The 144179-nt window shown below is 38.4% G+C and overlaps 8 protein-coding genes and 1 long non-coding RNA gene across 12 annotated transcripts; 4 read left to right on the top strand and 5 right to left on the bottom strand.

Moving 5' to 3' along the window:
• The first annotated feature begins 16425 nt into the window (after window positions 1-16425).
• LOC104113365 (pentatricopeptide repeat-containing protein At4g13650-like) lies at window positions 16426-19149 on the top strand. Its single transcript, XM_009623504.4, has one exon. The coding sequence runs from the start codon at window positions 16983-16985 to the stop codon at window positions 18861-18863; it is 1881 nt and encodes a 626-aa protein (XP_009621799.3). The 5' UTR covers window positions 16426-16982; the 3' UTR covers window positions 18864-19149.
• Window positions 19150-47506: 28357 nt separating this feature from the next.
• On the top strand, window positions 47507-52365 carry LOC104113375 (protein PLASTID TRANSCRIPTIONALLY ACTIVE 16, chloroplastic). The gene is made up of 6 exons (XM_009623516.4): window positions 47507-47862; window positions 48392-48624; window positions 49799-50251; window positions 50568-50636; window positions 51498-51556; window positions 51640-52365. The coding sequence occupies exons 1-6, from the start codon at window positions 47655-47657 to the stop codon at window positions 52145-52147; spliced, it is 1530 nt and encodes a 509-aa protein (XP_009621811.1). The 5' UTR covers window positions 47507-47654; the 3' UTR covers window positions 52148-52365.
• Window positions 52366-54078: 1713 nt separating this feature from the next.
• On the top strand, window positions 54079-58252 carry LOC117280848 (uncharacterized). The gene is made up of 3 exons (XM_033660605.2): window positions 54079-54928; window positions 56728-57264; window positions 58151-58252. The coding sequence occupies exons 1-3, from the start codon at window positions 54110-54112 to the stop codon at window positions 58250-58252; spliced, it is 1458 nt and encodes a 485-aa protein (XP_033516496.2). The 5' UTR covers window positions 54079-54109.
• A 4009-nt stretch (window positions 58253-62261) lies between these two features.
• LOC104095639 (tropinone reductase homolog At5g06060) lies at window positions 62262-66930 on the top strand. Of its 2 annotated transcripts, none has more exons than XR_011414415.1 (5): window positions 62262-62733; window positions 63589-63796; window positions 64745-64961; window positions 65058-66206; window positions 66600-66784. XR_011414415.1 is itself a non-coding variant. In XM_009601802.4 (5 exons), exons 1-5 carry the CDS (start codon window positions 62525-62527, stop codon window positions 66786-66788), a joined length of 930 nt encoding a protein of 309 aa, XP_009600097.1. In that variant the 5' UTR covers window positions 62270-62524; the 3' UTR covers window positions 66789-66930. The 2 variants fall into 2 exon arrangements, 1 of the variants encoding a protein (XP_009600097.1); XM_009601802.4 differs by having other exon boundaries at window positions 62270-62733; window positions 65058-65164; window positions 66600-66930.
• Window positions 66931-68411: 1481 nt separating this feature from the next.
• Window positions 68412-74710, bottom strand: LOC104113382 (methylsterol monooxygenase 2-2-like). 3 transcript variants are annotated; one of them, XM_009623529.4, is made up of 7 exons: window positions 74553-74709; window positions 71913-72050; window positions 71486-71631; window positions 70835-70954; window positions 70532-70744; window positions 70355-70435; window positions 68412-68690 (listed from the first exon to the last, which is right to left on the bottom strand). In XM_009623529.4, the coding sequence occupies exons 1-7, from the start codon at window positions 74580-74582 to the stop codon at window positions 68603-68605; spliced, it is 816 nt and encodes a 271-aa protein (XP_009621824.1). In that variant the 5' UTR covers window positions 74583-74709; the 3' UTR covers window positions 68412-68602. The 3 variants fall into 3 exon arrangements, with proteins under 3 accessions (XP_009621824.1, XP_018632181.1, XP_033516498.1); XM_018776665.3 differs by lacking the exon at window positions 74553-74709 and adding an exon at window positions 72279-73518; XM_033660607.2 differs by having other exon boundaries at window positions 70355-70744; window positions 74553-74710.
• Window positions 74711-87659: 12949 nt separating this feature from the next.
• Window positions 87660-88052, bottom strand: LOC138906202 (uncharacterized). The gene has a single exon (XM_070194730.1). It carries the CDS (start codon window positions 88050-88052, stop codon window positions 87660-87662), a length of 393 nt encoding a protein of 130 aa, XP_070050831.1.
• Window positions 88053-88240: 188 nt separating this feature from the next.
• Window positions 88241-88753, bottom strand: LOC138906201 (uncharacterized). Its single transcript, XM_070194729.1, has 2 exons — window positions 88512-88753; window positions 88241-88415 (listed from the first exon to the last, which is right to left on the bottom strand). The coding sequence occupies exons 1-2, from the start codon at window positions 88751-88753 to the stop codon at window positions 88241-88243; spliced, it is 417 nt and encodes a 138-aa protein (XP_070050830.1).
• A 24718-nt stretch (window positions 88754-113471) lies between these two features.
• Window positions 113472-114540, bottom strand: LOC138905777 (uncharacterized). Its single transcript, XR_011413584.1, has 2 exons — window positions 114392-114540; window positions 113472-113615 (listed from the first exon to the last, which is right to left on the bottom strand). It is a non-coding gene; the product is annotated as an uncharacterized lncRNA (long non-coding RNA).
• Window positions 114541-117620: 3080 nt separating this feature from the next.
• LOC138906200 (uncharacterized) lies at window positions 117621-119879 on the bottom strand. The gene is made up of 4 exons (XM_070194728.1): window positions 119750-119879; window positions 119094-119641; window positions 118889-119032; window positions 117621-118784 (listed from the first exon to the last, which is right to left on the bottom strand). Exons 1-4 carry the CDS (start codon window positions 119877-119879, stop codon window positions 117621-117623), a joined length of 1986 nt encoding a protein of 661 aa, XP_070050829.1.
• Between the last annotated feature and the right edge of the window lie 24300 nt (window positions 119880-144179).

Raw genomic sequence — 144179 nt, 5'->3', positions numbered from 1 at the left:
ACGGAAAACTTCCATCGAACCTAAAGAATCGAGGGTTCTACGTACCAAGGTTGCTCGATTCACGCTGGTTGAAGATGGAACATTATACAGAAGGACGTTCGATGGACCACTGGCGGTATGTTTGGGACCAGGAGACACTGATTATGTTTTACGAGAGGTTCATGAAGGCACTTGTGGAAACCACTCCGACGCCGAACCATTAATTCGCAAAATCATCAGAGCAGGGTACTACTGGGATAGCATGGAGAAAGACACTAAGGAGTTCGTTCGAAAATGTGATAAATGTCAAAGGTTTGCACCAATGATCCACCAACCCGGAGAGCAGCTTCATTTGGTCATTTCTCCATGGCCATTCATGAAATGGGGAATGAATATTGTCGGCCCTCTACCATCGGCCCCAGGTAAAGCTAAATTCATTCTGTTTATGACTGACTATTTCTCTAAATGGGTTGAAGCACAGGCATTCGAAAAGGTGGGAGAAAAAGAGGTTATAGATTTCATCTGGGACCACATCGTGTGTCGATTTGGGATACCAGCAGAAATAACATGCGACAATGGTAGACAGTTTATCGGCGACAGAGTGACGAAATTCCTCGAAAACCATAAAATAAAAAGAATATTGTCTACACCATATCATCCTAGCGGGAACGGACATGCCGAATCAACGAACAAGATTATCATCCAAAACATAAAGAAAAGATTGAACGAAGCTAAAGGAAAGTGGGGAGAAATTTTGCCCGAAGTCCTTTGGGCATATCGGACAACATCTAAATCCAGTACAGGAGCAACCCCATTTTCCCTAGTGTATGGATCCGATGCCCTAATTCCGGTTGAAGTTGGGGAACCAAGCGCAAGGTTTCGACATACATCGGAAGAATTGAACTACGAGGCAATGAATACTAGCCTTGAACTATTAGATGAAAAATGAGAGGCGGCACTGGTTCGAATGGCTGCACAAAAACAACGAATCGAAAGGTACTACAACAGAAGAACCAACCTCCCCCATTTCAAGGCCGGAGACTTGGTCCTAAGGAAGGTCACCTTTAACACTCGAGATCCCAATGAAGGGAAACTCGGTCCAAATTGGGAAGGACCATATCAAGTCCTCGATATAGTCAGGAAAGGGTCTTATAAACTTGGAGCAATGGACGGAAAACCGTTACCAAACAATTGGAACATATCGCTTCTCAAATTATTGTTAAGGGTATGATTTTCTCCTCTATCGTCTATATACGTGCATTCGACACTAAATCATTGCAGTAATTCGACGAAAAACATCCATACCTCTGGTTTCAAAGCATGCGTTGTACTCTTTTTCCCTTAAGTTTGGCTTTTATCCCAAATGGGTTTTTCCGACGAGGTTTTTAACGAGACAACAACTATGTTCTACCCGGGGACAAATCAATAGTATCTGAGGCTCTTTCATAATCAACCTCGAATACTGGGGGGCTACTAAGCGAATAAATCAAATTCCGGCACAAGAAAGTTGTTCCATATCAAATTCATGACAAACAGGGACTCGATAGAGAAAAGTGTAAGGGCCAAATGTGTCACGACCCGAACATTCCCACCGACGGGACCATGATGGCGCCTAACATTTCACTTGCCAGGCAAGCCAACGTTAGAGAATCATTAAACCAATTTCTTATTTCCATTCAGTAAATTACAATAATTAACTAAAATAAAATATATTAAGTGTGGAATATCATAAAACTATATTAATTACTACCATCCGGATCTGGAGTCATAATTCATGAGCATTATAGAATTTACTACAAGTAATAGTCTGAAAGAAATACAACTGTCTGAATGAAAGAAAACAGTAGGACATAAAAGATAGACGGGGACTTCAAGGTCTGTGAACGCCGATAGATCTACATTGAGTCTCCGGACAGCGGACCAGCAGCAAATCTCGATCAACCTAAGCCGGTATCAAAATCTGCACAGAAAGTGTAGAGTGCAGCATCAGTACAACCGACCCCATGTACTGGTAAGTGTTGAGCCTAAACTCGATGAAGTAATGACGAGGCTAAGGCAAGGCACCTATAAATCAACCTGTACAATTTAACAGTGTATACACAAATAACAGGAATGAAGAACTAAACAAGAAATGTTGGGAGGGAAAACATACTGAGAGGAATACAAGATAAAGAATTGCAACAGAATGATTACCAGAGAAGTCAATATACCATGAATCAACAGGAATAGTGAATACAGTAAGGAAAAATGTACGTCATCACCCTTCGTGCTTTTACTCTCAATCTCACCATAAAATTAATAGAAACGGCACGGCATCACCCTTTGTGCTTTTACTCTCATATCATGGCATGGCATCACCCTTCGTGCATTAACACTCACAATATGGCATGGCATCACCCTTCGTGCATTAACACTCACAATATGGCACGGCATCACCCTTCGTGCATTAACACTCACAATATGGCACGGCATCACCCTTCGTGCATTAACACTCACAATATGGCATGGCATCACCCTTCGTGCATTAACACTCTCCCTTACCATAATGCAATGCATAAATAACAGCAGAGAGACAGAATAACAAGTTCAAACCTTACTTCAATATTTGGTTTCATAATATCAATCTCAACTTTGAAATAAAAACTCAATTATCACTAGAAAATTCGTAAACATGATAAGAACGATAAATTGAACAATACTAGCATAACACGTAGCAATTTGACATAGGAAAAGACAATTTAAGAAAAACAGAGAAACTTGAAAAAAAAAAAACAAGTAAATATGGCGGCGCATAAGTACTCGTCACCTCACATATACGCCGCTCACATGGATTTCACTTAGCATGTAATCTAAGGTTCCCAATTCCCTTAAGTCAGGGTTAGACACAACACTTATCTCGCTCCAAATGCCACTTAATTCTCAATCACAGCTTTTTCTTTGGAATTCACCTCCAAACCACTCGTATCTATTCAAAAATAACTCAATAATATCAAATATTGCTAAAGGAATCAATTATATTGCATAAATTAAATTTCCCACATTTTCCTCCAAAAAAGTCAAAAAATTGACCCCGGGCCCGCTTGGTAAAAACCCGAGGTTCGGACCAAAATCCTTTTACCCATTCACCCCCGAGCCCGAATATGTAATTAGTTTTGGAATCCGACCTTAAATTGAGGTCTAAATCCCCAAATTTTTGAAATCCCTATTTTCTACCCAAACCCCTAATTCTACCATGAAAACTCTAGATTTTAGGTTGAAAATTTAATAAATGTAATGGGTAATTGAAAGAAAATAGTTTAGAATCACTTACCAACAATTTGGGGAAGAAATGGCTCTTGAAAAATCGTCTCTCACCGTTTTGTTTTTGAGAAAAATGAATTTTGGCTAAAATCCCGTTTTTGATTCTGTTTTAGGCACTAGGCGACAGTATGCATCGCGTTCGCAAGGCCACTATCGCGTTCGCCAAGGGTACTGACTGCCAAGCCTTCGCGTTCGCGAGACCTAGCTCGCATTCGCGATGGTTACTCCCCCTGGCCTTCGCGTTTGCAAGACGTTGCTCGCGTTCGCGATGAAGGAAAGACCAACCCCCCCCCTCCCCCCAAGTCCCCACAAGCTTTGCGTTCACGTTGAGCCGTTCGCGTTCGCGAAGGGTAAACCCCCATCACTTCGCATTCGTGACCAGGCCTTCGCGTTCGCGAAGAAGAAGTCTTAACCTCATCCGGTTACTCTTCGCGTTCGCGAGAGGACCTTCGCGAATGCGAAGAAGGATATGACAGACGCCAGAATCTGCAGAAAACCAGATTTTCAAAGTCCAAAACATCCTGTGGCCTATCCAAAACTTACCCGAGCCATCGGGGCTTCAAACCAAACATGCACACAGGTCTAAAAATATCATACGGACCTACTCGCGCGATCAAATCGCCAAAATAACACCTAGAACTCTAAATTTAGCACCAAATCAAATGAAATTCTCAAGAACACTTTAAAATTTCTATTTTCTCAACTGGACGGCCGAATCACGTCAAATCAACTCCGTTTCTCACCAAATTTCACAGACAGGTCTTAAATATCATAATGAACCTGTACTGGGCTCCGCAACCAAAATACGGACCCGGTACTAATAATGTCAAACATCAATCAATTCTTAAAAATAATTAATTTTTAGACTTTTAATTTTCATCAAAAATTCATAACTTGAGCTAGGGACCTCCGAATTCGATTCCGGGCATATGCTCAGATCCCATAATTTGATACGGACCCACCGGGACCGTCAAAATATGAATCCGGGTCTGTTTACCAAAAATGTTGACCGAAGTCAACAAAAATCAACTTTTAAGGCAAAAATTCTTATTTTCATTAGTTTTCAACATAAAAGCTTTTCGAAAACCTGCCCGGACTGCGCACGCAAATCGAGGAGGGTAAAAATGAAAATTTTAAGGCTTAAGAGCGCAAATTCGAGCTCTAAATCATAAAATGACCCTTTGGGTCATACAATCTCCACCTCTAAAACAACCGTTCGTCCTCGAACGGACATAGAAAAGTACCTGGACTGGTGAAAAGGTGGGGATATCTGCTCCGGATATCGGACTCGGACTCCCAAGTAGCTGCCTCAATAGGCTAACCTCTCCACTGCACTCGAACTGAAGGGTAACTCTTTGACCTCAACTGACGAACTTGCCGGTCTAGAATGGCCACCGGCTCCTCCTCGTTAGTCAAATCCTTATCCAACTGGACAGAGCTGAAATCTAACACGTGGGACGGGTCACCATGATATTTCCGGAGCATAGACACATGGAATACTGGATGAACTGAGGATAACCCTAGAGGCAACGCAAGTCGATAAACTACCTCCCCCACTCTCTCGAGGATCTCAAATGGTCCGATATACCTAGGGTTCAACTTGCCCTTTTTTCCAAATCTCATAACACCCTTCATGGGCGATACCCGAAGCAATATTCTTTCTCCAACCATGAATGCAATATCACGAACTTTACGGTCAGCAAAACTCTTTTGCTTGGACTGAGCTGTACAAAGTCGATCCTGTATAATCTTGACCTTGTCCAAGGCCTCTTGAACTAAATCTGTACCCAATAACCGAGCCTCCCCCGGCTCGAACCACCCAACTGGTGATTTATACCATCTACCATATAATGCCTCATAGGGAGCTATCTGAATGCTCGACTGGTAGCTGTTATTGTAGGCAAACTCCGCTAACGACAAAAATTGATCCCAAGAACCTCCAAAGTCAATAACACAAGCGCGAAGCATATCCTCCAAGATCTGAATAGTACGCTCGGACTGCCCGTCCATCTGAGGATGAAATGTTGTGCTCAAATCAACCCACGTACCCAACTCACGCTGAACTGCCCTCCAAAAGTGCAAGGTAAACTGCGTAACTCGATCAGAAATGATAGACATGGGCACATCGTGAAGACGGACGATCTCACAAATATAAATCTCTGCCAACCGCTCCGAGGAATAGGTAACTACCACAGGAATGAAATGTGCTTAGTTAGCCTGTCCACAATGACCCAAACTGCATCGAACTTCCTCTGAGTCCGTGGGAGTCCAACAACAAAGTCCATAGTGATACACTCTCACTTCCACTCAGGAATATCTAACCTCTAAAGTAAACCATCAGGTCTCTGATGCTCACACTTTACCTGCTGGCAATTTAGGCACCGAGCTACATAGGCAACTATGTCCTTCTTCATTTGCCTCCACCAATAATGCTGCCTCAAGTCCTGATACATCTTGGCGACGCTCGGAAGAATAGAATACCGGGAACTGTGGGACTCCTCAAGGATCAACTCACAAAGTCCATTCATATTAGGCACACAAATACGACCCTGCATCCTCAAAACTCCATCATCTCCAACAGTAACCTACTTGGCACCATCGTGCCGTACTGTGTCTCTAAGGACAAGTAAATGCGGATCGCCATCCTGCCGATCTCTGATGTTCTCAAACAAGGAAGACCGATCGACCGTACAAGATAGAACACGGCTGGGCTCAGAAATATCTAACCTCATGAACTGGTTGGTCAAGGCCTGAACATCCAATGCAAGCGGTCTCTCACCAACTGGAATATATGCAAGGCTACCCATACTGACTGACTTTCTACTCAAAACATCGGCCACCACATTGGCCTTCCCGGGATGATACAATATGGTGATATCATAGTCTTTCAATAGCTCCAGCCACCTCCTCTGCCTCAAATTGAGATCCTTCTGCTTGAACAAATACTGCAAGCTCCGATGATTAGTAAACACCTTACATGGCACACCGTAAAGATAGTGCCTCCAAATCTTCAGCGTGTGAACAATGGCTGCCAACTCTAGATCATGAACAGGGTAATTCTTCTCGTGAACCTTCAGCTGCCGTGAAGCATATGCAATAACCTTGCCACCCTGCATCAATACCGCACCCAGTCCAATACGAGATGCATCACAATATACTGTATAAGATCCTGAACATGTAGGTAACACCAATACCGGTGCCGTAGTCAAAGCTGTCTTGAGCTTCTGAAAGCTCGCTTCACACTTGTCTGACCACCTGAACGGGGCACCCTTCTGGGTCAATCTAGTCAATGGGGCTGCTATGGATGAAAACCCCTCCACAAAGCGACGGTAATAGCCCGCCAAACCTAGGAAACTACGAATCTCTGTAGATGATGTGGGTCTAGGCCAATTCTGGACTGCCTCAATCTTCTTAGGATCCACCTGAATACCCTCTACTGATACAACGTGACCCAAGAAAGCAACAGAACTCAACCAAAACTCGCATTTTGAGAACTTAGCATATAACTGGCTGTCTTTCAGAGTCTGAAGAATGATCTGAAGGTGCTGCTCATGCTCCTCTCCACTGTAGGAGTAGATCAAGATATCATCAATAAACACAACCACAAAGGAATACAGGTAGGGTTTGAACACCCAGTTTATCAAATCCATGAATGTTGCTGGGGCATTTGTCAGCCCAAATGACATCACTAGAAACTCATAATGCCCATACCGAGTCCGAAAAGCTGTCTTAGGAACATCGGATGCCCTAATCCTCAACTGATGGTAGCCAGATCTCAAATCAATCTTTGAAAACACCTTGGCACCCTGAAGCTGATCAAATAAATCATCAATCCTCGGCAATGGATATTTGTTCTTGATGGTGACTTTGTTCAACTACCGATAATCTATACACATCCTCATCGATCCATCTTTCTTCTTCACAAACAACACAGGTGCACCCCAGGGCGAGACACTAGGTCTAATGAAGCCATTATCCAGCAAATCTTGCAACTGCTCCTTCAATTCTTTCAACTCTGGCAAGGCCATGCGATATGGCGGAATGGAAATAGGCTGAGTGTCCGGAGCCAAATCAATGCAGAAATCAATATCCCTGTCGAGTAGCATCCCCGGCGGGTCTGCAGGAAACACCTCTGGAAACTCACAAACAACCAGCACCGAATCTATGGAAGGAACCTCCGCACTAGAATCGCGGACATAAGCCAAATAAGATAGACACCCCTTCTCGACCATATGCCGAGCCTTCACATAAGAGATAACCCTGTTGGAAGAATGGCCAAGATTCCCTCTCCACTCTAATCGAGGCAACCCCTGCAAGGCTAAGGTCACCGTCTTGGCGTGACAATCTAATATAGCATGATAAGGTGACAGCCAATCCATACCTAGTATGACATCAAAATCAATCATGTCGAGAAGTAGAATATTTACATGAGTCTCAAGACTCCCAATGGTGACCACATATGAACGATAAACATGATTTACAACAATAGCATCTCCCACTAGTGTGGACACATACACAGGAGCACTCATGGAATCACGGGGCACAACCAAATAGGAAGCAAAATAGGATGACACATAGGAGTAAGTAGATCCCGGATCAAATAGAACTGAAGCATCTCTACTGCAAACTGAAACAGTACCTGTGATAACAGCATCAGATTACTCAGCCTCAGGCCTGGATGGGAAAGCATAACACCAGAGCTGGGCCCCACCACCCTGAACTACGTCCCTGGGACGGCCTCTAGCTGGCCGGTCTCCACCTCTAACAGCCTGACCTCCACCTCTAACTGTCTGGCCCCTACCTCTGGATGCCTGACCCCTACCTCTGGCTGGCTGAGCAGGTGGTGCAGCAACTGGTGCCGGAACCATGGCACGAGAACTCTGATGTTGTGAGCTGCCCGTTGCCCAAGGGAAAAATCTAGCAATGTGCCTCGGATCACCACAAGTATAATATAACCTCGACTGATGTGACTTCTGACCCTACAACTGACCATGTCGACATGAATAACCACCCTGATAACTATGGAGTGGAGGTGCACTAATAGGAGCTGGTAGTGCACTGTAGGCTAGCTGGTCGGAATAATGCATCTGAGGGCCACGACCACTTGAGGCACCGTGGGATGCCTGGAGCGCTGAATGAAACAGCCTGGGAGGATGGCCTCTACCAAAAGTACCCCTACCTCTAGATGAGGCACCACTGAACTCACCGGAATGACGAGGCCTCTTGTCAGAACCCTAACCTCCTTGAGTAAGAACCATCTCGACTCGTCTAGCGACATTAGCAGCCTCCTGAACAGAAATCTCACTCCCAGTCTCCTTAGCCATCTGCAATCTGATAGGCTGAGCAAGTCCATAAATAAACCTCATCACCCTCTCTCTCTCGGTAGGAAGCAGAAGAATAGCATGACGGGCCAAATCCACAAAATGGGTCTCATACTGAGTAACCATCATACTGCCTTGCTAGAGACGCTCAAACTGACGGCGACGCTCCTCTCTCAATGTGATAGGCAGAAACTTCTCTATGAAGAGCTGAGAGAACTGGTCCCAAGTAAGAGCAGGCGACCCAGCTGGTCTGGTCAACAAGTAATATCTCCACTATTTCTTGGCAGAATCAGTCATCTGAAATGCAGCAAAATCGACCCCATTGGTCTCCACTATACCCATGTTCCGTAGAACCTCGTGATAGCTGTCAAGATATTCCTGGGGGTCCTCTGAAGGGGAGTCACTGAAGTGAACAGGAAAGAGCTTGGTAAACCTGTCCAATCTCCATAAAGCCTCAGAAGACATAGCTTGCCCATCTCCGACCTGTGCCGCAATAACCGGCTGAACTAATCCGATTGGCTGAGTTGCTGGAGCCTGATACTGGGGAGCTATCTACTCCGTAGCGGGAGTGGTAGGAGTCGGGGCTCCTCCTCCAGCCTGAGAGACTGCTGGTGCCATGGGAAATGCGCCAGTCTGGGCAACATTCTCCATAAGGCCCACTAAACGGACCAAAGCGTCCTGAAGTACATGGGTAGCAATGAACCCCTCCGGAACCTGAGCTGGTCTGACATGAACAGTCTGGGCTGGAACCTCCTTGTCAATCTCTATCTGAGGCTCCACTGCTGAGGCTGCTGCTCGGGCCCTAGGCTGAGCCCTGCCCCTGCCTCGGCCTCTGACATGACCTCGGCCTCGACCTCTGCCCCGCGTAGGAGCTATCACTGGAGGCTCTGGCTGCTGCTCAGCTGAGGAAGCGGTACGTGTTCTCGCCATCTGCGAGAGAATAAGAGTAGAAGAGTTCAATCAGTGTTGAGAAAGCAAAATCACACGACAAAGAAGAATAGAAGTGAAACTTATTCCTAAACTTCATATCCTCTGGAAGATAAGCACAGACGTCTCCGTACCGATCCTCCAGACTCTACTAAGCTTGCTCGTGAATCGTGAGACCTATGTAACCTAGTGCATTGATACCAACTGTCACGACCTAAAATTTCCCACCGACGGGACCGTGATGGCACCTAACATTTCACTTGCCACGCAAGCCAACGTTAGAGAATCATTAAACCAATTCCTTATTTCCATTCAGTAAATAACAATAATTAACTAAAATGAAATATAATAAGTGCAGAATATCATAAAATTGTATTAATTACTACCACCCGGATCTGGAGTCACAATTCATGAGCATTCTAGAATTTACTACAAGTAATAGTCTGAAAGAAATACAATTATCCGAATGAAAGAAAATAGTAGGACATAAAAGATAGACGGGGACTTCAAGGTCTGTGAACACTGACAGATCTACCTTGAGTCTCCGGACAGCGGACCAGTATCAAATCTCGATCAACCTGAGCCGGTATCAAAATCTGCACAGAAAGTGCAGAGTGCAGCATCAGTACAACCGACCCCATGTACTAGTAAGTGTTGAGCCTAAACTCGACGAAGTAATGACGAGGCTAAGGCAAGGCACCTACAAATCAACCTGTACAATTTAACAGTGTATAGACAAATAACAGGAATAAAGAACTAAACAGGAAATGTCGAGAGGGAAAACATACTGAGGAAAATACAAGATAAAGAATTACAACAGAATGATCACCGGAGAAGTCAATATACCATGAATCAACAAGAATAGTGAATACAGTAAGGAAAAATGCACGGCATCACCCTTCGTGCTTTTACTCTCAATCTCACCATAAAATTAATAGAAACGGCACGACATCACCCTTTGTGCTTTTACTCTCATATCATGGCACGGCATCACCCTTCGTGCATTAACACTCACAATATGGCACGGCATCACCCTTCGTGCATTAATACTCACAATATGGCACAACAACACCCTTCGTGCATTAACACTCACAATATGGCACAGCATCACCCTTCGTGCATTAACACTCACAATATGGCACGGCATCACCCTTCGTGCATTAACACTCTCCCTTACCATAATGCAATGTATAAATAACAACAGGGAGGCAGAATAACAAGTACAAACCTTACTTCAATATTTGGTTCCATAATATCAAACAGGGAGACAGTATGCATCGCGTTCGCGAGGCCACTGTCGTGTTCGCGAAGGGTACTAACTGCCAAGCCTTCGCGTTCGCGAGACCCAGCTCGTGTTCACGATGGTTACTCCCCCTTGGCCTTCGCGTTCGCGAGATGTTTCTCGCATTCGCTATGAAGGAACAACCACCCCCTCCCCCCAGTCCCCATATGCATCGCATTCGCGTTGAGTCGGTCGCGTTCGCGAAGGGTAAACCCCCATCACTTCGCGTTCACGACCAGGCCTTCGCGTTCGCGAAGAAGAAGTCTCAGCCTCATCCAGTTACTCTTCGCGTTCGTGAGAGGACCTTCGCGAACGCGACGAAGGATATGACTGACACCAGAATCTGCAGAAAACCAGATTTCCAAAGTCCAAAACATCTCGTGGCCTATCCGAAACTCACCCGAGCCCTCGGGGCTTCAAACCAAACATGCACACAGGTCTAAAAACATCATACGGACCTGCTCGCGCGATCAAATCGCCAAAATAACACCTAGAACTCTAAATTTAGCACCAAATCAAATGAAATTCTCAAGAACACTTTAAAATCTCTATTTTCTCAACTGGACGTCCGAATCACGTCAAATCAACTCTGTTTCTCACCAAATTTCATAGACAGGTCTTAAATATCATAATGAACCTGTACCGGGCTCCGGAACCAAAATACGGACCCGGTACTAACAATGCCAAACATCAATCAATTCTTAAAAATAACTAATTTTTAGAGTTTTAATTTTCATCAAAAATTCATAACTTGAGCTAGGGACCTCCGAATTCGATTTCGGGCATACGCCCATGTCCTATAATTTGATACGGACCCACAGGGACCGTCAAAATACGGATCCGGGCCCGTTTACCATAAATGTTGACCGAAGTCAACAAAAATCAACTTTTAAGGTAAAATTTTTTATTTTCATTAGTTTTCAACATAAAAGCTTTCCAAAAACTTGCCCGGACTACGCACGCAAATCGATGAGGGTAAAAATAAAATTTTTAAGACTTAAGAGCGTAGATTCGAGTTCTAAATCATATGATGACCTTTTGAGTCATCATAAAATAGTCAAAACGAACCATGCCCGCGTAGTTTCGCTCGGACTCTGGCACAAGATACAAACACATGTGTAATGACTTGTAAAGGATTTTCCTGCTTCATGATTCAAACAGGCCTAAAGGCCAACCACCATAAAAAGCCTACGGGCTAAGATATTCTGTGTTAAAGTTCGAAACAATCACTCGATCAAATTAAAGCCTAAGGGCTATCTTACTTCGAGTTTGAGCAATTACTCACTCGGTCATAAAAAGCCTACGGGCTAAGATATTCTGAGTTCGAGTTCGAAACAATCACTCACTCAAATTAAAGCCTAAGGGCTATCTTACTTTGAGTCCGAGCAATCACTCACTTGGTCATAAAAGGCATACAGGCTAAGATATTCTGAGTTCGAGTTCGAAACAACCACTCACTCAAATTAAATCCTAAGGGCTATCTTACTTCGAGTTCGAGCAATCACTCACTCGGTCATAAAAGGCCTACGAGCTAAGATATTCTGAGTTCGAGTTCGAAACAATCACTCTCTCAAATTAAAGCCTAAGGGCTATCTTACTTCGAGTTCGAGCAATCACTCACTCGGTCATAAAAATCCTACGGGCTAAGATATTCTGAGTCCGAGTTCAAAACAATCACTCACTCAATTATTAAAACCTAAGGATTATCTTACTTCGAGTTCGATCAATCACTCACTCAATTATCAAAGCCTAAAGGCTATCTTGATTCGAGTTTAAACATTCACTCGACTACTAAGCCTGTGAGCTACTTTTATTTCGAGCTTGAGCGGGTACTCACTCGACCACTAAGCATGTGAGCTACTTTTATTTCGAGCTCGAGCGAATACGTACTCGGCCATAAAGGCTATGAAGGCCAAATTCGATGAAGTCACCTAAATCCTCATAAAAACATCCGCAAGGCATGAATTAAATCTTCACGAAGCAAGGCAATAAAAGAAAAGGATATTTGCATAGATATACAACGGTGGTTTACATAAATGAATGCAACATAGAAGGGCTAAGCTTCTGGATTATCATCGAGAGTTGTCTCTTCTCCACCGGGCTCCCCCCATCTTCGGACCCGCTCTTGCTACTTTCATCATCATCATCATTATCGCCATCGGAAGCCAAGGCTTCATCTTCAACTTCGAGCTCTTTAGCCCTTTTTATCTCTTCAGCAAGGTCAAAACCTCGAGCGTGTATTTCCTCGAGGGTCTCCCTCCGAGACAGACACTTAGCAAGTTCGGCAACCCAATGTGCTTGAGTGTCGGCAGTATCCGCTGCCTCTCTTGCCTCCATTTGAGCAGCCTCGGCATCAGCCCGATACATGGCTTGACTTTCGATGACTCAACCTCTGCCTTGGCCTTAGAAAGTCGTGTTTCAAGGTCCTCAATCCTCTTAGCCTGAGCCAAACCCTTTTGCTTGACTCTTGGAAGCTGAACATCGGCCGATAATAATTTGGCCAAGATAATCTCTTTTTCTGCAACCAAGCGGTCGATAGTCTCCTTCCACTGGTTACATTCGGCCTTGATTTGATCGACTTCTTCCCGAAGCAACCCGATATTTTCCACATTTTACTGCAGCTGAGATAACGAAGGATTAGCTTCCACAGTTGGGTCAAACCCATACTCTAATAGAACGAGGCTCACCTGCTTATCTAGCTCGGCCTCTTCTTCACGAGCCTTAGCCAAATCTGCTTGGAGGTCCTTTATAGCCTCGTCTTTTTGGCTACAAAGAAGCCGAAGAGCATCTCTCTCCCCCAAGACCTTCTGAAACTCGACCTCACACTGGCTGAGGTCGACTCGAAACCTGCTAACGGCCTGCACAGTAAGGAAAAAAAAACATAAGTCAAGTTTAGAAAAGAACGAAGAAACCAAGCACAGTAAAATCATTACACGAGAAATGAAACATTGGGCCTCTTCTAGGAGAAGGGAAGCGTCACCAATGTCGGAGGCATCATCGACTCCAGTAAAGCAATCCCGAAAAGGGTCCCCTACACTAGAGCCTCCGCCCATATCGGGGGTCTTCAATTCTCGAGCTTCCTTTAACGCCTCCTCAGAAAAGGTTGGAAGAGAAGGCAAATGACCACTATCATAGTCCCAAGCGAATCGCTCGGGATGCTCTGATCGAGACTCGGGGTACCGGAACCGACCCCAACCAGTATAGCCACCATCAGCTCAGAAGGTCTGGCGACCTTGATAGCTCTCGCAGATCGGATCACCAAAGCCGAGGCATCTTCTTCTTCTTCTTCTTCTTCTTCTTCTTCTTCGTTGGACCGAGTCCATCGAAACAGCGATTGCCTTCCTCCTCACCCTTCGAGTTTTGGGCTTGTGGTCCTCTGATCGAGAGACAGCTTTTCGCTTCTTATCTTTTCCCGGTTCCGGGACCGGGGACTTGGTTCCTTCCTCACCACTCGAAGGCCTCAAAACGGCATCTTTGGTTACACCTGCATGAAAGGAAATCGGTAATGAATGGAGAATAAAAAATATTTCGAAGAACACGAGAAGTGACCCTTACCGTGATTCTTGGCCTCCCATCTACCTTTTGCCAAATCACGCCAAGCGCGTTCGGCATAAGCCTCAAAACAGCATCTTTGGTTACACCTGCATAAAAGGAAATCGGTAACGAATGGAGCCTAAAAAACATTTCGAAGAACACGAGAAGTGACCTTTACCATGATTCTTGGCCTCCCATCTACCCTTTGCCAAATCACGCCAAGCGCGTTCGGCATAAGAGAAAGTCGAGGCTAACTTCCGAACCCAATCCTCGAGGTTGGGTACCGCTTGTGGCATCCAAGGGGCAGCTGTATATCGGCGAAAGACATTAGATAAAATCGGAGAAAGATAAGAAAAGCAACGACTTATGAAAATCACTTACGGGCGAAATTCCATTCCTCGGGGAATGATATCTTCTCTTCCGGAATGAGGTCACGGGTCCTCACCCGGATATAACGGCACATCCAACCCTGATCTTTGTCTTCATCGATGCTTGACATCAAAGCCTTCGATGCCCGACGATGAATCCTGATTAGTCCTCGAAAGATTTGAGGCCGATACAATCGTATGAGGTGATTCAGGGAAAAATCCAGCCCCCGGCCTTATTGAAGAAGAAGCGAAGTAAGGTTACTATACGCCATAGAGAAGGATGAATTTGACCTAGGGTGACCTGATATCTGTTGCAAAAAATAATGATCACTGGGTAGACGGGACCCAACATGAAGGGGTAAGTGTAAACACTCAAAAACCTCTCCACATGAGTGATGACGCTCTCTTCGGGAGAGGGAATTTATAACACAACCTCGGAACCCCAGTTGTAGTCTTTCCTCACATCCTCGAGATGACCCTCCGTTATCGAGCACATGTACATCAACACATGCTCACATCGATCCAGAACAGACGAAGGATTCTAAACCTTAAAATTGATCTTCAGAGTACACGAGCCAGGAACATACTCATGGGGAGGTGGCTCCACCGACGCCTTATCGCCGGACGGCCGAGAAGAAGAAGCTTTCTCCTTCTGAGGTACAGTTTTCGAAGTTTTTGCCATTTATGTAAGAGAAAGAAAAGCGAAGGAAGATGAAAGGTTGATGGTGCCAAACGCTGATGAAGGTGGCTTTACAAGCGGCGAAATAGAGGCAGAAAGAGTAAGAAAATTTGGGAGATTGAAGATGTAAAAGTAGTAAAATGATAAATGGAAGGGCTATTTAAAGGTTTATGCCGTGGCGGTTCAGTATCAGCGGTGACCGACCACCGTCTGACATGCATTAAATACCTTGAAAGACTAAATTGACGGGATAGCTATCACATACGTCACGATCGAGCCCAGTGAGAATGTCAGCTTATAATCCGATCGAGCCGTCGAAAATCATATCGCTTCTCACCACATTCTTCCTGAGAAACGAGGGGACTATCTTTATACGGTGGAAATAGATTTCGGCCTTCGTACGTTTGATCGAGTTCGAATGGTAAGCGATCGAAGTGAGAGCTCGAGACGAGTTCCGAGGATAGTGCATACAAGCCTCGAGCTCCGAGACCAGTCGAGGAATTGGCTCGGTATCATTGTCAAGCCCATGAGCAAATCGAACCGCAAGGCAAAGAGAAGCTTGTCGAAAATGCACCGGCCGATTGACACTCACCCCGAATGTCGAACTCGAACTCAAGGCCGAGGGCTCGACCCAATACCGAGCTCGAGCCAGTATCGAGCTCGCAGACAGGAGCCGTTGCAACCGCACTAGGGAAGAGAATCTTAGCAGGAATCGAGGAAGGGACAATTCATCATGGGTTCTCCACTATATATATTTTTTATTGTAAATAATAGTAAGATCCCTCTACTATAAATGGGGGAATCCTTGTAAACAAAGGAGGACACATTGTAAGACAAGACTACTTCTATTTGTTGAAGAGTAAATCTCTTAAGTTTTTTTACTCAACATACTCATTCTTCTAATTTAATAATTTATATCTCATTTCTATAGCCAAGAATCCAAACATTTCCACTTTTACGTACGATTTATGTCAAGCTATATCACATATCCTTAGAATTACTTATAAATTCAACTATATTCGATTTTTCGGGTAAAACAAGTTGTGTACGCGACTCCTTCTGCCATATCAGTAACTAACTGGGCAGGACCTATTTTATATCAGACAAGAAAAATTAAGTGGCCAATATGTAATTTAGGGAACTATCTAATTTAAATGATAAGGGACTTAAGTGAACACCCTTGAAACATCTATCTACTCTTATATCCTAATGACTTAATCGTTATGTATTATCTTCTCAGCTCAATGTACAACTTCCGCAAGCGTCCTCTCTTTACTCCGTATCATCTATTGGCCTGCACATTAGAAGACTCAACATCACTAAGTTGGATGTAAGACGACATATAACAAAAGTTATGATCCAAGTCAACTTAAATAAATATAACTTAACCCGATTTGAGGGGTAATTCCTTCTTGGGTATGGGTCTTCACGAAAAATACGGGCAAGGGTCAAGATGAACCTTGATTAATGATGACAGACGGTTAAATCAGTAGCAAAGGCACATAATGAACAATTATGTATTTATCTGTATTTCCCGATAGCCCAAGTCAAAGAGGATAACCTCTCAAACAGGGAATGATTTTTGACATAAAATGATTTTAAGATCACCTGCATTTCACCTGTGCAACAACATACGAAAACAAGCAAAATTATCCAACAAAATCTATTACCACGTTAGAACAACACATAGCTACCTCGTGAAATACCCAGAAAATAATCTTGCTTACTGTACCAACCCAAGCTTCAAAGACAAATATTACGACTCAAATAACGTTAATTTAGATTTCTTACCTCAGTTACATCAAAATGGTTTTCTACGTGACCAATTTAGCCTCAATCAAATCATCTCCACTTGTGCAAAGTGGGGTCTTTTCACTGTTGGGATTCAAACCCATTGTCAGATTATCAAAATGGGTTTCGATTCAAATGTATTTATCAGCACTGCTCTTGTGGATATGTATGGAAAATGCGGTGTTATAACAGTAGCGCAGCAACTGTTCGGTGAAATGCCTGAAAGAAACGTGGTAACTTGGAATGCTTTGATTTCGGGTTATTTAGACAGCCATTACCCTGAAAATGCTATTGTAATGTTTCTTGAAATGTTAAGAGAGGGTATTACTCCAACCCCTTCTAGTGTTTCAGCTGTTTTGGTTGGTTGTACTCTGTTAGAAGCATGTGAACTTGGGGCTCAGTTACATGCTTTGAGTTGGAAAGCTGGTTTTGCTTTGCATCTTGTTGTAGGGACAGTTTTGATTGATATGTATTCAAAATGTCTCGATCTTGAGACTTCGAGGAGAGTTTTCAATCAAATGCCTGAAAGGAATGTTATTACTTGGACCTCCATGATTACTGGTTATGCCCAAAAGCAGTGCCCTTTCCAGGCTATGACTTTGTTCAAGGAAATGTTGAAGTTGGGAATTCGACCGAATTATGTTACGTACACTAGTTTGTTGAGCTCATTTTCTTGCCCAGATTACTTGGTTCATTGTGAGCAAGTCCACTGTCATGTAATTCAGCAAGGTTTTAACACTAACCACTACTTGGTGGTAACACTGTTGTCTGTTCACTCAGAGTGTAGTTGTACCTTGGAAGATTTTCAAAAGTTGTGGTCTGACATTATAAAATGGGATGAAATCTCTTGGAATGCCGTCATTGCTGGTTTCTCTAATTTAGGAGTCGGTGGAGAAGCCTTCACATGCTTTACTAGAATGAAGCGGGCGGGCTTTACTGTTGACCATTACACTTTTGCAAGCATCTTGAAAGCTATTGGGAACATTTCGGGCCTAGAGGAGGGAATGCAGACCCATTGTCTAGCTCTGAAAACAGGATATACTTTTGAAGTTTTCATACAAAACGGGCTTCTTTCCATGTATACAAGATGTGGTAAACTTGAAGATGCTGAGAGAATATTCTCATCAATGGAGGAAAGAGACCTCATATCGTGGAACTCGCTTCTTACAGGCTGTGCTCATCATGGTTATGGTAGGGATGTGATGGTCATGTTTGAAGAAATGAGGAGATGTGGTATTAAACCAGATCTAACCACATTCCTCACTGTACTTTCAGCATGTAGACATGCTGGCCTGCTCGACAAAGGGATTAAATATTTTGATTTGATGAAGAATGACAATTCTCTACCACCACCAAAGCTAGAGCATTATGCTTGCATAGTCGACCTTTATGGCCGCGCTGGTCATCTGCTTGAAGCAGAGGCCTTTATTAACAATATGCCAATAAAGCCAGGACCTTCGGTTTTTAAAAGCCTATTAAGTGCTTGCCAACTTCATGGTAACAAGGAACTTGCCGTGATTTCTGCCAAGAAGCTTGTTGAACTATGCCCTAACGATCCTGCAACGTACATATTGCTAGCAAATGTGCTAGCATCGGAAGGGGATTGGAATGATGCAGAGGGACAGCGCAAGCTTATGTTGGATAGAGGTTTGAGTAAGAAACCTGGTTATAGCTGGCTATGATTCACAATGGGTGGTATCCTTACTAATTGACATCGTCCGGACAAACCTAGTATTTAAGTGGAGAAGGATACAGGATGGGTCCATTATCCATCGAGTTCTGAATCATGCACCAGTGGCTCTCAGGGATTTCTCGATTATCCTAACTAATTGACATAACATGATACAATGACAAGTGAATTCCTTTGGTCTCAACAATTGTAGGGTACTAAACTGGAACCAATCTGTACATACTAGATTCTCTTGATTCCTGTAGGCACAAGCTGATTAGGTTGACAATGAGAGAAAAGGGTGGATTTTTCATTCCCTTGTATATATCTACCTCTTCATTAATTGGTCTTTGATCATTTTATGTTTTCCCTTAGAGGGTAAATTGTGTTTTACTGGTTAAACAATCTACTTTAAATGGTCCCTATCCCATTCACTTTTCAATTTGCTCCCACAAAGCAAAAAAAGGAGAAAAATCCTTCACCTTGTATTCAACAGTACTACACAGAAATAGCTCCGCGCCTCGAGTTATTTTCTCACTCGACCTTCTTTGTTTTTTTAATGTAATACTACCGGAAGAAATCATTTTGGATTCGAGGCGAAATCTCTTTCCACCGTTACATAAGTCTAATCTCTAAAATTGAAGGTTAGCTGACCAAGGAGTTAGTTTTGATTCATGCAAAGATGCTACGTCAAAGCTGAAGTAAGGAATTGTCCCGATCATTTAGAGTTTGTTTGGAAAACCACCTAGGAATTGGATTTGGGTGTAATTACACAGTTTGGCATGTTTATCTGGCCAAGTAATTATTTGGTCAGCATGTAATTGGGTGTAACTGGAGAGGTGTAATTACACTCTCCAATTCACAAGGGGAAGGTGAGAATTGGTGGTAATTACACTGTGTAATTACAAGGTTACTTTTTAATTTCTTTCCTTTTTGTTTTTATTTTAATTTATTTTCCTTATAACTTTTTATTTCCATCATTTTAAATTTTTTTTATTTAATTTTTTTCATTTTATTTCTACTTTTTAATTTCTTTTTTAATTTTAAAATATATTTTTTTTGTACATTATTTATCTTTTATTTCTCTACCTTTACTTGTGATTTCATGTAATTGCTTGCATATTTTATTTCTAGTTTATTTTAATTTTTTATTTAGTGTAACTGCGTTATTATTCTAGTTTTTGAAACTGCACCTCCTAATATTAGAAATAATGAGCCATTAACAAACTTGGCATATAATGAGTGATGTCATTAAAGTAGAATTTCGTTGATAAATGAGGTTATAAACTGATTATGTTTCCTAATCTTAAGTTGTATTAGAACTTATTTTATTATGTTAGAATTTGACATATGTTAAACTATTTTTTTGGATTTTGAGTTGTGTTATATTTATGGTTCCAATTTACTTATTTTAATAGTATTGGCTTGTTATTTCACATTGCATGTTGTTTGTTTTTTAGTTAGAATTGATAGATTGATTTTGCCAAACATTTAAATAATGTTATGACATTATATTTATAAATATTAATTTATTTTATCAAACATGCATTCCATGATGTTCTTACAAAACGTATGTTTTTAGTTTTTATAATTAATTAAACTAAATATTATTAATTTGGAAAGTATTTATCAATTATTTTTTTAATATTAGTTATAAATATATGATTATTAATTAATGTATATTCAAGAAAAAATATGCATCTTAAATACCAAATCTAATATCAATTATACTTATAAAAAAATCAATTCTAGGCATATATTTATTATATTGACTTTTAAGTTTTGATAATTACTTCATTTAAAATTTAATCTAACTGTGTAATTACACTTGTGCAACCAAACAGTACGTTTGTAATTACACTGTAATTACGTTATGACAAACAAACATGTCATCGTAATTACTATATTGTGTAATTACTACCCTAGTACTTATACCAATTCTAATTACTAGGTAACTTTCCAAACAGACCCTTACTAATTCAAGCAATTCAGTCGGTCGGAAATTCATATCATTAAACATTGGGTAATATACAACCTCGTGAACATTACAATCGATCTTGTAAAAAATGACAATAATAGACGTATGGTGATGGAAACATGTAAATACCCAACTTCTCAAATGTCCGTTACATATAACTGTCAATCCAAAAATATGAGCAGCTCTCCTTTGTAGTCATTCAAAACTGACCCCATTTTTTCCGCTATAAACAAGAGATAAGCTATCACTCACAATTCTCCCTTTCCCCTTAGTTTTTCTTGTGTTTTTCTCAAACATTTTTAAACTCTTCATCAATTTGGTCTTTTCTAGTATTACAACAAAGATTTCACAACACATCATTGTCTGAATAATGGATATGAGCAATCCAATAGCCACCACTAATATGAATATTGATGATGATAATAGCAATAACAACAGAGAGCAATTCAATAATTGTATGGAAGATAGTTCTTATCATTGCCCAATTCCATATATTTTCTATTAAGTCTAACGATGATATTGCTAAGTTGGCTAACAACAATGGTCAAGGCCAACATGTTCAAGGAAATGCAACTTTGCAGATAGGTAGCAGGGAACATCCTATTCCTGAATTAGGGACATTCACAGATCCTTCAACAGTTTTTGCCTTGTTTCAGTCACAATGTTCACTTGTCAACCCACTACCCAGGGCATTAAGGCTTATTCCCAAGCTGCAGTTGTGTGTGTGTGTTTTTTGGGATTTTAACACAAATAGTCGACCATTTTCTAGCGGGTGTACATAGATTATACACTGATTATACATATATGAAATATGAATTATATATATATTATATATCCGTTGGCTATTTTTTGTTTAAGCGATTACGTGGAGGGTTAATTCTTTTTATTTATTTTTTATTTATTTTTGCTTTAGACATATGGTTCTCTTGAGCCTGACGGTTTGAATTTTACAAGTAGCCGTGCCAAAACCAAAATCACTAACATGAGCTGTGAGATCATTGTCAAGAAGCACATTGCTAGGCTTTAGATCACAATGAATTACCGTTGTTGGACACTGGTAGTGAATCCTGAGCCGAGTGTCTTCCGGAAACAGCCTCTCTACCGTCATAAGGTAGGGTAAAGTTTGCGTACACTTTACCCTCCCCATATCACACTTGTGAAATTTCACTAGGTTGTTGTTGCCGTTATTGTTGTTTAGACATTTGGTATTTGAAAGGTACTGATTCGATTAATCCCCAATTTGGCTTTATTTCACCTAGTGGCCACTTTTGTAGCCTTATATTTAGAAGTTGGCTACTTTCAAAAATTGAGTCGTGGTGTAATAAAATGTGGCTAACTTCTAAATACACGGCCACATAAGTGGCTATTTGTGTAAATAAACCGCTCCTAAACAAGAGGTTCTCAATTCTTGTGGTTCAAGAGTTTAGTTAAGGGTCCTATCATTCCCTTAGACAGTGTGAGGTACACATTACTTGCTCTTTGTGTCTATGTTATATACTTATATCCGATCTTTCGACTATCTCTGGTTGTTGCCTTTGTTTTGTTTTTCTCGTAACCATATTTTGTTTGTTCCTAGTTCATAACTAGAAGAACTTGTTAAATCTATATCTATATTATATTAAAAGCACAAATGCCCTAACGAAATGTTATTTGTCTTTTTTTACCCTTTTTAAAATAGAGTTCACGTTAGACAAAATAGTCATTTGATTATTTTTCTAATATTTATAAATAAACATTTAATTAATTCCCTACTATTTAGGAATAGTTATTTAATTACTCTTTTAATATTTATAATATTGACACACATACTAGGAAACATTTTCGTTCTCTACACAATAGGAAGTTTTCGTTCAACTCCATATTTAGGAGTATTATTAAATTTTTCTTTCTAATTTAGGAGGATCTTTTTTAGTTAATAAAAATTTGTCTAATTCACACAAAATAGGAAGGTTTCCGTTTATCTTTAGTTAATAAATTTTTTACTAATTCACATACTTGGAAACTTTTGATACTTTCAACTATATTTAAATTTAAGGGTATTAAAATTTCAACTAAGAAAGTTTTGATATAAATTTTTTACATTGAATTTTTTTATAAATTATATTAGATGAAGACGAGCTCTTTGAGAATTTATTAGAGTCTTTTTTCTAATAAAAATTTTACACAATTTTATATACGCATGTAATTCTATAAAAGAAGTTACAATTTCACCTTTTCATCATCATAATTTTGCCTTGTTCGAGCAACAACTACAAAATTAAGGGTTTCAGGTTCTCTTTTTTTTGAGCAATTTTTTTTATATTAGTAGTTGAATTTTGCATTCATGTATTTGTATTAGTAGTTGAACTTTGCATGCACGTATTTAACCGATACATCTTATTTTGATGTTCTTGATTGTAAAGCTTGGTTGAATAGTATCCTTTTTGCATTAGACTATATGCTTTAACCTTATATCAAGTTACTTCTTCTACTATTTTTTTGTGCTCTTATTGGATCTTTTTCTCCATTTTTAGCAGCTTTTAATAGTACTTATATTGGACAAAATTGTATTAAATTATTTTTCTTAAAATTTTAAGATTTTGCACTTAACTAAAACTTTAGTTATAATTTTTTTATTAGTTCCAATGCATTAAGTTGTTGATATGTATATTGAAGTCAATATCAATAATTTATTTAAGATATTGAAGTCATCAGGATAAATTACCTATTAATTTCAGGTTCAGAAGCCTATTTTTTCTCTTTTTCGGTTTAAAACTTTTGATTATCTGTACACATGTATTGCTATTACAATATTTTGTCTGCTTGTAAGATTTCATGGTTAGTTATTAATTTTTGGATAGGCTTTTGAAAGTTATTTAGTTATCTTTCGGATGGGTTTTTACAAAAAAGTTCAATTTTCTTCTATTATATTTTTGTATTTGATATTTATTTATCTGATGAATATATTTATTTTTTCTTACTTTCTTTTCATCCTTTCTTGAGTCGAAAGTTTATCGGAAACAACCTCTTTACTTTCTAGGTAGGGGTAAGGTTTGCGTAAACTACCCTTTGCAGACCATACTTGTGGGATACTGAGTTTGTTATTGTTGATGATGATGATGTTGTTGTTGTTGTTGTTATTGTTGTTGTTGTTGTTGTTGTTGTTTTAGATTATTTTTAATGTGTCATGTACTTCATAGTTCTTGTAAATTTTTATTGGCATGGTGACATAATCCTATTAAGTTATGATCTAAGCTTTAATTATTGATTTAAACTCCATGTTGCTTAGTATTTTTTATGTTCGTCTGTAACTCTATTCACATATTTGATATTTATTTATATATTATTCTCATGGCAGTTTGGGTTGAATAAACTTTTTTGAGATCAGAATAAGCAGACGACTCAAATAAGGGAATAAAATGAGATTGAAATGGTGAGAATAACCCTAAATCTTTTGCCCCCTAGTTTCATTTTTCTTATTCATAAACTCTAATTTTCTAGATTGTTTTCGAAATTTTTGCCCCCTTGAATTACAATAATTGAAAATGTAATACAAGCTAAGGTTAGTATATATGGAAATTATCACAAATATATCAATGCTAAATTGATAAGAAAAAAATACAAAATCGGAATGAAGCATCTTAATCAAACATCTTGCACATATATTGACGCGAGGCACACGTGCGCATGTACACTAAACTAGTACTAAAAAATGAGCCTCTGTTAAATTGTTTTACTATAGACGAAATATTTTTAAAGACAATATCATTATCGTGCCTCAAATTTCGTCACTTTCTTCATTATTGTTTTTCAACGGATATTTGGTTATAGATATTATCCATTCCAGAAACAGCTGGATCACAAGTAAGGTGTGGACTAGGACTCAACTACCAGAATAAATAGCATAAGGAAATCCTTCATTGTGGGACTGATGAAGTAATCGGTTTTTGAATTGAGATTTCTTCTCAAATAAGATCTTAAGGATTATTTGTTTACATACTAAGTAAACATATATTATAATGCAAAGATCGTTTACACGGAGATTAATTATGAGTGAATTATTATGCAATGATTAAAATAAAAAGATTGTTATACATGAATTACTTAAGGTATTTTAATCTTTAACTAGTTTAATACCACATTGCTAATACAAGTATTTTTTATTTCACATTCTATCACGTATAAAATAATTCATAAATTTGTATAACATTATGTAGGCATTATTTAATACCACCAAATGCAAATCAACAGTTGCATTAGTTATTATTTATTTTTTATGTGACCAACGAAACACTATATTATCTTATGTTAGATTTTATGTTAGGATTAATTATTTCAATGTAACGACCTGACCGGTCATTTTATGTATGTGAGTCATTTTTCCCTTTTGAAGCTTCCTGTATGTGTATTTGTGGTTTTATGACTTGGGGGATGGTTGATTTCGTTTTGGGAAAGTTTTGGAATGATTTGGACCCTTTGTTTCTTGGTTTAGAAACTTAAGAAGGAAATATTGGCCAAGGTTTAACTTTTATGAAAATGCCCCGGAACGATATTTTGATGGCTCTGATAGGTTCGTATCGTGATTTTGGACTTGGACATATGCCCGAAATTAAATTCAGAGATTCCTAGGTTGATTTGACTTGTTTAGCCGAAAGTTGGCAATTTGAATGTCTAAAAATTTCTTAGGTTTGACCGTAGGTTGACTTTATGGCTATCGGGTTTGAAATTTGATTTTGGGACTTGGAATAGATCTGTTTTGCTATTTGAAACTTGTCTGTAAAATTTGGTGTAATTTTGAGTTGGTTTGAAAGAATTCGGACGCTTGGTTGTAATTCTAGCAATTCTTGAGTTTCCTTTTGAATTTCATGCGTTTTGATGTCCGTTCGTGATTCCGGATGTTATTTTTGTATTTTGATCGCGCGAGCGAGTTTGTATGATTTTTTTAGGCTTGAGTGGATGTTTGGTGTGGAGCCTCGAGGCTCGGGTGAGTTTCAGACGTGTTTCAGATTGGTTTGAACTCATTCTAGATTGCTGGTGTGTTGGTGTATCAGGTATCACAATTACGAGCACTAGCATCGCAAATTGCGAAGTAAAGAAGGGAGGGCTCAGGTATCGCAAATGCAATGCCATACTCGCAATTGCGAAGCTTAGGCTTAGGCTGGGTAGGTCGCATTTGCAAAAGGGACAGACTTCACATTTGCGAAGTTAGTGTCGCAATTGCAACATTTTCTTGGGTTGTCAGGCGCCGCATTTGCGAATTGCGACTTCTGCACCTAAACAAAAGGGCTGAAAAAATGGGACTTAGACTCATTTTCATATTTTAGAACCCTAAACTTGGTAGAAGACGATTTTGAGGAGAGATTTTCATCTACAACTATTGGGTAAGCGATTTTGATCAATTTTTAATTATATTACATAATTATTTACGAGATTTAACATCAAATTCATGAATTTCTAAGAGAAATTTTTAGAAATCTTGTCTATGTTTTGAAAAATAAATATTTGAGATTTGAGAGTCGAATTGGACTCGAATTTAAAAATAAAACACATAAATAGACTCGTGGGGTTATAGATAATCGAGATATGTCCTTGGACTCGAGTTTTGACCGGGAAAGCCCGGGGTTGACTTTTGGTAACTTTTGGAGATTTATGTAAAGATCTTAGCTTTATTGATCAAATTTAGTTTCTCTTGCATTGTTTCATGATATTAAGTCATTTTTGGTTAAATTTAAGCCGTGCGGAGGTGAATTTTAAGGAAAAAGCCATTTTTGAGTGTTGATTTGGCCTAGTTGAGGTAAGTATCTTGCCTAACTTTGTGTGGGGGAACTACCCCTTAGGATTTGGTTTAATTGTACTATTTGAATTATGTAGAAGACGTGTACATGAAGTGACGAGTGTGTGTATGAGCTTATATGTAAAAATTGACCAGTTTGGACTCTTAGGTTACTTATAAGCATTTACTTGAAGTTGTTATAATTCGTTCTATCTTTCGTTGTCAAGTTTATTTTTACATGCTTTAATTGAAATTGTTATTACATATTCTATTTTTCATTGTCGAGGTTACTCTTATATGCATTTATTAGTAGTTGATATTACATGCTATCTTTTTCATTATTGAGTTATTCCCATGCATTTAGTCGCAGTTGTTATTTCATGCTATCTCTTTTATTGTTGAGGTTATGTTATGCATTTGAATTTGAAGTTTCCATTTAATGGAAATACCTTTCATCATCGAGTTTATTGAAGTTGTAGTTATTGAAAGCTATTAACACGTTTTGTGGTTGAAATTGTTGATTATTGGAATATCTTTTCTTGTTGAGTTAATTCCTGTTCATTTTGTTGTTATTGAGATTTTTGCACACATTGTGGTTGAGCCGTGAGCTATATTTTGTGATGATAATGGTATTATTGTTTTAGCAATATTGTGGCATATGGGCACGTGTTGTGCGAGTTGATTATTATGTTGTGATATTGATGCGCATGCGGCGGTATAAGGGTGGTATATTGATGCGCATGCGGCGAGATATGGTGGGATTTATGCACGTGTTGCTAGTAAGGGAATTACTTAAATCCACGAGGCGAGATAAGAGGGCTAAAGCGCGTGAAGCTATTTCGGAAAAACTATTTTTCTTAAAAATTAATGCAAGGCTCATGCGACGATATAAGGAAGATTGTGATTGTGACTTATGAAATGTGAATATGAGGTGTGGTAGTTCGGTGTGATCCTTGTTGTATGTTCTATGTTGAAACGGCATGTTGATTTGAATGGTTATTATTTTTTCTTAATTTATTTCACTTGTATTTTAGTTGTATTTGATCATTTATTATTTTTATCATATGTTTACTCTTTGTTGTCGTTTATTGCTTTTACTTCCGTTATTAACCTTATATTAATAACCTGCATTGTTGTCATTTATTGCTTTTACTTCCCGTTATTAGATCATATATATACTCTGTGCAGGTTTCTATGTCTAGTAGGTGTCTTGAACTGACCTCGTCACTACTCCATCGAGGTTAGGCTTGATACTTATTGGGTACCGTTGTGGTGTACTGATATTACGCTTCTGTATATTTTTATTCAGATTTAGGTACTTCTGCCCGTGCCGGATGCTAGTGAGTTGATTTAAATATTTCGGAGACTTCAAGGTATACCTGCTTGACGCTCGCAGGCCTCGGAGTCACCTTCTGCTATTGTCTTTACTATTGTTTATCTTCATATCAAGACAGTATTGTATTTAGAGATTCCTAGTGTACTTCTTTAGATATTATGACTCTGTATCACCGGTTTTGAAATTTGCATGATTTTGGTCCCGCTTTAGTTTTATTTTGGTATTTAATAGTTTAATTAATATCTTAGTCGTTATTTCTGTTAAATTCTCTCATGTGTTAGGCTTACCTAGTCTTAGAGACTAGGTGCCATCACGATTCCTAAGGTGGGATTCTGGGGTCGTGACATTCAAGCCTTCAACAAAAAAAAGTTCAAACATTCTTTTGATCAAAACATTCAGATATTAACTTAGGCTTGATTCATATTGTCTCGCTAAGATTTGAGAACGTGGAATTTTTATTAAATCAAATTACAGAATTATTACATAAAGAATTTAAGTTATATGTGTAACGATTCGACTGGTTATTTTATTTTCTAGAATTTCTTTCCCCTATTTAAGACTTCCTATATATGCTTTTACTGTTTTATGACTTGTAGGTATGATCGGTTTGGTTTGGAAGGGTTCGTGTTGAATTCAGAATACTTAATTCCATAATAGTGGCCTAAGGTGGCCAAGTTTGACTTGAGTCAACACTTTGAGTAAACAACCTTGGAATCGGGATTTGAAGGTTCCAATAGGTTCTTATGATAATTTTGGACTTGGGTGTGCATTTGGATCGAGTTTCGGGTGATCCGGGCGCGTTTCAGCGCTTATTATTAAAAGTTGGCGTCTTGAAGATTTTTAGAGTTTTCTAAGTTTGGTTTGAAGTAGACTTTGGTGTTATCGATGTCCGTTTGGATCGAGCCTTGGAACATGTTTGTATAGTAATTTGTGCGTAAAATTTGGTGTCATTCCGAGTTGTCTAAGTATGATTCGTCGCATTCGGAGCTAGTTGGAAGAAGTTAAAGTTCAAAGGTTGATTAATTTGGTTTTGATGTGCGATTCATGATTTCAATATTGTTTTATGTGTTCCGAGACTTCAAGTAGGTCCAAATTATGTTTATGGACTTGTTGGTATAATTGGACAGGGTCTTGGGTGGCTCAGGTGAGTTTCGGACCACCCGGAGCAAGGTTGAAGTTGGCAGATCTTCTGGTTCTGGTTTCGTTCTTCGTGAACACGGAGAGAGTCTCGCGTTCATGATGAAGGATTTTGGGATGAGGCATTTTTATTCTTTGCAGTCAGGGTTTCGCGATCACGGAGCATTGGGGTCAGTGGCCTATGCGTCCGCGATCATTGGGTCGCATTCGAGTAGAGGAAGACTGGCTGGGGGATGGCAGGCCATGGCCTTAGCATTCACGAAGGACCACTCGCGTTCGCAAAGTTTAATCTAAGTTAGGCATCGCAATCGCGAAGCCCTTGTCGTGTTAGCGATGAAGACTTTTGAGGTGATGGCAGCTTTTCCTTCGCGATCGCGAAAGGTCTTCCGCTGTCGTAAAGAAGGAACGCCTAGGCAGAACACTTTTTAATAACGAGACTTAGGCTCATTTTTCCCATTTCTCATTTGTGTTGTCCAATTTTGGATCTTCTTGGAGGGGGATTTTCATCGGGTACTATAAGATGAGTTATTTCTACCTAATGTGATTTAAATACATAGATTACGGGTAGATTTTGACATAGAAATTAGTCGAATTTTGGGATTTTATTAAATTACCTAGGTTTTAGTAAACGTGGGATTTGACCAAGAAATTGATTATATAATTGGGCATAAATTATATATTTGAGCTCGTAAGGTCGTGGGTAACAATTATCTACGAAAATTTCTAGAATTCGAGTTGATTTATGCATCATTTGATTAGTTTCGGGTTGCTCGGTGTCGTTTTGGGGAGACTAGTGAGGTTTGAGAGCCGAGTAGAGAGCTTGCAAGCGAGATAAGTCTCTTGCCTAATCTTGTAAGAGAGAATTATCTCAGTAGGTGCTTTAATTTTTATATGCTACTTATTATGAGTGCTACGTACGCACGAGGTGATGAGAGTCTGTACATAGCTAGAATCATATTTATGTCCGGGTAGACTTAAGACTTTACCATGCAATATTTGTATTACTTGAACTCAACTTTGCTAGTTTAATTACTTAAATTTGTAATTAAAATATGATTAGAGATTATGATAGGTCAAGCCTCATTACCTTAAGTTTTTGGCAGGATACTTCATTGTCAGTAAAAATCATGCTTTCCTTATGTTCCTATACTTGTATTGCATTTATTTGACCTGTAGTTCGGAAAGTTCCTCTATTCCTGTGGATCGAGCTGTATGGCTCGGAAATAACATTATGGATCGGGCCGTACAACTACGGCAGTGTATTTGAGATACATCAATGGGTCAGTCCATACGACCACTGTGGTGTATACTATTATTAGGGATCGGGTCGTACAACCTCGGCATAATTCGTGTGTAATATCGCTAGGAGTCAGAATATACATGAGATTTCCTTCTTGATTTGAAACTTGGCATTTAATTGATGTTCCTTATTTGTTTGAGATAGCACATGATATTTGAGGATTTCATTCTGTCTTTATGTTGAAGGATCATGTTAGTTACAGTTTCTTATTTCATTATTACTATTGTGTTTCATGCCTATTTATAAATCATGTACTTTATTTATTTGACCACTAGTAAGTATCAATGTCGACCTCTCGTTACTACTTCTTCGAGGTTAGACTAGATACTTATTGGGTACGTGTTGGCTTACGTACTCATACTACATTTTTGCACTAATTATGCAGGTACTTCAGGCGGTCATACGGACGCGCATACCCAGTATCTGGAGGCTTAGTGGTGAGCTGCTCTCCTTGCTCTGAATTAGGTCATGACAACTTGGTATTAGAGCATTAGGTTCACATAGTTTGCATGAGTCATAAGCAGGCTTGGTAGAGTCTTGCGGATCGATACGGAGACGTCTGTACTTATCTTTGAGAGGCTATAGGGTCTTACCAAACTTATCTTTCTTCATCTCCTATCGTGCAATTGATATTGTACTAAGTATCTTTCTCTTATTCTCTCACAGATGGTGAGAACGCGCACGGCGACAGTACCCAACGGCAGAGGGGCTACTTCCTCAGCCGTTAGAGGTAGAGGCGGAGGCCGAGGGAGGGCCACAACTCCTGCTAGAGGACGAGGGCATCCTAGAGTTGCTCATGTAGTACCACCAGTGGATCCGATGTAGGATCTTATTATTAAGCAGCAGGATGAGGTTCCTGCAGCTGAGCTAGCCCTGATAGACTTTATGACCGCACTGGATTCAGGAGGTCATGGATCATATGCTGCAGTTCATGGATTTTATGACTCAGGTTGGAATATTCCCAGCAGATCCAGCCACATATCAGGCGGGAGGGGGAGCACATACCCCTATTGCTCATGCGCCAGGGCATGCCGCTGTTGTGTATCAGACCTCAGGTGCACTGCCTGCGGGTAGGGTTTAGCCGATTACAGCGGTCAAAGCCGAGATTAGACCGGTCGTGACCGTCGATGAGAAGAAGTAGTTGGACAGATAGACTAGGCTTCATCCTTCCGTCTTTAGTGGTGAGCAGTCAGAGGATACCTAGAATTTCATGGACCGTTGTAGGGAGAGGCTGCATAATATGAGGGTAGTGGAGTCTAACGGGGTGGACTTCACCATATTTCATCTGGAGGGGAAGGCCCGTAGATGGTGGCAGTCTTATCTCCAGAGCAAGCCAGCAGATTCACCTCTCTTGACTTGGGACCAGTTCACACATCTCTTTTTAGAGAGGTTTATTCCACCCTCGTAGAGGGAAGAGTTACGGGGTTCGTTCAAGCAGCTTCAGCAGGGTCAGATGTGAGTGACTGACTACGAGGCGAGATTCTCTGAGTTGTCTTGTCATGTAGTTATCATACTCCCCACAGATGCAGAGAGAGAGTGGAGGTTTATTGCGGGATTGCACTATGGTATCCAGGTTTCTATAGCCCGAGAGGTTGAGATGGAGACTTATTACAATCAGGTTATGGAGATAGCTCGAAGGATCGAGCATATTCGCAACAAGGGCCGAGAGTTTACACTGAGGGATAAGAGGCCTCGACATTCTGGTGGATTCAGTGGTGCCACGTTTGGGGGCAGAGGTCAGTTCATGAGGGGCCAACCTAGCAGTCCCATATATTCAGCACCACCGCCTGCTCGGGATGCTCCAACGAGGTCCTATTTCAGAGCCATTCCAGAGAGTACCAATCGTCCACCGGCTATTTAGGGTTCCTCCTGTGGGTATTCATGTCATCAGGGTCTGGCCTATGGTTAGCAGTTTTCTGCACCGATAGGTTGCTTCGAGTGCGGGGAGCTTGGTCATGTGAGGAGGGTTTGCCCCGGCTTCGAGGAAAGGCAGTACAACAGAGCCATTAACCCATGATTGCCACAGCAGTTGCCACATCGCCCGTCCGGCCGGCCAGAGGCGGAGGGCAAGTAGGTAGGAGTCGCCCTAGAGGTGGAGGCCATCTAGGTGGCACTCCGTCTAGATTTTATGACTTCCCATCCATACCAGATGCAGTAGCCTCAGACGTCGTGATTACAAGTATTATTTCTATCTATCGTAGGGATGCTTTGGTACTATTCGATCTAGGATCTACGTATTCATATGTATCTTCTCTATTTGCTCTTTATCTGGATGTATCTTGTGAGTCCTTGGGTGTTCCTATATATGTGTCCATGCCAGTGGGTGATTCTGTTATTGTGGATCAGGTTTACCATTCCTGTGTAGTGACTTTATGTGATTATGAGACCTGAGCGGATTTTCTGTTGCTTGATATATTGACTTTGAGTTCATCGTGGGCATAGACTGGTTGCCTCCATACCATGCCGTTGTTTATTGCATGCCAATACTATTACCTTGACGATGCCATAGTTTCTTAGGTTGGAGTGGAGGGGCTCATCTATTAGTACATCTAGTCGAGTATCTTTTTCTTGAAGGCTCGACATATGGTCGAGAAGGGTTGTCTGGCCTATCTAGCCTTTGTTCAAGATACTATTGTGGAGACTCCCACGATAGATTTAGTGCCTGTGGTGCGGGAGTTTTCCAATGTATTTCCTGCTGATCTACCAGGCATTTCACCGGATCGTGATATCGATTTCGGTATTGATTTGGTGCCAGGCACCCAGCCTATCACTATTCTTCCTTATCGTATGGCTCCGGTGAAGTTGAGAGAGTTGAAGGAGTAGCTTCAGGAGTTGTTCGATAAGGGGTTCATCAAGCCGGGTGTGTCGCCTTGGGGTGCACCAATATTATTTGTAAAGAAAAAGGATGGGAGTATACAGATGTGCATGGATTACCGCCAGCTGAACAAAGTCGTCATCAAGAATAAGTACCTGTTACCACACATTAATGATTTGTTTGATCAGCTACAGTGTGCTAGAGTGTTCTTGAAGATCGACTTGAGATCTGGGTATCATCAACTGAGGATTCATGCTTCGGATATTCCAAAGACGGATTTTCGGACTAGATATGGGCACTATGAGTTTCTAGTAATGTCTTTAGGCTTGACTAACTCCCCAGTGGCACTTATGGATTTGATGAATTGGGTTTTCAGGCCATATCTTGACTCGTTTGTCATTGTCTTCATTGATGACATATCGATCTACTCACGTAGTATGGAGGAGCACAAGCAGCATTTGAGGATAGTGCTTTAGACCTTGCGGGAAGAAAACCTATATGCCAAGTCCTCTAAGTGTGAGTTCTGCTAGATTTTGTAGCTTTCTTTGGGCATGTTGTATCAGGCAAGGGTATTAAGGTGGATCCCAAGAAATTGAGGCAGTTTAGAGTTGGCCTCGTCCTACCATAGAAACTGAGATTAGGAGTTTCTTGGGGAAAGCAGGTTATTATCGTTGATTTGTGGAGGTCTTCTCATCTATTGCAGCTCTTTAGACTAGATTAACCTAGAAGGGTGCTCAGTTCAGATAGTCCAATGATTGTGAGGTGAGCTTTCAGAAGCTCAAGACCGCATTGACTACAGCACCAGTGTTGGTTTTGCCCTCCGATTCAGAGATGTATAGGGTGTATTGCGACACTTCACACATTGGTTTAGGTTGTGTATTGATGTAATAGGGACAAGTTATTGTATATGCTTCACACCAGTTGAAGCCCCACGAGAAGAATTACAGTGTGCATGATTTGGAGTAGGCTGCGATAGTATATACTGTCAAGATCTGGAGGCATTATCTTTATGGAGTGTCGTGCGAGGTTTACACTGATCACCACAGTTTGCAGCATTTATTTAAGCAGGGGGATCTTAATCTGAGGCAGCGCAGGTGGATTGAGTTACTGAAGGATTATGATATTACCATCATCTAGCATCCGGTCAAGGCAAATATGGTCGCAGATGCCTTGAGCAGAAAGGCCGGGAGTATGGGTAGTTTGGCATTCATTTCAGTGGAGGAGAGGCCATTGGCTTTGGACATCCAGTCCTTAGCTAACCGACTTGTGAGGTTGGATATTTCAGAGTCCAGTCGAGTTCTTGCATGTGTTGTGGCTCAGTATTCATTATTCAAGCGGATCAAGGCTCGTCAGTATGATGATCCACATTGCTGGTCCTTAGAGAGACGGTGCTACGGGGTGATGCTAAGGAGGTTACTACTGGTGATGATGGTGTTCTACGACTCAGGGTACGTTATGTGTTCCTAATATTATTGGCCTGAGAGGGACGATTCTAGAGGAGGCATACAGTTCGTGTTATTCTATTCATCCAGGTGCCACGAAGATGTATCGTGATGTCACAGCCCCAATTTCCCTCTATAGGATGTCGTGACGACACCTAATCTTTAAGACTAGGTAAGCCTAACACTTACTGAATTAATGGCAAAATTCAACCAACAACTATTAAATATGAAACATAAATTTCTATACAAAGCCAACAATCCCAAAGTCGGTAGTACAAGTCATAAGCTCTACTAAGTTCACTAGAAAATCTCTAAGTAAAACTGTTCTGGAATAGAAATAAATTGTACAAAAGTAACTTTTGAAGGTGACTCTGAGGCCTACGAACGCGACGACATGTATTCCTTGAAGTCTCCATAGCAACATCTTATCCGCTATCTAAAAATCAACAAACTCCAAAGTACCTGAATCTGCACAAAAATATGCAGAAGTATAGTATGAGTACACCACGGTCGGTACCCAGTAAGTATCAAGACTAACCTCGGTGGAGTAGTAACGAGCTACAAGTCAAGACACTCACTAGACAAAATAACCTGTGCAGTATAGAAGTATAAAACTACTAACGGAAAGCGGAAATCAGTAAATGGAAACAAGAACCAACAAGTGCTATAAACAGTAAAGCAATAAGAACACCATGAAGTATCATTAAAACCAAATAAGGAAACACAAGGGACAATTAATTAGTCAAGCCATTTTAACACAAGTTTCACAACGAAATCACTTTGTGGTACTTCATCTCATAGTCATAAGTCACGGGTCTCAACCTACCGTCATATACTCATGGCACCTCGTGCACACATCTCGCATCACAACCGCACGGACAACTCACGTGCCAAAATCTCAATCTACCCGGCATGATCATAGGCTCACAGTCATAATCCACCCGACATGGTCACAGGCCCACAATCATAATCCGCCCGGTATAATCTAAGGCTCACATTCACAATCCGCCTGGCATAGTCACAGGCTCACAAATCAACATGGAAAAAGATAATACAAGAACACATGGGCATGATCAATAAATGTCAAGTTTCATACTCCTGAGCAAGTATAAGTGACATGCTACGGTGTATGTTTGTGCGAGTGTACTACTGCAGCCCAAGTCAACAAGTAATATCAAAGACATCGAATAGCTCATCGAAACAACAAAGCAAGTCACGCTAGGTGTATGACAAACACAAGAAAAAGCACACCATCACACAAAAAATCACCAACACAATGTCTCCAAACCATCACACATCATCCCTGACATTGCCACTCTTATATCTTTGATAGCCACCTGTATCACTCCGCCCTGACATTATCATTAGCCACCCTTATCTCTCCTATAGCCACCTGTATCACTCCGCCCTGACATTATCATTAGCCACCCTTGTCTCTCCTATAGCCACCTGTATCACTCCTTATAATAGCCACCCTTATCGCTCCGCCCGGACAATAACACAATAGCCACCCATATCACTTCGTACATTCAACAACAGTGAGATGCCACCCTTATGCCCCGTATAATAACAATGGTGAAATGCCACCCTTATACTCCGCATAACAACAACCAAACCACATAACAATTCATATGTGCTATCATCACAATAACACAACATATCAACTCTTATCACAAGTGCCCGTAGGCCACAACCTTTCCCACGGTTCAACGATATCAATATTTTCATAACAAATAGCCCACGGCTCAGCACAATGTATATATAGAATCTCAATAGCAACAAAATGAACGGAAAAGTAACTCAACAAAAGAACAACACCCCGTTTAAGCACAACTTCAATTAGAATAGATTAATGAGTCTCGATAACATCAATTCCAATTAATTGTTTAAGGATAACCTCGATAGTGAAAGTACTTCCATGAAATGGCAAACTTCAGACTCAAGTGTATGAATTAGGCTAACAATGAAGGAGACAGCACGAACTAGTACAACGTCTAAATGTATGAGAACAACCCGGCAACAAAGGATATCATGTGACGACAATTTCAACTAAGAGTAGCTCCACAATAAAAGAAATCACATAATGATATAAAATGATAACAACTCCAAATAAAGCATATAAGAGCAAACTCGACAAGTAAGGAATGCGACATGTAACGAACATTTCAAATAAAGCATGTGATAGTAGACATGACTAATAAAAGATATAACATGTACTAAAAATTCCAAATAAGTACATAAAAGATGCTTAAGAGTCTAGACCGGTCAATTTCCATGTATAAGCCCGAGTACGTACTCATCACCTCGCGTACACGGTTTTCACATGACACAAATAGCACAAACAACTCAATTTCTAAGGGGTAGTTCCCCCACACAAAGTTAGGCAAGATACTTACCTCAAAGATGCTAGACTGATACTCTAAAATGACCTTCTCGCGTGAAACAACCTCTGGACGGCTCAAATCTAGCCAAAATAACTTAATATTATAAATAAAAACTCTAGGAAATAATTTCAGATAATAAAGTTTCAATCTTTAATGAAAACTAAAAAGTCAACACAAAAAGTCAACCATGGGCCCGTACCTCGGAACCCGATAAAATTCATAAAACCCGAACACCCATTCTGATACGAGTCCAACCATACCAAATTTATCTAATTCCGACATCAATTCATCCTTCAAATCATCATTTTACATTTCTGAAAGTTTTCACAAAATTATTATTTTTTCCCAACTCAAACCACTAATTTAATGATAAAAATAAAGGTGGAATCATGAGAATAAAATCAAATTCGGGAAAAGAACACTTACCCCAAACCAACACGTGAAGAATCCCTCAAAATTCGCTCACATCCGAGGTCTATAGCTCAAAAAATGATAAACGAAACAAAGCCCTCGATTGAGAATTAATATTATGCTGCCCAGGCATTTGCACATCGCGATCGCGGAAATACATTTGCGATCACGAAGAAGAAATAATAACTGCCCAAAAAAATGCAGTACACGATCATAAAAATAGGCATGCGATCGCGAAGAAGAAATAACATTACCCCCACAAAAGCACTACGCGAACGTGGAACAAGGGATGCAAACACAGTTCACCACTGCCCCAGCTAACGCGATTGCGAACATATCTATGCGAACGCGAAGAACAAAGCATCGCCCTCCCCAGCATGGTCACCCACTACGCGATCGCGAAATAACTAATGCGAATGCGATGAAGCAGAACTCACACGTACGCGATCGCGAACCATTCTCTGCGAATACGAATAAGGAAAAGGGGTCACCCACCAAACATCCTACGTGATCGCAGATGGACCTTCATGATCGCGAATAAAGACATTAGGCACCAGCAAATCAACAGTCCAATAACATGGAGAAATGGTCTGTAGCCCATCCGAAACACACCTGAGGCCCCCGGGACCCCGTCGAAACATACCAACAAGTCCCGTAACATAGCGCGGACCTGCTCGAGGCCTCAAATCACATCAAACAAAATCAAAAATACGAATCACACCTCAAATTGAACTTAATGAACTTATGAACTTTCAACCTCTGCAACTCGTGCCAAATCATATCAAATTAACCCGGAATGATGTCAAATTTTGCATGCAAGTTCCAAATGACACAACGGAGCTATACCAACTCCCGGAATTGAAATTCGAACCTAATATCAACAAAGTCAACTCCCAGTCAAACCTCTTAATCTTCCAAACCTTCAACTTTCCAATTTTCGCTGAAATGCATCAAATTAACCTATGGATGTCCAAATCCAAATCCGGACACACGCCTAAGTCCAAAATTACCATACGGAACTATTGTATTTATCAAAAGACCATGCCGGAGTCATTTACATAAAAGTCAAACTCCGATCAACTCTTTCACTTAAGCTTCTAAAATAAGAATTATTCTTCCAAATCAATCACGAATCATTCAAAATCAGGACTCGGCCACACACGCAAGTAATAATACACAGTGCGAAGCTGTTTGATACCTTAAGCCATCGAACAAGATGCTAATTCTCAAACGACCGGTCGGGTCATTACATGTAACCTAAGGCAGCATTACTAGTGGCGGAGGATGAAGAAGGACATAGTTAAGTATGTGGAGAGATGCCTAAGTTTCCAGAAGGTTAAGTATAAGAACTAGAGGCCAGGTGGCTTACTACAACATATGGTTATACCGGAGTGGAAGTGGGAGCGCACACTATAGATTTCGTGGTTGGTTTGTCGCGGACATTGAGGAAATTTGATGTTATTTGGGTCATTATAGACAGACTGAACAAGTTTACACACTTTATTCTGGTGATGACTACATACACTACAGAGAGGTTAGCCCAGATTTATATTCAGGAAATCGTCTAGTTGCATGGTGTGCCTATTTCCATCATTTTAGATAGAGGCATTTAGTTCACTTCACATTTTTGGAGAGCTGTACAGAATGAGTTGGGTCCCCGGGTAGAGCTCAGCATGGCTCTTTTATTCGTAGACCGACGGGCAGTCGGAGCGGACAGTTCAGATTCAGGAGGCAACTTGGGAGACTGAGGAGGACATGTGGAGCAGATATCCACACTTATTCGGTACTCCATGTATGATTCTAAACCCGTTCGAAGACGAATGTTTATTTAAGAGGTGGAGAATGTAACGACCCGACCAGTTATTTTGCTTTTTAGATCCCCGTTCACCTATTTAATACTTCCCATATGTGATTTTACTATTTTATGACTTGCGTGGACATTCGGTTTGGTTTGGAAGGGTTCGGGTTGAATTCGATACATTTAGTTCCATAATAGTAGCCTAAGGTGGTCAAGTTTGACTAGAGTCAACACTTTGAATAAACGACATCTGAATTAAGATTTGAAGGCTCCAATAGATTCGTATGATGATTTTGGACTTGGGCGTGCATTCAGATCGAGTTTCAGATGATCTGGGAGTGTTTCAGCGCTTATTGTTGAAAGTTGGCATCTTGAAGGTTTTAGAGTTTCTAAGTTTGGTTTGAAGTAGACTTTGGTGTTATCGATGTGCGTTTGAGATTTTGAGCCTTGGAACAAGTTCGTATACTGATTTGTGACTTGTGCATAAAATGTAGTGTCATTTCGAGTTGTCTAAGTATGATTCGTTATGTTCGGAGCTAGTTGGAAGAAGTTGATGTTCAAAGGTTGATTGATTAGGTTTTGATGTGTGATTCTTGGTTTTGATGTTGTTCTATATGTTCCAAGATTTAAAGTAGGTCCATATTATATTTATGGACTTGTTGGTATAATTGGACGGAATCTCGGTCAGCTTGAGTGTCTTTCGGACCACCCGGATCAAGGTTGAAGTTGGCAGATATTTTGGTTCTAGTTTCGTTCTTCACGAACGCGGAGGGAGTCTCGCATCCGCGATGAAGGATTTTGGGCTGGGGCATTTTTGTGCTTCGTGCTCAGGGCATCGCGATCGCAGAGCATTGGGGTCAATGGCCTACGCATTCACGATCATTGGGTCGCGTTCGCATTGGGAAAGGCCGGTTGGGGGATGGCAGGCCTTGGCCTTCGCGTTCGCGAAGTGTAATCCAGGTTAGGCATCGCGGTCGCGAATCCCTTGTCGCCTTTGCGATGAAGACTTTTGGGGCGATGGCAGCTTTGCCTTCGCGATCGTGAAGGGGCTTCCGCGATCGCGAAAAAGGAATGCCTGGGTAGAACACTTTTTAATAACAGGACTTAGGCTATTTTCCCCATTTCTCATTTGTGGTGGCCAATTTTGGAGCTTCTTGGAGGGGTATTTTCATCAAACACTGTTGCACCCTACTTTTCACTAGTCAAGACAGGATTCAACTTGTGGTTTCTCTGTTATTGATGAAAGAGAGTCGCCACCTAATATTTAAAGGTATACTAGGGTACTTGTTTAATTACTAAGTTATGTTCATTATAAGTCTGCAAACCGGTGAGATTATGGGTAAGGTTTTTTGTTCTTCTAAGTGGAAGGTGTTAGGCACCTCTTAAAATATACTCGAGGTAGCTCCATAGGACTCATATTAATTTTAAGGACTCAATTATTTATACTATGCTTTGGTTATTACTAAGGTAGGGCTCGCTATATACTAAAGGGAATGTGTATGTGTAAGACTTAAGAAGGGTATGAGATTATAAAAGAGTTTGTTGGAGGCTAAGAGAGTTTTGAAAGTGGTTTTATATTTTTAAGCTGGCAATTATTAAGTCATGAAAGTAACTACTTTAAAGAATAGGTGCTAGAGTAATCTTAAGAGCTGTTTGTAAGAAAGATAATTTTAAATTGTACCGTGGTTTTTCAAAAAATCTGAAGAAGCGAGTCTTTGGATATTCATTTGAGACTGTCCGTTACTGCTTTTTTATGAAAATTTGTTTTCATTCCTTAGTGAAAATCAGTGATTCTTTCCTAATTTTCGTTGGAAAGCGGGCTGCCGTTCTAATAAAGGACCTGAGCTTCAAAACTCTTTAAGAAAAAAAAGTTAGTGTGCAAAATGAAACGTTATAATTAATAGGAGGTGAAGATTAATTACTAGCTATTATTTTTAAGTCCTATATTAATTAAGGTTTGCCTAAGTTTCATGTAATACTAGAGCATGGAAGTAAAGTACATAATCTAATATATGAGTGTTAATACATGATAATGAATATGCGATAAGACAGCAAAGGCAAAAGGCAAAAAATAATTAAAGCAATAAACTAAGCTATGTAAATAATGGGCAGTAATGAAGGAGTAAGGGAAAAGACTAGACTCTGAAGATTGGGAATCAATAAGGTAGGCCCAGCAATTTGAGAGGCGCAGTTACGGCAAGACGGGACTCTTCAAAGATGCATCAAGGCTGATTTGGGCCTGAGTTTCTTAGGAATTCAGCATGCCCAAATGTGTACATGTCCAAAAGAATAAGAAGGTCATTAGAAATATTCCTACATTCTCAACATATTCAAATACACATGACAGATATATAGACAAATAATTGAAACAAGAAAATAATCATCACTGCGGAAAATTATATTGATGTTATGGCTTTACTTAGCAAATAATCCATATTGAAAAACTTCAGTTGTCATTAAACATTAAACACTTAAAGAACTAAATGTGTTAATGAAATAAGGGCTAAGGAGGAAGCCCCACTCAAGGTCGATGACCCCTTTGGATCCCCCGACACTTCAAAGTTCCCAAGGGACTCAAGGCCCAGGAAAATATTTGTGCCGGGGAAGGCAGCCTAACCTAGAGTCGAACTCCACTCCCAAATACCCTTAAACACTAATAACATATTTTCTTTAATGGTTTGAATGCCAATGAGGCCCTTCCAATGCAAATTAAATGCTAAAGCATTACGTAGCACAAAGTATACTTTCCTTTCTAACATAAGAACATACAATCTATACTGAATTACCAAACAAATATGTATTCATATGATTTCTAAAGATCTAATTCTGAAACTCATACCGGTGAACATCAAAAACATCATAAACATGTTACAAAAGGCTAAGCCTATATTAAGGCAATACTCCAAGAAAAGGTAAATCTATACAACACCAATTCATCATATATAGAGGTTTCACAGGTATTTATGACATGATCAACTTTCTCAATAGGTCCAGTAACTTACAAACTACAACAGGGAATTCTTAAGTATCATGCTCCTAATGGCATTACCTTCAAGCAAATCATCAAGTTCGAATAGTATCAGTAAAGATCCTTGTGAGACTTTAGGGACTAGACTTGGTTTTAAAATTATCAAGAGAGTAGAGACTAGGATAATTCTAGACAGAATGTATAACCAGGAATTAAGTAAGAATATCCAGTAGTTAATTAGCTACTTAAATATCTCAGGTCAGTAATGACCTTATGCAGACAGAGGAATCCTTATATGTTTTGAGAGTTGGATCAAGAAAAGTTACAGACAAAGGATAGGCATTACATCAGGACAGGTTTTAACTCAAACTTAATTCTAAGTTAGCACATAGATACAAAGATGATCATGCTTCTTTTTTACAAATTATCACTTAACTACGGTAGAGTGACTGGATTCTTTAAAAGATAAAGATGCATGCGAGTCCTTTCAAAGATGCATGATGACTCTAAAGGTAAGAGATAGAAGATATAATACTAAATAAGCATGTTGATGGGGGTGTTGACTAACCAAGAAAATAGTTAAGTTTAGTTTATCCAATTACCAGTGTTTATAACAGATAGGAAAGAATAGTATCCTAATCACATTATGAGGAAAGATAATATAACCTAAACAGGTGTGTGCAATAAGATTACAGAGAGAAAAAAAGAGAGGTTTAGTTCAAACAAGATCATGTTAACAGAAGCAACAAGCAACTAAACATAATGAAAGACCATAGTAGAAACTCAGAAATAGTCTAACAGACATGAGCAGGGAAATAACATATAAACACTTAGAGTTCCAGCTTAAGATTGAAGGATGGGAGATATAAACTGAAACACCTTAAGATTCATTCAATCATAACCATAATAATATAGGTTCAACTTCAGAAACTCACAAGCTACAAAGATGCAACATGCAAGGATAAAGGTTATTGTATGCCAACAAAGCTTATAAGGTTCATGTGAACATGAACATATAACAACTTAAACATATAGACTGTTGGAACTCAGGGAATAAGATCAGCAAGAATCAATCATATAGTTTAATCAACCATCATTTAAAGACTCATATCAAGACAACTAATCACAAGTAGTCATTAAACCAACAGAGCACAAATATTAACATATTAAATACCATAGAACAACTATAACATACATAACCTAACTTAGCATGCTTGTATCATTCAAAGAAACGAACAAAAGAGAAAAGTGAGAGAGGTGCTGACCTTTTTTTAGAGCAGCAAACCAAACGAGAGCCCTTTTCAGTTGCTTAAGATTCCAGAACACTCAAGTTTAGACCAATAATAGTACTCAGCAAAAAGGAAAAGGAAAACAGTGAGAAACCTAAGGCTAAATTTCTCAGTATTTTTTTGTGTGTGTATCTCTTTAATGTTACATAGTTGGTTCGTGATGTTAGGTGATAGCATTGAAATCCCTATTTATAGTGGCATTTAATGCCTTAGGGTTTCAGAATTCAAACTAAGATAGTGGAAGATGACTCATGATAATGATGATAGCAAATCGAGTGAAAATGAGAAGACAGGGGGAAATTCAATATTGAGTTTACCTGAGTTGAGGGTAATTGGTTGTTGAAACTTCGAACTAACGGACAAACCCTAAAACCCATAGGTCACTGCGTTTGACCTCTGGGTATAGGATTCCATGATGATTTTCTGAAGAAGGTTTCATGCATGCTCCGATTTGACAAAGCATGAATGAACATCAAAGACTGGATATTACGTCTTTAGGTCTAGGGTTTCAAGATTCAGAGGTTTGAATTTTGTGATTGAGAAAGGAATTTGCAGCATGATTCCCGGACTTCAGGAGGCAAGAGGTGATTTCACGCTTCGATTTGAAAGATCATAATAGAGCTCAAGCAATTTGAGCTTTCATCTTTGAGTCTAGGGTTAAGCTTTGGTAATTTCGAATTTGTGTGATGAAATGGGAATGAAATCAGCGAGATTCGCGGATTCAGAAGGCAAAGGAGATGAAGTCTCTGATCGAATTGTGACCTTGCACTAATTTGTGCAAGGTTTGTGATTGATTGAGTTCGTGAGGTTGAGAGAAAAGAGAGGAGAAAGGGAAAGAGAGGCGGCCAGGTCTCTGAGTGAAATGATTAGGGTTTGAGGAGGGAGTTTGATCGTCTCTAAGTTAAGATAGGGAGATGAAATGGGAGCAGTTGGATCTGTTGATCAACGGCTCCGAGCATTTTGATAATTAAGATTTTAGAAATAATTTAGATGGGAAAAAGTGGTGGCCGTTAGATGATAGGGTTTGGATGGTCGAGATTAGGTCTCTGGGGGACGGGTATTTAAATTAAAAGAGAAATTAGAGAATAAGCGTGAGTCATTGATCAGATGGATCAACGGCTCATCTATGGGTGTGTTTGTTCTGTGAGTTGAGAGTGAGGATGGCGTGGCATGTTGCAATTGGAGCAGATGGGGTGGCATAGATTGCCAAAGTGGAGAGATGTGGGCAGTTTGGGTTGGGTAATTCCGGGCTGGGCCTTGTATTTGGGCTAAAAATTATTTAAAAGATAGCCACTTTGTATTGGATTCAAGAATTTCAATTGTGGCCTTTTTGGTCTTTAATCCCTTTTGAAATTAAGTTAAATAAACTTAATAATTTTGAATAAAATATAATAAAAATTATAATTGTTAAACATTACTAATTATTATAATTAATTAATTATTTGTAAAAATACTTCACTAGGACATTACTTTTTAACTATGAAATAGTAAACTAATTAACTATTTTAAGAAGTAAATTTATTGAATTAATTATAGAACTTACGTATAGAAATTATTTTAATAATCCTAAAATAGTGAATATATTTATAATTACATAATACTAATATCAAATGATTAATTTTGAAACTAACACTGAATTAATTTGTAGAAATAGGTATTCATTACTAGAAAATACTTTGAAAATATTTATTGCAAATTATTAAGTATAAATTAATTAATTTTAAAAGGGAGGGTCAAAATTGGCCATCAACAAGCACTATAAGGTAAGTGATTTTTATCTAATGTGATTTAAATACATGGATTATGGATAAATTTTAACATAGAAATTAGTATAATTTTGGAATTTTGTTGAAAAACCTAGGGTTTAGTAAAAGTGGGATTTGAACACGAAATTGATTATAGAATTAGATATAAATTATATATATGAGTTTGTAAGGTCATGGGTAATAATTATCTATGAAAAATTTTGGAATCCGGGCAAGTGGGCCCGGAGGTGACTTTTATAGATTTTCCGAGCGGGGTTGGAAAATTACTCTAATAGTTAAATTATGAACTTTTGAACATATATTTATAGATTTATGCATCATTTAATTAGTTTCGGGTTGCTCGGCGTCGTTTTGAGGTAACTAGTGAGGTTTGAGAGCCGAGTAGAGGGCTTGGAAGCAAGATAAGTCTCTTGCCTAATCTTGTAAGAAGGAATTATCTTCGTAGGTGCTTTAATTGTTATGTGCCACTTTTATGAGTGCTACGTACACACGAGTTGATGAGAGTCCGTACCTAACTAGAATCATATTTATGTCCGGGTAGACTTAGTACTTTACCATGCAATATTTATATTACTTGAACTCAACTTGTTAGTTTAATTACTTAAATTTATAATTAAAATTTGATTAGAGATTATGTTAGGTCAAACCTCATTACCTTGAGTTTTTGGCGGGATATTTCATTGTCGGTAAAAATCATGCTTTCTTTATGTTCCTATCCTTGTATTGCATTTATTTGACCCGTAGTTCGAAAAGTTCCTCTATTCATATGGATCGGGACATATGCCTCGACAGTGCTATGAAATAATATTATGGATCAGGTCGTACGACATCGGAAGTGTATTTGAGATGCATCAATGGTTCGGTCCGTACGATCACGGTAATGTATACTATTATTAGGGATCGAATCGTATAACCTCGGCATAATTCGTGCGTAATATCGCTAGGAGTCAGAATATACTTGAGATTTCCTTCTTGATTTGAAACGTGGCATTTACTTGATGTTCCTTATTTGTTTGAGATAGCACATGATATTTGAGGATATCATATTGTCTTTATGTTGAATGATCATGTTAGTTACAGTTTCTTATTTCATTATTATTGTTGCGTTTCTTGCCTATCTATAAATCATGTACTTTATTTATTGGACCACTAGTAAGTGTCGATGTCGACCCTTCGTCACTACTTTCTTCGAGGTTAGACTATATACTTACTGGGTACGTGTTGATTTACGTACTCATACTACACTTTTGCACTAATTATGCAGGTACTTCAGGCGGTCATACGGGTGCGTATACGCATTATCCGGAGGCTTAGTGGTGAGCTGCTCTCCCTGCTCCGATCTGCAGCACCCGGAGCCTCCTTCCTTTTATATTTATCCTTTCTGTCTATTTTGTTTCAAACAGTAGTTATAGTGGTTTGTATATATTCTACTAGATTGCTCGTGCACTTACGACATCGCGTTTTGGGACGTTTCTAGTAGATGATTATGATTGTACCTGATATTATCATTATTCCGCTTTATGTTTCATCAATACTTTATGTCTCCATGATTTTTCTACACTTAATTTTATTTACTTAATGAAACCCATGATTTCAAAAGCATAAAAATGGATAATTAAGTTGTTGGTTTACCGTTGGCTTGCCTAATGACGACGTTGGGCGTCATCACGGCCTATGGTGAGAATTGGATCGTGACAATATGTATCAACAATATAAAATTTTCTTAAACGATTAATGCGGTTTAACCTTTTATAAAAGGTTAGTTATCATCTTGTCAAGTTATCAATTATCATAGAGTTTTATCTATAACTACCTTATAAGTGACCTGATTGTGTCGATATTAGTTTATACAAACAATGCATAGAACATAAATTGCTTAAAACATATTTATGTAATCAGGTTACTTATAAGATAATTATATATAAATTTTATAATAAGCGTTAATCGGTAATTAGACCAAAAAAAAAAAACGATGACAAAACTACTATTAGTCTATTACATGTTAAATACACTTATCAAGTAAAAAGTCTTTAAACTATCAGAACCAATCTAAGCATTAAAAAAATCAAAACCAAAACAAAAACAAAATAATACTAACATAATGTTGGGAGAATTACACTATTTTGAACCAATTATAAATGACTGGCTTGAAAGTTTCATTTGTAGATAAAATAGGACGTGGCTTTATCCCATTGGAAAGCCACCTTATTCCCCCATCCAAAGTGACAAAATTATTCAATCCAAAAACTTCTTGTTCTGGGACCAGAATCAAATACCACAGATATTGTCCTTAAGTTATTTTCGCCATTCACTCTCTTTCTTTCTCTCTTCAAATGGAATCTCATTAAAAAAAAAAATTGCATGCAAAAAATATAACTGAATAGGAAGAGAGTAGCAACTCTGCTATCTCTTTCCAAATTCAATATTCATGGCTCCAACTCTTACTTCAAATTCATTTCTCCTTACAACTACACCCCATCCAAGATTATCATTCAAGAATTCAAGATTCACTGTTTTTGCAAAGAAGTCTGGACCTTTCCCAAGTTTTCGCCTTGGCAAATCAGCTGAGTCTTCTAATGAGGAAAATCAAGAAACTACTACAAGCAATTCTAGCATTCCCTTCAGTTTTGACTTTGGTAATGTTTAATTGTGTGACCATAAAAATGTTGAATTCTATTACTATTTCATCTTTGATTTTGGTAACGTTGAATCGTGTGAACATAATATTGAATTGTGCTACCATTTTATCTAAAAGTTTAAGCTGTTAGAGAGAGCACGCTTTTAATTATTTATTATATTGTGTTGAATTGTGTGGACCTGATTCTTTTTCACGAGAGAGCATCCTTTGAATTAGTATTCCCTTGAGTTTTAATTTTGGTGATGTTGAATTGTGTCTTTGATATTGAAGTGCATTACCATTTTATGATTTTATCTAAAAGTTTAAGCTGTTAGAAAGTATACACTTTTAATTACTTAATTATATTATGTCTCAATACGTCGGCTTAAATCTTTTACATGAGTTAAACACATGAAAGCAACTTACCTTTTTTGGGTGTCACTTGTGATTTGAATTCTGGACCTCTTGCCTGTTCTGATACCATGTTTAGTTTAAACTGTTAGATAGAACATACTCTTAATTACTTGATTATATTATGTCATGAACAGGTAAGTTACCTGATGTGAAGTCTTTGATACCTGTTAGCACCAATCCATCTTCTGGTTTGGCTTTTGGAAGGCAAAGGGCAAAGGATCCTGGAACAGTTTTTGTTGCTGGTGCTACTGGACAAGCTGGTGTCCGCATTGCACAGACGTTGCTTCGCGAAGGTTTTAGTGTCAGAGCTGGAGTTTCTGACCTTGGTGCAGCCCAAGAGCTAGCTCAGTTAGCCGTTAGCTACAAGGTTAGTTTCTTTGTCCCTGGAAATACAGAACTTTTTAGAGTATCCGGCATTGGTTGCAAGAATGAAACTCATCTTCTATATGGTTTGCGTGATATTACCTCATGAGCTAGCTTTCAATTAGCCTCAAGGTCCATTTATCTCTATCTAAGCCATAGCCAGAGCCATCGTTGTTGTTGTGTTGCACAATATTGAGCCTGCATGCTATGTTGTCCACCAATGGCGGATGCAAGATTTCCGCTAAGGGGGTTCAAAAAAGAAAAAAATTAAAATGGATTGTAGCTAGTGGGGATTGAACCAATGACCTTATAAAGGTTTTGAACCCCCTTGACCACTAAGCTATGCTTTTGGGTTGTGTCAAAAAGATTCAAAATATAATATATAGAGATAAAAAAATAGATTTTGCCTTATATATAGTGTAATTTTTTGGCGAAGGGGGTTCGGGTAACCCCCTTCCGCCCCCCTAAATCCGCCCCTGTTGTCCACGGTCTAGACGTCCAGCCTTGCGTGGAAGGGGAGAGTGAGTGTTAGAGTGTCTCGCATTGGTTGAGGGAATGGTTTGTTGTATGCTTATATGGTTTCAGTTTCTGACAGTACTCACCTCATAAGTTAACTTTCGCAACAAAGTTAGTCCCATCATCCATTTTTCGTAATAGAATTGATGCTGAACGTTTAGGTGTATTCAACTTTTGCATATGGCGAAAGATTTTAATGAACATCTTGAAACTTAGCAATACAAGACAATTCTCTCGATGGTTGTCGGCTCATTTGAAGGAGTCATAAATCAATATTGTTTAACTGCTTGGGCACCGAGTGTTCCACTACGTAAGGAATTACGTCAGAGGATCGATGTTCGAGTAGTATAGTAGGATTAAAGCAGCAAACAACGCATCCATATAAACTGCTCAACAATCTTGGAGGTAGTAAAAACTCAACCAACAAGTGGAATATGATTTTCTATACCATTTCTTTGAATGCCACTAAATGAAAGTATCTCCTTTGCAATTAGGTATAAAATCCTTGAGGCCAAAACAAAAAAGGATTAACTTGTAATTGGAGACTAGGCAAACAAAATGCTCTTAATACACAGTAAGAGAAGCGGTAGTAGAAAATAGATTTAACTATAAAAAAACAGATCTGTTATGTTTTTCTGACTATGCATGTTGCATCATTGCAGGTAATCTCTAACGATGAGTCAAAACGCCTGAATGCGGTTGCATCCACATTTCAAGATGCAGAATCAATCGCAAAAGCAATAGGAAATGCTAGCAAAGTTGTGGTAACTATTGGTAAGGGAGAGGATGGTCCTACAACTGAAGTCACCACAACAGATGCCGTACAAGTAATACAAGCTGCACAATTAGCTGGTGTCGGGCATGTGGCCATAGTCTATGATGAATCTTCTTCAATAGGCTCTACCTACAATGTGCTCGACGGCATTACATCTTTCTTCAACAATCTGTTCTCAAAATCTCAACCACTGACGATATCGGAGTTTCTACAGAAGATAGTGGAGACAGATGTGAGCTATACACTCATAAAAACCAGCTTAACAGAGGATTTCTCCCCTGAGAGCTCATACAACATCGTCGTGTCAGCTGAAGGGAGTGCTGGTGAAAACGCCTACAAAGTAATGTAATGTATGCAATATTTCTTTTACATTATGAAAATTCTAACAAAATCCTAAGTTTGAGCATACTACTTTTGTTAGTGCTGTACATCTTAATTTTTAAAAAATTCAAAATTTGCTATATAACTTGTCTTCCGACTTGGAGAAAGTAGGTGTGATTTGCATTATCTGCTTATATGCTAGATAGGCCTTTAGCTACACGTACACTACCTGTTATCTTTTCCTTTTCTCCCGTCCCAGCCCCCTTTTTAAAGCGTGAGGAGTAGATTTATTAAGCTTGTGATCCCTTACTATCTCGTCTTTTTGTGGAAAACAGGTGGCTAAGTCTGAGATAGCTAAGCTAGTGGTGGATGTTTTCTCCAACACTGCAGTGGCAGAAAATAAGGTATCGACTGCTCTTTGTATATTTAAAGATTCTTGTGATACATTAATCCATGTAGCTAAACTTGATTCTCAATAAGTAAAGCTGAGGAAAGAGTTCAAATGAATTTTATTTGGTATTATACCATTAGGTATATGCAGGGGCGGATTTAGGGGGGCGGAAGGGCCGAAAAATTACGTTGTATATATAAGTCAAAATCTGTTTTTTACCTCTATATATTAAGTTTTGAACCCCTTTGACACAACCCAAAAGTGTAGCTTAGTGGTCAAGGGTTCAAGATCTTTGAAAGGTTATAGGTTCAATTCCACTAGCTACAATTTATTTTTTTTGAACCCCCTTCGCGGAGATCCTGCCTCCGCTACTGGGTATATGATGCTGCTCAACTTAGATGCTTTTACATAAGTCTACTTAATTATTTCACCAGTCGTCTTAATTAGTTATCATTGTTACCATTACATTAATAGAGACGGATTCAGGATTTAAACACTATGAACCCATTTTATTTTACAGTTATGGATTCATATAGACTATTTGTTACAATTTTTGTGAATTTTTACACATAAATTTAACACTTCACGCCGAAAGTATTGGATTCAGATGAACCCGGCAATATGTTGCATCCGCTTTGTACATTAGGTATGTCGCTTGTTAGGAAAATGGTTATTAAAGTCACGAATTGTATGTCGGGGCAAGGATAAGTGTGAGTTTTAGAAAATATCTAACCTTAGAGAACGCCTAGTTTCTTTTAAATAAAGCATAACGGAACGGATACATAGATTCATATTATCAGCCCTAGCTAGTTCATAGTTGAGACGTAGTCGATTGATTGGTTAACTGATAACAGGAAATTCTTTCCTTTTACAGGTTGTGGAAGTCTTTACCGATCCATCAGCATCAAAAAAGACTGTGGATGAACTTTTTAGGTAATTGCCCTCTTTTACTCAATTGTCTACAACCTTTGGATGCCATATCATCTAAATAAACGAACTAACGATTATATATACAGCACGATTCCCGTGGATGGACGGAGAAAGGCTTATGCAGAAGCACTTGAAAAATCGAAAGCTGAGGAAGAAGCTCGACAAGCTGCTGAAGCGTCCAAGAGACAGGAAGAAGAGGCGAAGAAGCTCGTAAAGAAAGAAGCAAAGGCTGCTAACGTTGCTAAAGAAGCTGAAGAGAAGGATTCATCAGCCGCAGGTCCGTCTGTTGAAAGTCTATTGGACAAAGCAAAAGGCTTAAGTATAGGATTTTCAATTGAAAAGTTCAGCTCGCAATTGAAATCAGCTGTTGAAAAGGTCGGCGAGGAATCAACGCAGGTAGCTACCGTTAGGGGACAGGCCAAGGCCAGAAATTTGCCTGCTCAGAAAGCAGTGATCAAAACTCCTCCTAGGAAACCATTTGCTTCGAAAAAGAATGAGGCGCCAAAACCAACAAAACAAACAGAGACTAAAACTGAGACGAGGAAGGTTTTTGGCGGGCTGTTTCAGCAAGAAACCATCTATGTTGATGATTAATGAGAAGGCTAAATCTTAATTTTCTTTGTTTTATTTTAGCTAATTATGCCGGACGAGTACTGAGGTTAAAACAATGGTTTAACTGAGGCTGAGTAAGAAGCATGTAAATCACTACACATTTCTGTGGATCTTAAATTGTATATTTTGCATGAAATGTAATATTCAAGGCACTTGTTCATTGTTTTTCCCGCTTCCAAATAATAATACTAGCTTGTTCACTTCGACGCTCAAGTCAGTTATACTAACTTGTTCACTTTCTTGTGGTAGTAGCAAGTAGGGGCGGCGACTAAAAAGGTAGCGAGACTGACCGCAATTTCAGGAATAGGTTGACTTTCTTTCAAAAACAAATGAATTATAGTAAGAGAATAGGATGTTAGCTAGTTATGGTAGTAGTTCCTTTTGTTTGGTTGCGCCGGTTAGTTCTCTACGGAAGTTATGAGTGCTCTGATACTCATTTCTCTGAGTTCTGGTAGTTTTCTTCAAATGGTTGTGGCGATTACCTCCTAATGGAGGTGATGGATGGTCTGACACTTCTTCTTTTTTTTTTGATTTCTGAGATATGTGACGATTAATATTGATTGTGACATGAGAATGGTGATGACTGTGTTTTTACTAGTTGGTGGATGGAAATGGTTCTATACTGGCACGCTCTCTTTATGTTATGCTCCTAATCATCGATTTGAGAAGCTGAAGTGGATGCTCGATCTCTCACCATACTCTTGTACCGACTTATGTGTCATACTGTATAAAACCTTTGTACCACAAACCGAGGGCGTATCTAGCATGTTAGGATATGGGTTCACGTGAACTCATTCCACTCTCCATAAACCATGTATAATAATGTCATATTTTTTCAAAATTACTTAAATGCATGTATGCGCACCCATGCTCAAAGACTCCTATGGTGCAATAAATATTGGTTGCACCTCTACGAGTAAAATTTGCGGTTCAAATTCTACTCCGGACAGTCTTATTTTCAACATAGAGTATAGATATATGCGTGAAAATCACTAAAATTTTAAAAAGAATATAATTTTGAACCTATAATTTCAAAAGTATAGTGGGTTCATGGTAAGAGACTAAAGTTAAACAAGTTAAATCTAAATTTTAGATCCACCTCTTCACAATATTGCACCCATCATCTTGAAAATCTGGATCCACCTCTGCCACAAACTAGAAGACTCGTGAAATATACACAAAAAATTATAGGAAAAATGACATTGTATAGCCGCTCTCAAAATAATAATATTTTTTATATTTTTGGTATACGTATACATTTCTGTATGTTATATACAAAAAATTTACAAATATTATACACGTTTGTGGCTACCGGATGTTAATAGTTTCGGCCGCGGGCTGAGAGTGATCTTTGCCCAAAATTATACTCCAACAAAGATGAGTTTGATATCCCAAATCAGGGGACAGTAAGTGTTAGCAATTACAAATTTACTTTTAAAAGTCATATTGGACCGAAAGTAAGATTTTGATTGGTAATTTAGAATAAATCGTAATTAACCTGCTATATATAAAAAGTTAAATTACACTGATGCTGTAATTTATAATGTAGTCTATATAATTAAAATCCTACTCCTTGTTAAAATTACAGGGCATAAAATCAGCCATTGCACAATGCTAGAAGCGTGTTATGTGTATAATAAAACTCGTGCTTTAGCGGCACGAGATAAATTGAACTACTTTTACCGCAAATCTCTATTTTTACATTTTTCACGTTCAATTCAACACTTTATTCGTATATAGTTTGCACGAGAAAAATAACATGTCATATTAACATGCACCTTGTGTTATACTTCTGACCAAAACTTCTACCTTATCAAGTACTCTTACATTATATTTATATCCAATTCTTGCTATAATTAAAGATTCCATTAGAAAAATTCACATTATTTGTTCAAGAAATTGGTATCCACCTTCAAAAAAATTTCTCCTTAAATTTTATTTTTCATGTCGTTCATGGTTTCCACAAACTTGATTTCTCTTATTAGACGTAAGATTATGCAATTATCCGATGTATTAAGCGGAAAATTGTGCAAATCATTGCTAATTTCAGGACTAATCCTCTATGTTATCTACATTTTGCTCTCTAATCATTCATGTTGCTACGCAACCACTATGTTCGATAACCTGATGAGGTTCAAAGGTGACAATCAAGATGATTCTCCCACCAATGTTAGTCATCTAGTTTTCGGAATAACAAGCTCGTCTAAAACTTGGAAGGACAGAATATCATACGTTGAGTCCTGGTGGAGACCTAACGTAACACGTGGATTCGTGTTTCTAGAAAATTTTCCAAGAGAATTACTTTCGTGGCCTTCTTCGTGTCCCCCTTTCAAGATCTCAGAAAATACATCGAGATACAAAATGTACGATAAGCATCCGATCCCGCAAACCATACGGATGGCGCGCGTCGTAGCGGAGACATTCAAGATGGAAAATAAGAGTGCAAGATGGTACATTATGGCTGATGATGACACTATTTTTTTCCTAGATAATTTGGTTGAGGTTTTGTCTAAGTATGATCATAGGAAATATTTTTATGTTGGGATGAATTCAGAAACTCATGCATCAAATTTTGTTCACTCGTTTAATATGGCTTTTGGTGGAGGTGGATATGTTTTTAGTTATGCTCTTGTGGAGGCAATGGTAGATAATTTGGATATTTGTATTAAAAGGTATCCAACTTATTATGGGGGTGACCGTATTTTGCAGTCATGTGTAGCTGACTTAGGTGTCTCTCTCACTCGACAAAAGGGCTTCCATCAGGTATTTTTTCAGGAATTTTTACGCAAATAGTTGGTTGTATTCACTATTTACTTTTTTTTAGTGATTTGTATAAATTATATATTGATTATACATAATTATACACATATTATTCATGAATATATATATATTATATATGCTGACTGTTTTTAGTTTAAACGGTTGGGCGACGGTTTTTTAGGTTAATTCTTCTTTTTTGCAAAATCTTAGGGCATGTTTTTAAGATAACTATTAGTGAATTTTAATTGGTGATAGTGGGTTAATTAATATTTCACGAAGTTACTTATTAATGATTAATTATCATAAAGATTTACTTATAATTATTATATAAGTGATTTGATTATATAAATATTTTTCACATTATTAAGACATAGAACATAAACTCAACATAGATACTTGTTAGCTTGACGTAAAAGAATTAGTTGGTCTTACATAGATATGTTATAGCCAACGAAATGAAGGATCTCGTCAACTTTGACTATGCATCTACATGTTTTAACCTTATTTACTTGAAAGAACCTGCTGATTTAAATTAGTGGGCTAAGCTCTTCCTTTCATTTTATATGATAGTGTTTGATAGAATATATAGTTCAAATTATTAATTTGACTTATAATCTAATAATATTTTTGTGACGAGGAAGGAAAATAAAAATAAAAAAGTTGTGGTTGAAAAGCGATCAAACATCATGTCAAAGTTAAAGTATGAATATAACTTAATAAATTTAATAAACTCTTGAAAATTGTGAAAGTTGTATAGAAATAAGACACCACCAAATATTTTGTAACGTCTCAAAAAGAATATCATAGTAATTGAAACAGAAAATATTAGTAATTAAAAGCAAATATGTCAATAATTTGACGGTCAAATTTGCCGCCTACATTCTAATCGAGGGAAGCTAATTTCCATAAAAAGTGGAATCAATAATTCAAAGAATAAAGCAAGTTATATATGTGTGATACAACGTGATATAATACATGCTACATAAATTATATGATGAAAGGGAACATCCTTTTCTAGTCAAGAATCTATGTCTGGTCTGATTTCTATATATATTTATTACTATAGCATGTAGAATTTGAGTTTTGTGCACTCATAGTAATAAATTTTTATGTCACAATGTTAATTAAGTTGACTTATAATAACATATAATTAATTTAACAGGTATGTTATGGTAACTTGAATATAAAGTAATAACCTATTATATCTGGTGGTATGTATATAACTTAAATCTCATTTTTATAAGTGATACTACAATGACAAGGATTTAACAAGAGTGGGTTGCTCTAGTGGTGTGCACCCTCCACTTCCAATCAAAAGGTTGTGAGTTCGAGTCACCCCAAGAACAAGGTGGGGAGTTCTTGGAGGGAGGGAGCCGAGGGTCTATTGGAAACAGCCTTTCTACCCTAGGGTAGGGGTAAGGTCTGCGTACACACTACCCTTCTCAGACTCCACTAGTGGGATTATACTGGGTACGGTCTTTCTACCTAGGGTAGGGGTAAGGTCTGCGTACACACTACCCTTCTCAGACTCCACTAGTAGAATTATACTGGATTATTGTTGTTGTTGTTACTACAATGGCAAGGATGTATCTACCTTGCCTTAGGCGGTGTCACGAGACACCCCTTCATCAAATTATTTTATTAGATATGTATATATAGATAATAAACAAAATAAAAATATTAGTATAAATATACATAAAGGCACTGTTTGTCATTATTGTGATTTATTTATTTATTTAATTATTTAAATATTAATGCCGTTTACAAAAAATTCTATATACGCCACGTCTTTTTTATTGCAGATGGACCTGCATGGTGACATATCTGGATTCCTATCAGCACATCCCCAATCTCCTCTAGTCTCTCTTCACCACCTTGATTTTGTAGACCCAATATTTCCTTTAATGAACAAATCTCAATCACTAAACCATCTTATGAAAGTTGCAAAATTAGGGGATGAATCAAGAATCCTACAACAAAGCATTTGTTATTACAAGCCCAAAAATTGGACATTTTCCATATCATGGGGTTATTCTATTCAAATTTATGAGTCCATCTTTCCTCCAAGTCTAATAACAATACCATTACAAACTTTTATTCCTTGGAGTAAATTGTTTAAACCTTGGTTTGTTTTTAATACTCGTTTGCCTTCTAATAATCCTTGTGAAGCTCCCCATTTGCTTTTCTTTGAGTCTATGCAGAAAATGAAAAATCATTTACTTACTAATTATACAAGGAAATATCCACGTAAATTACCTCCTTGTTCATTCAGTGGCAATCACTCTGCAAATCACATTTCAGAAATCCATGTCCTTTCTCCTATGAAGAAGCTTGACTCGGTGAGTATCGGTACGATCTTGATTTAAGTTATATACATTGACAATTTAATTTTTTTTAAACTATTAGTGAGATTATTTAATATGTGATAACATACTAGTTTTCATTTTTGCCAACTTATTCACCAATTAATGTTATATTAGAGATTTACTTACAAGTGACTTGCTTGTGGAAATATCTTTTCCACCGTCAATATGTATAACTTAAACTCTTTTTTATTATACTTAACTTATATATATATATATATATATATATATATATATATATATATATATATATACACATAATTTTTATACTATCAGTATATTCTACCTATTATAGTAAGTAATACGTCTTATTTTCTAGGTTACCAATCTAGCTTATGGATGGTTACCTATTTTTATCTTTTAGATAACTTGATAGTGTAAAATTTTAACTGGTTTTAATGGTTTAACTTCTATAAACTAATAGTTCTTAAAAAATAAATTACGCCATCAGGTCACATAAAAATTAACTAGAGCTAACTGCCTATAATAAATTAAACAAGTTACCTAAAAAGGGCATGCCAATAGTTATAACAGATTAAATTATACTGATAATGCAAAAGAAAAGTATTACGAGGTTGGGTTGATAATAATCACTCTCTCTGTTCCAATTTATATGAACATTTACAAGGGTCAAATTGACTAACTTTTGGTGTGAACCCGAATAGAAATTATTTTTTTTTGAAATAAAATTTACGAAATTAAATAAAAGATACGATAAGTCTTAATAGTAATAATTCAAAATATTTGCAAAAAATATAATCAAAGAGAACTTTATTCTGACTCCCCGAAAAGTAATAATTTCACATAAAGTGGAATAGAGGAAATATATAGTAATATTTATGTGACTAGCATTTGTTTTCAGGTGGGTAGCAGAAGAGAGTGTTGTGATGTTGTAAACAAGGCTGAAACGAACGTTACAGAAATCAAACTTAGAGACTGTATGCAGGATGAAATTATCCCATGATTGTCAACACTGTCGAAGAGTTGCTCTAACATTCTGGAGATAATTCTGAATGTATGTATTAAGTTATTTGAAAGTTTGTATGTATATAATGAGAATTCTGCACTTGACAAATGTTACATGAGAATAAAAAAGTTAATTAAAACTCGCAATTTTTTAGCTCTGTCAATTGATTTACTAAAAATATCTTTTGAAAAAAAAAAACAATCAATTGATACTTTTTATGAAATTGCATAGATTCCTTTCTCCTTTTTTTGGGGGGGGGGGGTGGGGGGTTGAAAAGGACGAACAAATGGAAGGAAAACTTACATAAATGTCCCAAGTAAAATTTACCAACCTCTAGCCATTAGTCATAGACTTACCAAAACTAGCCAAGCACATATAAAAATTGGAAAACCAAATAAATAAGGTTCTTTCTCTCAAAGAACCACATGCAAAAATCACCTTCCATATTTTTAAGCGTGATAAACAACATTAGGTGCAAGACGGAAAGGAAATTTCATGGATGAGGTAGTAAATAAGGTGATGAAATAAAAAAAAATACAATATTCCAAAAATCTAAGCAAAAACGGAATTTTTTTAATGGGTATAGTTGAAATTCATTGAAAACATATAGATAAGTCAATATACAAAATTTGAGGAAGATTGGAGATGATTTGGATTGGTTATGTATCAAAATTCGTAATTAAATCGAGTTCAAAATATTCTTATGCGACACATGTATCACGCATGTATCTTACACACAGGTATACATGGATATACATGTGATACACAATTGATACAAATATGATACATATGTGATACACAGTGTGATACACATCATTATTTTTTTATGTTCAGTTTTTACTTCGATTTTTCAATTCAAACCACCTCAAAACTTCACCAAATCATCCTAAAATTGAGATTCAAGCTCCTTAAAATGTACCAAATCTATTCTAATAACACTCACTCAAAAGAAAGTAAAAATTTGACACTTTTTTGCTACAAATAACTAATAGGCTAATATTAGTAATATTTTATTAATTGATCAATTTTTATAATGAACTACTTATAAATGGACATAGCCGGTAGTTTCCCCAAATAGAAAAAAATCTAAACTTTTGACTTGTGAGGCCTTGAACTCCATATTAATTGGGGATTATTTACAATGAATGGTCTTTTTAGGTGAAAATAACACGGGCTAGTTAATTTTCGAACTAGTAATTAAAAAATAGCCATTATTTTGTTTCAACGTGAAAAGTTTCAGCATAATATACTAGAGATTGGTGCACATGTGTAGATTTTCCAGCATATTATGCTGGAACTCCATCACACGAAAAGTTCCAGCATAATATACTAGAGATTGGAACACCTGTGTATGAACTTCTAACATATTATGTTGGATCAGTATATTACGCTGGAAGTTCACATGTAAAAAATTCGAACTCCAGTATATTATGCTGGAATATTTTCGGATTTTGAACAATGTTTTTATTCAAATTTATCTTTACATGAAAAGTGACTAATTTTTGATTACTTTAAAATTGTGACTATTTTTCAATTACCACTCGTAAATCTGTCTATTTTTGAATTTCACCCCTTCTTTAGGACGCTCTTTAAAATTACTTCTTAGCCTAATTCGCTAAATTTCACCTTTTTAGAGTAGTTGGATGATTTTCTTTGGGAATATTTGCACCACGTAGCCACTTTGTGGCATGTATTTAAAATTTATTCACTATTTAAAGAAAAGGCAACCTATTAGAAGAAAGGAACACTTTTAAAAAAAAAAAAATCCCATCTTTTTTCTTGGTCTAGCCACTTGGAGACACCTAAAGTGGTTGTGGAGACTCACAATATAAAAATCTTTTCACAAACTTAACTTCTATGATATGGATTCCTTTGAAAACTTACTAATAATTCTCGAGGGATGCTATTTAAAGATTAGACAGTATTTATTTTGTCATGAAATTTAAAATTAAAAATCTTAACTTCAGGACAATTTAGGATTTTTGTCCCAAAAATTTAAACGGAAAAATTGAAATTCAGGACACACTGACTAATTCTTAAATAGCAGTCCTTTAGAATGACTAACTGGTGTCATTTCTATTTCGAACTTCAGGTTACTGCCTTGAAGTTCAAACTATTGAAACTGGACTTCAAGTTCAAACCAATATGAAGGCAGCGGAGGAGGGAGAAATTCAAAAATAGCTAGATTTACGAGTGGTCGTTCAAAAATAGCCATAGTTTCAAAAGTCATCGAAATTTAGCCACTTTTCATGTAAAGATAAATTGAACGAAAATACTGTTTAAAATCAGGAAAAATACTCCAGCATAATATACTGGAGTTCCAGTATATTATACTGGAGTTCCAACAAAGTATACTGGAACTCCAGTATATTATACTGGACCGGTCTCTGTAGCAGCAAAATAATGACTATTTTTCAATGACTTGGCAAATGATGATTATTTTTGAATGACCAGTCCGAAAATTGGTTAGCTCGTGCTATTTTGACCAGCGGAGGAAGCTAGATGAAGGATTAGTCATTATTTTGCTACAACAGGATTAGTCATTATTTAACGAAAAGGCAACCTATTAGAAGAAAGGAACACTTTTTTAAAAAAAAATATTCCCACCTTTTTTCTTGGTCTAGCCACTTGGAGACACCTAAAGTGGTTGAGGAGACTCACAATATAAAAATCTTTTCACAAACTTAACTTCTATGATATGGATTCCTTTGCAAACTTACTAATAATTCTCGAGGGATGCTATTTAAAGATTAGACAATACTTATTTTGTCATGAAATTTAAAATTAAAAATCTTAACTTCAGAATAATTTAGGATTTTTGTCCCAAAAATTTAAACGAAAAAACTGAAATTCAGGACACACTTGAGGAGACTCACAATATAAAAATCTTTTCACAAACTTAACTTCTATGATATGGATTCCTTTGCAAACTTACTAATAATTCTCGAGGGATGCTATTTAAAGATTAGACAGTACTTATTTTGTCATGAAATTTAAAATTAAAAATCTTAACTTCAGGACAATTTAGGATTTTTGTCCCAAAAATTTAAACGGAAAAACTAAAATTCAGGACACACTGACTAATTCTTAAATAGCAGTCCTTTAGAATGACTAACTGGTGTCATTTCTACTTCGAACTTCAGGTTACTGCTTTGAAGTTCAAACTATTGAAACTGGACTTCAAGTTCAAACCAATATGAAGGCAGCGGAGGAGGGAGAAATTCAAAAATAGCTAGATTTACGAGTGGTCGTTCAAAAATAGCCATAGTTTCAAAAGTCATCGAAATTTAGCCACTTTTCATGTAAAGATAAATTGAACGAAAACACTGTTCAAAATCCGGAAAAATACTCCAGCATAATATACTGGAGTTCCAGTATATTATACTGGAGTTCCAACAAAGTATACTGGAACTCCAGTATATTATACTGGACCGGTCTCTGTTGCAGCAAAATAATGACTATTTTTCAATGACTTGGCAAATGATGATTATTTTTGAATGACCAGTCCGAAAACTGGCTAGCCCGTGCTATTTTGACCAGCGGAGGAAGCTAGATGAAGGATTAGGAAGTTGTCTATTATAGGGGACCATTTACACAAATAGCCGCTTCTAATGCTGTTATTTGAAACATGATCACAAATTAAAAAGAATTGTGCGACTTTAGCCACCCCTTCAAAACCTTACCAGTTACCACCAGATTTTCTCTCTCTCTCTCTTCTCGTGGTATATATAGAAATTAAAATTGTATGACTAATCCAGGAACCTCTGTGGAATACATTTCATTGATGTTTCAAACCATTTTCTTTTAACCCAAGCAGAAAGATGGTCTTCTTATTTTTTCTAGTGTTGTTGAACTGAAAATGAGACAAGAATCTGCAGGAAGTTGATTTTGGATTGGCTATACCAATAGTAGCAGCAATTGGGTGGTTTTTTCTAGTAATATTTACACAAATAGCCAATAGATTCACTATTTATTTTTCAAGTGGATATATATAAATTATATATTAATTATTCACTGTCTATATCTATAGGCTATTTATAGTTTAAACTGTTGGTGGCTGGTTTTTCAGCAACAAAACCATATTCCCCTTAGGTAATGGGGAAAAAATTTAACTAGTGGCCTCAAAGAAGGCCATTTGTGCAAATCCCTTCTTTATATCAAGAATCCAAATCCCTGAAGCCATCATTTCTCTCTATTTCTGTTTTCTATCAAAAGAATTTAGCATAACATTGTAAAACAAGACAACAAGCAGAAATTGGGAAAAAAGAAATGTCGGAACCCCTCTTCGTTTCACACACTGTAGTTGCTTCTGTCAAGCTCAACCTTCAACTTCCAAAACCCAGAAACTGTATAATAAAACCATGGAGGAATTGCAGATTCAAAACTAGTGCCACTGCTACTAAGTGTAATGGCAAAGTGAATAGATGGTCCCTTAATGGCATGAATGCCCTTGTAACTGGTGGCACTAGAGGCATTGGGTATTTTTTTCACCTACCCCTTTTCATTTTCTAGTTCTTGATTTGTGTTTTGTTTCGTTGTATATGACACTATGAATATTCCGGAGTCAACCAGTTTTTAGTTGACTTTAATTTCTTAAAGGATTTATCTTATATTCACGAACAGTGTAAATGAACTGCAATGTCATGCTGTAGAATGTTAACTGCCTTAATTTTTTTGTTACTAATTCCACCTACTATGGGTAGTTAACTTTAATTACTTATAAGTGTTATAAAATCTTTTTACACTGTAAGGGGTCGTTTGGTTACCGGGATTAGGATAGTGATCCCAATATAAAATTTGGGATTATGTTTACCATGTTTGGTTATTGGTATTAGCTAAAATGGGTATACCAAAAGCTTGGTATTATCTATCCCATATAGATCGTGGGATTATAATCCTAGTATTATAATCCTTGGATATCCTTTTCCGAACCAAACGACCCCTAAGGGTACAAGTTGTTAAAAAAAATTAGTATAAGAAATTTGATTTAGAGTGGTTTTGCATATGATCTTGTAAACAGTATCCTTTGTGGAAATAACAAATGTAGCCATTGGCACATTTGCATAGTCACAAACCTAATTATGATTTTACTGTAAAAATTTCGATTAATATTAGTTTATGTGTAGTTTTTAAATATATAGATTATGTTTTTCAAGAAAATTAAGCACTTGAGATGTACAATTTCAAGCCAAAAACTAGGTTCTTTGATCTTGACGGAAACTAATACAGCCACTGTCACATGTACAGTCCAGTAATTTGTATGTTGTTTTCTTGATTACTCATATTTAAATTGAGTATTTGTCGTCTGTCGATGTGAATTGTTGTACAATTAGGCATGCAATTGTGGAGGAATTGTGTGGACTAGGAGCTACTGTGCATACGTGTGCACGGAATGAAGATGAGCTCGGGACATGTTTGAGGAGCTGGAAAGATGAGGGCTTTGCAGTGTCTGGCTCCTTATGTGATGTGTCTTCTCAAGTTGATCGCCAGAAGTTAATGGAGGTTGTTTCTTCTACATTCGACGGGAGGCTCAATATTCTTGTAGGTATCTCATTCACTTAAGCTCTTATTAGTAGCATTACATCTCAATGATATTTGTATGTGGCAACATTGTTATAACCTTCATTCCGCAGTTAATCAGCAATTGGCAAATGGCACATTGCAATGAAAGGCAAAATCTACAAAGCTATTACCAAAGCTGTAATGTATTACCAGAAAAGAATGAAAAGAGAAAGTAGATCCAATTGGAACTGAAGGATTTATCTTTCTTAAGCTGAAAAATTAGAGCAGGGATAGACATAAACAATACGTTCATCGGATATCAGTCTGCAATGGCTTGGAGAGTTAGGTAATGGAGATTAAATTGGAGTAAAGGCTGCCAAGGATCTTGAAAGAGTAGAAATAATTTGTCTTAAAAGATTGATAAAGATGATTCTGCCTCCCATTGTTATCTCTATCTCTTGTCATTTGTCAACATCGCTGTCAACAATTTTAAGAAGTATCAGAAAACAGGTCGAGCAATCTTACACAAAATCGTCTTGTTTCATATGATGTTTCTGGAAAGCTTTCCATCTATTTGAGACAATTAAGAAGCTCTGGTTGTTGTTATTCTCTATGCTCCTCTCGTCACTCCTAAATTCTACCTCTTATTTACTGCTTTCTGTGTTAGCTTATGTATAACTATTTCCATGTAAAGAATAATTGGTAAAAGTAGCATTTCTCCAGTTGCATATAAGTAACAACTAAAGAGTAGGAGACTGGAATTTGAATGATTGTTGGGTAATAGATACATTGCATCATGTATCACTTTGCTCCTCGACTTATACATGTTGTCTGATATCCTAATTCTTCTTGATAATTGACCTGGCATCTCTGTTGACAGTTGACGCAAATATCTTTGAACTTATTTTCATCTAGCTTTGTTGGAGCACTTGCATGCATTAATAGATGAACTAATAAGTCAATTGGCTTTGTTTCATTGCTCAGTAGATAAATAACGTGGGGACCAATATCCGCAAAGCTATGGTGGATTTCACAGCTGAAGAGTTTTCCACCCTCATTGCAACAAATTTTGAATCTGTCTTCCATCTGTCTCAGCTTGCCTATCCCCTTCTGAAAGTATCTGGAGCTGGAAGTGTTGTGTTCACTTCTTCTGTCTCGGGTTTTGTCTCATTGAAATCTATGTCTGTACAAGGAGCAACAAAAGGTAAGACCTTCCTTCCCATTTATTTAAAATATTAGGGTTGATAGAGAGTATGACGGTGAAATGTCACCATCTTTTCCACTTGACTTCTTTCTGTAGGAGCAATTAATCAACTTACAAAATATTTGGCATGTGAGTGGGCTAAAGACAACATCAGGAGTAATGCCGTTGCACCTTGGTACATCAAAACATCCATGGTGGAGCAAGTAAATTCCAACTTTCTTCTTTTCAGTAATCCTATTATAGATGCTCTTGTCTTTGATGAACTGTGTCCTTTTGATATCGGCTGAGATTTTCTTTGGTCTCAAATACATGCATCCCAATTTTTCTAGCATACCAGTATCATGTATTTGACTTTCAATTCTTAAGATTGGCGTAAACAGAGTGTTACATGGCATTTTTTTTTTTCCTGCTATAACAATACTGAACACCAAAAGAATGGGTTCTTGGGGGGGTGCACAAGAGGTAGTTCAGAAGTTCAAGTGCTCTATTTAAAGGACTATAGAACCTTGTTAAGCAATAGAGTCAGTGGGTACACTGGCCACTAGCCAGAGGCCATGATTGTTTGAACTTCTAGAAGACACAGGGAATTTACTGATGTTGCCTAAGCATCGATATGAGTATTGTAGCACACTGCCCGCCTTGGTCCTATATTCCCTTTGATCCTGGAGAAAAGAAACGTTAGTATCTGAAGGAAAATGCTTATGATCAACGCAGTCTAGACCAGACAAGAGATGATCGCTGTCACACTATAATAGCCTTGTGCCTTGCAATCACTGGTTGCCCATTTTTTGCTATTGCAATTCTTTTGAACCGAAAAATCAAGTGTCAAGTCCTGGTATAGACAGCTGAAGGGAGAGGTGCAATGATCCACGAATGCACCAAGCTTTGATTTGATAGCTCTAAATCCACAAAATGATACTGTGCTGCTGCCAATACAGATTCAAAAGAGCCACTCACCCATTGCTGAGATGAGAGTAATTTAATAGTGGCTAGAGCAGAGTTTGCGACAGCGAGTTGGCAAGAGGAAGTTGAGCTAGGCTTTAGAGAGCAGCACTGGTGGGTTTGTTCAAATTTGATTTTCATGCAAAAAGAAAAAAAAAATTGAGGAAGAAGAAGAGAAAAAAAAAAAAAACAGCCTTGTGGAGGACGAGAAGAGGTTTCAAGCAGGCCTAAGCCTGCAAGCTGCGCCTCTGTGCACTTTATGGCGCACATTTCGTGCCATGCATCAACTACTCGTTTGTGGTAGTGGTATACTCATATGTTATGTAACTTTTTTCTTAAAATGTTACTTTATAATTTATACATACATACAGTGTGAGCCAAATGCAGCCTTGTTAGAGCAAATGCAAGGAAATCGGATGTAAGGGCAGTTCATAAAGCTCAGGGTAAATACAAGAATGATGACTCTTTGACGGGGCAACGGATAGGGAACAACTTATTTGGCGTTTTCTTTTTGCTGATCCTCACATATGCAATCATCTATGCCAGAAACGTCCTCATATTGTCAAATTGGTAGCTGCATCAAATGTTTATTTTCTCTGTCTCAGGATGTCAACCAAACAACAATTCATGTTTAACTTTCTACTTTTTAACCGTGTGTGAACATACTTAATATCTGATGCCCCTTTTCATGTTCAGGTGCTGAGTAACAAAGAGTATTTACAAGAAGTATATGACCGGACTCCACTTGGGCGCCTGGGAGAGCCATCCGAGGTTTCATCTCTTGTGGGATTCCTTTGTCTTCCTGCATCTTCGTACATCACTGGCCAGATAATCTGTGTTGACGGTGGAATGTCTGTAAATGGCTTTTACCCTCACCATGGCTAGAGGAACAATGCCTCTAGGTATGGTAATGTCGCAACATTTCAGGAAAGTTTTGTCCAAACCCATTAATTTATGCATTGTTGACTGGACCTTCCATTTGTATTTGAAAAGTTTGTTGGAAGATCAATTTTTGACTGTTGGCTCATTGACTAGTGTAGCTTAGGAATTAAACTACGATTTAGGTAATCTTAACCTTAGTGCTCCTTCATTTTGGCAATATGAGCATTCAAACCAACTGGTTGAGCATGCTAAAAGTAGTACTATGTCATTTCGTTCCGGGTTCCAATTTTTCAATGCAGTGCTGCTTCTGCAATTTTAACTAGATTTCTTCGTGTAAAAAGTATAATCTTGGCATTCATTTTTACATATATTGGGCTTGCTTGCATCTCTTCAAACTCGCTAGTGTAGGATATGCAACATTTCTGCAGCTTTCCTGTGCAACAGGCTTCTGAAATTGAACCATCATATCTGCCTTCTTGAGCCCTTTCTTTTGTGTTATTGATTATGTTGGGAACTCTCTTCCTTATGATGATCACTAATGGCGCCGTCTTCTCTGGCTTGATATCTTCATCCATTAACTAGACCAAATCTTTTCCAGCACAATGTTGCAGGTCTAAATGCCAATCTGCAGTTAGTTCGACTAAAATGCATTTGAGTTGAGTCATCAAATGCACACACAATATCAACCAGCCCCCTCTATCCGAGGGGCGGAAGAAGGGGGTTCGTGGTGTGTAGGGTTTTCCAAGTGTGTGTAGTATGTTAAACATTCTTGAGTTGAAAGAACTGATCTTCCAAGTTACCTGATAATGTGATCCGGATCTCTGTAACTTCAATAACTGAACAATGTATTTTGAATTTCTCCAACAGTATGTTTGATTAGCTTCAGATTTCAAGAAGTCAAATTATGTTGTCTGACAAAAAATCTTTTTCGAAGTTGGTAAGGATTTACAACAATGTGAACTATTGAAATTTGGTCATTTGATTCTCCAAATTCTCGACCTCTCCCCTATCCCTTGTGCATATAACAATGGAGCTCAGGCATGTCTCACAAGTTAGTTACGCTCTCTATTTCAATTTATGTAACATAATCCAAATGGACATGTAGTTTACATATACCATGACATTTGTGCAACCATAAAATCGTGTCATTAAGGATAAATAATTTTCAATTATAGAAATGTAACATTTTCTTAACAAACTAAAAGGAAAGAATATATCACATTAAATGGAGTAAATTAAGCATACTCAACTAAAAATGCTTTGTCTAGACAACTCCAAGGGATAGATTATTTATGGACCCAAGAAACTATTTTGAAGTCCAAAATTAGTATTTGATAGGTGCATGTGACAGGGTTCAAGTATAAGTTGCACAAGAAACAATCTTTCTATTTTATAATCATTCGGTTTCCGAAACACTCCCGCCTAATAATTAGAGCCTTGTAGAGTCTAGGGGAAGCACTTCCTACCAAGATTTTTTCCATTCCCATGGCTTGAATCTGAGACCTCTGGTTCAGGTTGGAGGATCCCATCCATTCCGCCACAACTCTTGGTGGTGCATAAGAAACACTCGAAACAATGGAAATAACAATCATATAAGAGCAGGGGGGGGGGGGGGAAGGCGGCAGGTTTGCAGGGAGAAAGCTTCTAATTGATCCACCTTAACATAAAAATGTTACTCTTAAGACCACAGATGAATACAACAAACGCACAAGATGACTAGTTACAACAATTTGAGCCTTGGCCTATATACTATTTCTACCGGAAACCCGTAGTTTGATGCCCAAGAAGGCATAGTTTTATTCCCCTTCCCGTCTTGTTCACATTTTTTCTCTGCCCTCAGCTTCGAAACGTTCATTGTCCTTCAGCGACTTCAATTTTCTGTAACCCTTGTCAGTACCAAATATCCTAACAAAACAGAGTGATCCGTCAAATCATGAATCCTACGAAAATCTCTTATTCTATTGTTCAGGCAACAAAAGTAATAAGATATTAGCGAAGATCACATTGAGAGAGAGGTAGTCAACACACCTCTCTCTCAATGTGGTGGACATATGCGATCAAGTTTCTGTCGAACTACAACCAGAAATCATACAGAAAATACACATTCTATCAAGCATACACAGGCAGTGTTTAGCTTCAGTAACCTCCCATGCACACAGGAGCAGAGACACGTTCTTATGTTTTAAAAGCACTGCCGATGAAATCAAATTTTACTCTCATATTAAAGGAGTTAGTTCTCTGGGAACCTTATTTAAGGATTAGCACAAGTGGTAAACAGGAACTTGGTAGATGATGCATGATCAACATAAATATGAATTGCCACAAACAGATTACTCGGTGGTTTCAGCTTACCACATATTAGAGACCCTTTGTCGCGAAGAAAGTATTACACATGAAGAAAAAGTAATAACAACATAAACAGCTTAATGAAGTTTTACTCAGAGAAAAATGCCAAAAACTTTCCAATTTACCTTGATCCTCAAAGCTTCCTCCCAAATTCGTGTTAGCATTTTCTAGCCAACTATAGTGCATCTATGATACTTCCTATAATGACTGGTGAGACATTTCTATAAACATAATGCTCTTATTTTTAATTTCAGAAAGCCACATACTAGAGATTTACATTACGGCTGGGAATGCAAAATGCATAAAGACAACTCAAAAGTGGTAAGAACTTCACCACTGACAAGCATGAGTAGACTAGTTTCAGAGATCTACTCAACTTTTTCTGAAGTTACAACATATTTGCTCATTGTGCCCACAATTACTATTTAAAATGTAGCTTCCTCTCTTTTCTCCAAGTTCTGAATATACCAACTTTTGCAGATTTTAATATTTAATGTATTTTTATCTATCCAGTTTACATTAACAACTCCTGGATGGCAGGTTCTAAATATTTCGAAAAATAAAAAGTAAAAAAAACTATCCAATTTCAGGCATCGTCTTTGCATCAGGGGGAAAGCAAGTTCCCTGGGCTATTGTTTAAAATAAGATTGTAATAATAGAGGAAGATGGAATGAAGCCCATCATGGAATTAATACTGAATTAGTTTACAATGCACTAAGCCACTAAACCAACAGAAACTATGGCACAAATCTTACCGGGTTGACTACAAACACAACTTTCACTATTAGCTCATAGTATCTGCCTATTCCCATACAAATGTTGTCTGTACTTTATCCTCACAACTAAAAGATACTAAGGAACTAATAATGTTTTAGATACTCTTCATAGTACATTAGTTCATGTTTTATGGGTCGACTGAGCTCCTCATGTTACTTCACAAAACTTCATGGCCTTCTCTAAAGGGCTTACTGCCTCCTTCATTGCAGCTTTAGCAGATCTATTTTGTCGTATTTTATGTTTTTGTCCTTTGTTTTTTTCTTTTTTTTTTTTGGGGGGGGGGGGGGGAGGCAAAGTTAAGCACACCTCACTTTTTCAGGTAAAAGACGTGTATTCATAAACTGGACGCACCTAGTGACCACAATCTTTACCAATTTACTACAGAACTTGATATTTTAAATTACAGTAGAATATTAATGTTTAAGGCAATTTGTGATAAGTGTTACCAGTCCATGTAAACAAATGTCGATGAGTAGTTTCCGGACTTCGTATAGAGCAGTCGATGATGATAATCATGAAAATCAGCCCTGGGAACAATAATAGCAATTTCAGAAATATAGTTGACTTGAAAACAGATAAATACAAATGGGTGATTTCTAAAAGTAATAAGGTAATGTACAGACCCCCCATATAACGGCAAGAAGTTCGACGGGCTCCAAGGGAAATGGTACCCGGAATGTGCCTCAACTGTCTCAAGGACTCTAAGTGAGACCCAGAGATATATTGTTATCAAATGGGGCCCCGTGATTGCAGGACCAATTATTGTAGCAAATCCAAGGAAGAGAATTTCAGCAGGGTGAGCATACTCAGAAGTCAACCCAAATGGTGTTGCGTACCTGTGGTGTAAACAAGCAGACGCTCTGACTGCATGGTGAAAAAATAAAAACCCGAAGTATTAAGCAGAAAACATAATGTTGTTCACATACTCATGATGGACACTGTGGACATGCTTGTAGAGCCATTTCGTATGTAAAATCCTGTGTCCCCAATAAAATGCAAAATCCTCCAAGATGAAATAGAATATTATTTGCGTTGAAATCACTTTCCTGCACAAGCAAAATATTTGCAATTCACTCTAATGAATAAACAAGAATAGAAAATCTCTGCCACACCTACTAAAAAATTATACAGCAATTACGCCTCAATTCCAAGCTAGTTGAAGTTGGCTACATGATTCCTCACTATCCATCTTTATCCAAAAAAAAAAAAACGAAGTCTCATTATCATTTATCCATGCTGTTCCAGTTAGGCCCATCTTAATCAATGTCGTCTACATTTTTACTAGCATACAAATCTCTAACAAGATTATAAATCCCCTAACGGACATTGTACTTAAGTAAGCTTACCAACATAACTAAATCTTAATCCTAACTAATTGGTATCACCTTTATGTATCTTTTCTTTTCTGTTATACCATATTTTTCGCTAAGTTTGCATGAATTCTAAAACCAAAAATATAAAGAAATAAATAGCAAAAACGAAGAAAGGAAGATTACAAGACCCAAAAAAATAAAAATATAACGATTATGTGTTGCCATCACATCACTATAGCTAGGTATATGAAAACTCAAAAATACCAGGACGGCAGTGGAAGACTACTTCGTGTCCCCATGAATTTAAAGACAGGATATGATCCAATCAAGATTGGGAGATTAACACAAAAATGATACAGCAGCAGACGAGTGATACATTTCTCCTGAGCTGCCGGGCTGTTATTCTTCTTCTGCACCAAAAGAGGTCAAGAATGCAAAAAAAATGAAAATTCATCCGAATAACGACAGAATGAACTACTACGAAAGCGAAACATCATAACCAGATTTTATCCAAGTATTTGTGCCAAACACAAATGCTTTTGCAAAATTTTCACAAAGCTTTTCCCAGAAACTGTTCTCCAAATGCAAACCAAAATTGAATTCGAGCACCAGTCTTAAGTTGAATATAATTACAGTGTGGGAACGTTTAATCAAGAAACATCATTCCATTACAAGAGTCAAAAAGTAATACCTGAATTTTGTACTTTCCAAACCACCCTGCCCTTTCAAAAAGAAGGAACGGGAGTCCAGACAAGAAGAAGACACTCTCATGAAGAACGAAACCTCCAAGACAAGTCAATTGGAAATCGCTGAAATTTGTAATAAGATACTGAAAAAGAATGAAGAAATCAAAAGGCTATTAAACAGGTAACTAGTACCTCATTACTCTAATTAAGAATGAGTGCACTGGTAGGACTAGTCAGTCCACATAACCGAGTAGATTTTAAATTGGAAGCACACAAGAGCCATAGTGCAACCTTGATTGAACAAAGAAAAATATGTTCACATTTAGGATGTGTTTTGTCATGTTAGGCTACGTTAGCCTCAAACATTATACTATGGAGAAGTGGTGAATGACAACAAGCTTGAAATATTGTAGTGTAATGAGCCGTGGCTTCACCCCTGCTTTTTTCTTTCTTTGTGCACTTCGAACCTGCATTTTCTAGAAAAATTCATTGAGCATGAGATTTGAGATTGAACCTCTCTCTCTCTCTCTCTCTCTCAAGGCAGCTCATAGATGGGGTTTGAACACCAAAGAAGGAATCAACCTTCAATTTTTGGGACTATCAATCTAAGACATCAGTCCAAAGTTTATGTGAAAAGATTGGTTTGGACTTTCCTGAGTGCAAAATGCATGTCAAAAACTTCCAAACCTGAGATGGCTACATTGTTTCCAATTGCCTAAGTTATTTTTCAATCAGGGGCGGATATACCTTGTCCCCAATCGGTATCTCAGGACACATCACTTTGTCAAATATCAAATATGTTTACTATATGTGTATGTAAATAATAAGCAAAATAAAAATATTGGGTATCAATATAAAAAAATGACACCATTTGTCATTATACTAATTTTATTCATTTGTTCAATTCTTCAAATATTGACACTGCTAATGAAAAATCATGCGTACACCGTTGGTTTCAATAATACCATGCTAACAACCAGCTTTTGCTCCCACTCCTAATCTTGTTTCCAAACCCGCTACAACTACATAATTACAAACTTATCATCATTTGAGCTCCACCTACTTCAAACTTGGCTGCTAATAAATCTCTCATGTATGCTATACAAACTCCATTTCCATCACATTCCACCATGTTTAGATAGTGATTATGTCCGCTACTAGTCCAAGAGTGTGTCAACCATCCCCTGATGCAGATCAAAAGATCCTGCTTTCTCCCATTCAAACTCAATGCTTTTACCTTATTGCCTATGTCCTCCTCCTTCTATTGGATATTTCTTTTTTTAGAGGAAAATATTCCATAGCAACAGAAAGAATAAAATTATTGGAAAGAATACAAAGACAAGAAACTCATAAAATCTTGTCGCCGGTGGGACGGCCTAATGGTAAAGCACGCAGCAACCTGGAAATTTCAGCTTCAAATCCCGGCTATACACTAGGTGTGAGCCCATTTGCTCCAACCTTGGTGAGCATGAATACCTTGGCAACCTGCTTCCAGGCTAGATAGGCTGCCCCATGGATTAGTTGAGGTTCATACAAATTTGGTCTTAACGTTACCAATACATACAAGAAAACAAGAACTCAAGTATTTGGTAGATGGAAAAAATTATCTGAAAAATGTTTTCCAAAAAATGACTTATTTTTTTGAAAAATGTTTATCCAACTTTTTAACATAATTATCAATATTTAATAAATGTTTTTTTTCCTGAAAAGTGTATTTTGCATTTGATTGGAGATTAGAAAATATTTTCCAGAATTTTGTTTTTGTTAAATATTGATAAATATGTTAAAAAATAGGATAGTGGTTTTTGAATAATAAAATTTAGTAATAAAGATTGACAATATTATCAAAGTGTATGTTGAAATGACTTCTGTACAAAAGTGAGGCAAGTTATTTTCCCCATTCGGTGGAAATATTTTCCTTGAAAAAAATATATTCTAACAACCATACATCATAAAATGATTAATTTCTGAAAGACATTTCCCAGAAAATATTTTCCATCATGCCAAATACACCTGATCAGTAACTTCACAAAACAACAGAAATCACCAGATTTTCCACAGCATATCTAAATTTTAGTTATTTACTTCAATAATCAGCTCCAGTAGGACAGTAGATCAATAAATTAACTATATCACAAACTTTTTTTGTTATTTTTTATGATGGTGGTGTTCGACCCAGCTTGCACAAACATTCGACTAATTCTCCCACCAGCACAGGTAGTTAACTCTGCCCACTACTTCACAAACTTGATGTCCGCTATATGAAACAGAGAGTCCCATAATTTAACAATCACATAATGCATGGAGCAATGAAATTATCAAAATGCCAGAAATTCATATTCCAGTCAAAGTCAAAGTCAAAGTCAAACACATTTGTTCATTATTACTACTACACATGAATGCTAAATGCTAATGATACAAGCAAACAATGCTGCGCCCATTCTGCTCATAAATGTTCTGTTCCACATGCATCGAACCAAATAGAACAGCCGCATTGAAGCAAAAACGCAGAATGTAGTTCTAGAACAAATTCGAACCTTCTAGAAGGAAAAAAAGGAACAAATTCGAAGCTTCGGGAATATTAAAAAGAAAAAAAAATAGGGTAATCAGGTGAAAATTGATGTAAAAAGAAGAGAGAAGAGTACCGTCCAAGCAGATTCAATGATGGAAGCCATTGTTGAAACAGATTCAATCTATTTGGTATTTAGTGGCAGTAATAATAAATAGAGGGAGAGAAGAGTATATCAGCTGGAAAATTGAATAGAGGGGACCGCTATTGTTTAACGGGTAGGTGTCTAGTGACTATCAAATTTAATAAATAAATAATATATATATATATATATATATATATATATATATATATTAATAGCCCATTTGACTAAGTTACAAAAATTAGCTTTTCCTTTTTACAAAAGTCTTTTTTCAAAAGTATTTTTTAGTAGAAGCATTTTATGTTCGGTTAATTAATTTGAAAAGTAATTCTAAGCATAATTAGTATTTGACCAAACTTTTAAAAATTATTTCTAAGTATATTTTTCTCGAAAAAATAATTTTGGAGAGAAACTATTTTTTTCCGCTTCTCCTCGAAAATACTTTTTTTCTCACAAAATCTTGGCCAAACACCCCTGACTTTGAAAGAAAAAGCATTTTTCTAGAAGCTTGGTCAAGGCTATAAATATTTTCATTTTAATTGTAACTGTTAAAAATTGAAATAGTAAGTAATTTGATGTAAAACTGTATAAATAATTTTTGTCTTTTACGTGTGTTGGAAAAGCACCAAAGAGAAACAGTTCCATTAAGATGTGACGGGTGCAGTAGAGACAAAAACGATGAAATGTACAAGTGCGAAATAGTAGGTTTTTGTGTTAAATAATTGAGATAAAAGGATGATTTTAAGTGTTAATAATTAATAATTAGCTTCTAATTTTTATATGTATATGGGTAATTCGGTACATTAAGTTTTTATTATGCGCGGGGTTCGGAAAAAGATCGGAGCACAAAAGTCTATTGTACGCAGCCTTCCCATGCACTTCTTTAAGAGGCTGTTTTCACGACTTACCTCCTGATCACCTGATAGCAACTTTACCAATTACACAAGACTCTAATTTCAATTTTTATATGTATATACATTTCTAATTTTTTTAATACAAATTATTATTTGAACAAAAATTATTCTGTTTGATCGAACTCATATTTAAACTTCTACCTTTATGATGCGCTACGTCGTTCCCTACGTGTGTCCAGGAGTAATCCAAGTATCTTTAATGAGGCAATGAAGTCTACTTAGTGGGCATGGGTTAAAAGTTTGGTGCGTACAAATATAGTAATAGGATAGAGTAGTTGTTGAACATTCTATTTTCTTGAAAAAGATCATATAGTTGTTTATTTTCAGTTATTAACCTATTTCTCCAAATAGAAGAAATAGAAGTATTGGTTAAATTTTAATTGTATTTGTCACGATCCAAAATCTATTATATGTTGTGATGGCACCTAACATCGCCGTTAGGCAAGTCCGCGGTGAACCATCTAAATAATTGTTCATTTTTTTTCCTTTTTGAAATCATAAGTGCATACAATTTTAGTAAGACATAAATTAAAAGGTGACAATATTAAAGCAAAATCACTAACATCACTAGAATATCATAAAACCCAGTGTTACAAGTGCATGAACATTTACTAAGGAGTATAATAATAATACAATATCTGTCTGGAATGTAAACTAGACAGGATAAAGTAAATAAATATGATGGAGACTATGTGGGTTGCGACATGTAGCCTGGAATACAACTGACCATAAAGTTTCCTTAGCAGATGCGCCTACGCGCCAAGATGACCACCAAATGAACCTGTCAAATCCTGCACATTTAGTGCAGAAGTGTAGCATGAGTATGTAAATCAACGCGTACCCAGTAAGTATCTAGCCTAACCCCGGAGAAGTAGTGACGAGGGGTCAACATCGACACTTACTAGTGATTCAATAAAATAATATAATAAATTATAAACAGATATGAATCACAACAACAACCATGAGGTAAAAACTGTAACTCACATAATTCTCCAACATTTCTTTTGAGGATATAAATCTCTCGGATCTCATATGCTATCTCCACATATCAGAAATATTATATGCAATCTCAAACGGATGAGGAATATCATATAAAAGCCAGGTTTCAATCAAAGGAAAATCTCATGAATATTCGGACTCCTAACGGTATCACGCACGATTATGCCGAGGTCGTACGACCCGATCCATAGTGGTGTGTACACTGCCGAGGGTCGACTGGCGCGAACTAGAGATGCATCTCAATATACTGTCGAGGCATTCGACTCGATCCACATGAAAGGAAAAAACTTATCGAATTACGGGTCATGTGTTTGCAACACAAGTACAAGAGCATAAAGTAAACATGACTAGCATAAAGTAAACATGATTTTTACAGTCTATCAAATATCTCGTCAAACAACTCAATGTGATAAAGCTCGGCCTAACATATTCCCAATTAATTTCAGTTATATGTTCAAGTAATTAAGCTAGCAAATTGAGTTCAACTAAGTCAAATATTACATGATAAAGTCTTAAGTCTACCCGAAAACATACTTTTAGCTACGTACGGACTCTCTTCACCTCGTGCGTATGTAGCACCCATACTAGCATCACATAACAATTTAACAGGAGACTCATAACATGAGACTTACTTCACTATGAAGTTCCCTACCGGCTCCAACGCCTTTCTAACACCTCAAACCGATATCCATCAATCTGAAACTAGTCAAACAACATGCAAACCAATAAAACTATACTTCAGCACTCATAATTAATCAATTTATATCAATTCTCAACTCCACTCGAAAAGTCAACAAAGTCAACCCTCGGGCCCACGTACCCGACTTCCGAATTTTTTTGAATATAATCATTACCCACAACACCACGAACTCAAAAATATAATTTATTCCCAATTCCATGTTAATTTCGTGGTCAAAATCCAAAAATATCAAATTCTAGGTTTCCTTCCAAAATCCCATAATTTTTACAAATTTACATATTTAAATTCATATATAACTCATGTATTTAACTTACAACAAGTGGGAATCACTTACCTTGTATTGCTTGATGAAAATATCCTCAAAATAGCTCCCTCAATTCGGCCACCCAGGTAAAAATGAGAGAAAAGTGAGCCAACTCCCGAATTTAAACAACTCTGCACAGACGACCCTTCTTCGCGATCGCGGGAAAACCTTCGCGTTCGTGAAGACCAAACTCCCCAACTGCCAAATTCTCTCTTTGTGAACGCGGTACACCGGTCGCAAACGCGACGAGCAACTCCACCGTCCCTACGCGAACGCGACGCCACGCTCGCGAACGCGCAGTACAACTTCCTAGTGTTTATTTCCCGCCTACCCTTCTACGCGATCGGGTAATCACCCTTGCGATCGAGAAGCAATGCCTCCCCCAAGGCTTCGCGAACACATGACCCTATTCATGAACGTAATTAACAAATGGCCAGTCACCCAACAGACCTTCGTGAACACGACCCTATCTTCGCGATCTCGAAGAAGGACACACTAGACCTTAGAAACAATAGCTCAAACATGGCGAAAAGACCCGTAGCCCATCCGAAACACACCCGAGGTCCCTGGGACCCCATACAATTTTGCCAACTAGTTCCAATACCTTATCTAAACTAATCCAAAATCTCAAAATGCCACGAATAATATCAAAATCACGAATCGATGATCAAATTCTTCTTTTAACTTTCAAACATCCAAATTTCGACGAACGTGTCTGAATCATATCTAAACATTCTGGAAAAACGCCAAACTTTATGTACAAGAATCACGATACAAACCTAGTCTAAGACTCAAAATCCCAAATGGACATCGATAACATCAAAGTCCACTTCAAATCAAACATAGAAAATTCCAAAACCTTCAAAATGCCAATTTTCCACAATAAGCGCCGAAATGCTCCCGGACTACCTGATACTCAACCCGAACATACGCCCAAGTCTGAAATCATCATACGAACCTATTGGAACCTTCAAATCTCGATTCTGAGGTCGTTTACTCAAAAGTCAAACCTTGGTGAACTCTTCCAACTTAAAGATTCCGAATTAAAATCTTTTCTTCCGAATCAACTCTGAACTTCCTGAAATTTAATTCCGACCATATGTACAAGTCATAAAACATGAAGTGAAGCTAATCAAGGTCTCAAACTGCCGAACGACGTGCTAGATCTCAAAATGACCGGTCGGGTCATTACATTCTCCCCCACTTAAACATATGTTCCTCCTTGAACGTGCCAAGAACTGTTCCGGAGGTACCCAAAATCGCTGATTAACACCTCGTACACCTACCCGTGCCACCACTACCCATGTGAGCACATTAACACGAGCCAGACTGAAGATCCTTCATCCTACCTTAGCCCACAAGCCTTAGAACCAAATTCCAACATCTAGAATTATCTCTGAGACTTGATTCTAACATACGAACACATATCAATCTCAACACGGTGAACCTAAAACATGATCATCCACCCATGCTGTAATCACACATTGCACCGCATAATTCGTATGCCCAATATAACATCCTCCAACCACAATAACTGTAAATTCATGAATCTGATGACCTTAGTATATACCATAACACATATAAGTCTGGTTCCAACCCATGCAATGCTGCAATGATGAAAAAGATGTGTAGAAACTCATAACCACCTGCCAAATCAATAATTCATGGAATTCCTCTGCTTAACAAGAACCCTTGCCTCATTCTGAACTAAATAGTGGCATTTTCCCTCTAATATACCTTATATAAATCTGATTGCATTGATTTCAGGCCCGACAAACTCGCCTCACCCATTACAAGCTGCTCGACCGACAAGCCATATAAAAAACCACCTAAAATCTCGTACGACAACATCAATGCGTCAATAAGCCACAACTCGAATATGACCAATTAAGGAAAAAATGAACTCGGGTAAAGAACTATCCAGCCAGCGTAACAAATAAAATGGCCAAACAGATGCTATGAATCTATATCAGAGATGAGAAACAAGGCACACAAAATAAGTATAAGGAACCATACTCAACATCTTACTGTTGCAGCGTACAACCCGATCCACACATGATACCGTTGCAACATGCAACCCGATCCAAACATGATACCTATGGCGGCGTGCCAGCCGATCCACACATAATAATCGATAAGGAAATACCTACCGAGCCAAAATACTCATACCCACGAAATATCCGAATATCGACCACAAGCATGCCAAGTGCATAAACACAACCTTGGGGAGACAGATAGAGCCATGCGCTACAAAATACCAAGCATGACTAAGGTGTAATAAATGACCTGCATCTCGAGAGCCATTTTTCTCATATAACACCACAAGCTATACGGGATCACAATACATATGCAAATAATCAAGCCGTATCACAACCCACATGACATAAATAGAGTATTACGTAGAATAGCTGACGACAGAAATAACATCCAACGCCCAAATATTCCTCCATAAGTAATGCTATGCTGAATGAACACATCCGTCCTGATGTAGAGCACACATTCACATTAGACCTACCAACGGACCTCAAGCCGATTCCGTATTTCAATACCCAACACTCCTACCACAATACAGACCATCCTTGGGCTGCCTGAAAATAGTGTCAGCATACTCTAAACATCTAAAATCCTTGTCGCGCCCCGTTTTCTTGCGAATGTGGGTTTTAACATGTGACAACTCTTTTAAGGAAGGTATTAAAAGAGAAGAGTCGCCACCTAATAATTTTTTAAGGTGTGTTAGGGCACCTATTTGCGAATAACTCTGTTTGACTAGTCCGTGTTACCAAAGATTGGGTAAGGACTCAAGTTACTTCAAAGAAGGTGTTAGGTATTCTTCGAAGTCCACACCTATGAGTCCCGGCCAAACTTTAAACCATGTGGATTATGTGATTATGCTAGGTGATCAAATAGACAAAGGGAAATATAGAAGTCGAAGAGTCTTACTATAACACATGAGAATCAGTACGAATCTTAATAATTACAAGGATATAATTACATTGGTCTATATTAAATGACTAAGTGTAAATAGCCAGTATATAAAGAAAAGGGGAGGGGTCCTAAGTTTTTTATCCTAAAGGATTACCCCGTGTAACATAAATAATACTTCACAACTCCCTTAAGGTAGGGGTTGCTCATATTATTCAGCGGGCACAAAATATTATCTCCTGCTATCCAATTACTATGTTGACGTTGTTACTTAAAGGCACTCTTATTCAATTCTAAATCGTATCCTATGCGTGCACTACTCGTCCCATACCTATGGTCCAGGAGGCTTTGGACCTACTGTTTGGATGGTTCTAGACTTCACCTAGGTTGCTCAAAATGATAATATTAAGCGATATTAAAAAAGATAGGACTTTACATAAACACAATTAAAGGCCAAATTATCCTCCACACATAAACAATAAATGCACGCGGGCAGTTTAGGCAGTACATAGTTTCAGAATCGAGACTTAGAGTCCTATAGGCATGGTTTCTAGGTGATTCTGAATTCTAGTATTATGCAAACAACATTGTTGTTTCTGACTAATGAATTCGCAGATTACAGGAATTTAAAAACTCCTATAGGCATGATCTCTGAACTGTTCAAACAATGAGACAGTAAAACTGTTTGAAATCTCAAAATTAGCGACGTTGATTTATAGACATGCTTTCTAGACGAGTGATAATATCATATAGACAAGATTTATAATAATTTGACAATTGGACTTGGTTTTTATATCACTTTATCCCTATAGACATGTCATCTAGGCGGGGCAGTGTAATGAGAACAACATAAAGTAGTTTATTAATAAAGTAAATTCCTATGGTCATGATATTTAGATGAGCAAAGTATTGAAGATATGTATTATCAGATCCTATAGGCATGCTGTCTAATAATTAATCAAGGCGTTTGATTCCTATAGGCATGATGTCTAAGAGTGCATAGTTGTAGACATGAAATCAAGTATAGCGATTACTAACATGCTTGAAATAGTGTACGAGTATTAGACAGGTTAGGTGCAGTGTGTGCGATTCCTATATACATGGTTCCTATTAGTGTGCACAAATAGGAATGCTAGACGTAATGGCAAATAGAATACATAGATCCTATAAGCATGTTTTCTACCCATTCATGCAAATATTAGAGTACTCCAGTCCCTTTTACTAATATCTCCATCGTTTGTTACAAATTATTACAGGCCCTATTGAATAATTACATGCACAAATATGAATAGGCAATAACCCCATAACAATTGGGCCTTCAAGATAGGTTTAGAATTCTATGCAAACTGTAAGCCCAGACTCCAAGTGCAAACAGTGTTCTTCAGACTTCCAATACCAAAGCAGGCCCAGCATACCAAGCCCAGACAAATAATTTCTTACCTAAAGTATGCTAAGCTTGGCTATACAGATGACACTACACACATAGTTAATTGAATAGCTCTAAAAATTAAAACACTCAGTCCTTAAGTTGTGACCAACAAACACCTCTAACCAAGACTTATAGATAGGGTCATATAAACACATATGCGGTGAGGTTTGTAGTTGTAACTCCAGAAATAGAGTTTAAGAGCAACATGGCTATTTCAAATAAAGTTCTAGAACAAAGCTTGGTCAAAACCATCCTAAGGAGCCTTAAGCAGGGGTTAGAACATGGAATTCTAACAGTGTCATGGGCGAGATTAATGAAATGTAGACTTAACATGGAAACTTCAACACAAGAACCTAATGAGAGTAGCTAATTTGCAGAGCTTAACATATGGGACAAGCAAACAAACTCAGTTTATCAATAAGTGAGCATTTAGATGAGAGGAGGCTGATTTTCAGGAAGGTCAAGTAAGTAGGCATCGTATAAAGAAGAGTAAACAAGACAGGGATTGAAATTCATCGTAGGAGTCTCAAACAATAGGTGAGCACAAAACATCAAAGAAAAAAATGAGTTTATTTTGGCATTGCAACAACATTAGCACATATAGTTCATATGATCACAAATTGGTTTCAGGGAATAACAGGTATACATAGAAGATTTGACATAGGTCCTAGGTAGGTATTGATTTCCTAGAAGAGTTCCAATCAAAACAACAATAGTCTTGAATAGTCAATTAAGCTTAAACATGGAGACAAACATTCAAAAAACTTGGCTATCTACAATAGTCAAGCATTGAGGCCAATAAAGTCAAGGAAAAGCATACTAGGCTAAGTATTCATGTAATGTCATCCCATAGTTGCAGCTGGACAACAGGTGATGTGTAAGGGATTTGACAAGAAGAAAAATACTTCTAGGCAGACTTAGCTTCCCAACATTCGATGAACATTAATCAGGTGTAGTTGCAAGCCTAGTAACATCATGTATCACTTAGTAAAAGTCAGAATTAGAGCAAGTTTGAGATAGCATGATATAAAACACCCAGAGAAATGCGCACAATCAGAAAGTAATAAAATTACGAGAGTATAGGGCACTAACCAGTTGCAAACAAACTAAACAAAGGATGAAGAACTCAAAAATCTCAAGAATAACTGTGGTTATTGATGACCAATAGAACCCCAACTCCCTAGTGCTTCAGAGTTCACAGGAGTCTCGAAATGGACCCCGAGCAATGCTTGCACTTGATGAAGGTGAACAAAATCCGATGGCCTTGGATTTCAGCCGCCCAAGAGCTCAATTTCAGAATAGTATAGAATAAGTGAGAGTGAGAGAATAGTTCTTAAGGTCATTCTGGTCTCTCTAAAGGGAAAATTGGGGAGGGGTTATATAGTGGTAGAAATCGAAAAAGAAAACATGAAAAACAATTAATCAAACACAAATAAGGAAAGAAAATCAATCAAGTTTAAGCAGGAACAAAGGAAAGTCACATGCATAGCCTATTTCGAATCAAAATCGGTAAAAAATCGGACAAACCCTTGTTTGACAAATGGTCAAAATTAGCCAAGAATCTCGGTGAATCGAACCCATACGACCCTGTTGAGAGCGTATACATTCGGATTTTCGTCTGAATCTTATAGGTTGAGGATGGTCACAATTGATTCGGAGAGGTAATACTTGCCAAAAATCGGGCAAGTACTAAGTAACACCACGAGTGTATGAATGATAACGAGATAGTGCAAATAAGGTAAGCAAACCGTGAAAGAATTTCATGATTTAGCCGGGTTTTGAGGGGATTTGGGAGGAGGTGGCTAGGGTTTAGAGATGAGAGAATGCAAAGGTGGCCGGTTTAGGATAATTCTCTCTAGGGTTTGATTGTGGGGATATAAGGAAAGATGGAGATTTATTATGGGCCGTTGAACATTGAAGATCAACGGCCAAGATTGGCTAAGAAACGGGGCGGGTCAAATGCAACGGGTTGTGATCGGGTTATCACATGGTCGTTTGGATTGGGCCAGGGTAGATTGGGCTAAAGTTTGGGGTGTTTGGGCCATTAATTTGGTCCGAAAATTGGCTCAAAATTGGGCTGCAATTTAAATACATGAAATTCATTGAGAATAAATTATAAAATAATTAATAAATAATAAAAATACTATTCGTGTAGTAAAATAACAACTTAACATTATAAAAATATAAGAAAAACTATTTTGATATAAATAATATAATAAATAGAATTATGTGTAGAATATAGGCTATTATTGCAAAATTATATAAAATAGCTTTAAAAATACAAATATAATTATATAAAAACAAAGTAAAATATTATGAGACATCTGTGTGGACTTAATCATATGGTGACTTAATCATCCAAATACATATTCAAGTAATTTAAATCCAAGAAAATCAATTTTAAAGCTTCAAAAAATTATGAAACATTATAGAAAATATTGGTGATGATGCATGAATGATATTTTAAAATCATATAGAAAATATGAGTGCAAAATTGGGTATCAACAACTACCCCTCTTTACCCAAAAATGATGAAATTGTTGTCGGGTAAAGAAAATGATGACCAATTTTTTTCGAAGTGAGTGAGGAGTGATGTGTTTTTGAAAAAGATGGGGGTTGTACCCTGGTTCTTGAGTTGCCTACATATCCCTGGTGTTGCGGGAATCAGGTCGTGTGTAGTTCTGGATCTAACGAAGAATGAAACCGATGGAATTGTTATAAGATTGGTTGTGTGTTTTGAAAAACGATCTTTTGAGTGCGATTATATCATGAGTAACAAATAATTTCAGGTAGGGTTATGAATGCAAATTGAACGTCACAAATGTACAAGGTAGATATTTGAATGGTTATTGAACAAACAATAATCAACTACTGATCATCAGTTACGTTTGAGGTGATCGAAGGATGTGAATGTTGTGAACGGAAACCAGAGCGAGAATTGCTATTGTTTGTAGAACGGTTACCTCTCGAGTTACCTGCAAAACTTAAAACATGATGCAGGCAAATATATATGGATTATTGCGAAAATTTAAACATGATACAAATTCCCTTTGGACCATGAGAGTTGTCTTTAGACGATGAGGATGATGTCCTTAGAATATGATGTCCTGGGCCATGAAGCGTATGATAAGGAATTCGCAGAGCATGAAATGGTATCCTCGGTCCATGAGGATGTTGCGTCTAGACTATGACGCCTTTGAATAATGATATGCAGTTTCGAGAGATCCTAAGGCCATGACATAGTGTCTTCAGGCTATGAGGATGGTGCCTTTGGACTATGATGCCTTCGGACAATGTGGCAGTGTTTCAGCCCATGAAATGCAAATATGCAGTGATATCGATTGTTTGATAGAGGAAACAAGTAATGCTTAGTCATATGCGAGAACGAGATGAGACAAGGCTTAGTCTTGTACGCGATGAGGGCAATGCTTAGCCCGATGCAAAGAAAGGCTGCATTTAGCCTTATCCAATGATGGAGGCAATGGTTAGCCTCATGCAATAATGGAGATAATGTTTAGTCTCATGCAATAAAATGAGGGCAGTGCTTAGCCCTATGCAAATAAATGCAATGTTTAGCCTTATGCCAGGAATGGAGACAGTGCTTAGTCTCTTGCAAGGAAAGGGAGTGCTTAGCCTTATGCAATAATGGAGGCAATGCTTGGACTCGTGCAAGGAATGGAGACAATGCTTAGTCTCATGCAAAGAAAGGCAGTGCTTAGCCTTATGTAATAATGGAGATAGTACTTAGTCTCTTGCAAAGAATGGAGACAATGTTTAGTCTCATGCAAGGGAAGATAATGCTTAGCTTTATGCAATGATGAAGACAATACTTAGTCTCATGCAAGGGAAGGCAATGCTTCACCTTATGCAATAATGGATACAATGCTTAGTCTCATGCAAGAAAGGCAGTGTTTAGCCTTATGCGGTGATGGGCAGTGCTTAACCCTATGCAGGAAGAATAATGATTGAATGCGAAAGGGCAAAGTATTTCTTATCTTGATGAGTTTGCGTTTGGAGACTTTTGTCGGTGTAAAGATAGTGATATTGTTGTGTGTATATAATTTGTGGACGTTCTTGTTATATCCATTGTGCCTGTATCTAAAGGAAAATTGTGAGTTTGGAGGGGAAAGGTTGGTTCGTGCTCTCGATTCCTTGCTTTGCCTTCATTCCTGTCTTGAGCTCCCGTTTGAGTTTCCCCAGGTAACGTCTGGCTACTATAGAATGAAATTTTCGAAAAACATGCATTTGTGATAAATTGTTTATATATAAAAATGTTGTTGTTTGAAATATGTGATGATGCATGAGAGCGAATAATTTGTTGAATCGATGACTGTGACACGCCTTTGAGACATTACAACCTCTTTGACTCGGAATTTTGAGGATCGTCCTCAAAATGCTGCCCCAGTTTAAATGCATTCTTCTGGTGATACATTCCTTGGAGATTTTAAACATGATGAGATAGGGCAAACTCGAGATCTTGCCCCAGGTTCTGATCATAGGGGGAATAAAGATCTTATTATGATGTGACCGAACCCACATGGCTGCTTACGTATCCCCTCTTAAACGGTAATCAGGTCGAGCGTAGTTTAGATTACATCAAACAGAAAGTACAAACATAATCTTAAACATAATATCTCTTGACTGCGTCTGAATTGATAGGTTTTGTCTATATCTCTCCATCCATCTCTGCGAGTATGAGTGCTCATCCTATCAGTACTCGGTGAACCATCTAAGGGCCTTTCCAATTGGGTGAGAATTTCCCCTTTGCTTCATCCTGATATGGGAAGATCCGTTTCAGTACCAATTGCCTCGGTGTGAATTGCCTTAACCTAACCTTTTTGTTGAAAGCTCTTTCCATTCTGTTCTGGTAGAGTTGCCCATGATAACCTGCGTTCATTCTTTTACCATCAATGAGAGCTAGTTGTTCATACCGGTTCCGTACCCATTCTGCGTCGTTGAGCTCGGCTTCTTATATTATTAGTAAGGAAGGGGGATCCACTTCGGCGGGAATAACGACTTCATTACCGTAAACCAGTAGATAGGGAGTTGCCCCAGTTGGTGTACGAACTGTGGTTCGATACTCGAGTAAAGCAAATGGTAGTTTTTCGTGCCATTGCTTGTAGTTGTCCACCATTTTCCTTAATATCTTCTTGATGTTCTTGTTGGCAGCTTCTACGGCTCCGTTTATTTGCGGCCTGTATGTTGTAGAGTTCCGATTCTTGATCTTGAATGTTTCACACATAGCTTTCATCAAGTCACTGTTAGGATTGGCGGCATTGTCAGTAATGATTGACCCAGGTACTCCAAATCGACAAACAATGCGATCCCAGACAAAATCTGCCATGACCTTCTTAGTCACAACCTTATAGGATACGGCTTCAACCTATTTTGTGAAGTAGTCTATGGCCACAAAAATGAACCTGTGTCCATTTGAAGCAGCGGGTTCGATTGGTCCGATGACATCCATGCCCCAAGCAGCGAAAGGCCAAGGTGAACTCGTTGCATTGAGCTCGTTGGGTGGTACTCATATCATATCAGCATGTATCTGGCATTGATGACACTTTTGAACATATTTGATGCAGTTTGTTTCCATATTCATCCAAAAATACCCTGCTCTTAATATCTTCTTGGCCAAAACAAAACCGTTCATGTGGGGTCCGTAGGTTCCAACATGTATTTCTTCGAGCAATCTAGATGCCTCCTTGGCATCGACATATCGCAGTAATCTTAAGTCAGGAGTTCTTCTATACAGAATCCCTCCGCTTTGAAAGAAATGATTGGCCAATCTTCGGAGCGTGCGCTTCTGAGTGTGTGTAGCATTCTCTGGATATTCTCACTTTTCCAAGTATTCTTTGATGTCATGGAACCACAGATTTCTGTCAAACGCTTCTTCAACATGAGCACAATAAGCTGGCTGCTTATGAATTCCTATTGGGATAAGATCGATAAAATTCTTGTCTGGATGGTTTATCATGGAAGACAAGGTGGCTAATGCATCTGCAAACTCATTCTGAATCCTTGGAACATGTTTGAACTCTATTTTTGTGAACATCTTGACCAACTCCTGTACATAATGCAAGTACGATAATATTTTGGTGTTCTTAGTAGCCCATTCTCCTAGAACCTGGTGCACCAATAAATCTGAATCTCCGATTACTAGCAGCTCCTGAATGTTCATGTCGACGACTAACCTGAGTCCCAAAATGCAGGCCTCGTATTCTGCCATATTGTTGGTGTACGAGAACTTGAGTTTTGCGGATACCCGGTAATGTTGACCGGTTTCTGATACTAAGATAGCTCCGATGCCTACTCCCTTGAAGTTTGCTGCTCCGTCGAAGAACATCCTCCAACTGTCGTATGCTTCGGTAATATCCTCTCCTACAAATGATACCTCTTCGTCGAGTAAATACGTCTTCAATGGTCGTATTCTCCGTCGATGGGATTTTTTGCCAAATGATCAGCCAATGCTTGCCCTTTGGCTGCCTTCTGAGTTACATAGATGATATCGAACTCACTCAGCAATATCTTCCACGTTGCTAACTTACTCGTATGCATGGGCTTCTGAAAGATGTATTTTAGCAGATCTATCCTTGATATGAGATATGTAATGTACTCACAGAAATATTATCTCAACTTCTGAGCTATCCACATCAAAGCACAACAGGTGCATTTCAACAAAGAGTACCTGGCTTTGTAAGGCGTGAACTTCTTGCTCAGATAATATATCGCCTGCTCCTTCCTCCCAGTTTCATCATGTTTTCCTAGAATGCAACATAAGGCCCCATCCAACACAAACAGATAAAGTAGCAGAGGTCTCCCTAGTTCTAGTGGGACCAATACGGGTGATTTAGATAAATACTCCTTGATTTTATCGACGGCTTTCTGGCATTCTTCAGTCCAGCTTGTTGCAGCATCTCTCTTCACCATTTTGAAAATTGGCTCACATATCACCATTGATTGTGCTATAAAACGGCTAATATAATTGAGGCGCTCGAGAAAACTCATCACATCTTTCTTATTCGTTGGAGGTGGCAAGTCCTGGATAACTTTGATTTTTGATGGGTTTAGCTCAATACCTCAGCGGCCGACGATGAAACCTAACAATAGGGGTGGGCATTCGGTACTTCGATACGTTATTTATAAATTACGGTTCAGTACTTCGGTATTCGATATATTAATTATGTATACTAAATACCGTACCGAAATAGTTCGATACGATTCTGTATTTTCTTATTTGGTTCGGTGCGTCTTCAGTACAGTTTCGATATCGTACCAAGTCTTTGTAGAAAAAAAAGTAGTGAATTGATCATGATATCAAACAAAGTTAGTTGATTGATATTTGATAACTTCTGTTTGATGCAAGAAATTATTTAAGAAAAAGACAAGGTTGTTAAGAAATGAATTCAAGCTTAATAGCTCGATTCACCTGAATGCCAACATATCTGTTAAAGCAGATTATAATCTTTCAAGTACGTGTTCCATGTTATGAGTGCTTTTGTATGTTTTTAGGAAACACAGGAGAATAAAGAAGGAGAAAATCTCAAGGTCAACAATATGAATCCTTATTCATTGATTTTAATAAAAAAGGAAATATCATTCTACTTCAGACCCTAAAAATTAAACAAAGAGCACCCAAAACTGCCGGTAAAATTACAGCCTCTTAGCAACAATTTTGTTAAAATAAATGAACAACTGGAAAATTAATTACTCTTCCTAACTGAAGAGTTAAATTAAGTTTCTACTTCCTAAATTAATTTCTTTAAGACCTATCATTACAGTATGAGGAATGAGAACCTGTTGAGTATTGAAAGATTGAATTCTTGCCAAGGAGAGGAGTTAGGAGAGACGTCGTCGAAGTCTCGATGACTTGAAGCAGTCGCAGACTCGCAGGCATGCAATTGCAGTCGTTGTCTCGTCGAGGAGGGCATTAGAAACAAGAAATTTTTAAGGGGGAGAAGAACTGAGAAGTGAGATTGAGAAGTGAACTCTAACCTAGTTGATGCCTGATAGTGTCTGACTTGAATTGGGCTTGGGCTTATTTTTATTACTAATAGTTACTGGATTATGCATTATAGGGTTGGGTAACTTAGGTTGACCAGTTGGGTTATAGTTATAGTTATAGGAAATATTTTGGTATTACGGTATACTGAAAGACCGAAAAATTAAATTTTAAATACCGAAATCCATACCGAAGTACCGAACAACCAAAAATTTTGTACCGAATTAATACCAAAAAACCGAAGAATTGATACCGAAATACCGAATTAATTCGGTTCGGTTTGGTTTTTCAATTTTTTGAATTTTATGCCTACCCCTACCTAACAATATTCTGGCAGGGACTCCAAAGACACATTTTGCGGGGTTCAACTTCAAATTGTATTTTCGAAGCTGGTCGAAAAATTTCTTCAGGTCTGCTATGTGATTCGGACTCCTTTTAGATTTGATGATAACTTCATCCACGTACATCTCTATTTCCTTGTGTATCATGTCGTGGAAGATAGTTGTCACGACCCTCATGTAGGTGGCCCCAGCGTTCTTCAAACTAAACAACATCATTTTGTAAAAATAACTCCCCCACGGTATGATAAAAAACGGTCTTTTCGGCATCCTCTTCATCATCAAAATCTGATGGTATCTTGCGAAGCAATCCATAAAGGATTGGAGTTCATGCTTGGCGCAGTTTTCAATAAGTATGTGTATGTTAGGCAACGGGAAATCATCCTTAGGACTTGCTCTGTTCAGATCTCGGTAATCGACGCATACTCTAACTTTTCCATCTTTCTTTGGAAACGGCACAATGTTGGCTAACCAGATCGAGTATTCGACCACTCAGAGAACCTTGGCTTTAATTTATTTTGTGACCTCCTTTTTTATCTTCAAACTCATATCCGGCTTGAACTTTCTGAGCTTCTGTTTTACCGGTGGACACATGGGATTGGTAGGCAGCTTGTGAGCTACTATGGATGTGCTCAACCTAGTCATATCATCGTAGGACCATGCGAATATATCCTAATATTCATTTAGAAACTTGATATACTCTTTTTTTTCTATCGGTGATAGATGGATGCTTATGCGAGTTTCCTTGACTGTTTCAGAATTCCCTAAGTTAACGGCCTTAGTTTCCTCCAAATTAGACTTCGATTTGTTTTCAAAATTCTCTACTTCTTTGACAATTTCCTCAGGTATTACATCATCCTTTAGATCTTCCGAATCATTGTCCTTATATTGCGTTGTCTCATTACATATCACAATCGTAAGTTCATCAGGATATGTAATAATTATGCTGAAAAGAATGTAGAAAAAAAATAATAAATAAGAAAATCAGTAATGCATTAATTTAACTTTAAAATGTCAACAAGTGCGACTCGATGGCTCGAGCAATTATTTCAAAACAAAATACTAAAAATGTCTTAAATGCTTAAAACAATTTGAAATCAAGTCATGCTAATTTGCCAGGCTACCCATGAACTCGGCGGGCCCGGGATGGTGCATTGGTCCAGTTCTTGAGAACAACTCCTTCTTCCATTGTCTGAATGGTAAGGTCTTCCTCCTCCTCCTCCTCAACAATTGCACTGCAGTCTATGTCTTCCTCATCCAGAAACTGTTTCCTCATACCGGCCAAAATCTCATCTTCTTCGGTTCCCTACATCATATAAGCTTGACGGAATGTCTGGTGCATATGTGGTATGGGTTGTTCTAGTGAATAATAATGGGCACACCATGGCGATATCCAATCCTGATACTCTTGCACGGTATATTCATATCTAAGTTCAAAGGTCGTGCCATGATACTGTGGTTCTACGGGTTTAGTGATCCCCTGAAGCTTTTTGCCAAGACCCTTGCCTGGTTCATATCCCGTCCACATCAATATGCTTTCTATCTTCTTGCTCCACCATCGATCATTTTCAATTGCATTAACTCGCTCAATGCAGTGATATGTTTCTCTCCTAACTTCCCCCATGTTTTCGATGACTGGAACGGTCTGATTGGTGTAGATAGGGTTATTTCCGTCTCAATGAATGATCATCTCCTGATGATTCCATTCGAACTTCACAGTTTGGTGCAGAGTAGAACCCACTGCCCCAGCTGCATGGATCCATGGTCGTCCTAACAATAAGTTGTAAGTAATAGATATATCTAACACTTGGAACTCAACATCAAACTAAGTCATACCCATCTGTAGTTCAAGGTTAATTTTCCCGATAGTGGCTCTCTGAGATCTGTCGGACGCCTTCACATTCATGCTTCCCATTCGTATCTCGTGTAGGCCCTTACTTAATCTCTTCAGAGTGGTCAGTGGACATTTGTTCAGACTCGAACCTCCATCTATCAGGACCATGGCAATGAACTTGTCCTTGAATTGCACTGTGATGTGCAATGCCTTATTGTGACTTAGTCTTTCTGGTGGTAACTCATCTTCATGAAAAGTGATTTTATGGCTCTCTAATACCTGTCCAACCATGTTAGCCATCTCTCCACTAGTGATGCCGGCGGGTACATAAGCTTCGCTTAACACCTTCATCAAAGTATTCTTGTGCGCGTCTGAGTTTTGCAACATTGATAAAATGGATATCTAAGCAGGAGTCTTGTTCAGGTGGTCAACAACAGAGTATTCCCTTGATTGTATCTTCCTCCAAAGATCATCAGTGCTGGTCTCAACAACAAGTGGCTTAGGTGCAACTTCCTTGCTTGTTCCTCCCATATTCTCAGGTGTGTAAACTCTGTCAGTTCTAGTCATACCTTGCACGACACCTGTTTCTTCCATTTTGGCTTTTCCTTTCTTCTTGCTTCTGCAACATAATCCCATGGGAGGACATCAGGCTCGTAAGAGGGTGTGGGAGCTACCGTTACAATGAAGGGTGTAGCTACTTAAACTTCAAATGGCGCCTGGGTTTGTATCACAACTGGCGTGAGGGTGACCAGAGATGTTTTATTAGCGTCTCCCTCTCGAATAAGTACAATTGACCCTTCCTAATCCCACTCTTCATCAGTTTCTATCACGTTCACTCCCTCACCTCTGTGATCCGGGAAAGGGTTGTTGCGGATGTTTGGTGCAACTTCCTTTGCTTGTATAACCTTAGTGTCGATTAGCGTCTGAATCTTGTCTTTCAATGTGCGACATTCCTCAATGATATGACCTTTCGTGCATGAATGATAAGCATATGTTTTGTTAGGGTTGATCCACTGGGAAGGATTTTCCACAACAACAGCAGGAATATAGGTGACGTAACCAGCGATCTTCAGTCTTTCATACAATTGGGCTATGAGTTTGGTAATTGGGGTGTATTTTCTAGGTGGTATGCGGTCGAAATTTGGATGTGGCTTTAGGTGGCTTTGGCGGGCGGGTAGAGGTGCATGGTAATATACAGGTTGAGTATTGTAAGTATGGTAGGTAGTGGCAGGGTATTGGTATTTTGGGGGTGAGGGTTGATACGTGGATGAAGGTGTTTGGTATGTGAGGGGAGACTTAGGGCTCTGGGCTACCATCACAGAACCCACTTCTTTATTCTTTGAAATACCTCCTGATTGCAAAGCTTTATTCGTGGCCTGCAATGCCTCGAAATTAGTTACCATCCCACTCTTGATTCCTTCTTCTATTCTTTTCCCTAACTTGATGATGTCTGAGAACTTGTGATTTTAGATGTCCATCAACCGTTCATAATATTACGAATCTTGTGCTCTAACAAAGAACTTGTTCATTTGTTCTTGTTTGAGTGCTGGCCTTACCTTTGTGGCCTCTGATCTCCAACGAGTAGCATACTCGCGGAAGGTTTCTGTCGGCTTCTTCTTGAGGTTTTGAATGTAGAAAACGTCTGGCGCATTTTCCGTGTTGAAGTTGAATCTATCTATGAAATCTGATGCCATACTTACCCAATTAGCCCACTTTTTTGGGTTTTGACTGATATACCAAGACAAAGCGTCTCCTGTAAGGCTTCACATGAACAGTTTCATGCGGGTTTGTTCATTTTTACCCACTCTTACAAGTTTGTCGCTATATGTTCTTAGATACACCTTAGGATCACCAGTGCCATCGAATATTTCGAACTTTGGAGGTTTGTAACCCTCTGGCAGTTCCACATCTGGATGAATACATAGATCTTTGTTATTCAGACCTTCAAAGCCTTTCCCACCTTTAACACTCCAGACCCTCCCTATGAGTTTTTTGAGTTCCTCCGCCATGTTTCTAATGAGCAGGTCCTTTTCAGTCGATTCGGGTATGTATAGGGTTTGTTGTGGGGTATAGGGTAAGGTTTCTACATATATCGGATTCCTTTGATGGGTCCCTAGAACTTGGGTATATGGGTGATCATTGGTCGAGTTTTGGGTATCGGAAGAAAGTTGTGGTGCATTTTGGGGAGTGTGATATGTAGTGGTTTGCGGGGGTATTGAGTTGGATGATGGTGATGTTGTTGAGGGGTTTGCATTGGTGGTGGGTTAATGTTCTAGGGAGATGCGGGATTATGATACTGGTGTGATGTGGAAGGATTTGGAGCCATGGGTGGTGGGTTCTGGTTTTGTGTGTTTTGTGGTGGTGGTTGGTTTTGGGTAGTCGGGTTTTGCTGGTTGAGAGTAAGGGAAGGTTTGCCAAATTTCGGACCTGCTCAAGCTCGCCCTGTAGTTCTAGGAGTTTCTACTCCAAACGTAAGACCAACTCGTTCTGCACCGGAGTACTTCTACCATCTAAAGTTTCAACATTTTTCGCCACAACAACATTGTCTTTCCGGATACCACTTAAATCATCCATTTTACCTTTGCCCTTGCTTTTTTTTTTCAGGTCGCTAGGTGGAGGACCTCTAGATCTAGTGTGGTATGCTGACGGTGTCAGTATGCACGGACCAACCTTTGGGAATGGGAGTAATCAGAAAGAAATAAAAAGCAAAAGGTAACCAAGTTAGTAAGGTGGAATAAAAGAGTGTTCGCAATATTTAAACATGTTTCACAAAGTCATGTAATAATTTTCGTCCTAATTTGGGGACCTCATTGTGCCTGAGGTAGGACTAAGCGACACATAGACTTGGAAAAAACTGGTGCCAACATTTGCTTCATTTCACTAATGCGAAAGTGAGCCAAAATAATCTTTTACTAAATCGTCAGTAATATAATAAAGTTATTAATGGCATTTAGCCTTATTACATCAAAATCTAATCTAAGCTAGAAAGCAGTAAAGTGTCACGCCTCGAACTCGGGGAGAGTGATCGACGCTCAACCGAGTGAACCTGGCCGAGCAAGCCTGTTAGATTTCCTTCTACCCAAACTCATCCATGAATAAAGAGGAGATGCACTCCATTAATCAAACACTGAAAAGATTTTATTAACAACTCCCATTTTATTTCCATTAGCAGCTTCACTCATAATTTCCAAAATATTACAAGTTTATAGATATAATGAAAAACATGTTTGCTAAATACTAATATTTCTATTTCAATTCCCCACATGAAACACCACCCACAACCTGTCTACGGAGCATCAAGTACAACAGAAGAGTAACATGAAAATGCCGGCAACAAGGCCCCGACTATATCTTAAAACACAATGTACAATTCAAATGACATCAGGCCCGAAATAGAGTAGGGCTCACCAAAACCTACTGAATATAGAGTGACTGCTAACGAGGACCAATGCTTCCTGCTGATGAACCACCTGCATCCATTGAAGATGCAGCGCCCCAGGAAAAATGGATGTTAGTACATATGGAATAGTACTAGTATGTAAAGTTAACTGTCCTCTTTCAAAATAGAATGCCAATGTAAGAAAGGGAAATCCATGGAAACCACAATCAACAATCAATGATATCCGAAAGCCAAATTAAAACATAGTAATTTTCAAGATACGAAGATAATATTATATATTTGTTTGGTTGATAGATCTTTAGCACCGATATACCATTGTTCACAACACCAATACTGCTGTACTTTTAGCACGGAGTCCAATCACGACCCGATCGGCTAGGCCGTCTCATCCGAGACATCAACCACAATCACAATTTTAATTATAATTTCCAGCACAATCACCACCATGTGTGCAGCATAGTATCTGATCACGACCCGATCGGCTAGGCCATCTCACCAGAATGCCGTGTGGATCGACATAATCCTTTTCTATCAATCATCTCCTCCCAATTAAGGGGAATAAGTTTATCACATTAATCTCATCCCAAATAAGGGGAATAATCACAATCCACTACTACACTGACACATGTAGTCTCGGGGTTAGGTTATTTCAACCTACCCTTCCTCGATGACTATCGATACTCCCAAAAATATTTTTGATTTGCATACAAAGGAAACAACAATAAAAATGTATTTACCTCATAAATTTTCTTACCGTATATAGCCTCATTGGTACTTTCAACCACTTACAACATCGTTATTTCACTGGCTCTCTTGGCCATACATATGATTCTTCATTCATGGCACAATAACCGTATTTCATATTCCACACTTTTATTTCATTCTTTTCATGGACCGTCATCATAAATATGAACATATATAATATTCCGAAAATCACAACTTTGAATTCATTAGAAATGAAGAATTTAAGCACAATAGATTTCTTTCCAAGAAATAGAGTAAAACGATTAGTAATCGATGCGCAAGTTAAAATCATAAACAAGTAACACACCATTTATTCTTGAAATACTTTTCCCCAAAAAGGGCAATACAAAATTTCCACCCACAAATATGTAAGAACGCAAAACACATTGAAAATACTCACAAAGCATAGCATTAGTTAAAACAGCCACATTGGAACATGACTTGAGGACATAAGCTTTTAGGAAAATCTAATTTTGAAGTAATTTTGGAATAGTTGAATCAAGGCTCATTTCATAATCTTTCTCGCATCATATCATTTTATTGGCACCACTAGCCACAAGTATAACTTTCATTCTTGGCTCAATGGCCACACTTTATATCTTCAACTCACTTCTTTCACTTTCGAGCATCTTTATAGATTATCAACAATAAGACATTTGGAATCAAGACTTTAGGTATACATATGAGCAATTGAGATTCTTAAGCATATCGAATTTTCCTCCCACAATTTGGCATACTAGCTTTCATTTGGAACACGACTCAAAGCCATAACATATATCATTCTTGGACACATTCCCGAAGGACAACATAATATGATAGGAGTAATTGGAACACATTTTGAATACATACATCTTTCGACACTTTGCTTACTCGGGATAATCAAATTTATTAGGAACAACTCGGAACATGGGAATTAGGAACTTGAGCCAACAATACTTGAAGCTTACGGGAACATAATGCATTCATTTCTAAAAGAGTAGTTTAGCCAACATACCTCACTTTGAGCTTTCCTTAAATTACTACAATGCTCCGGAAATGCTAGCAACTTCAATCTATTTTGAGACATAACAAAATTGAGCACAAATAAGGAAGATATTCATGGTCTCATCTCGTTTGAGCATTTTATCAAACACTAGATGTGCAAATTTGATTAAAGGTTCTTCCACAAGATTTCCTTCACTCCACAACCCAATCTTTACCCATTTGAGCTCAAAAATCTTTCCACAAACCTTATTGGTATATGTATGTATAAATAATACTCTTACACCCAATAATCATACTCCAATCACTCATCTTTTACTCCAAACTTGAAATTGAAGACTAGGGGTTAGATCCTTACCTTTTGAGTGAAGATCTTATGAGATTTCCTTGTTGGATTTCAAAACTTGGACAAGATCTTGATGAACAAAGCCCTTGAGCTTCTTCCCCTCTCTCTAGAACAATCTCACTTCTCTCTAAAATGTCATATTTTTGCCTTCAAAATGAGTCACAAAGGCTATTTATCAAAATGGGGTCAGGTTATAAAAATAGAAAAATGGACCCTCCGAACTCAGGTCTACGGTTGCAGAATGGACCGCACAACGGGTATGTGGTCCGCAAAATGGACCGCAAAACTGATGCCCAAAATTGGGCTAGACTGGTCAGGTCTGCGACCATTATGCGGTTCGCAGACTACTTATGTGGTTCGCGGAATGATCATGCAGTCGCGAAATTGACCGCAGAATCACATTTTTCCAACTTTTGGGAATTTGGTCATAACTCCTTGTAGGAGTCTCCAAATGACGAACGGTTTGAAGAGTTAGAAACTAGACCCAAAGATCTTTCATTTTATAGGTTGTCCATCACACAACGCAATATATATATGTAGACCTCTCGTCCAAAGTTTGGTTTTGTGCATCCTCATTTGGAACTTTAGTCTATTATGTAATTTCTAACTTGATTTAGACTTAGGGCTCTCCTTAGACCCCACATAACTTATAATATGCCTCGTAAACTTATTATCATATCCAATTTATATTCATCATATTAATAGTCATCATCTGCACACAAAATAATACAATTAGCACACATCAACTTTCTTATCAACACTTAAGTACTTCAAATATTTTCCGGGGTGCTACATAAAGAACATCATCTTCTAATCTACTTGGTCCCTGAAGGACATTCTCCATGCTTGGCTCTTTTGGCCCCATCAATCATGTTTTCCAGATCGCGCATATCTAGCAATAAGTAAGCTTTTACCAGCTTTCCTCCTTCATCATCGTCCATGCCTTGACAATCCAAAAGTCTCTTTCTCATCTTCTCTTCTACCTCCATCAGTCGCTGTTCCAGGTATTCCAATCTTTTCATTGACTTAGTGGAAATCTCCTTCCATTCCCTTATCGCCTTCATGTTCACTTTGTGCTGCTCCAAATGTTTAGCTTCAGACTCGAATAGCCTTTTGCATAGCATCTTATACTTCATCTGTGCTTTAGCCAATTTGTCTATGATCATATCCTTCAGATTGACCCCTGGTTTGACGTCCCCAGCTACGTCGTCTTCTAGCCATGATAGATAGTAGTACATATGACCGGTGTGATACCTGTCTGGCTTAATAGTTTCTCCTTCCATAATGATCTTTTGGTTCCACATGTGTTGCGCTTCGAACTTGAATGAGATGACATCTCCCTTGAAATCTGCCTTGTAGTGGACCATGTTGGAAACCCGGGGTATGACTTGTTTTCTTCCAGCTTGTCTCATTACCCGTATAGGAGCGTATGGGTAGATGCCTCGCAGCCCGATCAGTACCAAATGAGTAGTTTCTTTTGATCTGATGATGAACTCACTACTAGGAAATCATTCTGACATCCAATGCACTTGCTCGTCTGTCAAATTGCTGAAGAAATGCACCCAACTTACAACATTTCTAGGCTTTGCAAACTTGTCTGGAATAAACATCATTTTCTTTGGGTGATGGTTGGCTATGTGGTAATTTAGTGGCCTTCGCAGAAGCTGTTGACGATACTCACCCCTCTGAAAGTGTTTCAACAGCCAGACTTATAGCAATAGATTGCAACCCTCAAAGTGCCCAAACCCACACTTGCACCGATCTAGAGCACGGTACATCTCAGCTAATATTATTGGAATGATAGTATAAGTTTGTCCTTTGATACCATCCATTAAGGTCCTGGCGACCATGGCTAAGCGAGTATGAATTCTTTCTCCTTTCATCGGAAAGATCAACAACCCCAGGAAGCAGACAATGAAAACATAAACCCGACGATGCACCCATCCCAAAGAAGTAATGGCTAGTTCATCATGATGAAGGCAATATGACTTTATATGCCCATGATGCTAGTAAAGAAACTCAAAAGGGATGTATGATTTCTTTAGACAAAGCAGTTCATCATTCTTCTTAAAACCCAACATTTTCAGAAAACCACGGGGAGTATGATTCTCTAGTACTAGCAGTCCTGGACTATCCCATGGTAACTTGGCGAACCCCATATTTCTTCTAGGAGAGGAGTCATTTCTATATTTCCAAATCGGAAAACAACTCGTTTCTCATCCCAGAATATGGTAGTGGCCTCGATCAATTCCTTATTTGGTTGAATGTTCAGCAAAGATGACAGGTCACCAAGTACTCTCCTCACATGATTCTTATAACAAGACACGAGATCTTTTCACCAGTCAAGTAGCAAAGGCGGGATGTTCTGGACCATACCAAACTTGGGGATTTCGTGCTTCATTTCTGCAAACAAATAAAGTTAATCCTTTCCCCCCCCTCCAGATTCGGCTACTTATGCAATAATGAATAACATGTTGGCACATTTTCTCCAAGTAATGCACATAACATGATAGTGTCCTTTGGGATTATGGAAATCCCATCGGACTTTGGACAAGGTTTTTCTAAGCGGGTTGTTACGTCAATAACGCTTCAACTCGTACTAGGTTTAGCATGATGCATGTACATTTAAAATTGGAGTGGAGTTTCTAAAATGGTCTAGACTGGTACTCCCAAGTGGACAACTTGAAAGGGAAGGCACGGGACTGTCGACTAAACCACTGATCGACTAGTCTGCCGCAAATAAGCCTTTCCGATTTAAAAAGGGCAATTTCAGGAAATCACGGACACTCATCAAGTGCCGTTATATTGATAATTGGCACGAGTGGAGTATGATATGGAGCATGCTTTATGCAGGAATAATAACACATTGCTAAGTATTTGCATGATAAAAGTATGTAAAAGCAGTAAATAACATAGCAAAGGTGAACATGAAAAGAAGAGGAAAGAAAAGAAAGACAAAAGAGAGAAGGCAGTTTAGCTCATGAAAACGTGCGAGAATGTAATGAAGCAGGTAGGGAAATAGGGATGGGAGAGTCATAATATAGTAGTCTTAGGAAAGATGAAAGAGATCGAGAGAGGTCATACATGTCATAGCAAATAAAGGAAACTAAGGGAAGGGATGTTCATGTCATAGCAGTTTAACACAAATAAAGGTGAATAAGGAAAGGGATGTGCATGTCATAACAATTTAAAACAAACATGGTGAATAAGGAAAGGGATGTGCGTGTCATAGCAGTTTAAAACAAACAAGGAAAATAATCCACATAAATCAAGTTCGTCATGGTAAGAGCCTAAGTGTTTCCCCAACAGAGTCGCCATGTTGTCATGTCCCGTTTTCTCGTGAAAGCGGGTTTCAACGTGTGATAACTCTTTTAAGGAAGGTATTAAAAGAGAAGAGTCTACACCTAACGATTGTTTAAGGAGCATTAGAGCACCTATTTGCGAATAAATCTGTTTGACTAGTCCGTGTAACCAAAAATCGGGTAAGGGCTCAAGTTACTTCGAAGAGAACGTGTTAGGCATTCTTTGAAGTCCACAACTGTGGGCCCGACCGAACTTTAAACCATGTGGATTATGTTATTAGGCTAGGTGATCAAATAGAAAAAGAGAAATATAGAAGTCGAAGAGTCTTACTATAACACATGAGAATCGGTACGAATCTTAATGATATAGAAGTCGACGAGTCTTACTATAACACATGACTAAGTGTAAATAGCCAGTATATAAAGAAAGGGGGGGGGGGGGTCCTAAGTTTTTTAGCTTAAAGGATCACCCCGTGCAACATAAATAATACTTCGCAACTCCCTTAAGGTAGGGGTTGCACATATTATTCAGCGGACACAAACTATCATCTCCTGCTACCCAATTACGATATTGAAGTTGTTACTTAAAGACGCTCTAATTCAATTCTAAATTGTATCCTTTGCGTGCACTACCCGTCACATACATATAGTCCAGGAGGCTTTGGACCTACTGTTTGGATGGTTCTAGACTTCACCTAGGTTGCTCAAAATGATAAAACTAAGCGACATTCAAAAAAGATAGGATTTAACATAAAGACAATTAAAGGTCCAAGTTAGCCTTCACGCATAAACAACAAATGCACGCAGGCAGTTTAGGCAGTACATAGTTTCAGAATCGAGACTTAGAGTCCTATAGGCATGGTTTCTTGGTGATTATGAATTCCAGTATTATGCAAATAACATTGTTGTTTCTGACTAATGAATTCGTAGATTACAGGCATTTAAAAACTCCTATATGCATGATCTCTAAACTGTTCACACAATGAGACAGTAAAACTATTTTAAAGCTCAGAATTAACGATGCTTATTTATAGACATGCTTTCTAGACGAGTGATAATATCCTATAGACAAGATTTATAATGATTTGAAAATTGAACCTAGCTTTTATAGAACTTTATCCCTATAGACATGTCATCTAGGCGGGGCAATGTAATGAGAACAACAGAAAGTAGTTTATTAATAAAGTAAAATCCTATGGTCATGCTATTTAGATGAGCAAAGTATTGAAGACATGTATATCAGATCCTATAGGCATGCTATCTAATAATTAATCAAGGCATTTAATTCCTATAGGCATGATGTCTAAGAGTGCACAGTGGTAGACATGAAATCAAGTATAGCGATTACTAACATGCTTGAGATAGTGTACGAGTATTAGACATGTTAGGTGCAGTGTGTGCGATTCATATAGACATGGTTCCTATTAGTGTGCACAAATAGGGAATGCTGGACGTAATGGAAAATAGAACACATAGATCCTATAGGCATATTTTCTACCCATTCATGCAAATATTAGAGTAACCCAGTCCCTTTTACTAATCTCCCCATCGTTTGTTACAAATTATTGCATGCCCTATTGAATAATTACAGGCACAAATATGAATACGCAATAACCACGTATCAATTGGGCCTTCATGATAGGTTTAAAATTCCATGCGGACTGCAGGCCTAGACTCCAAGTGCAAACAGTGTTCTTCAGACTTCTAATACCAAAGCAGGCCCAACATACCAGGCCCAGACGAATAATTTCTTACCCAAAGTATGCTAAGCTTGGCTATACAGATGACACTACACACATAGTTAATTGAACAACAATGAAAATTAAAACACTCAGTCATTAAGTTGTGACCAACAAACACCTCTAACCAAGACTTATAGATAGGGTTATATAAACAAATATGCGGCAAAGTTTGTGGTTGTAACTCTAGAAACAGAGTTTAAGAGCAACAAGGCTATTTCAAATAAAGTTCTAGAAAAAAGCTTGGTCAAAACCATCCTAAGGTGCCTTAAGAAGGGGTTTGAACATGGAATTCTTACAATGTCATGGGCGAGATTAATGAAATGTAGACTTAACATGAAAACTTCAACACAAGAACCTAATGAGAGTAGCTAATTTGCAGAGCTTAACATATGGGACATGCAAAGAAACTCAGTTTATCAATAAGTGAGCATTCAGATGAGAGAAGGCTGATTTTCAGGCAGGTCAAGTAAGCAGACATCGTATAAAGAAGAGTAAACAAGACAAGGATTGAAATTCATCCTAGGAGTCTCAAACAATAAGTGAGCACAAATCATCAAAGAAAAAAATGAATCTGTTTTGGCATTGCAACAACATTAGCACATGGAGTTCATATGATCACAAGTTGGTTTCAGGGAATAACAGGTATACATAGAAGATTTGGCATAGGTCCTAGGCATGTATTGATTTCCCAGAAGAGTCCCAATCAAAACAACAATAGCTTGAATAGTCAATTAAGCTTAAACATGGAGACAAACATTCAAACACCACGGTTATCTATAATAGGCAAGCATTGAGGCCAATAAAGTCAAGAAAAAGCATGCTAGGCTAAGTATTCATGTAATGTCATCCCATAGTTGCAACGGGACAATAGGTGATGGGTAAGAGATTCAACAAGAAGAAAAACACTTTTAGGCAGATATAGCTTCCCATAAATCTAAACAACATTCGATGAACATTAATCAAGTTTAGTTGCAAGCCTAGTAACATCATGTATCACTTAGTAAAAGTCATAATTAGAGCAGATTTGAGATAGCATGATATAAAACACCTAGAGAAATACGCACAATCAGAAAGTAATAAAATTACGAGAGTGTAGGGTACTAACCAGTTGCAAACAAACTAAATAGATGATGAAGAACTCAAAAATCTCAAGAATAGCTATGATTACCGAAGACCAGTAGAACCCCAACTCCCCAGTGCTTCAAAGTTCACAGGAGCCTCGAAATAGATCCCGAGTAGTGCTTGCACTTGAGGAAGGTGAACAGAATCCGGTGGCCTTAGATTTCAGTCGACCAAGAGCTCAATTTCAGAATAGTATAGAATAAGTGAGAGTGAGGGAATTGTTATTAAGGTCATTCCGGTCTCTAAAGGGAAAATTGGGGAGGGGTTATATAGTGGTAGAAATCGAACAAGCAAACATGAAAAATAATTAATCAAACACAAATAAGGAAAGAAAATCAATCAAGTTTAAGCAGGAACAAAGGAAAGTCACATGCATAGCCTATTTCGAATCAAAATCGGTAAAAAATCGGACAAACCCTTGTTTGACAAATGGTCAAAATTAGCCAAGAATTTCGGTGAATCAGACCCATACGACCCTGTTGAGAGCGTATACATTCGGATTTTCGTCTGAATCTTGTAGGTTGAGGATGGTCGCAATTGATTCGAAGAGGTAATACTTGCCAAAAATCGGGCAAGTACTAAGTAACACCACGAGTGTATGAATGATAACGAGATATTGCAAATAAGGTAAGCAAATCGTGAAAGAATTTCAGATTTAGTCGGGTTTTGAGGGGATTTGGGAAGAGACGGTTCGGGTTTAGAGATGAGAGAATGCAAAGGCGGTCGGTTTGGGAGAATGGTCTCTAAAGTTTGGTTGTGGGGATATAAGGAAAGATGGAGATTTATTATGGGCCGTTGATCATTGAAGATCACCGATCAGGATTGGTTAAGAAACGGGGCAGGTCAAATGCAACGGGTTGTGACCGGGTTGGTCACAGGGTCATTTGGATTGGGCCAGGGCAGATTGGGCTAAAGTTTGGGGTGTTTGGGCCATTAATTTAATCCGAAAATTGGCTCAAAATTGGTCTACAATTTAAATACATGAAATGCATTGAGAATAAATTATAAAATGATTAATAAATAATAAAAATATTATTCGTACAGTAAAATAACAACTTAACATTATAAAAATATAAGAAAAGCTATTTTGATATAAACAATATAATAAATACAATTATGTGTAGAATATAGGCTATTATTACAAAATTATATATAATAGCTTTAAAATATAAATATAATTATAAAAAAACAAAATAAAATATTATGAGACATCTATGTGGATGCAAATACTAAATTCGGATGATTAAGTCACCACAAAATAATTTAAAGGGTAATCAATACATATTCAAGTAATTTAAATGCAAGAAAATCAATTTTAAAGCTTCAAAACATTATGGAAAATTATAGGAAATATTGGTTATGATGCAAGAATGATATTTTAAAAGCATATAGAAAACATGAGGGCAAAATTGGGTATCAACAATCCTCCCCGCTCCTCCGAGCTCGTGATATTCTTATCAACACCGAACCGTAACCTTGATCCTCAACTTCCAATTTTCATACCACTCACTGCACCTATCATGCTGCTATGCAAGAGTACACGAATTTCATCATAACCCCTGAACCACTAATAGAATAAACACTTCATCGGCTAGAACCCTTTCACTCAACTCATTTTTGAAGAACAATTGCAATACGCAACCGAATTCCCATAACCGTAGAAAATACAAACCTCAAGTCATAGTCTAAACTGCCATAACTCTTCCGGGATCCATTTTACACATAACAAGGCCATCAGAATCAAATACCTCCAAACAAATCAAATTACGGTAGTTGTCAAGGCCACACGTACAACCACGAATCACCTGTATAGCTTAACACACCGAAGGAACTGATCATTTTCACAGCCATGCTGATTCAAACCATTACTAACTGACTCAACTTCTTCCAATTTACTCTTGAATTGCCTTTGAAATAATAGTTCTATTCAAACATATAACAGACCTCAAACAACACTCATCCCGAGTGACCCAAATCACGAGACCACATCATCTCAATACCCTCCTCATGTACTCAATAGTATCTCCAACTGATACACCCATTCTGAAAGATCTTCTACGAATCCGAAGTTGTTTCCTTCTATCTCTCTAACATCGCACCGCAGACCTCGATGCTAACATAGAAACACTCCAAGTCCCTTTCATAATCCGCTGCAAAAACTCAATACTTAATAACATAACGGACTCAAAATTCATAGACACCGCACTTTAATTCTTGAACTCACTAGGACCATTATTGAGAGTCACCCACTCTAACATGGTCCCGAATATAACCAAACTCTAGTGTTCCGCTAGCACATGAACACTCCTAAAGAAGCAACCAGATGAATTCTTTTCCTTGTACATCACATCCACAAGAAGCATAAATTCTGAGTCATTCCAAAATCTGCATTTGAATCAATAAGGCGAAATGTAGCACACATTCATCAAGTCCTTTGCTCGAATTACTCTTGCTATTTTCTTTCATTAGTCGTAACTAATCTATAAACATACCGATAACTCGATACTGCCAAGGCACACGGCCACGTGACCCAATCGTAGGCGGTGGGCTCCCCCACTTAGCTTTAAGTTATAATCACATAAATTCAGAACCCAGAATAACTCCTCATTCTCAGTTACCATGATCTCGCACCGTTAACCTGCCAAATTTCTCCAATCTCTTGTTAAAATTTTCATAAAACATTCAGAATTATCAGCCACCATCACACATTCGACCTTCTGACAGTCGTACCATCTTCTTCAAGCGATCCAAGCTCGCATCACAGTACGTAGGAACTACATCAAAAATCACAGAACTGCTAACCTGCTCACAAGAGATAGAAAACCTGTGTAATTCCACATCGACATCTTCCAACGACATGACTCTAGTTACAACTACCACAAAATTAGTAAACCCTTGTGAGCTCATGCTCGTCCACCATCCAACAGAGACAATATATTACCTTTACCTAATATTGCAACTTAGTTGCTTTCTCTGGTTCATCGCTTTCTTGCTATCTCTCTTGGGTCCATTTTTATTATTTTGCTCTCTTTGCTTCTGCTGGAAATTTTTTTGAGTATCTGATTTGCGTCTATCGGCATATTTTGTATATCTTCTTTGGCTTCTTTTCCTGAGTTTTGTGAGTTTGCTTCTGCAATTTCCTTTTGGTGTATTTGCTATCTCAATTTTGGTGCATATTATATTCATTTGTTATCACAATATTTTGTGACTGTAAAACTTTCGTAGGTCTAGCTTGATGCACAGATCACTTTAAGTGTTTTTTTTATTTCTGAATTATTTTATATGTGGAAATATTATTTTTGAATGTCTGATTTTGATTTTGAACCGTATCTATCTTCTTTAAGGTTCCAAGGGATTTCAAAAATTATGTTTCAGGTGGTGGGACCAATTGTTTCAACAAGGAAGTATCAAGTAAATGGGAAAACCTTTTTCAATTATGTTCTGTCAATATGTAAGTTCATACATGGCAGAGTATGAGAAATTGATAATACCTCCTAATGTGTTTTAACATCTTTTCCCAGGGGCAAATTCTTAGAGGCAGGCTAAGGCTCTAAAGTGGATTGAAGCTCATATTACAATTATCTACATAAGCTATCAAAACTGTTAAAATTGTAAAAAGTCCCACATCGGTGGGTGACAATTTTGAATGGGAATTTCACCCTATAAAAGGAGGCCAAATGTTTAGGATTTAAACACACTTCTCATTTGCCTTTTTTATCTTCTTAAGGAATTTGTATCTTCTCTCTTTAGTATTATTTCACTTGTAATTTTGGAGTGGAATAAAATATTAATTGTGTCCGAGGAAGTAGGCAAAATTGGCCGAACCTCGTAAATTCTGGTGTTCTTTTATTGTTGTCTTATTGTCTTGTTTATTATTTAGTGGTTGTCATAATTTTTGGTATAGTAGTTGTGACTCATTCACACTATATATATTTGGCTTCCGCAACAATTGGTATCAGAGCCAAGTAACTATCTAAGTATGCTCTGTGGTTGCAGCATAGTCTGATCTTCCACATCAGAAAAGATCTATCTTGGTAACTGAGTCAAGGTTCTGTCTGAGTATGCTCTGTGGTTGCAGCTTAGTCTGATCTTCCACACCAGAAAGGAAATAATTTTGATTTGTGTCGTCAGCTACTAAATAATTTTTGTGTCAAAATGGAAGACAATAAACAAGAAGAATCTACATCAAGTATCAATAATACGTCATCGTTGGCATCTTCGCTTATGACAAGAATTGTGTCAAATGCGAAATTTGTGGTAGAAATTTTTGACGGGTCAGGACATTTTGGGATGTGGCAAGGCGAGGTTCTAGATGTTCTTTTTCAAGAAGGGCTAGATCTTGCCATTGAAGAAAAGAAGCCAGATGTTATTGGAGAAGAAGATTGGAAAATTATCAATCGTGTTGTTTGCGGTACCATTCGATCCTACTTTGTTAGAGAGCAGAAATATCCATACACAAAGAAAAATTCTGCAAGTAAATTATGGAAAGGACTGGAGGATAAATTTTTGAAGAAAAACAGTCAAAATAAATTGTACATGAAGAAGAGACTGTTTCACTTCACCTATGTTCCTGGTACCACAATAAATGAACATATCACCAGTTTTAATAAGTTGGTCACAGATTTGCAAAATATGGATGCAACTTTTGATGATGGTGACTTGGCCTTGATGTTGTTAGGGTTACTTCCTAATGAGTACGAGCACCTTGAAACTACTCTACTCCATGAAAATGACAAAATTTCTCTCAGAGAAGTTTATTCGGCTTTGTACAGCTATGAACAAAGAAAGGGAGAAAAACAGAAGGGCGGAGAAGGAGAAGCACTAATTGTGAGGGGTCGTCCTCAAAATCAAACGAGGACTAAGAAGGGAAGATCCAAGTCGAGATCTAGACCCAGCAAAGATGAATGTGCCTTTTGTCGAGAAAAGGGGCACTGGAAGAAAGACTGTCCGAAGTTGAAGAATAAGGCCAGACATAACAATGGAAAGGCCATTATGGATTCAAATGTAGCTGATTGTGATGATTCAGACTTCTCATTAGTTACAACAGAGTTATCAACATCATCAGACATATGGTTGATGGACTCGGCTTGTAGCTACCATATGTGTCCCAACAAGGACTGGTTCGTGAATTTTCAAGAAGGAGAATATGGAGTCATCCACACAGCGGATAACAGCCCTCTTACCTCATATGGCATTGGTTCAATAAGATTAAGGAGCCATGATGGAATGATCAGAACATTAACAGATGTTCGATATGTACCGGGTTTGAAGAAGAATCTCATCTCTGTGGGAGCCCTAGAATCAAAAGGGTTCAAAATCATTGCAGAAAATGGAGTGATGAGAATATGCTCCGGTGCACTAGTGGTAATGAAGGCCAATCGGAAGAACAATAACATGTACTGCTATCGTGGTAGCACAGTTATTGGGACAGCAACAGTGACATCCAGTGATGACAAAGAGGCAGAAGCAACCAGGCTATGGCACATGCGCTTGGGACATGCTGGAGGGAAATCCTTGAAAGCTCTATCTAATCAAGGATTGTTAAAAGGCGTAAAGACTTTCAACTTGGAGTTTTGCGAGCATTGTGTCAAAGGGAAACAGACAAGGGTTAAATTTGGTACAGCGATCCATAATACTAAAGGCATTTTGGATTATGTACACTCTGATGTTTGGGGTTCTTCCAAAACACCTTTATTAGGTGGGAAGCACTATTTTGTAACCTTTGTTGATGATTTTTCCCGAAGAGTGTGGGTGTATACAATGAAGAGGAAAGATGAAGTGTTGGGAATTTTTCTCAAATGGAAGACGATGGTGGAGAATCAAACAGGCAGGAGGATCAAGTGTATTCGCATAGACAATGGAGGTGAATACAAAAATGATCATTTCAATAAGGTCTATGAAAATGATGGCATCGTCTGACACTTCACTGTCAAACATACACCATAACAGAATGGAGTGGCAGAACGTATGAACCGGACTTTACTGGAGAAGGTACGGTGTATGTTGTCCAATGCTGGCTTGGGCAAAGAATTTTGGGCTGAGGCAATTACATATGCATGCCACCTCATTAATCGTCTACCATCTGCTGCTATTGATGGCAAGACACCATTTGAAAAATGGTATGGAAAACCTGCTGTAGATTATGACTCTTTGCACGTGTTTGGCTCAATTGCATACTATCATGTGAAAGAGTCAAAATTGGATCCGAGAGCAAAGAAGGCTATATTTATGGGGATTACTTCTGGAGTCAAAGGATACCGCTTATGGTGTCCAGAGACAAGGAATATTATATTCAGCAGAGATGTTACCTTTGATGAATCTGCCATAACAGATAAGGTGACAGTTGAAGATGTCAAACAAACTGGTGGTGCATCAAAGCAGGTGGAGTTTAAGGGAAAATTTATTTTTCCTACACAAGAAGCAGAGGAGGAAACTCATGAAGATTACCCTCTGGAAGAAGAGCCAGTAGAGAGGGAGATTCCAACTCAGGAACCTCGACAACAACTTGAATCAATAGCAACCAGCAGGCCAAAAAGGACAATAACGAAACCTGTTCGTCTCATAGAGACGGTTGCTTGTGCAACCTCAATTGTAGCTGATGGTGTTCCTACCACTTATAAAGACGCAATCCAAAGTTCAGAAGAAGATAAGTGGAGGATTGCCATGAATGAAGAAATGCAGTCCCTTCATCAGAATCATACATGGAAATTGGCCAATCTCCCGAAGGGAAAGAAAGCAATTGGGTGCAAATGGGTATTTGCAAAGAAAGAAGGATTTCCTAACCAAGAAGATGTTCGCTACAAAGCAAGATTGGTGGCCAAAGGATATGCTCAAAAGGAGGGAATTGATTACAATGAAGTATTTTCTCCAGTTGTAAAACATTCCTCCATTAGAATTATGTTGGATTTGGTAGCACAGTTGGATTTGGAACTAGTTCAGATGGATGTAAAAACTGCGTTTTTACATGGAAACTTGGAGGAGAAAATCTACATGAATCAGCCAGAAGGATTCAAAGTTGCTGGAAAAGAAAATATGGTATGCAAACTTTAAAAATCGTTGTGCGGATTGAAACAATCTTCTAGACAATGGTACAAGCAATTTGACAAGTTTATGTTGCGGCAAGGGTACAAGAGAAGCAAATACGATCATTGTGTGTATTTGCGCAAACTTAATGATGGTTCCTTTATATATCTTCTCCTATATGTTGATGATATGTTGATAACTTCCAAGAATTCGAAAGAAATTGATAAGTTGAAGATTCAACTGAAGGAGGAGTTCGAGATGAAGGATCTGGGTGAGGCAAAGAAAATTCTTGGCATGGAGATAATAAGAGATAGACGTTCAAAGAAACTCTGTTTATCTCAGAAAGAATATTTGAAGAGAGTACTACAGCGTTTTGGCATAGATAAGAAGACTAAGCCAATTAGTACGCCACTTGCTCCCCATTTTAAGCTAAGTACTACTATGTCGCCAAAGGATGAAACTGAACATGAGTATATGTCAAGGGTACCATACGCAAATGCTGTTGGTAGCTTGATGTATGCAATGGTTTGTACGAGACCTGACATTTCACAAGCCGTTGGAGTTATTAGCAGATATATGCATAATCCAGGAAAGGAGCATTGGCAAGCTGTGAAATGGATTCTACGGTATATTCATAGTACTGTAGATGTTGGGTTAGTTTTTGAGCAGGAAGGCAATTGGTCTGTAGTTGGATATTGTGACTCAGATTTTGCGGGTGATCTGGACAAATGAAGGTCAACTACTGGTTATGTGTTTACTTTTGCAAAGGCACCAGTTAGTTGGAAGTCTACTTTGCAGTCAACAGTTGCTTTGTTTACAACAGAGGCAGAGTACATGGCTATTACAAAGGCTGTGAAGGAGGCAATTTGGCTTTAGGGGTTGCTAAAGGAGCTTTGTATTGAACAAAAAAATATTATAATTTTTTGTGATAGTCAAAGTGCTATTCAATTAGCGAAGAACCAAGTTTATCATGCAAGGACGAAGCACATTGATGTTCGGTATCATTTCGTACGAGAAATCATAGAAGAAGGTGGAGTCACGGTGAAGAAAATTCATACTACGGAGAACCCTGCTGATATGCTGACAAAAGTAGTGACTGCGGTCAAGTTTCAACATTGTTTGGATTTGATCAACATTGTTGAACACTAAAGATTGAAGATGAAGACACAACCAAAATTTGTTATTGAGAGAAAATTGAAGATGTGGAATTTTGCCAAGGTGGAGATTTGTTGAAATTTTCAAAAGTCCCACATCGGTGGATGACAATTTTGAATGAGAATTTCACCCTATAAAAAGAGGCCAAATGTTTAGGATTTAAACACACCTCTCATTTGCCTTTTTTATCTTCTTAAGGCATTTGTATCTTCTCTCTTTAGTATTATTTCACTTGTAATTTTGGAGTGGAATAAAATATTGATTGTGTCTGAGGAAGTAGGCAAAATTGGCCGAACCTCGTAAATTCTGGTGTTCTTTTATTGTTGTCTTATTGTCTTGTTTATTATTTAGTGGTTGTCATAATTTTTGGTATAGTAGTTGTGACTCATTCACACTATATACATTTGGCTTCCGCAACAATTGGTATCAGAGCCAAGGTACTGTCTAAGTATGCTCTGTGGTTGCAGCATAGTCTGATCTTCCACATCAGAAAAGATCTATCTTGGTAACTGAGTCAAGGTTCTGTCTGAGTATGCTCTGTGGTTGCAGCTTAGTCTGATCTTCCACACCAGAAAGGAAATAATCTTGATTTGTGTCGTCAGCTACTAAATAATATTTGTGTCAAAATCTAGCTATTGATATGAATTATCCTTTTCCTCTAACAGAGATGCATAATATCCGGTTCCTTTTCCTCTCCTTTAGGAGAGTAGCTTGATAACGCATAACAGTCTTTGCTAAAACTATCAATGTAGATATGTCCAGAACTTGAAGCAAACTACTTGCCGAACAGACTCTTCCTATGCATTTCACTAGAGCATAAGCAACTAAAATTCAAGCTCATTTGTTCTGCTTATAATAATAGGGAGGCGAATTAAGTAGATAATATAATCGTATTGGTGAGTTAGTATATAATTAGCTCTAGGTTCTGTTGACTCAAGTCTCAAGTTATGTGGATACATGTTTATGATGTGCCATAACCAAGTTAAAAGAAGAATTTTATAATTGAAAGATCTCATAACGGTATAATAATAAAATAAATAAACAAGACTGGATGGTACAAGAAATGTATTTTTTCTTTTTCAATGACCAAGATATTGGTGAACCCTTGGGACCAACTGCAAGCTTCTATACTCGTGAAATTTAAATACCACACTTGGTTCGCATGGCACATGACTCGAACTTGTGGGATAAGCTACAATTTCTCAATCTTTGCCACTTGAACTACGCCCCCGAGCTGGTATACTAGACATATTGCCAATGTATCATTTGTGCATCTTCACTTGCTTAGCATTAGGTTCATTTGACATAGAATGATTGTAGGAAGTGACCACATGTCACAACCTAATTTAGGATCATGACCGGCACTTAGGAGCAAGTACCCCCAAGTAAGCCTAATCGATATTTTACAGAAAATCGGACAGAGTTTCCCCTGTCTTTGGACTATCCCAAAAATTTTCCTGTCTCAAATCAACAATCAAACATCCTAATATCAATTCAAACGACAATGACTTTATCAATTAACCAAAATAAATATCTACCATTAATTGTCCACCCACTAACAACTAGAAATACTACTTTATGTGCAACTTTGATAAGAATGAGCGATACTCAATATAAGTCTATAATAACAAAAGAAAATACAAGACTCTAAAAGAATGACTATGGAGCGACTCTAAGAGTTCAAAGAAAAGACCATAACAATAAATAAAATCTCCGCCCACGCGAACAAGTGCGAGGCTCACCAAGAACTATCAACCTGTGCGCTTTAATTAACGAAATCCTCGCCCGCATCAACTGCTGTCACTGTAAAAAGAATTAGCGGGGAATGAGTCGCTAGCTCAGTGAGTAATAACACTTAACCACAATCGCTTTTTTAATTGGAGACAAGTCAGAAAACATGCTAGTATATTAAACAGAAAATCTCATAAAAATGCCCTTTCAGAAACAATAATTTTTTTTTCATTCTCATCATATTTTTCTTGTAGTATAATATAATTAATAATTCAATAATAAGCTCGGTAATCATTGTATAATATCAATATTCACATTTGGGAGGTTTCAATGAACAGATCATGTAATCGGTATAACTGTGGACTTATTCGCAAGAAGTCAAATATAAAGGTAGTCCCTACTCGAGAAAAATCGATAACGGTATGCTAGTTTTACCTTCCCACTAGCGAGGGCTATAACGGTAATCGATAATTACAAGGTGCACCAGGTCTAACGAACCTGTCGTTAGCTACATGATCCTTCAATGTCTACTCCCATTTATACTTGTCTCTGTAATCCGTATATACTTGTAGAAAATATTTTAAAACAATATAGGGCATTTCAGTTCTTATCAATTTATAAAATTTTAATTCGATAACAGTAAATTCAAGTAACGGTAAAACAGATCTAGTGACAACGGTATTATTTAAAACCACGGTAATCATTTCAAATAACTATTTCGGTATCATATTGAGTAAAAGACTTGTCCCACATGCAACTCAAAATAATCAGTAACATATTCATATTAAAAATCATGTGTAAATCATGCAAGTTATGAAAACACAAATTGCGGTAAGATTATTACTCACAGTACTCGTGCCGAAATACCAATGCTTCACCTCGAGCAATTCGTACAAATTCCTCCAATCAATCTATAATTACATAATATCGATCTTATGTTAATTTCCCTGTTTAGGCTAATTCATAGCTAATTTAGAATACCCAATCATCGGGGTTCATATTTCAGTTTTAATTTGTGAATTTATATTCTCATAGGACTAGTCCAAAATCTATAAATTTCAAATTATTTAGTATACTTTAGTCCTCCAAAATTAGACCTATCAGTACTTAAACCAAACCTTTATAGCCTTACTGTCCATAGCAATTATTTATTTATTTATTAACAAAAAAAAAACTGATATTGAATTTTTTTTGTACTACATGAAATCGCGTAGATGTAATGAAATAATTCAACTAATAAGAAGAAGGTTAACCTCTTGAGCCGAAGGAGAACTTTATACTTTCAATTTCAACACCCAGTTCTTCTTAAAGCCTTTGTCCAAAGCTTTCTTCTTCTTCCTCTCTTTTCTTCTTTTCTCTTTCTTTCCTTCTCTGCTTTTGTTTTCTTCGTTTCCTGAAGCAGAATGCTTCGTTCCCCTTCCCCTGACCCTTTTCTGTTTTGCCGTCACTTTACAATGTGCTTTTGCCCATTTAATTGGCTAGTTTTTTTAGTTTAAGTAATATTAAATGACAAAAATACCCCAACTTGAATGTGAAGTATTACATTCACCTCACCTTATGAAATTCGGTCCCCGAATTTATAACAAGTGCATACCTGTAGACTGAAACAAATAGGGGTACTCGACTCACATGGCATCCTCTATTTCTCAAGTAGCTTCTTCAACTGTATGATTTTGCCATAAGACTTTTACAAACTCAATTTCTTTTGACCGTACCTTTCTTACTAGCCTATCAACAATAGCCATCGGTTCCTCCTCGTAAGACAACTTCTCATCACGTGGTATAGCAAGTGCTTCAAGCACCTGAGATGAGTTTGATATACATTTCCTTAGCATTGAGAAATGAAATACTGGATGAATAAAGGATAACTCAGGAGGGAGTGCCAAACGATAAGCCACAGCTCCCACTCGGTCTAGTATCTCATACGGTCCTATAAACCTGGGGCTCAACTTGCCTCTTTTCCCAAACCGTATCACACTTTTCATAGGGGTGACTCGTAGGAACACTTTGTCCCCAATTATGAACACTAAATCTCTTCTTCTCTTATCAGCATAAGACTTTTGTCTACTTTGAGCTGTAAGCAATCTCTGTCTGATCAACTGGACCTTATCCATAGCTTCTTGTACTAGGTCAGGTCCCAATAAGTTAGTCTCACCAGCTTCAAAACATCCGATAGGAGAACGGCATCTTCAACCATACAATGCTTCGTACAGTGCCATTTGAATACTGGACTGGAAGCTATTGTTGTAAGCAAATTCAACTAAAGGTAGATAAGCATCCCAACTACCTCCAAACTCAAGAATGCAAGCTCTCAACATATCCTCCAAGATATGTATAGTACGTTCAGACTGCCCGTCTGTCTGTGGATGAAATACAGTACTAAGATCTACTCGTGTACCCAATGCTTCTTGAAAAGATTTCCAAAAGTGTGAGATAAATTGTGATCCTCTATCAGAGATGATGGATATTGGAACTCCGTGAAGTCGAACAATTTCGTTCATAAATATCTGTGCATACCTCACTCCACCATATGTAGTCTTCACAGGCAAAAAGTGTGCTGATTTTGTCAGTCGATCTACAATTACCCACACAGAATCATAACCTCTAAGAGTACGGGGTAGGCAGTCACAAGATTCATGGTAATTCTTTCCCATTTCCACTCTGGAATCTCAATTTGTTGTAGTAGACCTGCGGGTTGCTGATGCTCAGCCTTGACCTGCTGGCAAGTCAAACAGCTAGAAACAAAGTTTGCAACATCTTTCTTCATACCTTCCCACCAATAAAATTGCTTTAGGTCATGATACATTTTTGTGGATCCAGGATGTATAGTGTATCTAGAGTTGTGAGCTTCTTCAAGAATAGCATGCCTCAACCCATCTATGTTTGCTACACATAGCCTGTCACCCATTCGAAGAACACCATCACTTTCAACAATCATATCCTTGCTCAGCTAAGGCCTCATCTCTGTATTTGCAAAATCGCTCATCCTCATATTGGGTGGCCTTAATGCACTCAATTAATGAAGACTTAGCGTGAGCACAAGCCAATAATGCCTCTGAATTTCCAACACTAAATCTATAGATTTTCTACTCAATGCATCAACCACCACATTGGCTTTTCCAGGATGATACAAAATAGAACAGTCATAGTCCTTGAGTAGTTCCATCCACCGATGCTGCCGAAGATTTAGATCTCTCTGCTGAAAGATGTACCTCAGACTTTTATGGTCAGTATAAATCTCACAAGTTTTGTCGTATAGGTAATGACTCCAAATTTTTAGAGCAAATACCACTGCAGCCATCTCCAAATCATGTGTAGGATAGTTTTGCTCGTGCTTTTTCAATTGTCTCGAAGCATAAGCTATAACACGACCATTTTTCATGAGAACACATCCTAATCCCACCCTCGAGGCGTCACAGAATACTTTAAATCCTCCAGAACCTGATGGTAAGGCTAATATTGGTGCAGTTGTCAGACACATTTTGAGTTTCTGAAAGCTCTGCTCACATTCCTCCGTCCACTGAAACTTTGCATTTTTTTGTGTTAGCTTAGTCAGTGGTGCTACTATTCTAGAGAAATCCTGCACAAATGCTTGTAATAGCCTGCTAAGCCTAAAAAGCTGCGAATCTCTGTAGGAGAAGTAGGCCTGGGCCATTTCTGCACAACTTCTATCTTCTTAGGATCTACCATAATTCCATCTTTGGATACAACATGCCCCAGAAATGCTACCGAGTCTAGCCAAAATTCACACTTCGAGAACTTAGCATAAAGCCGATGTTCTCGCAATGTCTACAACACAATCTTGAGATGATTCTCGTGTTCTCCTTGGCTACGAGAATATATCAGGATATCATCAATAAATACCATTACAAATCTATCCAGAAATGACTTGAACACCCTATTCATTAAATCCATGAATGCAGCTGGAGCATTAGTCAGTCCGAAAGGCATCATAAGAAACTCATAGTGCCCTTATCAAGTTCTGAAAGCAGTCTTAAAAATATCTTCATCTTTGATTCTAAGTTGATAATAACCAGAACGGAGGTCAATCTTTGAAAAGTGGGCAGCTCCTTGTAACTAATCAAACATGTCATCTATACGAGGCAAATGATATTTATTACGTATTGTTATCTTGTTCAACTGCCTATAGTCAATGCACATTATCAGGGATCTGTCTTTCTTCTTTACGAACAGTACTGGTGTACCCCATGGAGATATACTTGGTCTAATAAAACCCTTATCTAACAAATCCCGCGGTTGTTGTTTTAACTCCTTCAACTCTACTGGTTCCATCTGATATGGCAGTATTGATATGGGTTGTGTGTCAGGTGGCAAATCAATACCAAAATCTATTTCTCGTACTGAAGGCAATCCTGGTAAATTCTCAGGAAATACATCAGAAAATTCTCTCACTACTGGTATATTTTCTATACTAACTGTTTCCTTTCTTGTGCCATTCACAATAGCTAAGAGACCCAAGCAACCTTTCTTTAGAAGCCGTTGAGCTTTCATAAAAGATACAACTTTGCAAATCTCTAGAACCTGACCCCCTTTTAGAACAAAATTGGGTTCGTTTGGTATCTCAAACTTGACTATCTTTGCATGACAATCGACGATAGCATAGCAAGAAGATAACCAATCTATTCCCATCAGCATGTCAAAGTCAATCATATCAAGTACAATAAGGTCAGCTAGAGTATCTCTACCCTCAACCCGAATCTGGCAAGCACGATACACGTCTTCAGCTAATAGAGACTCTCCAACAGGAGTAGCAGCTAGAAAAGGATCATTTAATAGCTCAGGTTGTCTACTTAACCTTAAAGCAATGTATGAGGACACATAGGAGTGAGTAGATCCCGAATTAGTCAACGCAAGTGCATCAAATGAACAGACAGAAAGAATACATATAACCACAACATTCGAGGCCTGAGCATCCTGTCTAGTAAATACAAAAACTCTCGCCTGACCTCTACCAGCATTCCCTTGTCCTTGATTCACAATAGCACGATCTCCAGCACCTCGACCTCTATTTCCTGTACCTGTAGCACCTGAAGTATTACGAGTGGTCTGAGTAGGTGCAACTGACTGAATAGAAGCTTGGCTCAAATTCCTCGGAGGCTGAGGGAAATCCCTCAAGTGATGTCCCAACTTGCCACACCGAAAGCACTCTCCAGTCAGAACACGACACTGGCCCAAATGTGATCTACCACAGGTCTGACAGACTGGAGTAGTGGCATATATCTGCCCAAAATTACGATGTCCAGATAATGATGGCCCCCTAGTACCCTATCTGTAATGTGGCATGTATGTGGACTGTTAAGACAAGTGTGTCCCTATTTGAGAACCCTGTTGTTGTTGTCCCTGATTTCCTGCTCTTCGATTTTCACTAAAACTGCCACTGAAAGACCCTCATGTCTTGGCCTTCTTATGTAAATCACTAGCTGCACGCTCCTCACGTCCCTTGGTTTCAATCTTTCTAGCAAGGTCGACTGCATCAGAGTAGGATAAAGTCTTCATCTGTGGGGCTACTGCAGTGTATAAATGACCAACCAATCTATCAACAAACCTCTGAACTCGAGCTTCTTCGGTAGGCACTAAGTAAGGGGCATATCTAGCCAGCTTACAAAATTTGGTGTTATATGTTGACACATCCATATATGGAGTCTGAACCAATCTCTCAAAGTCTCTAGCATATTTTTGCATCAGGCTGTCCGGAAGAAAATAATTCATGAATAATTTAGTGAATTCATCCCATGTCAGTGGTGCTGCTCCTGCTGGCCTTCCTAGCAATACATTTTCATACCATATGTTAGCCATATCCTCTAGTTTGTATGTTGCGAGCTCCACGACTCTCTCACTAGAACATTCTAGAGCACGTAATGCCTTGAGTGTCCCATCCAAGAAACTTTGAGTATCTGCCAAATTATCAGAACCTGTGAATTTTGGTGATTTCAATTTCAGGAACTCTTGTAGGGATACTTCCTTATTCCCAAAAGTCCGAGTCTGTACAAGTGCTTGTGTCTGTAAAGTAGCCTGAGGAGCTAAACTTCCATCCTGAGTAGGAACTAATGCCTCTAACACATTCAATAACCTTGCCACTGCGTATGTAGGTAAGGCAATAATAGGTACAACAGTTGGCACTGGTGGTGGAGCGTCCTAAACTCCCTGCCCTTGCACTTGATCTCGCATAGCAGCTTGGGGTTGACCCATGTTCCCAACTTCAGGTTGATGAGCAGTCTGTCTTCTAGTTTGATGAACCCCAACTTGACCTCCACCCCGGGTAGTACCACGTCCAGCACCACATCCAGCAGATGAGGGTGTGCGTGTCCTAGTCATTTGTGAAAGAAATACTCCAAAGTCAATCTCAAGTTATCTCAACGCACGATCAAAGAATTAAAGAAGGGAAAACATTCCTAGATGTTCAGTTGCCTCAAGATCATAAGTATGGGCGCCTACATACCCATGAACAAGACTCTACTAAACATTGCTCCATGACTCGGGACTTAAAGCCTAAGCTCTGATACCAACTTTGTCATAACCCAATTTAGGATCATGACCGGCACTTAGGAGCAAGTGCCCCCCAAGTAAGCCTCATCGGTATTTTACAGAAAATCGGACAGAGTTTCCCCTATTTCTGGACTATCCCAAAAATTTTTCTGTCTCAAATTAACAACCAAACATCCTAATATCAATTCAAATGACAATGACTTTATCAATTAACCAAAACAAATATCTACCATTAATAGTCCACCCACTAACAAGTAGAAATACTACTTTATCTCCAACTTTGATAAGAATGAGCGATACTCAACATAAGTCTATAATAACAAAAGAATACTCAAGACTCTAAAAGAATGACTATGGAGCGATTCTAAGAGTTCAAAGAAAAGATCATAACAATAAATAAAATCTCCGCCCACGCGAACAAGTGTGAGGCTCACCAAGAACTATCAATATGTGCGCTCTAATTAACGAAATCCTCGCCCGCGTCAACTGCAAACTTTGTCACGACCCAATTTAGGATCATGACCGACATTTAGGAGTAAGTGCCCCCAAGTAAGCCTCATCGATAGTTTACAAAAAATCGGACAGAGTTTCCCCTATTTTTGGACTATCCCAAAAATTTTTCTGTTTCAAATCAACAACCAAACATCCTAATATCAATTTAAACGATAATGACTTTATCAATTAACCAAAATAAATATCTACCATTAATAGTCCACCCACTAACAATTAGAAATACTACTTTATCTCCAACTTTGATAAGAATGAGCGATACTCAACATAAGTCTATAATAACAAAAGAATACTCAAGACTCTAAAAGAATGACTATGGAGCGACTTTAAGAGTTCAAATAAAAGACCATAACAATAAATAAAATCTCCGCCCACGCGAATAAGTGCACGACTCACCAAGAACTATCAACCTGTGTGCTCTAATTAACGAAATCCTCGCCCGCGTCAACTGCAACTTTGTCACGACCCAATTTAGGATCATGACCTGCACTTAGGAGCAAGTGCCCCCAAGTAAGCCTCATCGATAATTTACAGAAAATCGGACATAATTTTCCCTATTTTTGGACTATCCCAAAAATTTTCCTGTTTCAAATCAACAACCAAACATCGTAATATCAATTCAAACGACAATGACTTTATCAATTAACCAAAACAAATATCTACCATTAATAGTCCACCCACTAACAATTAGAAATACTACTTTATCTCCAATTTTGATAAGAATAAGCGACACTCAATATAAGTCTATAATAACAAAAGAATACTCAAGACTCTAAAAGAATGACTATGGAGCGACTCTAAAAGTTCAAAAAAAAGACCATAACAATAAATAAAATCTCCGCCCACGCGAACAAGTGCGAGACTCACCAAGAACTATCAACCTGTGCGCTCTAATTAACGAAATCCTCGCCTGCGTCAACTGTTGTCTTTGTAAAAAAAATTAGCGAAAAATGAGTCGCTAGCTCATTGAGTAATAACACTTAACCACAACCATTTTTTTATTGGAGACAAGTCATAAAACATGCTAGTATATTAAACAGAAAATCTCATAAAAATACCTTTTTAGATATAATAATTTTTTTTCAGTCTCATCATGTTTTTCTTATAGTATAATACAATTAACAATTCAATAATAAACTCGGTAACCATTTTATAATATCAATATTCACATATGGGAGGTTTCAATGAACGGATCATGTAATCGGTATAATTGTGGACTTCTTTGCAAGAAGTCAAATATAACGGTAGTCTCTACTCGAGGGAAATCGGTAAAGGTATGCTAGTTCTACCTTCCCACTAGCGAGGGCTATAACGGTAATCGGTAATTATAAGGTGCACCAGGTCTAATGAACCCGTCGTTAGCTACGGGATCCTTTAATGTATACTCCCATTTATACTTGTCTCTGTAATCCGTATATACTCATAGAAAATATTTTAAAACAATATAGGGCATTTCAGTTCTTATCAAATCATAAAATTTTATTTCGATAACAGTAAATTCAAGTAACGGTAAAACAGATCTAGTGACAACGACAATATTTAAAACAACGGTAATCATCTCAAATAACTATTTCGGTATCATATCGAGTAAAAGACCTGTCCCACATGCAACTCAAAATAATCGGTAACATATTCATATTAAAAATCATGTGTAAATCATGAAAGTTATGAAAACACAAATTGCGGTAAGATTACTACTCACAGTACTCGTGCCAAAATACCAAATGCTTCACCTTGAGCAATTCGTACAAATTCCTCCAATCAATCTATAATTACATAATATCGATCTCATGTTAATTTCCCTGTTTAGGCTAATTCATAGCTAATTTTGAGTACCCAATCATCAGGGTTCATGTTTGAGTCTTAATTTGTGGATTTATATTCTCATAGAACTAGTTCAAAATCTATAAATTTCAAACTATTTAGTATACTTTATTCCTCAACAATTAGACCTATGAGTAACTAAGCCAAACCTTTATAGCCTTACTGTCCATAGTAATTATTTATTTATTTATTAACAAAAAAAAACTGATATTAAATTCTTTTCTACTACATGAAATCACATGAGAACTTTATACTTTCAATTTCTAACCCCCAATTCTTCTTAAAGCCTTTGTACAAAGCTTTCTTGTTCTTCCTCTCTTTTCTTCTTTTCTCTTTCTTTCCTTCTCTGCTTTTGTTTTCTTCGTTTCCTTAAGCAGATTGCTTCGTTCCCCTTTCCCCGGACCCTTTTCTGTTTTGCCGTCACTTTACAATAGGCTTTTGCCCATTTAATTGGCTAGGTGTTTTTTTTTTTTTTTTAGTTTAAGTGATAATAAATGACAAAAATACCTCAACTTGAATGTGAAGTATTACACCACAACTCAAGTTTATGTGTATCTAAAGAAATATGACAACACAATGATTTAAAAGAGAAATTGTAGGCGGTGGTGTTAATATATGACTCCATGGCTATTACATATAGATATTTTGCTTATTCTTTTTAAATTCGATTAGCAAATTAAAAGTATCACAATAGAATCATTCACACCAGCACACATCATCAGTAATAAATAATAATAAAAATTCAATGCAAAAATATAGAAAAAGTAGACTAACAGGCAAAATTACCACCAAGTCAATTTGTTTAGTTACCAATGTTGTCAAATCTTGGATGAAGTGAGTTTTTGAAGCTTTTGTTCATTAATTCAATTTGCGGATAGTAAATGGAGCTATTTTCAAATCTAAACATCCTCACCAAAAATTTATGTTTAGTCTTTATATAATGGATATAGAAGTTTAATACGAGCAGCTATATCTCCAAAGCAAGGACATGTCTTTTCGGTATAGGTGGTTGTTGTAAGATGATAAGAAGTATATATAACATCTATCTGCTATGAGGAGGTGTCCCACACATGAAGGTGGGATGGTTTGATGAATTAACAATCACTGGATCGATTGTTGCTAGGATCTCTGTTGATGCAGCCCCAGTGCTTTAGAGAAATCTTTGATAAGTGTATACGGTCGAAATCGGGTATTCATTGGCAGGGGAGTTGCCTCGAGGGTAACCTCATAATAGATCGGGCTCGAGTTCGAAGATAAAATATCACACCTGGAGATCGAAGTGTTCATTGAGATCGAGGCCAACAATAATCGAGATCGAGCATGACTGACTTCGAATAATGCGTAATAACGGAATGACGAGATATCAGTAACCGGTCGAAAGTCAGAGCGAAAATCCCGGAACAGATCAAATCAAGGCGGTTATTAGCGCCAATCATGAGATCTACTTCCGTTATTAGAGTTGTACCTTATTTAGGATTCCTCTATTATATAAAGAGGGATCCCATTCACTTGTAGGCACCAACATTATTCACGGATAAGAATATACATATACGCTATTTTCTTTGTTCATCACTGTTTATCGCTGTTTGTTCTATCCTATATTGTTCTAATTAACTAACCTCGAGACTATCTCGAATCGAGGTAGAGGCATCGTTTGCAGACCGGTTGATTTACTTTATTATCCAAGTTATCTATTTAATTCGTTGTTTATCAATTGGTGCTGGTTTAAATCACATATCCTTAAAACCACAATATAAGTTTAATTGTTACTCAATTTTTAGGGTAAACATTTTGGCGCCCACAGTGGGGCTAAGGATAATAGTGATTGTTCAGTACTGATTCTGGTAAAATATATTATTTTACACTTGTTCTTGTCAAGTATCTTTGCTTTTAGGTTAAAACATGTCAAACTCACAAAATGCATCCACACACGGTGACAATGGCCTCGGATTCTATGGTGAAAACGAAAATGTGATTGCTCCAGGAGTCGAGGTGCCACAAGCTAATCTCGGGGAAGCACCGGTTGCCAACCGGGTCGATGTCAGTTCGCACGTTGCTCTAAATGCGGACCTAAGCGCAGGTCTCGATGGGAGAATACGTAGAGAAGGCCGATCTAGTGACCAAGGAACACAAGGCAGATGAGACGAAAGAGTCAGTCTCCAAGTGATATTAGAGATGCTTTAGGCTCAGCAAGTCGCTATTGCTCAGTTACAAAATCAACATAGAGCTCCGAATAGGGTCGAGCCGGAAATTACTCGCCGTACCGAGCTAGTACCGGAAAGGTCGAATGGTAACGAATCGGGGACCGTTCCTACAGTAATGAAAATGCTCGAGGAGCTCACCAAAAGAATTGAATCAGTGGAGAAGAGAATCGAAGCCAACGATAAAAAAGTGGAGACATACAACTCTCGAGTTAACCAGATATCATGGGGGCACCTCCAATCTTGAAAGGGATGGATTCGAAGAAGTTTGTACAAAAGCCGTTTCCTCCAAGTGCGGCTCCAAAGCCTATTCCAAAAAAGTTTCGTATGCTAGACGTATACAAATATAATGGGACCACCGATCCCAACGAGCATGTTACTTCATATACATGCACCATCAAGGGTAACGATTTAGAAGATGATGAAATCGAATCTGTGCTGTTGAAAAAATTCGGAGAGACCCTTTAGAACGGAGCAATGATTTAGTATCACAACCTGCCACTGAATTTCATTGACTCATTTGACATGTTAGCGGATTCTTTCATAAAGGCACACACCGGGGCCATAAAGGTCGCAACGAGGAAATCAGACTTTTTCAAGGAAGACAAAGGGATAATGAAATGCTGAGGGAGTTCGTGTCCCGATTTCAAATGGAACGCATGGAGTTGCCACTGGTCACAAATGATTGGGCCGTTCAAGCTTTCACCCACGGGTTGAACGAGCGGAGTTCGATAGCATCACGTCAGTTGGAATAAAATTTGATCGAGTATCCAGCTGTAACTTGGGCAGATATGCACAATCGATATCAATCTAAGATCAGGGTCGAGGACGATCAATTAGGAGCCCCTTCCGGTTCAGTACATCCAAAAAAGTCGGCAGTTAAAAACCAAAGGGACGTTGACAGGGAGCCAAGATCGAACAGAGATCGATATCAACCATATGCCACAGATCGAATGAACAATGGTTCGGGACGCAATTCCGCCCGGAACGATCGAAGAAGTGATCGAGGATAGAATTCTCAGGGACATATGAGCAAAAGTAGTTTTGACAAGTATGCCGATCCCACAGAGGTACCTCGGTTATCGGAATATAACTTTAGCATCGATGAATCGGGCATTGTATCGGCAATCGGAAGGATCAAAGATACTAGGTGGCCCAGACCCATACAAACCGATCCTTCCCAAAAAACCCAAATTTGATGTGCAAGTATCATGGCACTCATGGTCACAAGACCGAGGATTTCAGGCAATTAAGGGAGGAGGTAGCCCGTCTATTCAACGAGGGCCACCTTCGAGAGTTCCTCAGCGATCGAGCCAAGAATCATTTCAGAGAAAGGGACGCCAATAGGAAAAATGAACAGGAGGAACCCCAACATGTCATTCATATGATCGTCGTTGGGGTCGACATCCCACAGGGACCCATATTCAAACACACTAAGGTATCAATCACTAGGGAAAAATGAACCCGAGATTATGTGCCCGAAGGCAGTTTATCATTCAAAGATGAAGAAGCAGAAGGCCTTTCTCAGCCCCACAATGATGCTCTGGTAATTTCTATCTTATTAAATAAAGTTCAAGTTAAGCGTGTTTTAGTGGATCTAGGTAACTCGGCGAATATCATCCGATTGAGGGTCGTGGAGCAGCTCGGCCTACAAAATCAAATCGTGCCCGCAGCTCGGGTCTTAAACGGCTTCAATATGGCCAGTGAAACAATTAAAGGGGAGATTATTCTACTGGTGAATGTGGCTGGAACCATTCAAGATACCAAGTTCCACGTAATCGAGGGAGACATGAGGTACAATGCCCTACTCGGAAGGCCTTGGATCCACAATATGAGGGCAGTCCCTTCGGCTCTCCACCAAATGATGAAATTCCCGACATCGGCCGGTATAAATAGTATACGGGGAGAAGCATGCCGCAAAGGAAATATTTGCGGTCGATAAGGTAACGCCGATATCAAAACTATCAACCTCGGAAAGGTCGAGCATCAAAGGTAAACGGGAAGTCAAATAGCAATCACAACCACCAGCCTCGACCAAATCAGGGAAGCAGGAGATAGAAGAAGAAGAGGAGGATTTTCTGACCCCTTGAACTTTTATTGTTTCCGAATATTCTGACGCCACCAAATCAACGGTCAAAGAGTTGGAACATGTAATATCGATTGAGTACCTGCCCGAGATAAAGGTATACCTGGGAACGGGATTAACCCCCGAACTCAGGAAAAAGCTTGTTCAATTTCTTATTGATAACATAGATTGTTTTGCTTGGTCCCATTTAGACATGACAAGGATCCCACCAGAGATAACGACGCATCGGCTAAGCCTGGACCCTAGGTTCAAACCGGTGAAGCAAAAGAGAAGACCCCAGTCCGAGGTAAAGCACGCATTCATAAAGGACGAGGTAACTAAACTCCTCAAAATAGGGTCCATTCGGGAAGTGAAATATCCCGAATGGTTAGCCAATATAGTTATAGTCCCTAAAAAAGGGAACAAACTTAGAATGTGTGTAGATTATAAGGATTTAAACAAGGCGTGCCCCAAAGATTCTTTTTCACTGCCTAACATCGATCGCATGATCGATGCCACGGCCGGCCACGAGATCCTTACTTTTCTCGATGCCTATTATGGGTACAATCAAATCCAAATAAACCCAAAGGACCAAGAAAAGACTTCATTTATCACCAAGTATGGAACATATTGTTATAATGTAATGCCCCTTGGGCTAAAAAATGTAGGAGCTACTTACTAACGCCTAGTAAATAAAATGTTCGAAGAACAAATAGGTAAATTAATGGAAGTTTATATTGATGAAATGCTAGTTAAGTCCCTGCGTGTAGAGGACCATTTGGCTCATTTGTAGGAAACGTTCGAGATTTTAAGGAAATACAACATGAAGCTCAACCCCGAGAAATGTGCTTTTGGGGTCGGTTCGGGCAAGTTCCTTGGCTTCATGGTATCGAATAGGGGGATCGAGATCAACCCCGATAAAATCAAGGCCATCGAAGACATCACCGTCGTGGACAGTGTACAAGCCGCGCAGAGGCTAACTGGACGGATAGTTGCCTTAGGCCGATTCATTTCGAGGTCGTCAGATCGAAGCCACAGATTTTTCTCTCTGCTCAAAGAGAAGAACGATTTCGCCTGGATCCCGGAATGCCAACAGGCATTAGAGGAATTAAAGCGATACCTATCGAGCCCACCACTGCTTCACACTCCAAAGGCAGATGAGAAACTTTACTGGTACTTGGCAGTATCAGAAATCATGGTAAGTGGTGTCCTAGTTCAAGAAGGGCAAGGTACGCAATTTCCCGTTTATTATGTAAGTCGAACCTTTGGAGAAGCAGAAACTAGATATCCATATTTGGAGAAATTGGCACTTGCACTGATAAGCGCCTCTAGAAAGTTAAGACCATACTTTCAATGTCACCCTATATGCATTTTAACCACTTACCCACTTCATAATATTTTGCACAAGCCCAAACTATCGGGCCGATTGGCCAAATGGGCCGTCAAACTCAGTGGGTACGATATCGAATATCAACCCCGAACGACCATCAAGTCTCAAATTTTAGCGGACTTCATAACCGACTTCACGCCAACCCTCATACCCGAGGTCAAAAAGGAACTCTTGTTAAAATCGGGTACATCATCAAGGGTATGGACCCTTTTCACAGATGGTGCTTTGAATGTGAAGGGGTCCGGGCTAGGCATCGTTTTGAAGCCGCCCACGGGTAGCACTATTAGGAAATCTATCAAAACTTCTAGGTTGACTAACAATGAGGCCGAGTACGAGGCCATGATTATAGGTCTTGAGCTAGCTAAAAGCTTGGGAGCAGAAGTCATTGAAGCCAAGTGTGACTCTTTACTAGTAGTGAACCAAGTAAGCAAAACCTTCAAAGTTCGAGAGGATAGAATGCAAAGGTATTTGGACAAGCTGCAGGTAACCTTGCACCGTTTCAAGGAATGGACTTTACAGCATGTACCTCGAGAACAAAACAGTGAGGCCGATGCACTTACAAGTTTAGGGTCATCGGTCGAGGAAGATGAGATTAGCCCGGGGACTGTCATTCAACTCTCGAGATCTGTGATCGAGGAAGGTCATGCCGAGATAAACTCTACAAGTTTAACCTGGGATTGGAGGAATAAATATATTGAATACTTGAAGAACGGAAAGCTCCCATTAGACCCTAAAGAGTCAAGGGCTCTACGAATCAAAGCTGCTCGATTCACATTGGCTGAAGATGAAACATTATACAGAAGGACTTTCAATAGACCATTGGCAGTATGCTTAGGACCAGGAGACACCGATTATATTCTATGAGAAGTCCATGAAGGCATATGTGGGAACCACTCCGGCGCCGAATCACTGATTCACAAAATCATTAGATCAGGATACTACTGGGATAGCATGGAAAAAGACACTAAGAAGTTTGTTTGAAAATGTGATAAATGTCAAAGGTTTGCACCAATGATCCATCAGCCCGGAGAACAACTTCATTCAGTCCTATCCCCATGGCCGTTCATGAAATGGGGAATGGATATCGTCGGCCCTCTGCCATCATCCCCAGGTAAAGCTAAGTTCATTTTATTTATGACTGACTATTTCTCTAAATGGATTGAAGCACAAGCGATCGAGAAAGTGAGAGAGAAATAGGTTATAGACTTCATTTGGGATTATATCATATGTCGATTTGGGATACCCGCCGAAATAGTATGTGACAATGGAAAATAATTTATCGGCAGCAAAGTGACGAAATTCCTCGAAGACCACAAAATAAAAAGGATGTTATCAACACCATATCACCCTAGTGGGAACAGACAGGATGAATCGACGAACAAGACTATCATTCAAAACCTAAATAAAAGATTGAACGACACTAAGGGGAAATAGAGAGAAATTCTACCCGAAGTTCTTTGGGCATATCGAACAACATCAAAGTCCAGTACGGGGGCAACCCCGTTCTCCTTAGTATATGGCTCCGAAGCCTTAATTCCAGTCGAAGTCGGGGAACCCAGTGCCGGGTTTTGACATACAACAGAAGAATCAAATCATGAGGCTATGAAAAACTAGCCTCAAATTATTGGATGAAAAATGAGAAGCCGCACTCGTTCGAATGGTTGCACAAAAGCAACAAATCGAAAGATACTACAATAGGAGAACCAACCTTCGCCACTTCAGAGTCGGGGACTTAGTCCTGAGGAAAGTCACCATCAACACTCGAGATCCTAATGAAGGGAAGCTAGGCCCAAATTGGGAGGGACCCTACCAAGTCCTCGACATCATCAGAAAGGGATCTTATAAGCTCGGCACGATGGACGGCGAACAACTACCAAATAATTAGAACATATCTCTCACTGCAGGTGTTCGATCGAAAACATCGATACCTCAGGTTTTAAAGCACGCGTTGCACTCTTTTTCCCTTAGATCGATTTTTGTCCCAAGTGGGTTTTCCCGGTGAGGTTTTTAATGAGGCAACACTTATGTGCTACCTGAGGACAATTCAACAGTATCCAAGGCTTTTTTACAATCAACCTCAAATACTGGGGGGCATCACCATCGGATGTTACACTGTTGAGGAAATTACTTCGTGTCAAAGGGTCTCAATAGAGAAACTTTGTAATGGGCCAAACGGTCGAATGAACCATGTCCGTATAGAATCGTCGAGCCCCGATGGCAAAACATGTATGCATGTATAAGTTATACAAAGAAGCATTCTTTCTATATCAAACATCTTGTGTCTCAAAAAACATTTTCTACTATACAAGCTCCATACTTATGATTTTGTGAGAAATGGCTCAAGGGCCAAGTGCAAATATACCTCGTACACTCGAGGACTGCCATCGATGATCGACATATTCGAGTAATCTAAACTAGACCTCAAAGAGGCACCCCTCGATCTATAGGCCGGGGACATAACTCTCGGGGACTAACACTTCGAAAAGTTTGAAGTGTTATTAGGAAATAAGCGCAAGAGGCATACTCAAAAGCTACGGCCAAATTAAGGTGGCTTGGAGACGTCCGAATCCCGCAATAAAAAATAAGCCTTCGAATTCTTTGAAAAACTGGTTAAAAAAGGCTACCCTCGGCAAAAGGGCTTTGATGAAATCAGCCCTCGAAAAACCTTAACAGGTATCAAATTATCTTAACACAAACATGCTAAGGCACAAAAAGCAAAGAGGTTTCAATCGACATCGAACCCTCAAAAAACCCAATGGGTAAGGAATACGTGTTAAGTCATAAATAAATTATTACTAAGTCTTCTAAGCCGAAAAAGGGAAAAAGTAGCCATCTTTTAGAGGCCATATCGGCCCAATCTAAAGAGCCTAAGGGCCAATATACTTAGAGTTCGATATTTTATTCTCACTCAATTCGGACCTAAGGGTTCAACTATTCCGAGCTCAAATAAAATTTACTTGAATATAGCTTGAAGATTCATCATTATTTGATATAAAACCTTAAGGGGTCTGTTACTGTGAGTTCAAAATATACTCGAACTCGGCTACAAAAATAGTATAATTATGGCTTCGATCAAGCCATCCGAAATCAAAATCTCGAACATATTGTTGAGCTCGCGGACTCGCCTTCGCTTAACTAAAAAACCTAAGGGTTTGTTCTACTCTGAGTTCGAGCTGTTGCTGACTCGATTATATAGGCTACAACAACCCGATTGTAAGAAAATTTTTCACAAGACAAAGGCAAAACAGAATTTATCATAAATCAGAAATCGGAGACGAAACGGAAAGAAAAGGAATCTTTCATATATGCAAAGTATTTACAAAGACCACACAGGGCCTTACACAAAAAACAAAAGGAAAAAAATCCTAAGTGCCTAGTCTTCCTCGGGAGCTACATCTTCGGGAGCTTCATCTTTAACTCCTCCGCTCTCGGATCCACTCACAGGGTCTTCATCATCAGAAAGCATAGCTTCAGCCTCATCCTCCAAAACTTTCGCACTCTCGATATCAGCCGTGAGGTCGAAGCCACGAGCATGTACCTCCTCAAGAGTCTCTTTTCGAGACTGAAGCCTAGCATGCTCGGCAACACGGGACAATCTAACCTCAGCAGCGTCAGAAATTTCCTTTGCCCGAGTGTTAGCGGCTTCAACGTCGGCTCGGTAGGAGGCCACGAGCGCCTCTGCCTCGGATGTGGCCCTTGCAAGCTCAGCGGCCAACCGAGTCTCGAGCTCTTCAATCTTCTAGGCTCGAGCCAAGTTCTCCACCTTCACACTTTGGAGTTGACACTCTACCGAAGATAGTTTGGCCCGAACCGCATCTTTCTCCGAGGCGAGACGGTCCATGCTCTACTTCCACCCCAAAGTCTCTGCCTCTTTCATCTTGTCCTCCTCACGAAGCTGCTCAACCAATTCGGCCTTCTGCTGAACCTACTGGATCAAAGTGTTAGTTGCCAATATCAAGTTAATACATAACAAGCTCCCAAAAATTTACATTGCTCGTTCAATGATCTCGGTCTGATCTCGATGAGTTCTTGTCAGCTCGGCTCAGCAGGTTTCGAAGCTTCGATTCTTTCCCTCTTTTGAGCCACCAGCAATCAGTCAGTATCTTCTCCCTCCTCATCTTCATCTCGTAGCGTTTGGACTACATCGGCAGGCAGAATGGCGAGATCAGTCTTCGACTTTCGAGTCCTGCTTTTCTTGGGCCTTGGGGTATCTGGTGGCGAGGCCTTTTTCCTTTTCTTATCTTTGGTCAACTTCAGGACCTCCTCTTCCCTAAGGGGAGGCGGCCTCATAACGACATTATCTCCAAGACCTGTATGAGAAGAAATTAAGTTAAAAGGAAGTATTTCACAGGAAAGCATCAAACACGGACATGGGAACTTACCATGATTTTTGGCCTCCCATCAACCCTTGGCCAAATCACACCACGAGCGCTCAGCATACGAAAAGCTTGAAACCAGTTGTCGAATCCTACCTGCAAGGTCCGGGACTGCACCAGTAAACCAGGGGGAAGCTGCACCATAAAGAAGAATATAGATGAGAAGAGGTAAAGGAAACATAACAAGTAATCAAACGTTATCAGTGAAGTTCTTCTTACACTTCATGTTCCATTCTTTGGGGAATGGAATTTTCTCGGCGGGGATTAAATCGGAGGTCCTGACTCTGACAAACCAACACATCCATCCTCGGTCCTTGTCCTCGTCTATGCTAGAGAATAACACCTTCGTGGCCCGGCGCTGAAGCCTTATCAGTCCGCCCGATAAAGACGGGGGCTGTATAGCCTAATGAGATGATCGAGGGTGAAAGACATCCCCTTGATCTTGATCGAGAAGAATCTGAGCAAAATGACAATGCGCCAAAAAAGAGGGGTAGATCTGGCCTAGGGTTACCCGATATTGGCGGCAGAAGTCGATTATGACGGGATCGATGGAACCTAGTGTGAAAGGGTAAGTATACACACTTAAGAACCCTTTCACATGAGTGGTGATGTCCTCTTCGGGGGTAGGAATCACCACCTCTTTATTCTCCAGTGGCAGTCCTTTTTCACCTACTCGAGATCGCCTTTGGATACCGAACAGATGTATCTAGACATGGGCATGCATCGGCTAGGAACCGAAGAGGGTTTTTCGACTTTAAAGTCGGAAGTAAGTTCATATGGCTCGGGGATGCACTCTTCGATACGTGGCTCCACAGGTGTTTTGTCACTGGCTGGCCACGATAAGGAGGCCTTTTATTCTTGAGGAACGGTCTTTGATGTTTTTTCTATTGCTATATGAGGTTTTAGGAAGGAAAAGGCGAAATTTTCATTTTAATAAGAGATTGGCAAACGGAAACCGACAAAGTTGATGGACTTGAAGAGAATAGAAGAGCTTTTGAAGATTAGAAGAAGTTTGGAAGTAAAGTTTGAAAAGATTATGAAGGTGGTATAATAGCCACTTTGACGGTTTGAAAGCACTGGTGGCCGACCATCAACTGGCGTTTATTAATGACCTTGGGAACTACGCAGACGCGACGCTTCAATCGCTTCTATCGCTTACGTCACGATGTTGACCTCATAATTGATCGAGGTATTAAATCGAGGTCTCAAATTTATTTCTTCTCGTTAAACTCCAAAAAATGAGGGGACTATCTGTATACGATCGAAATCGGACATACCCGATTTTGTTGGTAGTGGAGTTGCCTCGAGGGTAACCTCATAATATATTGGGCTCAAGCTCAAAGATAGAACATCACACCTGGAGATCAAAGTTTTCATTGAGATCGAGGCCAGCAATAATCAAGATCGAGCATGACTGACTTCGAGTAAGGCGTAATAACGGAATGGCGAGATATCAGTAACCGGTCGAAAGTCAGGGCGGAAATCCCGGAACAGATCAAATCAAAGCGGTTATTAGCGCCAATCATGTGATCTACTTCCGTTATTAGAGTTGTACCTTATTTAAGATTCCTCTATTATATAAAGAGGGATTCCCATTCACTTGCAGGCACCAACATTATTCACGGATAAGAATATACATATACGTTGTTTTCTTTGTTCATCACTGTTCATTATTGTTTATTCTATCCTATATTGTTCGTATTAACTAACCTCGGGACTATCTCGAATCGATGTCGAGACATCATTTGCAGACTGGTTTGATTTATTTTATTGTCCAAGTTATCTATTTAATTCGTTGTTTATCAATTGGTGCTGGTTTAAATCACATATCCTTAAAACCACAATATAAGTTTAATTATTACTCAATTTTTAGGGTAAACAATAAAGCGCCGGTAAAAACCCTCATGGCCTAAGAAACTCCGCACACCCTTCACCGAAGTTGGGGTGGAAGCTTAGAAATCACCTCAATCTTTGCCTTGTCAACTTCAATTTCATTTCTTGAGATTTTATAGCCAATGACAATACCTTTCTCGACCATGAAATGGTATTTCTCCTAATTGAGGACCAAGTTGGTTTCTTCACATCTAGCCAAAACTTTGTCCAAATTTGCAAAATAATCATCAAAAGAATCCTTAGCCACCGAGAAGTCATCTATGAAAACTTCAAGGTTGTCATCCATCATGTCCGTGAAAATAGCCATCATACATCGTTGAAAAGTCGCCAGTGCATTGCACAAACCAAATGGCATCCTTTTGAAAGCAAAAATATCATAGGGACATGTAAATGTTGTTCTCTCTTGATCTTCCAGAGCAATGAGAATTTGGTTATAGCTCGAGTACCCATCAAGAAAACAATAGAAAACATGACTAGCCAATATATCGAGCATTTGATCTAAGAAAGGAAGTGAAAAGTTATCCTTCCTTGTTACTTTATTAAGCTTGCGATAATCCATACACACCCTCCAACCGGTCACCGTTCTCGTAGAAATCAATTCATTCTTATCATTAGTGACCACCGTCATGCCCCGTTTTTTATGACACATTGAACCAGAGAAGTCCATGAACTATCAGAGATAGGGTAGACAACCCCGACATCCAACCACTTGATAATCTCCTTCTTGAAATTTTCTTGCATAGCCTCATTGAGTCTTCTTTGATGTTCAATAGATGGTTTAGCACCATCCTCCAATTTGATCTTATGCATATAAAAGGCAGGGTTTATATCCCGAATATCCGCCAAGGTCCATTCAATAGCCTTCTTCCTCTTTTGTAACACCGCCAATGTGGAGTCAACCTGCACGTTAGTCAAACAAGAGTAAAGAATATCCGGTAAAGTGAAACAAAGGCCAAGAAATTCATACCGAAGGTGTAGAGGAAATGGCTTCAACTCCAAGGTAGGTGGATCTTCAATAGAAGGCTTTGTAGGAAGAGTCTTCCTATTTTCAAAACCCAAAGATAATTTTTGGGGTGCATAGTTATACGACCCTATTTCTTGCAAAGAGTTCACACATTTCATAAAACCATCCATCTCGTCATCATCAAAGTTAGGCAAGATGGCCTCCAGCATATCACCAACATTGATAGTAGCAGTTGTATCATCAACCATGACATCAGTTACCAAATCCACAAAAGAACACACCTCATTGCTATTTGGTTGCCGCATAGACTTACACACATGGAATACCACTTTTTCATCACCAACCCAGAAAGTGAGCTCTTCGGCTTCAACATCACAAAGATCCTTACCTGTAGAAAGAAAAGGTCTCCCAAGAATAATTGGCACTTCATAATCAACTTCACAATCTAGAATGATAAAATCTGCCGGAAGAATGAATTTATCAACCAAGACCAGCATATCTTCAATCATACCTAATGGACTTTTCATGGTATGATCGGCCGTTTGCAATCTCATAGAAGTGGGTCTTGGTTACCTAATCCCCAAAGTCTTGAAAAATAAATAGGGCATCAAATTTATTCTTGCCCCAAGATCACAAAGAGTTTTAGCAAACTCAGCACTTGCAATTGTACAAGGAATCGTGAAAGCATCGGGATCCTCCAACTTAGGAGCCATTGAATGAAAAATCGCACTCACTTGATGAGTGAGTTTGATAGTCTCAAAATTCATCGACCGCTTCTTTGTCACAAGAGCTTTCATAACTTTGCATAACTGGGCATTTGTTCCAAAGCTTCGACCAATGGCACATTGATTGAAAGACTCTTCATCATCTGAATGAGCTTCTTGAATTGATTCTCACCATTTTTCTTGGCAAGTCTTTGAGGGTATGGAGGTGGATGCTTAGGCAATGGCGCCTTTGCCTTTTGCACTACCGGTTCCGATGTGCCAATGATGTGTTCCCTAGACGTGTTCACTTCCTCTTGAGTCTCTTCCACGATATCAATCTGAAATTCCTCATTTGGTTGAACAACATTGTTTGGGATCTCTTATTTTTGCATTACTTGGTCATCATCAACAAGTCACCTCAACTTGAGGTGCGTGCATTCCCGCCTCTTCCACTTATTGTGATAACTGCCATAGCATGCCCCGTATTGTTACCACCCTTTGGGTTTACCACTGTGTCACTTGGTAGTGCACCCTTAGGATGAGAATTTAGTGCTTGAGAGATTTTTCCCATTTGAACTTTTAGGTTGCGGATTGATGTATTGTGTGAGGCAAGTTGGGAGTCCGAATCGACATTCTTTTCCATCATTTGCTTGAACATACTTTCAATACATCCCATATCATTGTTTGAAGAACTTGAACCATGGGGAGGATAAGGAGGTGGGTTGTTCGGTTGTTGATATATTATGGGCCTTTAAAAATCCGACCCCCGGTAGCCTTGATTGTTACCCAAACTACCTTGGTTGTTGCCTCCCCAGTTTCCTTGGTTGTTTCCACTCAAATTTCCTTGATTATTGTTGTTATGCCAATATCCTTGATTGTTAGAATTCCAATTGCCATGGTTGTTTTGTGGTCGCCATTGTTGTTGGTTTGGGCCTTGAAAGTTGTTTCTTTGCCCTTGAAAATTGTTCACATATTGCACTTCCTCCTCTTTCTCATTATAAGAATCATCTTGAACAAAACCGCTATCATCTTGCACATAGTTCTCCACTCGAGTTTGCACTTGTGGACCCTTAGTCCTCCTCTTGTTCACCAAAACATTCAGTCCCTCCATAACATGAACTTTCTTAGGGGCTTGCCCTTGATTTAGTTGAGCCTTTGCTAGTTGAGTCAGGGTAGTGGTCAATTCGGCAATGGTTTGCACATGGTCTTGCAATTCTTTGTGGAGGTGGATCATGTTCGGATCACCTTATGAAAAATTGGCCCGGGATTGCCAAGTCCACGACGTTTCCACCATATCATCTAAGATTTCACACACCTCCGCATAAGACGTAGTCATAAATTTTCCACTGGCTAGTTGATTCACTACACATTGGTTGGTTGTGTTAATCTCACGATAAAAGGTTTGTTGTATCATGTTTTCCGTCATATCATTGTTGAGACATTCCTTAACCATTGTTCTATAGCGCTCCTATATTTTGTGTAGTTGTTCATTCAGCTCTTATTTGAATGCCAAGATCTTATCTCGAAGTGTAGCCATGTGCTCGGGAGAGAAAATCTTAGCAATGAACTTGGCCGCCAACTCATCCCAAGTGTGAATTGAATGGTTCGCCAATTGTTCCATTCAATCTATAGCTTTCCCTTGTAGATAGAAGGGACAAACAATTAGCCTCAATGTATCATCGAAAATATTAGTTTGCTTGCTCTCCCAACATGTATACATAAAGCCTTTCAAATATTTGTAAGCATTTTGAGTTGGAGCATCGGTAAAGAAACTCCGTTGCTGAAGCAAAGTGAGCATCACATTGGTGATTTGAAAGTTGCCCGTCCAAATACGGGGATGGACTATTACACTAGCATAGCCCTCGTTGGGCAATATTCGATGTTGAGCTGCTTGTGATGGATGTGGTGGAGGTGGAACAAGAACATTGTCTTGTGGTCCCCGACCTCTTCGTTGTGGCACTTGAGGTACCTTATCTACTTGTTCCTCCTCGCCGTCCAATTCCCCCAAAGTCAAATTTCCGAGCTCATTGTTTGCCATGTTTATACCTATAATTTTCTTAAACAAATTAGTAATACGGAAGGGAAAGAATATATTCCAAAAACACACTTAAATATATAGCTAACACCGTCTAAACTCCCCGGCAACGGTGCCAAAAATTGATCCACTCCCAATCCACACTCAACAATGAGTGAAAGAGGTCGTTGGAAGAATAGTACCCAACTATGAGTCGGGGTCGATTTTCTCAGGGAGCTAACAATGGCTGTTAGAGTGTATACTTGATGCATGAAGATGAAACAACTTAATTACACTTCCAATCACGTTGGTTTTGCAAATTACTCCTATAAACTACACTATCAATGCTCAATTAGAGAAACTAGGAATTGACTAAATGTTTTTGGTTATTTTCAAATAGGTAAAAAGCCTTGGGATGTAATATTCGCCTAGGTGTTCGCCTAATGGATTAATTACGTTAACACTTGTTTTATTGATCGAGGTATATTATAGCTCTCAACTCAAAGTTACCCACTCAATACCTCTCGGTCATAGAGTTATTTTACCCAAGGTGCTAATTAGTTGATATGAGCTCAAGTCGGATTTTTTCTATCTCTAGTTCAAACCCTTTAATTAGGCCAGTCAAATCCTTAACTAGCCCAATTTAGCCAAGTTTTCCTAGACTAGGTCCCTCCTTTTCAAGTAAAGACCAAGTCTAAATAACAAACACCGAATCATAAACAAGCATTAATTAAATACCTATTAGGTTTACACAGTAGGGTTGTCTCACAACCCTAGTAAATATCTAGCTACACATAGTAGAAAATGAAGAAAACAAAGAAGAAATGCTAATTAAACCCATAATATAAAATTAAAATGATAAACTATGATTGTTTTTGTCCCAAAATGGCCACAAATTACCCAAAATGGTAAATTACAACAGCTACAGCTAAGAAAACTTCCAAACTTTACCTAAAAATGTGATTCCCGTCTATTTATAGTGCCCCAAAATTCGCTGACAAAAATGCTCATCGGGAGGTTCTACGGCCGCACAATTCCATGTGCGGTCCGCACATTACTTGAGTCTGCAGGGGAATGGATTCTGCAGCCGCACAATTTGATCTGCGACTGCAATTCAACTTCTGCGGCCGCACAATTCATGTGCGGTCCGCACTTCAGGTAAGGCTTCAGTCTTGGTCATTTTGCATACTCTCTGAACTTTTTGAATTCTTGTCAGTGCGACCATGTTCTGCGGCCGCACATATTCTGTGCAGTCCACACTTCTGCTTCAATTACTTCTGGGCTTCTACATCAGATCTGCGGTCGTAGAGAGAATTCTGCTGTCCGCACTTGCTTCTGCGGCCGCAGAAATACTTCTGCGGATCGCACTTCTAGTCTGTTGCGCCCCTTCTTGCTTTGTGAGTCGGCACACTCCTTTTTGAGTCGGATTTCTTCATAAGAGCCCAAATGTCCAACATTCCTATAATTTGCACACTTTCATTAGTTTTGGGAACATAAATCAACAGTTTCGGACTAAAACAAAAATAAAAAGATACTAATAAGTGGTCAAAATCCACACTTATCATTTAACAGGTGCATTGAATAATATTTGCGTAGCTTTGTGTATCAGCATCCTCACAAGTGGCTTTCCTTTCTTTCATGGGCTGAATACTGGTACAACACTACCTCTATCATGCCTCCACTAGTATGACATCCTTCCAGGCTTTTGATAATAGGCTACCTCCATCCATTCCAAATTATAATGAAGGCCAATTCCATGTCAATGAAGTGGAGCAAAATTTAATGTCGTGGCGTGGGATGAACTGTTGCAGTAACTGATACTCAATCTTCATGTCGCAAATAATCGCATGAAATAATAAGCTGATTCTAAGAGGAGAGATATTGAGTTTTAGGTCAGTAATTTGGTATTTCTTAAGTTGCACCCCTACCGCTAGCATTATTTATTTAAAAGGGCTTACCCAAAGCTAGCTAGTCGATTCTATACATTTACAATAAGTTTTTTAACGCAAATTACTATTTAAACAAAACCTACTAAATTCGGTCCAACTCATATCTAAACTTTTACCTTTATGATGCTCCACGTTATTCCCTACGTATTTCTAGGAGCAATCCCAAGTATATCTTTAATGAAGGCCATGAAATCTACTTAGTGGGCATGTGGTTAAAAGCTCACTGCGTACTTGCATAGGAATAGGACAGATTACTTGTTTAATCTTTTGTTTTCTTAAAAAGATTATGTAGTTGTTTATTTTCAGTTATTAGTTTATTCCTCCAAATAGAGAAAATAGGAGTAGTGATCATGCCCAATTATGCCTTCTAAAGAGGATTAAGCGCTCATTGCAAAATAATCTGGTTTACAAGTCCGAAGTCGAATCCCACAAAGAATTAACCTACTATTTATAATCACTAATTCCGTACGAATTTAAGTAATCAACCTTCAAAAATATTAAATAATGATTTGAATGTTTACGAACTAAGAGTAAAGTAATTAAAATGATGTACAATTTATAACTAACACATTAAATGTTGTAGACAAGATTGGAAAAGTGTAGGGTTATGATTTTTTAAATTGTCAGAATTTTTCCCGTTACGTTTTCTATAATTTTTCCCAAGTATTCTCTACCGATCGTGAGTACTTTGGGTGTCGTAATTCTCTTATGAGAAACTACCACAAGTTACTAGATGTATTCTTCCGGAGTACGTTAGTTAGTACTAATTCACCGCCCACTGCGAACTCACCTATGTTTTATTATTCCTAATCTCACCTTTAAACCCTCTGTATTGATTTCTCATATACGTTAGGAGTGATGTTGTTCAACAACTACCTAAATGTGTACCCTTTTCCAAGCAATACTCACTAAATAGGAACAGTTAATGGAGAGCTATTCAACCAACAATAAAAAAAAAAATAGTTGAACAAGTAGAGAAAAATCAACGGAAAACTTATATTAAATGCAGTGTAAAATCATCCCCAAATATGCTCAATCAAACCCAAGATGAGAAAGCTTAGCTACTCATAATTGTATAATTTTTTTTAATAATGTTCAAAAGCACTAAACTATAGATTAAAGAGGAACGAAGGGAAACATTCTTCTTATTCCTCGCTCCCAAGTATTATGTAGCCTTTTTTCTTCTCCAATAATGTCCAACCCTTTCTCAACTCGTTCAGGGAGTATTTATATTAGGGTCGATGTCCTTGAGTCCAAATTCGGGTCGAAGTATTTTTAACTTGCGAACAAATGGCGGGCGCCTGACCTCGCGGTGCCAGGCTTGTAGCTCACCTGGAACCTCGTGAGGCCATGCTCAACACGAGGAGGAGCGCACCTTAGAGCCGGCGACGCCTGTTCTTGTGCCAGGCTTGAGTACTCCGTGCTTTTGTGCTCTTTTCTTGTATTTTCGTCTTCTTTTCGTGCAACCTTCACTTGTCTTTGTCTTCCGATGATATTACATATAAAACAACATAATTTAGCTCAAATATCGTACAATTAATCATTAATTAACAAAATATAAGGCGAGTAATAAACTAAAAATATAGAATTATGTTCAAACACCATAATCTCATACTTAAACATTGCTCGTCCTCGAGTCAACCCCCAATTCTCACCAACCTTGAGTACTTTATTTTTTTTAACATATCTGAATCATACCACATCTATGACTATGGTTGATAGCAATAATTAAACTTTAGCATATGCCTTCAACACATACTTCCCTTTTACTTTATGCCATACTTCAAAATTGACTCAATTTCGCAATACACTCATGGATTGAAAACTTACATCATAGAGAAATCTAATAACGTCACCTATCCCTCGCGAAATCATGTGCCCTCACAATAAAAACAAAAGAGTAAGTTGAATCCACATAATCGAATCAAATACTCAAATATATTTTAAGGACTCACATATACCAAAAATATTTCTCACTCTAAAAAAAAAAGTTACATGCATGCACAAAGTACCATAGACTTACCCATTATGTAAACTCGTTCAGTCTAAAATCAAGTAGGACTTTTTCATGGTTGTAATGTGGGCTAAGGACGAATATGATATATTTTTAAAATAGTGACTCACCCTCCTAAGCACTTTAATACATCACATAATTAACTTTAAGTGCAAATTCTTTAATTCTAACATTCAGTTTCGCAAACAAATCACCTCAAGAGCGTTTCCCCTTCTCTCCCCCCCTCCCCCCCTAAGCACTACTTGCATTCCCACCTACTAGCAAAGACAAGATATCAATTTATTCATCTACATATTTTTTAAAATTTTTTTTAACTGTTTTTTACAATGCTTGCTAGTAGTGTATTCCTTTACAGACAAGTGCACCTTTCCTCTTTTATTAGTTACACTCAAAATCCACCTAAGTTCCCTCCTTACTTCTTCTAGCGCTCATTTTATAATTAAAGTGTTTTAAGGGGTACAAGGATAAAAAACAATAATAATTAAGAACAAAGGGATATAGACTTATAATGTGATTTTCAAATAAAAGTCTATAGGCTCAAAAGGGTTAACTAGGAATAATTTTATTTGTGGTAAGCACTAAGCTCAAAAAGATTAAAAAAAAGCCTAAAATTATTTTTCAAACCGAGCAATACCTAGGATTTCACTTCTATTCACATGCCGGACAAGTTCTAGACTCTAATGAAATGATATGGACTACACAAAAATCTCACCACACACAACACATGACTCACTAAGGACGGTTCTATTTTGACTCTCAAATAATTACAAATATTCACGGAGCCACGAATTATTAAGCATTAAGTACAAAGTTAACACAAGCTAGGAAAATGAGACATAGGCGTTAATAGACATGCTATCTAATTCAACAAGGCATCATAAGGAATTTCAAACCATAGGGAAGGTAATGCACATGCTAGACCCTAATTATGCTACTATCAAACAAGTCAAAAAAGCGCATAGAAATCCCATCTTTTCCATCCTTTTATTCCCACATCCTAATCTACTTTAAATATAAAACTACCACTACCCAATTTAAACTACACCCTATGAAAGAGAACCGAGAGACAAATAAAAACTATGGGGGATGTCAGGACCCAAAATCCACAATAGGTCGTGATGGCGCCTAACGCTGTCGTCAGGCAAGCCAACAATGCTTAATCAACTTAGTTACTCATTTTATTATTTTTGAAATCATGAATCCCATTAAATAAGTAGAGTAAGGTCTCGTACTCGCAGAAAACCCATGGTTTTTATTTCCAACTTCCGTATAAAATATAAATTACAAGGTAAAATGATAATAATTACGTGAACTATAATAATAAACATCCAGTAGGAACCTCCAAAATTCGGTGTCATAAGTGCATGAGTATTTACTAGGGAGTACAATAATAATACAACATCTGTGTAGAATACAAGTTAGACATGGGAATATAAATAACTCTGATGAAGACTCTATATGCTGCATATCGTAACATAGAATGAAACTCACCGAAAAGTCCACGCAACAGCCTCGCCTTAGCGCCCAAAAGACCACCAAACATATATAAATATATATACCTGCACAATAAGTGCAGCAAATATAGCATGAGTATGTAAATCAACGCGTACCCAGTAAGTATCTAGCCTAATCCCGGAGAAGTAGTGACGAGGGATTGACATCGACACTTAGTAGTGGTCTAATAAATCAAATACAGTAGGAAGTAAACAAATTATACGGCAGGGTAATAAACAGTATAAATAAATATAGGTACGTTGTATGATCCTCCTCTGAATAGTAAACTCAAGGTCTCAATTATCAGTTACCTCCTTAACCGGATTATATATGAAATGGACCTCACCAGATAGGTCGTCATAACTCAAATAAAGAAAATGTACGAATACACTGGTTTCTTGTCAAATATTATGCACGATGCTGCCGGGACGAACGACCCGATCCCATAAGAGTATTTTATAGAAATGCCGAGGAGTACGGCCCGATCCCATAATAATGTGTATGCTGCCGAGGGTCGAACGACACGGACCATTGATGCATCTATTATACTATTGAGGCGAACGACTAGCTCCCATAAGAGTGTGGTACATAGTCATGCCGAGGCGAACGACCCGATCCCATTAGAATAAGAAGCTTTAATGGGTCCTAGACCCCACTCACGATTACACGTGTGACTTATGAGATTTAAGGAAAACATGTATAAGCATCTCTAACGAACATTTTGTACGATT

The sequence above is a fragment of the Nicotiana tomentosiformis genome, chromosome 2 (genome assembly GCF_000390325.3).
Source record: "Nicotiana tomentosiformis chromosome 2, ASM39032v3, whole genome shotgun sequence".
Taxonomy (NCBI): domain Eukaryota; kingdom Viridiplantae; phylum Streptophyta; class Magnoliopsida; order Solanales; family Solanaceae; genus Nicotiana; species Nicotiana tomentosiformis.
The sequence above is the reverse complement of the archived record's forward strand: the minus strand, read 5'-3'. Positions and strand labels throughout refer to the sequence as shown.

What these genes read in the sequence shown, in the direction of transcription:
- LOC138906200 (XM_070194728.1), bottom strand. Translation starts at nt 119,879, where the DNA reads ATGACTAGGACACGCACACCCTCATCTGCTGGATGTGGTGCTGGACGT. An exon ending in ACCTGAAGTTGGGAACATGG is followed by an intron (nt 119,642 to 119,749) that starts GTCAACCCCAAG and finishes CTACATACGCAG; the next exon opens with TGGCAAGGTTATTGAATGTG. An exon ending in AGAGGTTTGTTGATAGATTG is followed by an intron (nt 119,033 to 119,093) that starts GTTGGTCATTTA and finishes ACTCTGATGCAG; the next exon opens with TCGACCTTGCTAGAAAGATT.
- LOC104113375 (XM_009623516.4), top strand. Translation starts at nt 47,655, where the DNA reads ATGGCTCCAACTCTTACTTCAAATTCATTTCTCCTTACAACTACACCC. An exon ending in TCCCTTCAGTTTTGACTTTG is followed by an intron (nt 47,863 to 48,391) that starts GTAATGTTTAAT and finishes TGTCATGAACAG; the next exon opens with GTAAGTTACCTGATGTGAAG. An exon ending in ACTGTGGATGAACTTTTTAG is followed by an intron (nt 51,557 to 51,639) that starts GTAATTGCCCTC and finishes TTATATATACAG; the next exon opens with CACGATTCCCGTGGATGGAC.
- LOC104113365 (XM_009623504.4), top strand. Translation starts at nt 16,983, where the DNA reads ATGATTTTAAGATCACCTGCATTTCACCTGTGCAACAACATACGAAAA.
- LOC104095639 (XM_009601802.4), top strand. Translation starts at nt 62,525, where the DNA reads ATGTCGGAACCCCTCTTCGTTTCACACACTGTAGTTGCTTCTGTCAAG. An exon ending in ACGGGAGGCTCAATATTCTT is followed by an intron (nt 63,797 to 64,744) that starts GTAGGTATCTCA and finishes ATTGCTCAGTAG; the next exon opens with ATAAATAACGTGGGGACCAA. An exon ending in TGTACAAGGAGCAACAAAAG is followed by an intron (nt 64,962 to 65,057) that starts GTAAGACCTTCC and finishes TTCTTTCTGTAG; the next exon opens with GAGCAATTAATCAACTTACA.
- LOC104113382 (XM_033660607.2), bottom strand. Translation starts at nt 74,582, where the DNA reads ATGGCTTCCATCATTGAATCTGCTTGGACG. An exon ending in TCATTGAATCTGCTTGGACG is followed by an intron (nt 72,051 to 74,552) that starts GTACTCTTCTCT and finishes ATTCTTTTTCAG; the next exon opens with TATCTTATTACAAATTTCAG. An exon ending in TTGGAAAGTACAAAATTCAG is followed by an intron (nt 71,632 to 71,912) that starts GTATTACTTTTT and finishes CTTTTGGTGCAG; the next exon opens with AAGAAGAATAACAGCCCGGC.
- LOC138906201 (XM_070194729.1), bottom strand. Translation starts at nt 88,753, where the DNA reads ATGGTGAAGAGAGATGCTGCAACAAGCTGGACTGAAGAATGCCAGAAA. An exon ending in TTCACGCCTTACAAAGCCAG is followed by an intron (nt 88,416 to 88,511) that starts GTACTCTTTGTT and finishes TCTCATATCAAG; the next exon opens with GATAGATCTGCTAAAATACA.
- LOC117280848 (XM_033660605.2), top strand. Translation starts at nt 54,110, where the DNA reads ATGTCGTTCATGGTTTCCACAAACTTGATTTCTCTTATTAGACGTAAG. An exon ending in GACAAAAGGGCTTCCATCAG is followed by an intron (nt 54,929 to 56,727) that starts GTATTTTTTCAG and finishes TTTTTATTGCAG; the next exon opens with ATGGACCTGCATGGTGACAT. An exon ending in CTATGAAGAAGCTTGACTCG is followed by an intron (nt 57,265 to 58,150) that starts GTGAGTATCGGT and finishes ATTTGTTTTCAG; the next exon opens with GTGGGTAGCAGAAGAGAGTG.
- LOC138906202 (XM_070194730.1), bottom strand. Translation starts at nt 88,052, where the DNA reads ATGGCAGAATACGAGGCCTGCATTTTGGGACTCAGGTTAGTCGTCGAC.